Below are 144179 nucleotides of genomic sequence, written 5' to 3'. Positions count from 1 at the left end.
AGACCTCTTAGATTAGTGCAGTGGAACAGTTAGAAGGATGCCAGGTCCCTGATGACAGTGGAACCTCCTGGAAATTTCTATCTTGTTCATGCTACTGCTTGTGTACTCCTATTAAATAAAGCAGAATGTAAGCTTAGCAAATGTGGGAGCAAAGGTGAAAGCAGGTTAACACGTTTGGAGGTTTCTGCAATAGTCCAAGGAAAAAGTGACCAGGATTAAGCAGGGGTGGAATATTAATAAATGGTGAGATTTGGAATGTATTTTGAAGGACAGTCTAATAGAATTTGTTGGTAGGTTGAATGCAAATTACATTATAAAAAGAGAAATCAAGCACCACCCATATTTTTTGCTGAAATTAAAAGGAATGGAATTACTATTTACTGATTTGGGGGAGATTGCAAGTGGGGCAGAATTGTTTTGTTTTGTTTCATTTTTGAAGGGCAAGCCTAACCAAGACTTAACTTTGGATATGTTAGTTTTAGATGTTATTATACTTCCAAGTTAAAATATGGTGGGAGCAGCTGATGAATGATTCTGCAGATCAAGAGAGAGGACTGGGTTGGAGACTCATCAGGGATCACCTAATGAATACATATGGATAAAGAAGAGGTCAAAGGACAACCAAAGGGACACCAGTGTTTATAATCCAAGAGATGATGGTGAATAAGTAAAGAAAACTCAGAAGGAGCAGTCAGTGAAGTGTCTTGGAGGCCAAAGGGCATGGAGTAGGGAGTTGTGTTTCAAGAAGACCAGAGTGCTCAACTGTGACATACGCTGCCGATAGATCCTGTTAAGTTCAAATCAAGAACCGACCATTGGATTTGGCAATATGAATGAAACACATATTTTTGAAAAGAGCTGTTCATATCAAGTGAGTAGGGGATGGGTGGGAAGACCTCATTGGAATGGACTCAAAGAAGAATGAGAACACAAGTATTAGAGATTCCTGAGACAAACAATTCTTTTTTAGAAACTTTGTTGTAAAGAGGAGCAGAGAATTGAGGAACTAGATTTTATAAGTTTTTCATTTTCTTTTAGATGAGAAATACTATAACATGTTCGTATGTTCATGGAAAAGATTCAATAGAGACAATTAGTGTATGAAGCAGGAGAGAGGAAGCCACATCCTGTCTTCCAGTGGGTGACAGGGAACAGAATCTAGTGCACGTGTGGAGGGGATTGGCCTTTCCCAGGAGTTAGGATAGTTCACCCAAAGATGAAAGCAAAATTTCATTTTTAGGTTTTTATATTTGGTGGCTGGAATGTCAGGACATTTTTCTTCTGATTTCTTCAGTTTTCTCAGTAAAATAAGGGACAAAATCATCAGCTGTGAGTGGGAGGGTGGAGGAGACATTAGAGTTCTGGTGACAGAGGAGAAGCTGGGAAATAGTCATGATGAACAGTGGGAGAATGAAATGAGGAAGGGAGGTGCCGTGGGGTGAGCTGCTGGAAGTTAGTGATCATACATGTGAACAGGGACCAGGCAGCATGGTGGTGAGTTTTCCTCCAGCTCTAGTCTCTCCTTGGGTGTATGTGCAGAGGAGATAGAGAGTTATATTCACCCAGAAATGGGAACCTGGCTAGGAGAATACAATGGAGGGAAAGAGAGTTATGGGAATTGAGGGTATAGATAAGGGAATGATCCTAATGATGAACCTTGAATCTAAGTCAGGTAGAAGAGGAATGAGGAATGAGGGAGGCAAAGAGGAGTAAAGAGATGTCAGAGTTGAAGAATTGAAGGTCCATGGAGTTAAGGTTTTAGATATTAGAGGTCTAGTGGGAACAATGAGAAGAATGAAGGTGGTGATCAGAGAGGGATATTTGAAATGAACATCACAGAGAGGGTGTCATTATTGGTAATGGCCAAGTCCAGGGTATGACCGTGGGCATGGCTCCTGAGGTGGGTTGCAGGCTAAGATTATTGGAGGAGAGATTAACAACAGGAACAACAAAAAATCTAGTAACCAGGGTATGTTGGAAAGATGACCTATGTGGATTCTACACTGACCAGGAATCAGAGAGTTAACCAGATGTTAGAGTCTTCAAGGAATCTTGGGTGTCTAAGAAGTCTGTAGATGACACCAACAAGGAGACATACCAGATGGCCAGACTACTTGTGTACTCCTTCTGTTGAGTGCCCTGGAACCTTGGGATAATCATATGTTGGATATATTTTACCCATTTTCGCTGAGTGCTCACAATGTACTAGGCACTGAAGAAAGAAGGTGAATAAGGACGGCACAGTCTCTGATATTAAGAAAATCCATCTAACAGGGGAGCCAGGCATGAAAACAAATGGTAATGCAGTGAAAATGCATTCCAGTAGTCTGTGGAATATTAACAACAGGAAATTATGATAGTGGCAGGGTTTTGAAATGAGATCATTCTGGGTCATATACAAGTCATCCCTGGATACAGTTCAAAATTGGATCCACCTCACATTGATTTTATCAAAAATATGTAGTGAGTACTACATAAGAGTCTACACAGTATGGTAGAAGATACGATGATATATTAGATTGAAACTCTGTCTTTATATTAAATTATATTATGATAAGTCATGCCATAGGCAAGATTTCCCATGGTTAATTTTTTTTTCAGACATTTTATTTAGGCAGCCACGGAGGTTCTGTTTAGGTAGGGTCAAGTTGCTTTTTCATGTTACAAAAAAATTTCTGAGTCATGTAAGCATTTGTTTAAAATGTAAAACCAGAGCTTCAACTAAGAAAAATATCAGGGAAAGCAAAGCCAGATCCTGAAGACACAATGCACTATGTGTTATCTCTCTGAACATAATCACAAGGTTTTCTATGAGAACTTTAAAGAGGGTCAGTATCAGTGGGGTATCATTTTTGTTTGTTTGTTTTGGGGGACTTTTGGATTAAATTATAGTATCTGTCAAAATGACTCATAATGCCACCTGATGGTCAGTATTTACTTCTTTTTTTATTTTATTTTTTGCTTTATAACAAATTTAATCAGTTATACATATACATATGTTCCCATATCCCCTCCCTTTTGCGTCTCCCTCCCACCCTCCATATCCCACCCCTCCAGGCGGCCACAAAGCACCGAGCTGATCTCCCTGTGCTATGCGGCTGCTTCCCACTAGCTATCTCCCTTACGTTTGGTAGTGTATATATGTCCATGCCGCTCTTTCACTTTGTCACAGCTTACCCTTCCCCCTCCCCATATCCTCAAGTCCATTCTCTAGTAGGTCTGTGTCTTTATTCCTGTCTTACCCCTATGTTCTTCATGACATTTTTTTCCCTTAAATTCCTTATATATGTGTCAGCATACACTATTTGTCTTCCTCTTTCTGACTTACTTCACTCTGTATGACAGACTCTAGGTCCATCCACCTCATTACAAATAGCTCAATTTCATTTCTTTTTATGGCTGAGTAATATTCCATTGTATATATGTGCCACATCTTCTTTATCCATTCATCCGATGATGGACACTTAGGTTGTTTCCATCTCCGGGCTATTGTAAATAGGGCTGCTATGAACATTTTGGTACATGTCTCCTTTTGAATTATGGTTTTCTCAGGGTATATGCCCAGTAGTGGGATTGCTGGGTCATAGGGTAGTTCTATTTGTAGTTTTTTAAGGAACCTCCATACCGTTCTCCATAGTGGCTGTACCAATTCACATTCCCACAAGCAGTGCAAGAGTGTTCCCTTTTTTCCACACCCTCTCCAGCATTTATTGTTTCTAGATTTTTTGATGATGGCCATTCTGACTGGTGTGAGGTGATATCTCATTGTAGTTTTGATTTGCATTTCTCTAATGAGTAAAGATGTTGAGCATCCTTTCATGTGTTTGTTGGCAGTCTGTATATCTTCTGTGGAGAAATGTCTATTTAGGTCTTCTGCCCATTTTTGGATTGGGTTGTTTGTTTTTTGTTATTGAGCTGCATGAGCTGCTTATAAATTTTGGAGATTAATCCTTTGTCAGTTGCTTCATTTGCAAATATTTTCTCCCATTCTGAGGGTTGTCTTTTGGTCTTGTTTATGGTTTCCTTTGCTGTGCAAAAGTTTTTAAGTTTCATTAGGTCCCATGTGTTTATTTTTGTCTTTATTTCCATTTCTCTAGGAGGTGGGTCAAAAAGGATCTTGCTGTGATTTATGTCATAGAGTGTTCTGCCTATGTTTTCCTCTAAGAGTTTGAGAGTGTCTGGCCTTACATTTAGGTCTTTAATCCATTTTGAGCTTATTTTTGTGTATGGTGTTAGGGAGTGATCTAATCTCATACTTTTACATGTCCCTGTCCAGTTTTCCCAGCTCCACTTATTGAAGAGGCTGTCCTTTCTCCACTGTACATTCCTGCCTCCTTTATCAAAGATAAGGTGACCATATGTCCGTGGGTTTATCTCTGGACTTTCTATCCAGTTCCATTGATCTATCTTTCTGTTTTTGTGCCAGTACCATACTGTCTTGATTACTGTAGCTTTGTAGTATAGTCTGAAGTCAGGGAGCCTGATTCCTCCAGCTCCATTTTTTCGTTCTAAAGATTGCTTTGGCTATTCGGGGTCTTTTGTGTTTCCATACAAATTGTGAAATTTTTTGTTCTAGTTCTGTGAAAAATGCCAGTGGTAGTTTGATAGGGATTGCATCGAATCTGTAGATTGCTTTGGGTAGTAGAGTCATTTTCACAATGTTGATTCTTCCAATCCAAGAACATGGTACATCTCTCCATCTATTTGTATCATCTTTAATTTCTTTCATCAGTGTCTTATAATTTTCTGCATACAGGTCTTTTATCTCCTTAGGTAGGTTTATTCCTAGATATTTTATTCTTTTTGTTGCAATGGTAAATGGGAGTGTTTCCTTGATTTCACTTTCAGATTTTTCATCATTAGTATATAGGAATGCCAGAGATTTCTGTGCATTAATTTTGTATCCTGCTACTTTACCAAATTCATTGATTAGCTCTAGTAGTTTTCTGGTAGCATCTTTAGGATTCTCTATGTATAGTATCTTGTCATCTGCAAACAGTGACAGCTTTACTTCTTCTTTTCCACTTTGGATTCCTTTTATTTCCTTTTCTTCTCTGATTGCTGTGGCTAAAACTTCAAAAACTATGTTGAATAAGAGTGGTGAGAGTGGGCAACCTTGTCTTCTTCCTGATCTTAGTGGAAATGGTTTCAGTTTTTCACCATTGAGGACGATGCTGGCTGTGGGTTTGTCATATATGGCCTTTATTATGTTGAGGAAAGTTCCCTCTATGCCTACTTTCTGCAGGGTTTTTATCATAAATGGGTGTTGAATTTTGTCAAAAGCTTTCTCTGCATCTATTGAGATGATCATATGGTTTTGCTCCTTCAATTTGTTAATATGGTGTATCACGTTGATTGATTTGCGTATATTGAAGAATCCTTGCATTCCTGGAATAAACCCCACTTGATCATGGTGTATGATCCTTTTAATGTGCTGTTGCATTCTGTTTGCTAGTATTTTGTTGAGGATTTTTGCATCTATGTTCACCAGTGATATTGGTCTGTAGTTTTCTTTCTTTGTGACATCCTTGTCTGGTTTTGGTATCAAGATGATGGTGTCCTCGTAGAATGAGTTTGGGAGTGTTCCTCCCTCTGCTATATTTTGGAAGAGTTTGAGAAGGATAGCTGTTAGCCCTTCTCTAAATGCTTGATAGAATTCGTCTGTGAAGCCATCTGGCCCTGGGCTTTTGTTTGTTGGAAGATTTTTTATCACAGTTTCAATTTCAGTGCTTGTGATTGGTCTGTTCATATGTTCTATTTCTTCCTGATTCAGTCTTGGCAGGTTGTGCATTTCTAAGAATTTGTCCATTTCTTCCAGGTTGTCCATTTTATTGGCATAGAGTTGCTTATAGTAATCTCTCATGATCTTTTGTATTTCTGCAGTGTCAGTTGTTACTTCTCCTTTTTCATTTCTAATTCTATTGATTTGAGTCTTCTCCCTTTTTTTCTTGATGAGTCTGGCTAATGGTTTATCAATTTTGTTTATCTTCTCAAAGAACCAGCTTTTAGTTTTATTAATCTTTGTTATCATTTCCTTCATTTCTTTTTCATTTATTTCTGATCTGATTTTTATGATTTCTTTCCTTCTGCTAACTTTGGGATGTTTTTGCTCTTCTTTCTCTAATTGCTTTAGGTGCAAGGTTAGGTTGTTTATTCGAGATGTTTCCTGTTTCTTAAGGTGGGATTGTATTGCTATAAACTTCCCTCTTAGAACTGCTTTTGCTGCATCCCAGAGATTTTGGGTTGTCGTGTCTCCATTGTCATTTGTTTCTAGGTATTTTTTAATTTCCTCTTTGATTTCTTCAGTGATCACTTCGTTATTAAGTAGTGTGTTGTTTAGCCTCCACGTGTTTGTATTTTTAACAGCTCTTTTCCTGTAATTGATATCTAGTCTCATAGCATTGTGGTCGGAAAAGATACTTGATACAATTTCAATTTTCTTAAATTTACCAAGGCTTGATTTGTGACCCAAGATATGATCTATCCTGGGGAATGTTCCATGAGCACTTGAGAAAAATGTGTATTCCTTTCTTTTTGGATGGAATGTCCTATAAATATCAATTAAGTCCATCTTTTTTAATGTATCATTTAAAGCTTGTGTTTCCTTATTTATTTTCATTTTGGATGATCTGTCCATTGGTGAAAGTGGGTTGTTAAAGTCCCCTACTCTGATTGTGTTACTGTCAATTTCTCCTTTTATGGCTGTTAGTATTTGCCTTATGTATTGAGGTGCTCCTATGTTGGGTGCATAAATATTTACAATTGTTATATCTTCTTCTTGGATCAATCCCTTGATCATTATGTAGTGTCCTTCTTTGTCTCTTCTAGTAGTCTTTATTTTAAAGTCTATTTTGTCTGATATGAGAATTGCTACTCCAGCTTTCTTTTGGTTTCCATTTGCATGGAATATCTTTTTCCATCCCCTTACTTTCAGTCTGTATGTGTCTCTAGGTCTGAAGTGGGTCTCTTGTAGACAGCATATATATGGGTCTCGTTTTTGTATCCATTCAGCCACTCTGTGTCTTTTGGTGGGAGCATTTATTCCATTTACATTTAAGGTAATTATGGATATGTACATTCCTATTCCCATTTCCTTAATTGCTTTGGGTTTGTTATTGTAGGTATATTCCTTCTGTTGTGTTTCTTGCCTAGAGAAGTTCCTTTAGCATTTGTTGTAAAGCTGGTTTGGTGGTGTTGAACTCTCTCATCTTTTGCTTGTCTGTAAAGGTTTTAATTTCTCCATCAAATCTGAATGAGATCCTTGCTGGGTACAGTAATCTTGGTTGCAGGTTTTTCTCCTTCATCACTTTAATTATGTCCTGCCACTCCCTTCTGGCTTGTAGAGTTTCTGCTGAGAGATCAGCTGTTGTCCTGATGGGGATTCCCTTGTGTGTTATTTGTTGTTTTTGCCTTGTTGCTTTTAATATGATTTCTTTGTGTTTAATTTTTGACAGTTTGATTAATATGTGTCTTGGCGTATTTCTCCTTGGATTGATTCTGTATGGGACTCTCTGTGCCTCCTGGACTTGATTAACTATTTCCTTTCCCATATTAGGGAAGTTTTCAACTATAATCTCTTCAAATATTTTCTCAGTCCCTTTCTTTTTCTCTTCTTCTTCTGGAACCCCTATATTTCGAATGTTGGTGCGTTTAATGTTGTCCCAGAGGTCTCTGAGACTGTCCTGTGTTCTTTTCATTCTTTTTTCTTTATTTTGCTCTGCAGCAGTTATTTCCACTATTTTATTTTCCACCTCACTTATCCATTCTTTTGCCTCCGTTATGCTGCTATTGATCCCATCTAGAGTATTTTTTATTTCATTTATTTTTTTTTTATTCGATGCTTGATTCATCTTTAGTTCTTCTAGGTCCCTGTTAACTGTTTCTTGCATTTTGTCTATTCTATTTCCAAGATTTTGGATCTTGGAAATAGAATCTTGGATCATCTTTACTATCAGCATTCTGAATTCTTTTTCTGGTAGACTGCCTATTACCTCTTTATTTGTTAGGTCTGGTGGGTTTTTATCTTGCTCCTTCTCCTGCTGTGGGTTTTTCTGTCTTCTCATTTTGCTTATGTTACTGTGTTTGGGGTCTCCTTTTTGCAGGCTGCAGGTCGTAGTTCCCGTTGTTTTTGGTGTCTGTCCCCAGTGGCTAAGGTTGGTTTAGTGGGTTGTGTAGGCTTCCTGGTGGAAGGGGCTAGTGCCTGTGTTCTGGTGGATGAGGCTGGATCTTGTCTTTCTGGTGGGCAGGTCCACGTCTGGTGGTGTGTTTTGGGGTGTCTGCAGACTTTTTATGATTCTAGGCCACCTCTCTGCTAATGGGTGGCGTTGTGTTCCTGTCTTGCTAGTTGTTTGGCATAGGGTGTCCAGCACTGTAGCTTGCTGGTCGTTGAGTGAAGCTGGGTGCTGGTGTTGAGATGGAGATCTCTGGAAGATTTTCGCCGTTTGATATTATGTGGAGCTGGGAGGTCTCTTGTGGACCAGTGTCCTGAAGTTGGCTCTCCCACCTCAGAGGTACAGCACTGACTCCTGACTCCTCAATTTGGGATGATTTGTTGTCTATTCATGTATTCCACAGATGCAGGGTACATCAAGTTGTTTGTGGAGCTTTAATCCGCTGCTTCTGAGGCTGCTGGGAGAGGTTTCCCTTTCTCTTCTTTGTTCTCACAGCTCCTGGGTCTCAGCTTTGGATTTGGCCCCGCCTCTGCGTGTAGGTCGCCGGAGGGCGTCTGTTCTTCGCTCAGACAGGACAGGGTTAAAGGAGCATCCTCTTCGGGGACTCTGGCTCACTCAGGCCGGGCGGGAGGGAGGGGCCCTGAGTGCGGGGCGAGCCTGCAGCGGCAGAGGTCGGCGTGACGTTGCACCAGCCCGAGGCGCGCCGTGCGTTCTCCCAGGGAAGCCGCCCCTGGATCCTGGGACCCTGGCAGAGGCGGGCTGCACAGGCTCCCGGAAGGGCGGTGTGGACAGTGACCTGCGCTCGCACACAGGCTTCTTGGCGGCGGCAGCAGCAGACCCAGCGTCCCACGCCCGTCACTGGGCTCCGCGCTTTCAGTCGCGACTCGCGCCCTTCTGTGGAGCCCCTTCAAGCAGCACTCTTAATCCCCTCTCCTCGCGCACCAGGAAACCAAGAGGGAAGAAAAAGTCTCTTGCCTCTTCGGCAGCTCTAGAGTTTTCCCGGACTCCCTCCCGGCTAGCTGTGGCACATTAGCCCCCTTCAGGCTGAGTTCTCGCCGCCAGCCCCAGTCCTCTCCCTGCGCTCTGACCGAAGCCCGAGCCTCAGCTTCCAGCGCCGCCCGCCCCGGCTGGCGAGCAGACAAGCCTCTCGGGCTGGTGAGTGCCGCTCGGCACCGATCCTCTGTGCAGGAATCTCTCCGCTTTGCCCTACCCAGGTATGTGGGGAGTTTCTTGCCTTTTGGGAGGTCTGGGGTCTTCTGCCAGCGTTCCGTAGGTGTTCTGTAGGAGTTGCTCCACGTGTAGCTGTATTTCTGGTGTATCCATGGGGAGGAAGGTGATCTCCGCGTCTTACTCTTCCGCCATCTTACCCGGAACAGTATTTACTTCTTAATAACTATCATACCATGCTAGTGAATAACCAGTATCAAAAAAAGAACTGAAAGAAAAAGGACTACTCTCTTCCTGGGATAATTTCTCACCTTTTCTGTTGGAGGTTTAATATAATATCACAGTTTATTTAGAGGAACCCAATATTTATTAATTCTTTAATTTATACTAATAACTTGCCTGAATATTTTTCAATTAAAGATGTAACAATATATGCTAACATTCATTTTATCATTTTTAAATTGGGGAAAATAATAACATCTATCTCATAAGTTTATAGAGAAGATTAAATAATATGTCATACAAAGCTATGAAAAATGCTTGATTAATTTTAGTTAACATTACTATTACCATTGCCATCAAAGTTATTGTTATAATGGCACAGCTGTTTTGTTTTGAAACATACAGTTGCAAATGAACAGAACCCAGCTAATGGTTGGGCAAGCACATAATGAAGCTTAATTGAATTTGCAGAGATGGAGAAGCAACATAAGGGGGATGGAATGGCGTTGAGCCTCAGAAGACAATGGGATTAGGCCCAGGAGAGCCATGAAAAGTCTCCTTCCATTTCTCTTGTTTATCTCTGCACATCTGCATCGGTTTTTCCATTTCTGCATAATGGCTTTCTCTGTTTCTCATCTTTAAGATGAAATGGCATTGCCACGGCCATCGAGTTTACATGTTGTGTTTCCAGTCACATGCCACGAGTAACTAGCTCATTCTCAAGACCATTTCTAAATAGAGAGAAAGTGGCATTGGTCCAGGTTTGTTCAGTAAGCTCTTCCTGACCTTGTTAGGATCCAGGAGTTGATGCAATTTAAAGATGGCTGCCCTCTCACCCTCCTGATGCTTGGGAAGTTCCCAGAGGAAGGACGATTATTGTCAGCAGTGCAATTGTCTGCACTGCAGAAAAGACATGCCATGTCCTACTCTTGACTTCTCAGCTCATCTATGTCTTTCTTTCCATATATCCAAAGATATCCTATCCATGATTCAACCAACCAGTGCCTAACAACAAACACTTAACAACTCCATAATTGGAGTAATCCTGAAGTAATAGTCTTTACTTTACACAGAGCTATACCATAGGGAATAGATCAGGACTTTTAAGACAGGAACAACTCAAACTAACTTAAAACTAAAAGGGAAATTTATTAGATCATTAATTTGGAAGTTCTTGACTCTAGATTAGATTCAACTAGATTTCAGAGTTCGAAAATTTTTCCAATATATGTACCTCTACCTCCACTGCTTCCCTCTGTATGTAACCTTAACATTCTCAACTACCAAGGGATTTTCTCCATGTGCCTGGGGAAGATGGGTCACTATTAGGTTCATGGTGTGAATCCCAGTTTTTTCTCCAGTATTCAAATATATAATCCAGTGGAAGACTCATGATTGATCTTGTTTTGGTCATGGGTGCACCCATGGCCAATTGGTTTATTAAAGAAAAATGCAGTTCAATCTACTTGCATCATACATTTTGTTACCTGCAGTATTCCTTTTTAAAATACCAATTTATATATGAAGACTCCTTGGGTTGCAAGAGACAAAATCCAACTCAAATTCTGTTTAAAACAGGAGCTGGATTGATGGTTTTGTATTTAGCTATATCCAGGACTCGATCATTTTACTAAAATGTCCTCTCCCTCCACTTCCCAACTGTTTAAAGTTTTTTTTCCTTCATAAGTTGGCTTAATTTCCTTTTTCTTCACATTCATCCATACAGTTAGGAAAGGAAGAGGCCATCCTTCCCCACCTCAGCTTAACAATCTCAGCAGAAAGACAGCTTCTAACTTCTCTAATTGCATTATGATATATTTATATCATTTTAAACTTCACAAAATAAGCCTATATATCATTTAGGGGTACGTACATAAGTAAAGAATCAAGTATCAGGACAGACATGGGAATGAAAATGGGGGAGAATGATTAATTTTCCAAGATCATAGAATGACCTGTGGTGGGGTATGTAGGGGCTGTATTGGTTACATGGATCCTTGTTATATTATTCCTTATACATTTTAGTATGGTCAAGTTATTTTATGATTAAAAAATTTAAATGTTGGGATTTTGATTCTAGAGACAACCTCTGGTTGGCCCTATGTAGATGATTTGAGCAGCCTGGCCCTCTCTCTCTCTCTCTTTTTCTTTAATAGTAAACATGGAAGTCTAGGCCATTCACTTACCACTGTGGCTGTGGGGAGAGTGAAGAGGTACTGAGGTTCTCAGACCCATTAGATCCAAAAGGAGCAGGGAAAGTATGGTTTTCCCAAAAGGCGGATGTTGTTGGACAAAAACATCTGAGGGGCATTTTAATGGATTAGTTTTCTCTAAGTGAAACTCATTCTTTCTCGAGTTCATTTTCAGTTTGTTCTTATATACTGCTACCTGAAATTATAACCTTAACCATGGCCAACACACTTAAAATAGATAACTAAAAAGGGAACTCTACTCAATATTCTATAATAACCTGTATGGGAAAAGAGTCTGAAAAAGAATGGGTATATGTATATGTATAACTGATTCACTTTGCTGTACACCTGAAACTAACACAACATTGTAGATGAACTCTACTCCAATAAATTTTTTTAAAAAAACGGTGGGGGAAAAAACGGAATGAATCTTTGATTAAATCAATCTTGATCTTTTCCTTGTGCAGTGCTCCTCAAGGTCTCCCCTGGGAGGAGCATGAGGAAGGCTCCTCTTTGTGGGTGTGGGTAGGCACATACACATAGGTATTCGGGCACCCCTTACTGCCTAGTGCTGTTTGACCTTGGATCTGAGGGTGACCCAAGGGGATAATACTTCCTACACTACTTGTTATCATGGATGACTGTTCCTCAGAGTTTTACACTGCCTCTGCCCTGAAACTTCCTGGGCTGTCTTTTGACTTTATTTGGGGGAACTGAAATTGCTAAAAAACATTTCCACAAGACACTGCCTATCAGGACACTCTCCAAACCCTATTTTACCATGACAGTTCCCTTCCTGTGATTATGAGTTGTGACCAGTGCTCACCATCCTCTTCTGATTGACCTCGGCCACAGACCATGGATGGGTAACAGTAGAATGAAGAAGGAGCCTTTCTTAACCGTGACCGGGTCCTGTACCTTCCTCCTGACAATGTAGTGATGAAATGAGCCTTACAATGAAATGCAAAGATTATTACTTTTGGGAAAAAATGTTAGAAGACTGCTTTAAAGACATGGAAAGGGAGGCAGGTGGTCAGGTTTAACATACATATACTTCAAATTTCGATTCTGTACTTTGAAACCATTGCATCAATCTTATCCATAGTGCCTGGTGTATGCACCAACTGAAGTTCATGTGATTTATGGTAAATTGTTTTTTCTAGATCTCAAATATTTTTAATCATCGACCCAGATTTTCTTTATCTGCTTACAGACAAATGCAGGACTGAAGCATATCCTGGGCTAAAACTAAACATCTCAGAGTGCAAACAGAACACTTCCACATATATCGTTATTTGCTACTATTTCCACTAATGTTTCATTTTTGATAAGCACTCAGCCTAAATCTCAAGAGCCAACGCATATTACTTAATCAAATACTTCACTGTGGCATGATACAGATTATCAATTTCTCTCTCTGGGTTGAGAAATCAACCTGGCCCTCTCCTGAAAGCCAGTTCCACATTCTCTGAGGGTCTCAACCCTCCACCTGATACTAAAATAGGTGATTAGTTAGAATTCTTTAGACCGTGAACAACAGAAACCAGCTTGTATTTACAAATGTAGGAGTGAAAGATACATTAAGAGGATGAATGCATCTCTCCCAAGCCCAAGGACAGGATTGCACTCAAGCTCACAACAGAATCTGAGCCTAGAAAGTGTAAAGCATTTAAGACTCAGTTTCATCTTTCTTCTCTACTCTGCTGTGGGCTTCTGTGTCCTCATTCTCTTTGCAGACCAGTTCTCTTTGCTTTTCAGTCTCCATGACTAAATATGGCTACTCACGGACTGATTTTATAGCTCCAGACAGATGCTGAAGTTGTCTCTGAATTCCAAGAGAAACACTGGTTGGCTTCCCCTAGTCTGTAGGTTGTGCTAGCTGAAAACCTAATGAGGGGGTTGGTTATTTTGAAATATCAGTTGGTCTTTTTAGAACATGATTATACAAGGTGAATCATCAGAATGGAATTTTGCCATGCAGAGAATGAGGCTCTGTTTCTGTCCTAATTCATCTTAGAGCTTGTCTCGGCTTTGATGTTTGAAATAGGTGTGGAATACCTTCAGTAATGATAACCATAGTCATATTGGACTTTTGTATGGTAATTGTAGGTTTTCTAAGTTATCTACCTCTCTTTGAGGTTGGTCAGTATTATTATAATTATACCAGATTTAGGGGTATGGATTTGGAGACACAGACATTTAAGATGCCATGCTAAGGGTCATGACAAATCCAGGATTTGAATGAAAATCAGCTGGTTCTACAACTTGGGCTTATAAACTTTGGTAATATTATTCGATTTCAATTTCTGTTCCATCTGGATTTCTATTTTCTTCTCACCATTTCTCATTCCAGATGCCCTAATGTCCCAACTGAATTTCATAATAGATTTTTTAAATTAAAACAAGCTATGTTCTTTATATAATAACAAATAGCAATGTAATCTCTCTACAGCAGTAATACCCTATAGGTTTTTATAAATTATTTTCTTTGTTAAACATTCTCTGTTAACTCCTTTTGTCCAACTAATAATCATAATGATGGTGGAGTTTATTTTGCTTATGTTTGTAAGCAGAATTGGAACCTTAGGGAGCATCTGCTTAAATGAAGTCTAGTGTATTTAAAATAATCCCCACTGGGGTAATAATATACTTTTGGTTGGAATACTGTTGGTGGTGAAGGCAGAACATGGCATTGTTCAAAATTGTGTCTGTGTTTAAATATGAATAATTCCAGTCTCATAATTAGAGCAGAGATTAAGAGATACATTTTGATATTTGAAGTCTGATATTGAGCAATATAGAAGTCAGGTCTTTGAAGCTCACAATCCCTTACATTTGTTCTTTTCAACACCATATCAACTCAATTTTCAGAAGAAGAGGAAATGTCGGCTACAGAAGTTGCTAAGAGACAAAAACATGAGTATGCAGGCACCACTTGGAAGAGTTAAAGGGAAGGTGCTCTTGGGTATAATACTTCATTCACTCCCTCATTCATTCTTCATATATTTTTGAGACCCTCCTATGCACTAGGGGTTCAGAGGTGGACAGAAACAGATGGATGTTTGTTCCCTGTGAACTAGAGGAGTTGAGTATTTGCATAAACTTAAAATTATAATTACTATAGTTTTAAGGAAGAAAAACCACATGAAAATGTATAAACCTGGAAATGACCCAGTCTGAGAAGCCAGGAAGGCTTTCCAGTGGAAGGAAGGGTAACGTTTAACTCTGAAGGAGGAGTTCACATTAGACTCTTTTCTTAAATTCACCAGGATGTGTATTGCAATGCTGTGAATAGTAGAAAAATATAGTAATCCGGATATAAAATTGTAATCAATAGAGAAATGTCACATATATAACATAAAACATCCTTTCAAAAGGTAGCATGTCCCAGTTAAAAGAATCAATTAGAGCTTTGCCTTTTGACACAGAAGGATTTCCATGAAGTAATATTGAGCCAGAAAAACAAACTAACAAACATGCATTAAAAAAAAACATGGGAATAATTCTAGAGACTGGTTTCCTCAAGGGAAAAAGAGGGAAAGCCTGTGCAAGACAGTGAGCTTTCCAGGATTTGCAATTTGCAAATGCATTTGCAATTTGCAAATGCAGAAGGAACAACATTTGCTAATGCCCTGAGGAAGAACGTCCAGGAAAACAGATGAACTGGGAGGAAGTTGATGGGGCTGGAACTCAGAAGGTGAGAGCAGGGGGTACAGCATGAAGGGAGGTGGAGATGCCAGGTGAGTAGCAAAGTAGGCAGGCCAGTGCACGCAACAGGCCATGGTAAGGACTTTGTTGTTATAATTCAGTATATGTTTTATGCCTTTGAACTATTTGCTCTTTCATCACTTAGTGGTTGCCACCATCACTAGGTTGGTCCTGCAGTGTTGTGTGTATATTAGAATATAAGACACTATACCCGATACAAAGGAATTACTCAGTAAATCCTAGTTTTCTACTTTACTTACTCCTCCTTTCCATCCTGCTTTTCCCAGAAAACAGTATAATCTGGTTCTGTAGGTCTCAACTCTCAGACTCAATGTCCCTCTATGTTTCTGAACAAATAAGTTTAATGTCCCCTCATTATACTGAAACAAACTGAACATTATTGTTAAAATGACAACCTACACACATATTTTTAAAAAGGAATGTCATGCCCTCATTTGTAATATAAATACAAGCAATTTGTAAAAAAAAAAAAAATACTGTTTTTTTAATATATAAATATTCACACAGAATTCTACCAGAAAACACGAAGAGGCCATCAGATGCTTGACCTACAGTTGCCTAAGAAGACAGATATGTTTTATTGTTAACTGATGCAGTTCTGCTAGTGCTGTGATTTACAGAATAAAGAATAATTCTTAGCACATTTCTAAATTAAGCAAAATATGTTGTAACTAGATTCCTGGAATTCAATGTATGTTAAAACTGTTTTTACTTGTAAAAGTTTACAAGTAAAAAAGAATTACTTACTTGCAAAAATTAACTTAGTTGCAAACAATTCTTGTATGTAAAAGGAAGAAATTCTAGTCTTAGGTAATAATTAATGGATTTTTCACCCTCATTATGTGGCAGGACTGCAGTTACTTGCACAATATGGGGGGGGGGTTCCATTGTGCTGGACCCATTGCAGGACATATTCCTTTCCAGGTTCTTGCCCACCAAATACCAGGAGAGCCCTCAATCATTGTAACGTTTCCAAACGTTCTCTATGGATTGGTATTCCTTCTTCTGAGAACCATTGATCTTATTGGAAGACAGGATGCTGGGAAGGTTAAATTGTACCAGAAGACTTCAGTAACAGCCCTGGAAAACAATGATAGGTATGTTATAAGGTCGCATATTTTTGGCAGAGAAGTAGTAAAGGGATTAAGTCTTTTGCATTTTAAAGAGCCTACACTAGTCAAAGCTAGAATTAGACAAAGTAGGAATAGAGATGGGTCTTGAACAATGGTTATCCTACAGAGAGGCAGAAAGGAACAAGGAGGGCAACACAGGCTGGGGATCCATTGAGCAGACGTGGGCAAAGGCATGAAGTGCGAATAAACGTGATCTGGGAGACAGTGATATAGGATTGCAGACATCCCCAAATTAGATCTTCCAGAAAAGGCAGTTGGAGTTGGCAATTAGCTGCTGCTCCTCTCTCCTCTGTCTCTGTCTGTCTCTCTCCTCTCATTGTTTTAATCACAAAAGCACAAGTTATATCCCAGATCTCAGCTGACCTCTGTGAAATCCAGTCCAGGTAGTGAGTGACCCTGAGGACAACTAAAATGACTGCTACTGCAGTATCTCTAAATAATTCATACAACGTAGGATAACGATGGATGTCTGTGATTATGTTAATAACATTGTTGATCATGGCTGTTGAATACTGCCACTCTAAAATGCCTTTGAAGACAGCTATTCATATTCATCCATAACAATGATAAATAGCTAATGACTTTTCAGAAGTTAGGTGAAGCCTTTTAAAAGATATTTAAACTGGACAATTTTCATATACCTTAGCAAACACTGGTAACAAAACACTAATGGACATTTATTAAAATTAGTAACTCTAAAAATCAGTAGATTATATCAAATATCTTCTATCAGCATCACTACATGTCCTCTCCTTCTACTTCATTGATGAGTATGTGTTTTACTAGTAAATACTGGCAAGATTTTTAAAGTTATTTGTGTGTCATGAAAAACGTAAGCAACCTAATATTTGATCTGCCCAAGAGGAAGAGAAAATGCATTCATGAGGGTAGGATCTAATGAGTTTAGTGATTTAAAAATAAAAGACGAGGGCTTCCCTGGTGGCGCAGTGGTTGAGAGTCTGCCTGCCGATGCAGGGCACACGGGTTCGTGCCCCGGTCTGGGAGGATCCCGCATGCCGCGGAGCGGCTGGGCCCGTGAGCCATGGCCGCTGGGCCTGTGCGTCTGGAGCCTGTGCTCCGTGGCGGGAGAGGCCGCGACAGTGAGAGGCCCACATACTGCAAAAAAAAAAAAAAAAAAAGACGATGGTTTTCTGTGTTTTAATTACCATTTAATTTCTCTTTACCTCATTTCCTAAAATTATTTGTTACAATTATCTAACTTTGGACTTCCCTGGTGGTACAGTGGTTAAGAATCTGCCTGTCAATGCAGGGGACATGGGTTCAATCCCTGGTCCGGGAAGATTCCCACATGCCATGGAGCAACTAAGCCCATGAGCCACAAATACTGAGCTGGCACTCTAGGGCCCGTGTGCGGCAACTGCTGAAGCCCGAGCGCCTAGAACCCGTGCTCCGCAACAAGAGAATCCACCAAAATGAGAAGCCCGCGCACCACACCACAAAGAAGAGTAGCCCCCGCTCGCCTCAACTAGAAAAAGCCCGCATGCAGCAATGGAGACACAACGCAGCCAAAAAAAAAAAAAAAAAAAAAAACAACAAAAAACTAACCTTTTATAGATAATTCTAGATTAAAAAAATAATTACACAGTAATAAACATTAATTTTGAAGAATGGAGGAAGCACAAAGTATAATAATGTGTTTCCCATCCTTTTGAAAGAATTTAGCAGTGGAAAAAAAAAAAACAGAAAAAACTATTATTAATCTACATATGTACCTAATAATATTTAACTATATTTGTTTCCGTACCTCTTTTCACAAAGAATCATACCATCTTTTTGGACTTTAAATTGTATTTAAGTTTTTCCATCTTTACACACACATGAACACACACACCCAAACATATACACAAATGTCAAAGGTTCAGATAAACATAGATAATTCCTAGACATATCTACTATTATTTTTAGTTATTATTAAATTATGAATTATAATAATAAATTAATTATTAATTATTAATTAAATTATTATTATTATTAAAGTTATTATTAACTTTCCACCCTCTGCCCTAATTAGTGCCTGACATGATGTCTTTCCTACAGAAAACTCTTGATAAATGTGTTGAATTAATGACGATTACATAATACTTTATATAACAATTTAAATGTGGCACATAAATAAAATGAAGCTCATTTCAATGATTTCCACAGTAGTCATACATGAAATGTCATAAGACAGTTAAACTGATGTGATGATTCATCCAGCTGTAAGTTTTGTCAACACTGATAAGGAATTTTGCTTCTTAACTTTCCCTAAGGTACTTAGGGAAAGTGTTATTGATAAGCACAACTTGTTTTTTTACTGTTAAATGTGACATTCTTTCTGTATCAATGGCTTTATCTGTCTGGAAGCCAGTGCGTTGAAATGCACTAAAATGTTTATTTTAAAGCTCTTGAAAGGACCAGAAGCTTAGTGCTCCTTTGGTCTACAAATAATGACTGAAATCTGGTAACCCACTGAAATAGCTTCTTATCATTTTTCTAAGAAGTTTTGAAGTTACACGTGTTTGTTAAAAGCAAAATAAGCAGTCAGAAAAAAAAAAAAAGTCACCAAGAATATAATTCTCTTTTCCAATAAACTTTATTTGCTTTTTCTCTTCTATGATTTCTGTATCTTTTATTTTTATGAATGTTTTTGTGCATCTGTACATTACTCTGTGTTATTCTATTTCATATATGTATAGTTTGTCTTCTCAATTAAATTATAAATATGTTGAGGATCAGAAAAAAACAAAACGATACTGCTTTTGAATCTCCTTGTGCATGTGAACTCACTGTGGGAGATAGATCAAGATCTGTTGAGTGTAATTTAACATTGGCACTATTTTGTTCTTGGACTTCAGCTTAAATTTTGTCAAATGGGGTAAAGAAGCAATGAAGATGGACTTACTGTCTGATCAATAAATATTGTCTTGGGAGCCTCTTAGTCAAGCATGCCATCTTCTCACTCATCTTTTTAGTTACTTTTAAAGTATTATTTGTAAAATTCTACTTTTAGTTCCTGTTTTCAATCTAACCTGTTTAAAAAAAAATCATAGAGGTGAGAATGTATTAGGCACAGTTTTCATATGGAAAGACTGAGGGTTATGTGTGCTTTCCCACGCTATCTGACTCTTGTTCCTTACCACCATTCTTTCTATCCTTTGCTATTTCCTTTCCACAATCTTTCCCTGAGTGCCTATAGACTTAGAGAGGTCCCCAACATCTCAGAAATAAATTCCACGTGACCCTGTTCCTGCCTCTTCCTACTTTTCACATACATGGCTAGTTTATTTCTTTCCTTCCCTCCACTGATAACTTTTAGCAGCTCCAGTTATTTCTTATTTCAAACCCTTGAACTTCCACATCCACTCTGACCCACAATGATATTGATTTTCAGTCTCATTGGCTGTCTAATTGGTCTCTCTGTTGTCACTGCTGCTACCCTTGTCACCCTTTTTACACTACAGCTGGCCTAACTGATCTTCCTCACACCCTAGAATTTATCCTAAAGGGTATCAACTGTTAGATGAGTCATTATTTCACCATCAGTCAATACCAAGTCTGTGCTTTGCAGCTTTGCAATCAGGGCTCTTCACAATCTGAGCCCAAGTATAATAATAGTGGCCACTTAATATCACATATCAGTGCTATGGTAAGGGTTTTACATGTACTATTTCTAATTCATAATTCTCACACAAATCCTAGGCAGTAAATAACACTGACATCATTCTGCAGCTGAGGAAATATCTCTGAACTTTACTCCTAAACTTACCTTCCAGAGCAGCCCTGCCATACCCATGGCCACATGTGGCTATTGCTGTGTAGGGTCCCAGAACTCACTTTTACTTTCTCACCTCTAACCTTTCATTTGCGATTTCAACATCTAGTTATACGTCAACTTCCGTCTTCTGCCAAGTATTCTCATCAGTCAGGACCCAATTCAAACTCCAACATTTCTATTCTGTCAGCATTCCCCAGTAATCTAAGCAGTTAATCATTTCTTCCTCTTACCTGTAAAGCACACAGAGCCTTTCCAATTAAAGTTCTACTTCCTTGTCTAGTAGCTCCCTTTCCTGTACATGCGTTATCTCTCCTCACTTAGCTTGCAGGATACTTAAGGTGTCAGGTCAATTTTACACATTCTCTCATCCCACTAAGGATGGAAAGCCCCTAGCATAGCTCCCTTAATGGGTTATTCCTCTCTACTAATATTTTCCTCTCTTTTGCTTTGAATAATTAACATTTCAGTAGATATAGATTTCACTTGATTTATGTACGAATGCATATGTTAATAAAATCCAACTTCCTACGGGCCCCCTTTAATTTTAGTCTAAGTGTTCTTGCTGTTTTTTAAATAGGATAAGCATATATTTATGAACATAGTTTCAAAATGCTCATAAATATTGTTCTCTTAATGCAGCATTATTTTTGAACACCAGCAAATGAAGATCCACACAGAGAACATGGATTGAGTGAGTCAGAAGATTTCATGCCAAAAATGAAGACCAGAATTGCAAAAATATTAAAAGGTGAGACATGGAAATTAGCAGAAACAAAAGAAAGAAATTAAATGTGTAAAACAAGAATATTCTGCACATGCTGTTGAAGAAACTACAGATCGCAGATACCACAATCTGGAAATTTAGCTTTGTGATGTGCTGGAACTTACCTTTACTTTCCACCTTTGTCCTTTGCTCTGTTTCAACATCTAGAATATGTACATTTCATTCTCCTGTGTCTACTCACCAGTCAAGACTAATTCAAATCTCAACAGTTTAGCATTTTCCTCAAGTGTTTTATTCAGGGCAAAATAGCCATAAAAGTCATTTACAAAGTCAATTCCAGCTTATGATAATTGACATATCATGCTAGAAGTTTAAAATATGCTTATTTTTCCTAAGTTTCATTCTTTCCCTACTAGGTTGCATTTTTAACATTTGCTGCAAATGGCTAGATCTTGAAGACGACGTGATTATACAATTATTAAAAACACTCGAAACAGATTTACGGAGATGTAGAAGAAAACATATAAAATTAATTTCATTAATTGCTGCAATTATTTTATATTAAAACCAAATGATAGTGTCTCTATGTCCATAACATTGTTCCATAGCACCCCACCTAGTGACCTCCTTTTCGTGCAGGTATTCCTTACATCCAAATCAGTAATCAAGACAATGCAAAGTCAGTCCCACATCTTTGATGATACGTAAAATTCTTTCTTACAAAAAGATAAATTCACACGCAGTTTGTCTTCCACCTTTCCACTTCCTGCTCTCCTCCAAGTCCGGACACACTCGGGCGGTGGGGTAGGGTCTGCATTGCGGGCTGCAGATGGGAATTATCTCCCTGGAGCTGAGTCCATTCGCTCCCTGGGGGTGGTACCACCACGGCTCTCACCCAGCCGCCCTCCCCCGCCCCCGCGCATTCCTGAGCCCGGGACGCACCGGGGATGGGAGCTGAATGCCGCTCCGTGAGCCCAGCCCCTGCCCAGGTGAGCGCTGCCGCCCTCCGGGCTCTGCTCGCCCGGCCGGGATGTCGCGACTTGTAGTTGCTGGTAGCCCCGAGGGCAGACAGGAAAGAAAGGCTTTCTATTTTGCTGGCCGAGGGTTGGAGGTCTGAGTTAGACAGGTTCCGGGGCGCTGGCTGGCTGCGCGGGCTTCGGTACGACCCAGCTTGGGACCTGTTGCAGCCCGTCCCCACCCCGCCCTCGCTGGCTCGGCACCTGGGCCCGGAGGCGCGGCCCGGGCGGGACCGAGCTGCCCTCCGCGCCTGACGCGCAGGTGACTCCGCACCTCCGCTTCCTGGGACGCAAACCTTTGGCGCGGGCGCGGCTGCGCGCTGCTCGGGACGCTCCCGGCGGTAAGTGGGTCCTGGCTTCCCTCCCCTCCCCTCCCCGGCGGGCGGGGGGCGACAGGGGCGGGGACCACGGCCACCCCGGGGCCGGCCAGGAGGAGGGCGCGAACCTCCCCGGGGAGCGCGCGCGGGATCGGACAGTCGCCGGCGTGCAGAGTTCAGTCTCTTGCTTTTATCTGCTTTTCTTTCGTTAGCGTGTGGGTAAGAGAGAGTTGGGAAGTTTGAAAAGTTCAGTCTCAGGCGAGCTGGGTTCGGGTGTCCGAGGGACAGGCCCCTCTCGCTGTGTACTTTGGATCATTTTCCTCTTGGCTCTGGGGTCGGCGGTGGGGAGAGTCCTGGAGGCCTCCTTGGGAGGAGGGCGGCTGGATGGAGGAGGGGAGCTTGGGAAAAGGTGGGGACCGCGGCTTCACAGGGCGTGGGTGTCCTTTAGACCCCGTGTGGGGAACAGAACTCAAAAGGGAAAATAAAAGTTTACCTTGACACACTCTCCTATTTGTGTCCGATCCCGCTTCTGCTCTCAGATTAATCTAGACTTGTGCTTTTCAAACTTTAGTTCCCCTGAGCCTGGACCTGTGACCTTGATTAGCTCGCCTGGTCATTCTGGTTCCTATCAGATTTTGAGAACCACTGCTCCGGGGTGGTGGTGGCCTTAAAAGGAGAGGGGATTGCTCCTGGAAAGTCACATGGAGACTTGAGGTCTGTTCTTTGTGTCGTGTTGGGAGAATTATTACCTATATGGGGGTGGGGTGGGGGTGGGGGGTGAAGAGGAAGATAATGTATGTATGTTAGTAGTTGGAATCACGGGTATGTGAAGAGACAGTGGTGCTTTATAGAGAAGAGACTGGAGATTTGGGAACACAGGAACACAGGGAGACTGTGCCCCTAGGGATGTGCTTATAAATTATAGTGTCTCAGCCCCAGCAGTGGAGATAAGAGCTAAGGAGACCAGGACACTAGGAAAGAGTGGTGCTGGTAGCCAGCAGTCAAGGCCACACACTGATTTCCAGCAGCTCCTTTCCAGATTCCCACTTGATAGACATAATGCTAGGTTACCAGCAGGCACCTCCCTTTTCCCTTTCTCATCCCCAACACAGGCAGGAGCCCCAGGGAAATCCATGACTGAGGCTGAATCAGTCCTGACAAGAAATACGAAAGGGAGCAGGGATGAAAGGGGCTCAGAAGAGGAAGCTGGTCTTTTCAGTTTTCCAAAATAACAAAAGAACAAGAGTGGCGTGGATCCGGATGGGGTGGGGGTGAAGCGGGTCTTGGTTTTGTTTGATTTCTCCCTGTCTTCCTGCAGTTCCTAGCATGATAGAGGCCCCCACGCCATCCAGTCCAAATTTCACCCCTTGCTTTTGAGTTTACAGCACATGTGGTGTACATACCTGTGAAGGATGCTGGCGGCACCCTGCAGAGCCTGCCTGAGGGGCTGGGTGGATCCTGACTTTCAAGCTGGCACGTTTCAGACCCTAAATGCTCAGAATGTACTGTGGGAAACATCACCCATTGAACAACTGCTGAAAGGGGTTGCGTACATGGAGACAAACCACACCTCTTGCTCAGTGATGTTTTTTGTGGTTATTCTCTGGAGATTGTTACTTTAACTGTAACTGACTAAACTTTGGGGGGATGGTTATTCTTTCTAGTACATCCCCTCCTGCTAGCAGACCCCTTACAGTTTATGGTGGAGCTTTTCTTGGCCATGACTTACTGACCAGAAACAACTCACCTCCTTGCTTCCGGTTCCATTACATTATACACCTGTGAGTTTCCAAGATGTAACAGGGTCCTGTGAATCTTGCAGTGAAAATGTGATTCCAGTAAATCAGGCCTCTTCTGTAATGTAAGTCAGGTTGGAGGAGACCTTTTGAAAAGACCCCACTCTTAGCTTAATTTAACTAATTATTTGTAAAGTTAAAAGTTGCCCTTGTTTAGCTAGTTAGGTAAGTTCATGTGTCTCCCTCTGTAACTTGCCGAGTATGTGTGTCCCAGAGATGTTTCACAATTTCACAGCGTCTGTTAAACACAGTGTTAAAAATGTCCTTTTGATCACTTAATTATATTTAATCTGGAAGTGAAGTGTATTTTAGAACTTTGTTGGTGAATTTATCATTTGAAAATCAGAATACACTCCGCAACCCCCAGCATCCTGGAAACATAATTCTAAATGATGGATTTTAGGGGTTCCATGGGTTAAATTTTATACAAATAGCACCTAAGCTCCATCAAGAATTAAATCCACCAACCACCAATTTCTCTGAGAAAATTTTCTGGAGCCTTCAGATGACTCTTCCTTCCTCCTGAGGTGGGCCAGTTGGCTTTGGCACTGTTTGCGGTACCTATCCCAGCCCACAAGGTAGAGTCGGGAACCCACGGGGATTGGCATTGCCAATCATGGGAGATGAGTACTGTGGGCAGCTGACACAGGATGGCGGCGGGGGGGATGGTGGGCTCCAGTAGAAAAGGTATGTGTGGAAGTGAACTTGAATGGGAGCAAGTTGGCTTCCATTTGGGAAGGAGGGTTTTTAAGAAGTCAGGATGCTAGCATGCGTAGGAGGTAGGGGCAGGGGATCAGGGAGGTAAAAGATGTTTTGATCAGCTGTGATGCTGTGAGGAAGATAAGGCTGGGTTGGAGAGATGATACCAATATAAGGGATATTCAGCCGTTGGACACATCTACCTTGCAAAGTGCTTGAGTCACATATCATGGCTTCTATGTGGAACTTTTCCTCGGGGGACATCTAATTACTACCCAGTTTGTATATTGTTTTATTTTCACACTGTCCTTTGGAGTGAGCCCAGATGTCCCCTAGAGGCACGTGCCATTTATCCTTTGAGCTATGTGTCAAATAATTTGTAGACTCTGCCCATCCTTGGGGAAGGTAAGGTGGTGGTAGTGGTCAGCCTCTTGAGTACTGGTATAGGGTCTGGTGTAACCTCCATGTGCATGTATATAAATGGCAGCCAGTAGGCAGTGGCCTATTTTAAAGAGTTTGTACAAAAGCTCTGCAGTCATGATGTGTAAAGGTTATAACTTTGTGCTCTTGTGCCCTATGTATTCATTCAACATATATATATATTGACAATTATGCACCAAGCAATGTGTTGTACTCCAGGAATGTAAGGGTAAAAAGATCCTGTTCTTGTATCTCAGGAAGCTCACAGGAACCTAATAAGTACAGATATTAATGGATCAGGTCCCTTTTCTTAGTATTTCCTTCATACTGTGAAGATCTCAGCAGATTGTATATGTTCATTAATCATTTGTGAAATTGAACATTAGCAGACCTGAGTTAGTGGTGATTTTGGACGGAGTATTTAAATTCTCTCAACCTCTCAAGTTTTTCACTGGTGTGAAAGGGCTTGGATACATGATCACTGGTGTATCCCATTGTGCTCTGAAATTCTCTGTGATTGCTTTTAATTGAGGGTACCATAAAATAGTGTTAACTAAGGTCTCCCCAAGGTATCACTGGAATCTCATTATTTCCACTTCTATTGTCCAACTTTCATTTCAAAGGGTTTTAGTTCTCTATTTATTATCACGTTGCTTCTCAGATTGTATAAGCATTACTCACTTGGGGAAGAAAAGGCAGTTTTCAGAGCACTAAAAAGTGGCATCTTCCACCTCAATGGCTGTAATAGAGTCGCTCACCATGGGATGTCTGTCTGGGCTGTCTTTTATATACATGCAGAAGCAATGATGGCTTCACTTCTAAACAGCGCGTTGCTCCAAATACTCAGTATCATCTGACTCATTCAATAGCTGTTTCCTGATGTTTTTTAAAAAATGTATTTTTCTCAAATAAATGTAACTCCTGAATTATTGGTTTGAGAAAAGTGAAAAAAAAAGGTAAGGTGTTTTTAGAGTAAGGAGCTGTTGACGGTGTTTCCCAGTGATTTCAGGGTTTTTTTGCAGTCCCAACCGTTCCTTTGCTTTCCAGTCTTACTGTCCATTTAACCATTTTGGCCTCTCTTTGTCCCTTCTCTTCCTTTTCTTTCTTTTCCTCAGTCTTCTCTTTCTTTCTTTGCTCCACCATCTCATCCTTTCTCTCGTCTTCTTTTGCTACCTCACCTTTCATCTTTTCTCTGTGCAGCCCTCCCATTCCCTACTTCTGTTTGTCTGGTTCTCCATTTGTTCCCCTATTTATTTATTTATCTTTCTTCATTTCCATCTGTCATCTCCATCAGTACAGGTCTCTACTTTGGTACATTATATGTTTCTAAAAATCTGTAAAATCAAATTATATTAAAAAAACACATTACAAGGGAAATTTTATTCTCTGGTAGCCAAAATATAAATAAAATTGCCAGTTACACTTTAATGTTAAATACAATATTTAACAATACATTTCTAGCATTTTATGCATTTGAAAATTTGTTCTTTTCCTTCTTAATGGAACAGGTGTATAATGATCATCTGTTTAAAACTAAAGATTTGCCTCATTTGGCATATCCAATCATTTCTGTCTTTGCCTTGATTATATTCCATTTATTAGATAAGCATTTTATCACTACCATGGAGACTTTCATTTATCTATTTTTCAAAAACTTATAAGTTCAATTTAGAATAAAATATTCAAATAAGAGTGCAAATAAGACAGTAAAAAGAGGGTAACAATGTTTTGAAACTGCATATTGACATGCTGACAGCCTTACTGGGCAGTAAATTGAAATGTTTCTTAGTTGATGGATTAAAGACTGGATTTATCACAGAAGAGTTACTTTGAGTGTCGGTGTCTAATGCAGAAAAAGTCACAGGTCAAAAGGACTAAGTAAGGGACCACTTATACATATAATTGAATCTTTCTTTTTAAAAATCTCAATAGAAAAATGATACTAAAGAAAATTTAAATGATAGCCTATGTCTACAATTTCCATGTCTGTTAATGTGAGGCAAAAAACATCAGCCTCTAAACATTGAAAGTAACATGAAAATTGCTTTATTACAAAAGCATTTGTTTGTGCAATTAGCCAGTTCTTGTACACTCACATCTAAAGGTATTCCCTGAGAAATCAGTCACATCTGGTACATCCTCAAAGCCTTAATTCAGAGCCCTGTTATTAAGACAGTGTCTTCAAACTATATTAAATCCCGTGTTTTGTTTATAGAGTAGAGTTGCTCCCAGTTAGCAGGTTGCATCTTGTATGTAGAAGAGTTAGGACAAGAAACCTAAAGGGAAAAGAGCATAAAATCTATTCAAGGCCATTGGATCCCAAATATGATTCCCAGAAATTTGGGACAGGAGCCCTAGATCATCGTTAGTAGGTGTGTGAACAAATCACATGTGGAGTAAGTGACTTGATAAAATCATTAATGATTTGAGTTAAAGAAACAAATTGTTACTTTTGATTTTAATATCACAGCATAGTAATACCATTATCTGGGGGAGACCTTCAATAGTTGTTTATTTTGTATACTTTCCATGTGAATGACTTTCTTGATTTGTACAGAGGATGGTTACAACTGAAGCACAGAGAAGATAGCTTTTGATAATGTAACCAGTGATAACACACCTTCAGAACAGTGCCAGGGTCTTTCCACTTGAAAATGTACATTGTTGTAGGGATTACTTGTCATTACAGTTTCCCAGTTTAGAACCACGGTCAGAGAGATTAAAGCACAGTTATGAAGAGAGATCACAGGGAACTCAGGTTACTGTTTCCCTGAAATCCACAAGACCTAGAATCCATTAAACAAATCCAGCAGCATTTTACACATTTAAAAAATGTGTTTCTTTATTTAGACCTGATTACTAATTTCTATGTGTGCAATTGTTTTATAAACAAGTGAGAGGAGCCAATGAAGAAGCTTAGTGAGAAATCAATAAAAGGGCTGAACTAGCATGGGCTAGTTTTCCAATCACATATTTTTAGGAGGAATTTCTGGGAGAAAATAAAAGAGGATCACTTTATTTCAACTGTGATATAGCTAGCTAAGCACATCTGGTGGTGTGTTTTGGAGTGTCTGTGAGCTTATTATGATTTTAGGCAGCCTCTCTGCTGTTGGATGGGGCTGTGTTCCTCTCTTGCTAGTTGTTTGGTATAGGGTGTCCAGCACTGTAGCTTGCTGGTCTTTGAGTGGAGCTGGGTCTTAGTGTTGAGATGGAGATCTCTGAGAGAGCTTTTGCCATTTGATATTACATGGGGCCGGGAGGTCTCTGCTGGACCAGTGTCCTGAACTCGGCTCTCCCACCTCAGAGGCTCAGGCCTGACATCCAGCTGGAGCACCAAGACCCTGTCAGCCACATGGCTCTAGTTTCTTCCTAAAGTGGACACATTCTCGTAAATATTTCAAGGTATCTAGAAGAAAGTGCTAGTCTTGTACTGACTAAGCCCATGGATCTCAGCAACCTCAGCACACACCTTTTTTTCTTTCCTGATGAAAAGTACAGAGCTTTCGCCTTTTCACTCAAAGGAAGCATTTTACATCCTCTCTCTGGCGTTTCCGAATTGCCAACTTCACTCCTCTTGCTTTGCGGTCATTATTAAGTAAAATAAGGGTCACTTGAGTACAAGCCCTGTGACACCAAAGTCGGTCTGATAACCCAGACGGCCACCAATTGACTCACGCACAAGTTTTACGTACCTTTAGAATGGAGAGATTTACATACTTCTTGAAAGCATAATCTGGCTTTGTAACAGGATAATTTATTGGATAATCAGAAGGCTCACACTGCTGTGTTTTATTATGCTGATAAAAAAAAAAAATGTGGACTTTTAAACTTCTCCGGGCTGCTCTGGAATATATAGTCGATGCCACTTTCACCTTAATGATATACCAAATGTCTGTAATCATAATTCATTTAAACACAGAATGAATCCTTTCTTCTACTGAAAAAAATCCATTTAATAATAGAACTGACATTAATAACAGAGGTGAAATGAGTCATGCTTTACAGCTAATTTGTATCACTATTTCTGTTGAAAAACACAATAGTTTGAAGTTTAAAATTAAAGATGATATAAACAGATGGAGAGATATACCATGTTCTTGGATTGGAAGAATCAACATGTGAAAATGACTACACTGCATAAAGCAATCTACAGATTTAATGCAATCCCTATCAAACTACCAATGGCATTTTTTCACCGAACTAGAAAAAAAAATTCACAATTTCTATGGAAACACAAAAGATCCTGAATAGCCAAAGCAGTCTTGAGAAAGAAAAATGGAGCTGGAGGAATCAGGCTCCCTGACTTCAGACCATACTACAAAGCTACAGTAATCAAGACAGTATGGTACTGGCACAAAAACAGAAATATAGATCAATGGAACAGGATAGAAATCCCAGAGATAAACCCAAACACATATGGTCACCTTATCTTTGATAAAGGAGGCAAGAATATACAATGGAGAAAAGACAGCCTCTTCAATATATAGTGCTGGGAAATCAGGACAGCTACATGTAGAAGAATGAAATTAGAACACTCCCTAACACCATACACAAAAATAAACTCAAAATTGATTAAAGCTCTAAATGTAAGGCCAGACACTCTAAAACTCTTAAAGGAAAACATAGGTCTTTGACATAAATCACAGCAAGATCCTTTTTGACGTACCTCCTAGACAAATGGAAATGAAAATGAAAATAAACAAATGGGACCTAATGAAACTTCAAAGCTTTTGCACAGCAAAGGAAACCATAAACAAGATGAAAAGACAACCCTCAGAATGGGAGAATATATTTGCAAACAAAGCAACTGACAAAGGATTAATCTCCAAGATATACAAGCAGCTCATGAAGCTCAATATCAAAAAAAACCCCAAACAATCCAGTTAAAAAATGGGCAGAAGACCTAAATAGATATTTCTCCAAAGAAGTTATACAGATTGCCAATAAACACATGAAAGGATGCTCAACATCACTAATCATTAGAGAAATGCAAATCAAAACTACAATGATCTATCACCTCACACCGGTCAGAATGGCCATCATCAAAAAATCTACAAAGAATAAATGCTGGAGAGGGTGTGGAGAAAAGGAAACCCTCTTGCACTGTTGATGGGAATGTAAATTGATACAGCCACTATTGAGAACAGTATGGAGTTTCATTAAAAAACTAAAGCTAGAACTACCACATGACCCTATAATCCCACTACTGGGCATATACCCTGAGAAAACCACAGTTCCAAAAGAGACATGTACCACAATGTTCACTGCAGCACTATTTACAAAAGCCAGGACATGGAAGCAACCTAAGTGTCCATCAACTGATGAATGGATCAAGAAGATGTGGCACATATATACAATGGAATATTACTCAGCCATAAAAAGAAACAAAATTGAGTTATTTGTAGTGAGGTCGATGGGCCTAGAGTCTGTCATATAGAGGGAAGTAAGTCAGAAAGAGAAAAACAAATAATATATGCTAACACATATATATATAGAATCTTAAAAAAAAAAAAAAAAGAAATGGTTCTGATCAACCTAGGGGCAGGACAGGAATAAAGACACAGATGTAGAGAATGGACTTGAGGACACGGGTAGGGGAAAGGGTAAGCTGGGACGAAGTGAGAGAGTCACATTGACATATACACACTACCAAGTGTAAAATAGATAGATAGTGGGAAGCAGCTGCATAGCACAGGGAGATCAGCTCGGTGCTTTGTGACCACCTAGAGGGTGGCATAGGGAGGGTGGGAGTGAAACACAAGAGGGAGGGGATATGGGGATATATGTGTATATATATATATACATATATATATATATATATATATATATATATATATATATATATGATTCACTTTGTTATACAGCAGAAACTAACACACCACTGTAAAGCAATCATACTCTAGTAAAGATGTTTAAAAAAAGGTTAAATGCACAGAAGCCATTTTCAGAATTACTTCAACGTAATTAAACATTTCCAAATACAATTTTTTGTTAGAATCCCCAAGTGACACTTGATAACATCTCCATTCTTCTGACAAAGTGCTCATTTGAAATAAGTGTTTGTGTTCCTTGATAGAGATCTCTGGATTTATCTAATGACTTACAGCAGTCACTGGGTTTCTAATTATTTTCTTCAAAGTGCTTTACAAACGGGTAATATTTTGTATTATCAAAAAATTAACCTCTAGTTAATATAAACAAGTAGTTGCTTCAATCTTTAAAAGTTCTGCATGGGTATTATCGTTTTATAAAAAATATATATTTTGGCATTTTTTAGCCTATCATACTTTAATCAACTCTCATTCTCTTACTTTGAGGTATTAAGGCAGTATGTGATTAGCTTATTAGTTAACAATTATGTCCATCCTGAGCATTAATGAGTGTGCTAAAGAGAGAGTCTCCTCTATCCCAGAGCTCCTAGTCTAGTGAAGGAGGTATAGTGAATAAGGCCTTTAATTGATGCATCAGATGTGATCACAGGTGCCACGAGTGCTGTGGCACTCCTTGCCCTGGTTCTGGTCCTGACCCCTGAGAGTTGGGGATGACACTGTGCATCTCTGAGCTACTTACTAAGATCTCGTTAACCACATGTAGTTATTTTAATTTTATTTTTTTCTTTGTGGTGTCTGTGACCATAACTTTATTTTCTGGACATTTTGTACTTTTTCATGTGTTGCTTTGTAATAATTATTAGACTGCAGAGTCTAATAATTATTATATGCAGAGTTTTAAATTATCTATTACAGTCAACTTAGCACATGACTGAAAAAAGGAGGAGGACATTCTAAAGTCAAAAATAACTGTTGGGATACTTCTTTTATCAACTTTCTTTTTCCCCAGTGCCAACAATACATATTCATTGATACACATCTGGCAAATACAGAAACGTGTAAAGAAGTTTTAAAACATCACCCATAGAACCACCACTCTAAGACAAGCACTCTCATTTTTATGTGTGTGTTTCCTTTCGGTTTTGGATGAATTTTTTTTAGTTATAATTTTGCTCTAATGTAGTTTGGTAGCCTGCTTGTTGTCCATATAACATCATAACAGAAGCATTTTTGCCTGCTATTAAAACTACTAGAGACACCTTCTGACTTTCTTGGGTTTTTTGTTCATTTGTTTTGCATTTGTGTATAATGTTGTTTATTTAACTTCAAAAAAAATGAAGCTAAACTGTGAAGGCTTACTCTGGAGAATCCAGGACAGGGCATAGTAGGCAGGTCTTTGTTACACCTGACTAAGAAACGCTTTCCTAACCACTTCCTTGCTTCCAAACAAAGTTCGTGAGTTTGTGGGTATCCCAGGTCTCTTCAGAATGCAAAATAAATATCGTCTTAAAATTTTAAAGCAAAGGGTCCCCCTGGAAGCCAATTTGTGACACATTAAAGGACTCTATCCAAAAATATGTCCTCTGTGTGATTACATACAGAAAGAGGGTTCTAAGTAAGAAAGAGAAAAATAGAGCCTTATTACTAAATAAGACTCCTTCCTATATGACTACCTCACCATTTTTAGCAGTTTTTATGGCTGATATAGAGTAAAGCTTTTTATCTCATTTAGTCTTTATAGAAACCCTTTGCTATCAGTAGTGTTATTTTACCCGTTTTCCTGGTGAGGAACACGAAGTTTGGAGCCCTGAAATAATGAAGACCTAAGTCTTAACAACCAGTATGTGGCAGAGCAGAAGTCAAATCCTGGGCCATCTTTCCCACTCTGGGTCACTGAGCCAACTTGTGATTTGTCATTTGCCTTTATTTATTTATTTATGTTTTTGCAGTACGTGGGCCTCTCCTTGTTGTGGCCTCTCCCGTTGTGGAGCACAAGCTCCGGACGCGCAGGCTCAGCGGCCATGGCTCATGTGCCCAGCCGCTCCGCGGCATGCGGGATCCTCCCGGACCGGGGCACGAACCCCTGTCCCCTGCATTGGCAGGTGGACTCTCAACCACTGCGCCACCAGGGAAGCCCCGTCATTTGACTTTAAAATAATTCTGTTTCACCATTTCTTGTAATTAAAGACTACCCTAATATGCCCTATCTTTGTGTTCTCTTTGGACTAAACATTCCAATTATTCAACTATTCTTTATGACATAATCTGCTCCCAAACCCTCCTACAGCTATACTTGTATAGCTAGTTTTAAATGTAAATTCAAACTTTAAAATTTATTTCATTGAGTTTAGTCCTATCCAGTTGATTTATTAAATTTAAATAAATTTATATTTTAGTACTTAAGATCATTTTGAATTCATTTTGAATATTGATTCTGGCATCTAATATATATGCTATTGTTCAATTCCATAAACTGTATCAATGTTTTTCTATTTATTGGTCCAAATGGTAGTAACACACATTGATCAGGACCAGGAGGAGATGGAGCATTTTGGCACAAGTTACAACCCATCAGGATGACCTTGTTCCATCCACTGGAGCTTCTGGTGTACTAATATCATAATAAAACACAGTTCAGGAACAGGGTAGATATTGGTCAAAGAGTAATTTTGCTCTAATTTCTCTTGCATTTTAAGCCATGCATAGAGTAATCCTCTGCAGTTTGACTATTAAGTATATGTTCTCTCAGTAAAGTGTTTATTCTTTTTCCTACAAATTTCTTTACAGGAATTACTCAATAAATCCTTCCAAATGGTAGTGAATGATTATGTTTTAATGTCATTAACATAACTTAGTGGCCTTTATTTTCTTACATTTGAACTATAGTTTAGACTGGGGGTGCAAATATATTGAAGAGCAGCCAATATAAACAAACCCTGCAATTATTTTGATGTGAAAGTGATCATCATTCTATCCACAATTAAAAGAGATTAAGGAAACTAATAAATGATTAGATATAGAGCAAATGGAATTTTCATTTGGGATTTATAAAATGAGTTGGAGCTGCTTAGTTTTGTGCTTTTCATGAGTTTGATAAGATGGGTGATTCTGTTTGTGACCCACTTATGGGGACATATACACCCACACTCTGATTGCGTGTGCCACGCAGGCATGTATTCCTTGACCTGCTCTGTGGAAGCCTGTGACCTGTGCTCTTGGATACTGGACCATTTTGTTGTAAGTGTTATTATGAAGCCAGCTTAGAATCTCCTAATACATTTGGATGCCAAAATTAGATATCAGATTGTCCTTGGCAGCTTCAGTATTATAGTGAATTTTTAATTTAACAGTAACTTCTTTAATGTATTAATTGTCATCTTAAATTTCTGATAATCAAAGTCAAACTTATCTTGGCAGATACAAATTTGAACAAAGAAGAGATATATGATTTTGAACAGTGGTCCACCATAGATTATGATTTTATAAGACAGGGATGTTCTGAAACAATCCTTTATAAAACATTTTCTCATCTTCTGTAAGTAGACATTTTGATACACATCATAGAGTCAGTTCCCACCCCCCACCCCCCAAAAAAGAGTGATACGAGACATTTATTTCCTCAGTATTTGAAAGACTATAAAATGTCCCTTAGTGAAATTTGCCTAACGTTTAAGTTATGTCAGAGAACTGGTTTTATAATACTCAAAGGTAGGGGCTGCAGTTTCTCTTTATACCTTGAACAAAAGGAATATGTAGGTAGCAAGAGAGAGAGAGGGAGAGAGAAAGCACGTGAGTTGGGGGGGGAGAGAGAGAGAGAGAGATTGGGGGAGAGAGAGAGATGGTGGTGCTGGGGAGAAGCGTTTGCTCAGTTATATGGAACACTCTAATTTCCCATGGTTTTCCTGCTTAATCCCGGGAGAATTCATTCCTTGCTTCCTTGGGAGGGGGGACATCCCCACACACTGTGTCTAATTTGTAGACTCTGTGTAGGGAGGATTAAAGAATCCCTTCTGAGAAAAAAATAAAATAAAATAAAATAAAATAAACTAGAAAAACATAAACTAGAAAACACTTGAAATTACTTGTGGAGGGTAAATTATTTTTTTATTAAGCTCCTTTATTTTACATTCTTTAAGGTTTACAAATAAAGACAATCCTATGTGTGTTTATATTAGCTTCCTTGCGTTGCTATAACATACTACCACAAATGTTGTGGTAGTCCTGAAACAATAGAGTTTATTCTATGTCCTGAAACAATAGAGTTTATTCTCTCACAGTTCTGGAGGCTAATAGTCTGAAATCAAGATTTCCTCAGAACCTCATTTTCTTAGAAGGCTCTAGGGGTTAGTCTGTCCATGGCTTTCTCTTAGCTCTGGTGTTGCCAGAAATCCTTAGCATTCCAATCTCTAACCCTGTCCTCATTTGGAGTTCTCCCTGTGTATTTGTCTATGTCCTGTCTCTTACAAAGAAGACCCTATTTCCAAATGAGATCACATTCACTGGTACCGAGGGTTAGGACTTAAAACATATTTTGTTGGAGGACACAACTGAATTCATAACAGCATTCAATAGTTGAATAGAAACAGCCTAAGATGGAAGTTGGGAAAGGACCTCAAAGACACTGGCAACTCTGATCTGTTTGGTATTTTTTGGTCAAAGTTCTGATTTGGGGTCAGCTGCTTGCACACGAAATAATCATAACCTCAGACTATCTGTCATTTAAGAAGCTTGTAATTTCTCCTTGGAGCATTTTTCCACTGACCTCTTATTTCAGAAGTCTTTTCAATGAATTTTCTTAGATCAGAAACCATAAACAAATGGAGACTAGGTTTGGCTGTTTGCTTAATACTGCAGTTGACAAAACAGTGTATAACATCGTTAATGGGATGACAGAAAACATTACCTTTTTTTGAATCCTAAAAGACTCTTGTGAACAAACAATTTTTGTATCTTTATAGTGTTTATACTCTAACAGATTGTTAAAACGTAAAATAGGAATAGTAATATAATAATAATTATGGTAAAAGCTAAATATTTTAAGGATATTACCTCATTTATTCCTTAGAATGACCTAATGCCACTAACATGTAACTGAGCAGGACCCTATGGGACCTTCCTGGGACAGACCACTCCCCAGTTATCTTCTGCTTTAGTTCCTCTCTGAAGTAACCCCCAATAGTAGCATCTCATATTTCCTGAGTTTTTCAGATGTTAAAAACCACCACCAAACAGAAGAAATTAACTACTTGATGACCATGACCACATAGTCCCTAGACCTATTGGAGCCTAAGGATTGATATTGTTAACCCTTGTGACACCACCCTGGTACCTCACCATCAACCAATCAGAGAACTGTGCATCAGATGATCACATTCCCTGAGATGTTCCTCCCTCACCTGGCCTTTACAAATGCTTTGCTGGAACCCTGTGGGGAGCTCAGGGTTTTTGAGTGTGAGCCACCCAAGCCACCAGTTCTCCTTGCTGGGCCCTGCAATAAGCCTTTCTCTGCTCCAAACTCTGATGTTTCAGTTTGATTGGCCTCACTGAGGGTCAAGAACATGAACTTGCATTCTGTAACAAACACAGACTGAGGCTTGTGGACATAGGTCACTTGTCCAAGAGCTTCACAATACAGTAAGTCCTCTACATATGAACGAGTTCTGTTCCGAGAGTGTATTCCTCAGTCCAATTTGTTCGTAAGTCCAACAAAGTTAGCCTATGTACCCAGCTAACACAATCAGAGGGCAAGCTGCAATTTCACTCACGCCTGACATTGATGGAACCCACGTTTGCATCTTCGACACAACTTGAAGGTTCGTTATGTAGAGGACTTACTGTAATTTGGGAAGCAGGCTTTGAACCTGGTGGTGTGAGCCTGCACACAAGCTCTCACCCTCACAGCTTTGTGTTGTTTTTGTTTTCTATTCAAGGCAGATAAAATTGCTCATCAGTGTAATTTGTTTTCAGGTAATTGTAGATTCACATGAAGTTGAGAGAAATAATACAGAGGAATTCGTTGTTCTATTTTACCCAGTTTCCCTCAGTGGTTACAACTTGCAAAAACTGTCATTCTGTATCACACCCAGTATATTGACGTGGGTATTGTCAAGATCCAGAAAGTTTCCATCACCACAAAAATGCCCCTTGTTGCCCTTTTATAGCCACATCCACCCCTTCTTTATCCCCTGGCATTCGTTAATCTGATCATTTTTATAACTTTGGCATTTCAAGACTGTTTTATAAATGAAATCATGCAGTGTGGAATCTTTGGGAGTTGACTTTTTTCACCCAGCATAATTCTCGTGAGGTTCATCCAGGTTGCTGTAGGCATCAGAAGTTAGTTCTTTGTATAGCTGACTAATGTTCCGTGGTATGAGGGTACCACAGTTTGTATAATATTCACCTGCAAAGGACATTTGAGCTGTTTCCAGTTTAGAGCTATTATGAATAAAGCTGCTATGAACATTCATGTACAAGTTTTTGTATGAAGATAAGTTTTCATTTCTCTGGGATCAACCCCTGGAGTGCAATTTTTGCCTCATGTGTTAGTTGCGTATTTATATGCAGTTTTATAAATGAACATACAAAACTGTTTTTCAGAGTGGCCCATGCACTGAAATCTATTCTTTTATACCTTGTTTATAGCTTTTGTATTTACAGATTTAACATTTGGAATTTATACTTCCCACAAGTTACACTAAAGGTTTGATATCAAATGCAGTGTGTAGTGGTTTGGGGCCTGGATTTGAATCATGTATTTTCCAAGGCTCTTGTTCTGGAGTGAGTCACTTAAATAGCAGACGAGCCTAGCACTCTGCTCAGCTTTTATATCATGGCAAGATTTTATTTTTCTCTACTTATTAACTCTATCCTGTATGTTGAAAGAATATACTTTCTAGGAGTTTTTAATGGTTATGAATTAAATAATGTTTTTTTGTATGTTTAAAGGTACACCCAATTCATTTTATCCTCAATTATAGGCCTTCCAATATTTGATAATTGAACTCTTGAAAGTATTATATTAAGTCTATAACTAAATACTGGTGCTATTTTATTGCAGTAGCTGTTTATGTAGGTGCCATTACCTTGCTCTCCTCCATTAAAATTTGTTTGTAGATGGCTCCTTTACAAGTATCCCTTGTAAACACTTCTTGCAATAAACGGATATCTCTAGACATTGAAAGATAGCCTCTCTCCAGCAGGACAAATCAAGTGTATCTATTTCTTAACCCTTATAAATCATATCTCAACTTCAGTGCTTATGGCTGTTGCATTTTTCCTTTGGTGTGTTTTTCTGCATCATTTCCGGCTTTGCTATATATATATATATTTTTTCGGTACGCTGGCCTCTCACTGTTGTGGCCTCTCCCGTTGCGGAGCACAGGCTCCGGACGCGCAGGCTCAGCGGCCATGGCTCACGGGCCCAGCCGCTCCGCGGCATGTGGGAACTTCCCGGACTGGGGCACGAACCAGCGTCCCCTGTATCGGCAGGCGGACTCTCAAACACTGTGCCACCAGGGAAGCCCTGGCTTTGCTATTTGATTAGTCCTGTAGTGTTTTGCTTTTTTCTCATTTTCAATTGGTTTTTCCTTCATAATTAACTTTTCAGTTTATCCTCTTAGTTTTATTTTACTTTCCTAATCCCTCCGATCTTTATGATATCTCAGCTTACACATAGTTCAACAATAATTTTTTTATAGTTGCAAAGTATATATTTGCATAGGTAAAGTTCAGAAATGAATATAGTTTTTAAAGCACTTTATGCATTTTAATTTCCAGATAAGTCATAGGCAGTTAACATCACAAGTTATAGGAATTCAAAAGTTAAATTTTAAAAGTTTAAAAATGAGTGCTCAAAAAACTTGGGATTGTTATGAACAATCAGAAGTTACCTACTGTTTTTAACAATTACAAATAATCTGTGTGATTTTCATGTGATCACTGGATATTTGTCCCTTCATGGACTGGAATTATCAAATGAGAACCACACCTCACTAAACCTTAGGGAACTATACTTTCATCAAATGGATTGATCTTCTCAAGCAAATAAAAACCTTATTTCTTTGTTAAAATAGAGTGTTATGTGCCAAAAAGAACTGTAATGAACACCAAAATGTCATCAATTAGTAGTATGATATCATGCATAGGAAGTGAGCAACTTGATGAAGAGTTCTCAGCCTTGGCACTATTGACATTTTGGACCAGAGAATTCCTTCCTGTGGGTGGCTGTCCTTTGCACCCCTGGCCGCTACACACTGAATGCCAGTAGCACACTCCCCAGAAATCCTTATAATTAAAAACATCTCCAGACATTGTTCTTGTTTGGGATGGGGGTGGGGTCAAATCTCCCCTGTTGAGAACCACTGGACTCAAATAAAATATCATTCAAAAGAAGATGGCGCCTTATACAAGATTGAGACATTTATGAAAGTTTCCTCATTGGCTTCCTGGTGCATTTCAATAGATTAAGTTAAATGTAATTAGGTAATAAAAGAAACAAATTTTACTTCTTCATACCATATCTCTCACATGAGCAGACAGCTTGGTATTTATTCCTCCTTCTGCCCATGGAGGAGTGGGAGTGTGTTACCCAAAGCTCCACCATAATACCATGTGGGACAGGAAGATGGTATTGTCCAGAACTCAGATGCCACATTGCACAGCCTGATGGTCTTGGGACCCAGGGACAGGTCCAGTCTCCTTGGCCTGGATCAAGTTATGGCTCAAGCTGAGGACCCTCCAGGAGACCGAAAGGGACATGTTCTGTTTTTATTTTTGTATCAGATTTACTCTTTAGGCTTTCGTTACTGCTAGATTTTCTCTGTAAAAACTCTGAGCCTAGGGATGGACATAGGCTTATCTGCAGTAAAATAGTAACGTAAGGTACCCTGTATCTTCTTCACTCCTCATCTCTGCCTCCCTATATGCTGGATCTTTTTCTGATCTTTTCTCCCTCAGCAGAACTTATGGCCCTATTTATTGTCCATTTCATGACTTCTGTCTATGAGTAGTGACTCTTGTTACATATTTTCAGGTAAGGAGTTAATAAATGGTAATGGCTTCCTGGGTCACCCTCCCAAATCAGATTTGATTTTTGGTAAACCTGAGACCAAAAAGTCTGAGTGAAGTGGAAAATTGTAAACTAGGGCAGGGCCACTGACAAAGATGTTTTTGGTCAAATAAGCCCTGTTGTGCTTGTAGCACATCATAAGGTTGTACTTTGTTTGAACCCACACAATGAAGATCCTGACTTCAAAAGCCTGGAAAGTCCCTTATTTGATTGAGATAAGTCCAGTCCAGTATCTCATGCAGGGAATTATGGAACAGATAACATTTTATGGGCATGAGGGATGGGACATGAACTCAGATAGACAGATTTTAATTCCTAAGAGAAATCTGAATTGTCTTTGATGTCCTGAATTTTTTTATCACCTGTATGTTGTCAAGCCATCAAATTTCAGGAGTTCATGCTTTGAACCATCACCTGAATATTCTTGTCACATCCTCACTGAGAGTATGAACTCTGAAAGACTCGCCTAGCTACTTGTCTCTCCTCCACTCCCCTGATACTGCCAGATTAATTGTTTTAAACACAAGTTTTGCTGAATCACAAAAGTCTCCAGTGGCCCTCCACACCTGGCTCCATTTTGTCTATTCAACTTTATCTCCTACCCCTAATACAAGGATCCTCATTTCCAGCAGACCAAGGTTTTTTTTTGTTGTTGTTGTTGTTTGTTTTTTTTTAATTAACTCCTGAATGTACCAAGCGCATACCTGTTCTGTGCTTTTCTTATGTTTTACACTTTTATGTAGGATGAAAATATTCCTTCTTTCCACCTGATGATATTTTTACTCATTGCCCCAGGTTCACCTGAAGCCCACCTCCTGTGCAAGGCTATCCGTAACTCTTTTAGTCCATACTGGTCTCTACTTGCTTTTATTTTGAAAGCATTGACTACGGATAGCACTCATTTTGGCCCTTAGAAATATATGTCTTTGTTCAAAGTGGTAACAAACAGTTTTGTGTGTACATTTCGCCTCTTTATCTAATTAATAAGTTCCTGGAAGACAAGTGTTCTGTGCTTTTTATATTTCATCAGTATATATGTATAACAAGTACTCAGTAAGATTTATATAAATGGCTGGCCAGGCATTGGTTTTCTTCTAATTCTATTTTAAAATATTTTAAAACCAAAAAGAAACTGATCACACCATGTGTAATCCCAGATTAAAGTTAAGAAGGATGGACTTTCTGGATATCAGAGAAGGAAAGTGTATTTCCTTAGATGAGAAATTAAAGTTAGAGGTAACTTGAAAAAGGAATATCAGCTAGCGGTCTGTGAATGGGATTCTGTTTAGCTTAGTTGTGATAGATATGTGAATTATGGTATTATTATTGCCACTTTGGATATGAAATGTATGTCATGTTGAGCTACTGGTACTCATTTTTATGAGTAAATGTAAAAATAACAGTTGACATGGATTATGAAACATCTGATTACAGAATTCTAACTGATCATGATTTCCTTCTTTTTAAATACCCAGATACCTCTCATCCCTGCATGAATGGGCATTTGAAAGTGCCATTGTCAAAGGTCTGCAAGCATGGAGAACTCATCAATGCTTTCCTCCTTGACTGACGAGTGTAAATTAGACAATTACATTGAACCTCACTACAAGGAATGGTATCGAGTAGCTGTGGACACGCTGATTGAACAGGGGTTAGATGCATACCAAGAATTTCTTGCCAAGGAAAGAGTGTCAGACTTTCTAGCTGAGGAAGAAATTAATTATATTTTGAAAAATGTTCAAAAAGTGTCACAAAGCACAGCATATTGTACTGATAATTCCTGCGATGATACCTCATCTTCAGGGACTTACTGGCCCGTTGAGTCTGATGTGGAAGCTCCAAATCTTGACTTGGGCTGGCCGTATGTGATGCCTGGACTCTTAAGGGGGACCCACATTGACCTCCTCTTTCATCCACCAAGAGCACAACTACTTACAATTAAGGAAACCATTCGGAAGATGATAAAAGAAGCAAGAAAGGTAATATTCCTGTTTAAAAATGAAAAATTCGAAATGTGGAAAATCACCAGAGTAGTATAAAAGACATATATGTTAATAAAAGAGTCTATATATTTATAGACCATGCCTATTTCAGGAAATATATATATATGGATACGTAGAAAGGTTATACTTCCCATATCTTGTAAATATCTGAGAGAGTGGTGTTGGCTTCCTGCTACAGGTGGAGAATTCCTTCTCTTTGTCACATACATGAGAGATCTTCACCCATGAAGGCTGAGGTGTATGGATCAGAAAAGAGATGATTTGATGTATTCATAGCCTAAATCACTTACATTTTCCTTAATCTCTGAAAGGAAATATGTGGTTGGCAAATCTGGTGAATTTTTCTTTTTTAACAGGACTGAGCCCTAATTCTTGTCCTGGGTATAGTTTATCCTATTAAATAAAGCATAGATTTTCTTATTTATTTCCTAAGTTGTGTGAAAACAGTAAAAAATCAGGTTTGATAATGTAAAATACTGAAGTAAAGTCCTGAGGTGCTTAGCATTTTAGGGCCTCTGTACTCTCTCTTAAATATTTATATTGGTTTATAAATCTCAGAAATTCTATTTTAGAGCTCAGATAAAACTGTAGAAATGTTCTTTTAATCAATCTAATAAAGCTTCTTGGGAGTTTTCTATGTACTCACCACCATGATGGATGCTTTGGAAACTACAACAAAATTTCCCAGGCTGTTCATTGAGTTTTAAAATATATGAACAAAAAGTTATGATTCTTAACTATGAAGTGTCTATTTCTTAGTTACGGATACTATACAGTATAGAAATTTAGATCTAAAAGGGGCCTTGGGATGAACACGTACACGGCATTGCTTTCTTTCATGTCAACAAGACACAGAGATGCTTGGGAAAGCATGCTTTTATGAAGTACAGACATATTAGACCCTTGAAACCCACAGCGACATGGTAGTTTAGAAGACAGGCAACTAAGAGCCTCCCATTCACATTAGGAAGACACAGTGTTCCGAGGCTACTGTCAAACTCAGGCTTTACAAAAGTAAGGTGATTTTTTTTCCCCTGGACCTTTTAAACTCAAATAACCTGACCTTATAACCATATTAACTCCTTTAGCAGGGTTACATCAAGGAAGCACTATTCCAGTTATTAAACATTAGCTATAGAATCAGGTACATGGTAGGTGTCCAAACTTTCATTGAATGAATTGAACTGTCAGTTCAATTTTCTGAATTGAACCATGAGGATTTTTAAAACTGGACTATCCTGTGCTCTGAGAACAAAGTATACAATTGTATTTTGTGAAACAACAGAAGTCAAGAAAAAAAATGAGTCCTTGTAAAGGTAAAACAACAAATATCAAGTATGAACATTTGTGAATTTCTGTTTGGGGAGATAATATGTTTTTGAACTACAGTGTTAACTGAAAATTGAAAAATACATCAGTGAAGCTTAATATTTGTTATTATGGTAAACTTAGTAGTTATGAGTTCATTAGCCTGCACCACAGTTAATCTCCTATGGGGCATTGCATTTCTGTGACACAAAATGAAATTCAGGATCTAGCATGAGTTCTTGGGCTAGCGCTTACTGGAAACTGAACATTAGTCATGACTGTCTGATGTATTTTTCTTTCTAAAGCGGCAGCTATTTATTTAGTGAGCCTCTAAAAGTAATATCCTGCCTGGTCATTGTCTGCTTAGAATTCCTACTTGAATTAACAAGCTGAGGAACTCAAAGTCCAAACTGTAAAACAATAATGTAATGCTTTGCTTCTCTTTCACCAAATCTAAGTGGCATAAAATAAGAAAGAATTCTACCTTTATACATACCCAAGGTATGTATATTACCTTGTATATACATATCCAAGCTGAATTCAAAGTAAGAGAATTATTAGAACTTTATAAGTTGAGTATATTGAAATTGAATATAAATCATAATAGATTACTTAGTGGTTTTCTTTCCTTTTTTTTTCCCAAAAGCATTGGAGAATGTGTTTGTTTCTAACCAGATGCAATAAATATTGAGGTTAAATGGGCCATAAATGCATGGGATGTATATTTTGCGAATATTTTGGAAATTTCTTCATATGTCACTATGTTAATTTAAAGATTTTTGAAGGATCCAATACTCCAGAGAAGAGAAAGTTATTGACCACATTTTTACAGAATTTTAGACCATTTAGCCCATAACTGAACAAGGTCATGTGAAAAATATTAAAATAAGAAGAGCAAATATTATTATGAAATAACAGCTTGTTGGAACACGTTGCCTTTTAAATATTCTACCTGCTTTTCATGACTATCATTTATTCAGCAGGTAAGTTAGGCTCTTGTAAACCTTCAGAATCAAGCCTGTTAGTTATTATGATAAACTTCTTGTTTCTGAACACTTTTCAGAGGACAAATTCTCTTTATTGGTAACTCTCAATGAATTGTCATGACAGGATGAAATGTATGAAGAGGATGATCTATTTTTTTTCATAAAGTACTTAAATAATGTTTATTTTAGTGAATAGAATAAAGTTTTTTACCTCTGTGAAATTCTTTTGTTAATCAACATTATGAAACTCTATGGAGCTATGAGGCCATAACAAGTAGAGCTAGGAACCAGCAAAGCAGAATCCAGGAAACGATCTCAGAGAAGAATTTAAATTCGTTTTCACTGCTCTGTTTGCAATTAAGATAAGGTGCTTATGAAAATAAATGTGACACAGTGGGAAAAAAATCTTAAAATAATAAAAAGAAGCCAAAAGCAGTTTTCTTAGAGGTCCAAACATTTGAAGTCTGAACATAACCACTGAAAATATTTTGTTTTTGAATTTCATTAATTTATATGCATTTGTTTTATTATCTCTGAATCATTCTGTTTTTATAAGCAGAATATAATCTTTATAGTATTTCAAAAATCCATAGATTTGTTTGTATTTGCTCATTTCATTTATGCCAGTTGTCACTTACAGGTTATTCTGAGAGATTTTTTTTTCTTCTTTTGTTTCCTTTTTATTTCTCTCTTTTTTTTTTCTTTCGGATATTTGCTATTTTGGCTATTTGAGAATTTTCCTTTGGGAAAATCTAATTACAGGTAATACCTTGTGCCCTAAAATGGTCTTATTTTTATTTACTGGCTCTTTCCTAACTTCCTTCTATTTTTCACTGTGTGGTTGACATAATTAAATTTGGTTCAACTTTATAAAGTCTGATAGTATCTAGCAAGACTTTTCCCAGGTAATTATCTGTCTATCAAGAGGTGTTCCCAAGATGATATATGCATTTATTCCTAATTACTGCGACTACCTCTTATGAAAATGTCCCCTCTAATTACTTTAAAAAGTCATCTTTCATTAAAGTCATTTTTCTTCTGTCCACTCAGTGATAAATATCATTAAAGTAATCATTTCTGATACTCTTGAACATGTAAATGTTTAACCAGAATGCTGTTGGCCTCTCTGTTTCCTAATTCTAAGCTAGCATCTTCCATGAGATGTGACTCTTACTCTTGAGAAATATGGAGTCGAGAAGATACATAAGCAAAAGTCTAGTGAGAATTAGAGCAGAAGTGATTCCTGAGGTGCTCTGTCCTGCATCTCCTGAGTTCAGATCTTGGTTGCTCCCTCAGTCAATGCTCCTAGGCATGTCTGTTACAGCCTCAGAACTTTTTTTTTTTTTTTACATCCTTATTGGAGTATAATTGCTTTATAATGGTGTGTTAGTTTATGCTTTATAACAAAGTGAATCAGTTATACAAATACATATGTTCCCATATCGCTTCCCTCTTGCATCTCTCTCCCTCCCACCATCCCTATCCCACCCTTCCAGGCAGTCACAAAGCACCGAGCTGATCCCCCTGTGCTATGCAGCTGCTTCCAACTAGCTATCTACCTTATGTTTAGTAGTGTATATATGTCCATGCCTCTCTCTCACTTTGTCACAGCTTACCCTCCCCCCTCGCCATATCCTCAGCTCCATTCTCTAGTAAGTCTGTGTCTTTATTCCTGTCTTACCCCTAGGTTCTTCATGACATTTTTTTTTTCTTAAATTCCATATATATGTGTTAGCATACGGTATTTGTCTTTCTCTTTCTGACTTACTTCACTCTGTATGACAGACTCTAGGTCTATCCACCTCATTACAAATAGCTCAGTTTCGTTTCTTTTTATGGCTGAGTAATATTCCATTGTATATATGTGCCACATCTTCTTTACCCATTCATCTGATGATGGACACTTAGGTTGTTTCCATCTCTGGGCTATTGTAAATAGAGCTGCAATGAACATTTTGGTACATGACTCTTTTTGAATTATGGCTTTCTCAGGATATATGCCCAGTACTGTGATTGCTGGGTCATATGGTAGTTCTATTTGTAGTTTTTTAAGGAACCTCCATACTGTTCTCCATAGTGGCTGTACTAATTCAGATTCCCACCAGCAGTGCAAGAGTGTTCCCTTTTTTCCACACCCTCTCCAGCATTCATTGTTTCTAGATTTTTTGATGATGGCCACTCTGACTGGTGTGAGATGATATCTCATTGTAGTTTTGATTTCCATTTCTCTAATGATTAATGATGTTGAGCATTCTTTCATGTGTTTGTTGGCAGTCAGTATATCTTCTTTGGAGAAATGTCTATTTAGGTCTTCTGCCCATTTTTGGATCGGGTTGTTTGTTTTTTTGCTATTGAGCTACATGAGCTGCTTATAAATTTTGGAGATTCATCCTTTGTCAGTTGCTTCATTTGCAAATATATTCTCCCATTCTGAGGGTTGTCTTTTGGTCTTGTTTATGGTTTCCTTTGCTGTGCAAAAGCTTTGAAGTTTCATTAGGTCCCATTTGTCTATTTTTGTTTTTATTTCCATTTCTCTAGGAGGTGGGTCAAAAAGGATCTTGCTGTGATTTATGTCATAGAGTGCTCTGCCTATGTTTTCCTCTAAGAGTTTGATAGTTTCTGGCCTTACATTTAGGTCTTTAATCCATTTTGAGCTTATTTTTGTGTATGGTGTTAGGGAGTGATCTAATCTCAAAGTTTTACATGTCCCTGTCCAGTTTTCCCAGCTCCACTTATTGAAGAGGCTGTCCTTTCTCCACTGTATATTCCTGCCTCCTTTGTCAAAGATAAGGTGACCATATGTGAATGGGATTATCTCTGGGCTTTCTATCCTGTTCCGTTGATCTATATTTCTGTTTTGTGCCAGTACCATACTCTCTTGATTACAATAGCTTTGTAGTATAGTCTGAAGTCAGGGAGCCTGATTCCTCCAGCTCCGTTTTTCGTTCTCAAGATTGCTTTGGCTATTCGGGGTCTTTTGTGTTTCCATACAAATTGTGAAATTTTTTGTTCTAGTTCTGTGAAAAATGCCAGTGGTAGTTTGATAGGGATTGCATTGAATCTGTAGATTGCTTTGGGTAGTAGAGTCATTTTCACAATATTGATTCTTCCAATCCAAGAACATGGTATATCTCTCCATCTATTTGTATCATCTTTAATTTCTTTCATCAGTGTCTTATAATTTTCTGCATACAGGTCTTTTGTCTCCTTAGGTAGGTTTATTCCTAGATATTTTATTCTTGTTGTTGCAGTGGTAAATGGGAGTGTTTTCTAGATTTCACTTTCAGATTTTTCATCATTGGTATATAGGAATGCCAGAGATTTCTGTGCATTAATTTTGTATCCTGCTACTTTACCAAATTCATTGATTAGCTCTAGTAGTTTACTGGTAGCATCTTTAGGATCCTCTATGTATAGTATCATGTCATTTGTGAACAGTGACAGCTTTACTTCTTCTTTTCCAACTTGGATTCCTTTCATTTCCTTTTCTTCTCTGATTGCTGTGGCTAAAACTTCGAAAACTATGTTGAATAAGAGTGGTGAGAGTGGGCAACCTTGTCTTGTTCCTGTTCTTAGTGAAAATGCTTTCACTTTTTCACCATTGAGGATGAGGTTGGCTGTGGGTTTGTCATATATGGCCTTTATTATGTTGAGGAAAGTTCCCTCTATGCCTACTTTCTGCAGGGTTTTTTTAATCATAAATTGGTGTTGAATTTTGTCAAAAGCTTTCTCTGCGTCTATTGAGATGATCATATGGTTTTTCTCCTTCAATTTGTTAATATGGTGTATCACGTTGATTGATTTGCATATATTGAAGAAACCTTGCATTCCTGGAATAAACCCCACTTGATCCTGGTGTATGATCCTTTTAATGTGCTGTTGGATTCTGTTTGCTAGTGTTTTGTTGAAGATTTTTCTTTCTATGTTTGTCAAAGATATTGGCCTGTTGTTTTCTTTCTTTGTGACATCCTTGTCTGGTTTTGGTATCAAGGTAGTGGTGGCCTCGTAGAATTAATTTGGTAGTGTTCCTCCATCTGCTATATTTTGGAAGAGTTTGAGAAGAATAGGTGTTAGCTGTTCTCTAAATGTTTGATAGAATTTGCCTTTGAAGCCATCTGGTCCTGGGCTTTTGTTTGATGGAAGATTTTAAATCACAGTTTCAATTTCAGTGCTTGTGATTTGTCTGTTCGTATTTTCTATTTCTTCCTGATTCAGTCTTGGAATTTGTACATTTCTAAGAATTTGTCTATTTCCTCCAAGTTGTCCATTTTATTGGCATAGCGTTGCTTGTAGTAATCTCTCATGATCTTTTGTATTTCTGCAGTGTCAGTTGTTACTTCTCCTTTTTCATTTCTAATTCTATTGATTTGAGCCTTCTCCCTTTTTTTCTTGATGAGTCTGGCTAATGGTTTATCAATTTTGTTTATCTTCTCAAAGAACCAGCTGTTAGTGTTATTGATCTTTGCTATTGTTTCCTTCCTTTCTTTTCCTTTTATTTCTGATCTGATTCTTATGATTTCTTTCTTTCGGCTAAATTTGGGGTTTTTTTTGTTCTTCTTTCTCTAATTGCTTTAGGTGTAAAGTTAGAGTGTTTATTCGAGATGTTACCTGTTTCTTAAGGTGGGATTGTATTGCTATAAACTTCCCTCTTAGAAGCATTTTTGCTGCATCCCATAGGTTTTGGGTCATCGTGTCTCCATTCTCATTTGTTTCTAGGTATTTTTTTGATTTCCTCTTTAATTTCTTCAGTGATCATTTCATTATTATGTAGTGTATTGTTTAGCCTCCATGTGTTTGTATTTTTTACAGATCTTTTCCTGTAATTGATATGTAGTCTCATAGCATTGTGGTCAGGAAAGATACTTGATACAATTTCAATTTTCTTAAATTTACCAAGGCTTGATTTGTGACCTAATATATGATCTATCCTGGAGAATGTTCCATGAGCAATAGAGAAAAATGTGTATTCTGTTATTTTTGGATGGAATGTCCTATAAATATCAATTAAGTCCATCTTGTTTAATGTATCCTTTAAAGTTTGTGTTTCCTTATTTATTTTCATTTTGGATGATGTGTCCATTGTGAAAGTAGGGTGTTAAAGTCCCCTACTATGAATATGTTACTGTCGATTTCCCCTTTTATGACTGTTAGCATTTGCCTTATGTATTGAGGTGCTCCTATGTTGGGTTCACAAATATTTCCAATTGTTATATCTTCTTGGATTGATCCCTTGATTATTATGTAATGTCCTTCTTTGTCTCTTCTAATAGTCTTTATTTTAAAGTCTATTTTGTCTGATATGAGAATTGCTGCTCTAGCTTTCTTTTAGTTTCCATTTGCATGGACTATCTTTTTCCATCCCCTTACTTTCAGTCTATATGTGTCTCTAGGTCTGAAGTGGGACTCTTGTAGACAGCATATATATGGGTCTTGTTTTTGTATCCATTCAGCCAATCTGTGTCTTTTGATGGGAGTATTTAGTCCATTTACATTTAGGGTAATTATCGATATGTATGTTCCTATCCCATTTTCTTAATTGTTTTGGGTTCATTATTGTAGGTCTTTTCCTTCTCGTGTTTCTTGCCTAGAGAAGATCCTTTTGCATTTGTTGTAAAGCTGGTTTGGTGGTGCTGAACTCTCTTAGCTGTTGCTTATCTGTAAAGGTTTTAATTTCTCCACCAAATCTGAATGAGATCCTTGCTGGGTAGAGTAATCTTGGTTGTAGGTTTTTCTCCTTCATCACTTTAAGTATGTCCTGCCAGTCCCTTCTGGCTTGCAGAGTTTCTGCTGAAGGATCAGCTGTTAACCTTATGGGGATTCCCTTTTGTGTTATTTGTTGTTTTTGCCTTGCTGCTTTTAATATGTTTTCTTTGTATTTAATTTTTGACAGTTTGATTTATATGTGTCTTGCCATGTTTCTCCTTGGATTTATCCTGTATGGGACTCTCTGTTCTTCCTGGACTTGATTAACTATTTCCTTTCCCATATTAGGGAAGTTTTCAAATATATTCTCTTCAAATATTTTCTCAGTCCCTTTCTTTTTCTCTTCTTCCTCTGGAACCCCTGTATTTCGAATGTTGGTGAATTTAATGCCATCCCAGAGGTCTCTGAGACTGTCCTCAGTTCTTTTCATTCCATTTTCTTCATTCTGCTCTGCAGTAGTTATTTCCATTATTCTATCTTCCAGGTCACTTATCTGTTCTTCTGCCTCAGTTATTCTGCTATGGATCCCTTCTAGAGTATTTTTAATTTCATTTATTGTGTTGTTCATCGTTGCTTGTTTCATCTCTTGTTCTTCTAGGTCCTTGTTCAATGTTTCTTGCATGTTGTCTATTCTATTTCCAAGATTTTGTATCATCCTTACTTTCATTATTCTGAATTCTTTTTCAGGTAGACAGCCTATTTCCTCTTCATTTGTTAGGTCTATTGGGTTTTTATCTTGCTCCTTCATATGCTATGTGTTTTTGTGTCTTCTCATTTTGCTTATCTTACTGTGTTTGGGGTCTCCTTTTTGCAGACTGCAGGTTTGTAGTTCCCATTGTTTTTGGTGCCTGTCCCCAGTGGCTAAGGTTGGTTTAGTGAGTTGTGTAGGCTTCCTGGTGAAGAGGACTTGTACCTGTTTCTGGTGGATGAGGCTGGATCTTGTCTTTCTGGTGTGCAGGTCCACATCTGGTGGTGTGTTTTGGGGTGTCTGTGGACTTATTATGAATTTAGGCAGCCTCTCTGCTAATGGGTGTGGTTGTGTTCCTGTCCTGCTAGTTGTTTGGCATAGGGTGTCCAGCACTGTAGCCTGCTGGCTGTTGATTGAAGCTGGGTGTTGGTGTTAAGATGGAGATCTCTGGGAGATTTTCACTGTTTGATATTACATGGAGCTGGGTTGTCTCTTGTGGACGAGTGTCCTGAAGTTGGCTCTCCCACCTCAGAGGCACACCACTGACTCCTGGCTGCAGCACCAGCAGCCTTTCATCCACACAGCTCAGAATAAAGGGAGAAAAAGTAGAAAGAAAGAATTAGTAGTAGTAGAAGAAAGAAAGAAAGAAAGAAAGAAAGAAAGAAAGAAAGAAAGAAAAGAAGGAGGGAGGGAGGAAGGAAGGAGGGAAGGAAGGAAAAAAGTAAGAAAGAAGTGAAAGTAAAATAAAATAAAGTAAGATAAAATAAAATAGTTATTAAAATAAAAAATAATTATTAAGAAAAAAATTTTAAAAAACAGAAAGAAAGAAAAACAAACAAACAAAAAACCCCCCAAAAAATGGCCAGAAAGAACCCTAGGACAAATGGTGGAAGCAAAGCTATACAGACAAAATCTCACACAGAAGTGTACACATACACACTCAAAAAAGAGGAAAAGGGGAAAAAATCATAAATCTTGCTGTCAAAGTCCCCCTCCTCAATTTGGGATGATTCATTGTCTATTCATATATTCTACAGATGCAGGGTACATCAAGTTGATTGTGGAGCTTTAAACCGCTGCTTCTGAGGCTGCTGGGAGAAATTTACCTTTCTTTTCTTTGTTCTCACAGCTCCCGGGGCTCAGCTTTGGATTTGGCCCCGCCTCTGCATGTAGGTCGCCAGAGGGCGTCTGTTCTTCGCTCAGACAGGACGGGCTTAAAGGAGCAGCTGAGTCTGGGGCTCTTGCTCACTCAGGCCGTGGGTGGGGGCGGTACGGAGTGCGGGGTGAGCCTGTGGCAGCAGAGGCCGGTGTGATGTTGCACCAGCCGGAGGCGCACTGTGCGTTCTCCCGGGGAAGTTGTCCCTGGCTCCTGGGACTCTGGCAGTGGCGGGCTGCACAGGCTCCCCGGAAGGGGGGTGTGGATAGTGACCTGTGCTCTCACACAGGCTTTTTGGTGGTGGCAGCAGCAGCCTTAGCATCTTATGTCCGTCTCTGGGGTCCGCGCTTTTAGCCGTGGCTTGCGCCCATCTCTGGAGCTCCTTTAAGCAGCTCTCTTAATCCCCTCTCCTCATGCACCAGGAAACAAAAAGGGAGGGAAAAGTCTCTTGCCTCTTCGGCAGATCCAGACTTTTTCCCGGACTCCCTCCCGGCTAGCCGTGGTGCACTAACCCCTTCAGGCTGTGTTCATGCCGCCAACCCCAGTCCTCTCCCTGCGCTCCGACCAAAGCCCGAGCCTCAGCACCCAGCCCCGCCTGCCCCGGCGGCTGAGCAGACAAGCCTCTCGGGCTGGTGAGTGCTGGTTGACACCGATCCTCTGTGCGGGAATCTCTCCACTTTGCCCTCCGCACCCCTGTTGCTGTGCTCTCCTCCGTGGCTCCGAAGCTTCCCCCCTCCGCCACCCGCAGTCTCCGCCCGCGAAGGGGCTTCCTAGTGTGTGGAAACCTTTCCTCCTTCACAGCTCCCTCCCACTGGTGCAGGTCCCGTTCCTATCCTTTTGTCTCTGTTTATTCTTTTTTCTTTTGCCCTTCCCAGGCACGTGGGGAGTTTCTTGCCTTTTGGGAGGTCTGAGGTCTTCTGCCAGCGTTCAGTAGGTGTTCTGTAGGAGTTGTTCTACCTGTAGATGTATTTCTGGTGTATCTGTGGGGAGGAAGGTGATCTCTGTGTCTTACTCTTCCGTCATCTTCCCTTCCACCTCCAGAATTCTTAGTAATACAGAGAAACATTTACTACCAGGTGGCCCATTGCCACAAACGGGAAGGTGGACTAATGATGGGGGCTTCCGGGATTTGATGGGTGTTATACAAGTAACACTGGCCTAGAGGTTTGATAGCTAACTATTTATGGATTGAACAAGTCATAGTACACCACAGGTATCTTCCCTTGTTTAATGAAAGACATGAAGCAAACCATTTTAGGTTTTTTTAAATAGAATGCTCTATCCAATTCTCTAATAGCGCTTACCACCTCAAGATTATTTCAATATGTTATACTGAATTAGTTCATTATATGAATAATATATATTGTGTCATAGTGTGTCACTTTCATCACTATTACTTTGCAGCCATATCCTGCCCAGCTAAGTAATATTTATGTGTTTGTCAGTGCCCTCATTAGACTAGGGTTATCTCTCTCCCGATATTCCTAATTTTTATTAAGAATTTCCTCTCTGCACCCTCCCTCTTCCAACACAAAGAATATTTCTTTGTTTAAATTTGAGTCAAAATTAGTGTCTTCCAAAAAATAGCTTTTGCTTAGTAAGATTTAATGACATTAGTATCCTGTGACATTAATTTGAACAGCTTTTCTTTGAATAAAATGCATTATATGTGTGTGTATATACGTGTGTGTGTGAGTGTGTGTGTGAGAGAGAGAGAGAGAGAGAAAGAGAGCGAGAGATCTTGTTAAAAATCTTTTTAAAATTGTACTGACTTTACCATGTTAACTCTCACTGTGTCTGCATGGGAATACTCTCTGTATGCCAAACTCCTGGTTCTCTATTCCTATCCTGCACTACTAACAATAACCCTGATGATTTTAACACAGTTACTTAAGGGAGAGGAAAGAGGAAATAAGATTCTCTTTACCCTTATTGCAAAATAGAGTTTTGAGTTTCCTTGACTGACTTGATAACTTTCACAGGCAGAAAGCTGCAGCCTCTTTTAATTGCCAATTTCAAATAATGCTCTTTTTCAAAGAGACTTCATGGAATGACATGAAGGCTCTGAATCTCAGAGTCAGTTAGGGCTGGGTTGAATTCCAACTCAAACAGCTCTTTGCACTAGACATTATACTACAAACTCTCTCAGCTTTAGTTTTCTCATCTGTAAAACGGAGATGCTAATACTCCATAGGATGCTTGTGAGAGTGGAATGAATTGGCTGACATATCTACCATGACACCTCCACATGTTTAATACCCTGCGTGTGGTGTTGAGATGATGGCGACCCCTTTTTCTCCTCCTTCTACTTTTCCTCTTACTACGTTACTCCAGACCTTTATTTTGTCAAAGAATCCATCAGCCTTTGTTTCTAAAATTAAATTTTATTGGAGTGTAGTTGCTTTACAATGTTGTTAGTTTCTACTGTACAGCAAAATGTATCAGCTATACATATACATATATCTGCTCTTTTTTGGATTTCCATCCGATTTATGTCACTACAGTGTATTAAGTAGAGTTCCCTGTGCTATGCAGTATGTTATCATTAGTTGTCTATTTTATATATAGTATCAATAGCATATATGTGTCAATCCCAATCTCCCAACTCCTCCCACACACCCCCTTCCCCCTTGGTATCCATACATTTTTTCTCTATGTGTGTCTCTATTTCTGCTTTACAAATAAGATCATCTATACCATTTTTTTCCTAGATTCCACATACATGCATTAATATACGGTATTTGTTTTATCAGCCTGTATTTTTGCATCACTGTGATTTGTCATTTCTTCTTTAAAAGTGAGAGCAACGAATGACCAAGTCTAGTATTTAACAAGACAGCATCTTACCAGGAATGCCAGCCAGGGTTATTAGCTGTTGTTGAAATGACTCAAACCCATTTCTGAATTATCGTGGTGATTATGGACACTGCATTAGCGATCTACATAGCATTTTCCCAGTATTACTGCTTAGAAAGTTCAAAATGGGAAAATTTTGATTCAAAATATGTATGTATATTTGAAAAGAAGACCCACTGTGAGGACAGCTTAGATGTATGAATTTTATACTCAGGATGTGCAGAAAAGGCATCTCTTTTATGGACAGCTATTCAGAGTTGAAGAAAAAATTCTAAACCTGCTTTCTTACATAAAGATCCAAAGATCTGAAAAGATACAGAGTTCTGGTGAAAAGCTAAGGTGGAGGTAGGGGAACATTCTGTAGACCAAGAGGAAAAAAGGTAGTCATTCCATTTTCATCTTGAACTTTGAAAGTGATAATTTTATTAGGTTTTTAAATAAAGATATTATACAAGGGTTCCATATTTATAAAAAAGCAGAGCAAGTTTTTGTAAGTTTTTAAAGTTCATATTTATTATAAACTTGTCATTTAGGGTCACAAGTTGGTTTAAGTAACTTTGAGTTTATGAACTATTATTACTTACTAAATATTCTGATGTAATTCAAAAAGTAATGTGTGCTTTTTTTTTTGTTAAATGACTTTATATCACAAGGGGTAATTAAATAAATTATTTAATAGATATGAAACATTATACTAATTATATTCACTTAAATGTCTTTATGATGACTTTCATAAAAATATTTATGATATTAAAAAAAGTAATATTATGTATATTATTTAAAGTCTACCATAATTAGTCTTAGATTAAAAAAAGCTATGCTTTCCTGATAGAGGGGCTGTTTTTCTGCTCTGTGGAAGCAAAAAAATCTGGTGTATGAAAAAATAAAAAAATTTATTGTATAAGACCTCCAGCTTGGTTTTTATACTAAAGTTATGTGTGATTTATGAGTTTCAGATGTTCTACCAGGCTATGTCTTATCAGGTAAAGTCTTAAATCACCCATGATTTTCATTTTTAACCAATTTTCGCTTGAAAGTGGCAATTTGGGAAAGAGTTTACTTTTTAAAAGAAAACTTAGAATTATTTAGAGGGGCCAATAAACTTACCAGGAACTCTGCCTTGGTGATATTAACCTATACCTCTGTTAATAGTTGGAAAGAAAAAAATTAAAATTTGAATTATTTCAGAGTGCACATGATTTATCTGATTAAAGGAAATGTTTTTAAGACCATTTCTGTAATAAATGAGGAGTGCTATGGAGAAAAACAAAACACAAATATGGCTGGATAAGGAACGCTGATTGAGAGCGGTGGCAGTGAATAGTTTGTGATTTTAAATTGGGTGTTCAGAAGAGGCCTCATCAAGAAGGTGACATTGGAGTCAAGATTTGAGGAAAGAAGGAATGAGCCCTGCATCTCTTTGAGGGCAGAGCAGACTAGACATAGGGTAAACTTTAGGGCAGGGACATGCCTTCTTGTTTGTTAGAGGAAGAGTATGGATGCCAGTTCCTGGACCCAAGAAAGCAATGGAGAGATGAGTTAGTTGAGTTCAGAGAGGTATCATGGAGGTCCTCATGGACCATTACAAAGACATTGGCTTATGTTCCATGTAAAATGGGAAGCCACTGGAGAATTTTGGGCAAAATAGAGACATGATTAATTTGAAATATGCTTTATTTTAAAAGGGCACATCTGGCTGCAGTATTGAAAATTGACTATAGGGACTCAAGAATAAGCATAGCAGAGGCTTTTACAATAATTCAAATGTGATATGATATTGTCTTAGATCACCAGGATGGTAGCAGTGCTGCTCAGATTTCGGATATATTTTGAAGGCAGTAAAATGTGGGGTATGAAATAAGTTGAAGAATATAAGATGACCCCAAAATTTTTGGCCTGAGCAACTAGGATTATGGCATTGTCCTTTGAGGTTGGCCTCAGAGTCATGAGAGAGTTAGAATCAGGAAGCAGGCAGAGACCAAGGCACAGAGGCTTTTAAGTTATCATTTTCACCAAAGCCCTGAGATAGTTGACTGGTGACGGGAGCCACCAAGAGCAACATATGTGTCTAAATAGAGATTAGGGTTCAGATTAGAATCTACATCCAGAGTGGCTGGACTTGGAAATAGTTCTGGTCCTGAGCTCATCGGTGAGAGATGGCCTAGGAAGTACCTGGATAAGACTCAGATATAATGAAGTAGGTAAAAAAAAAAAAAAAAAAGTGTGAGATAAGAAGACTGGCTGGATGATGACCCGGGACCTGATAAGGCAGGAGGTTATATAAACTGCTGAGAAGCAGAGCCTCCCAAGGGCAAGTGTTAAGCGACCCCATGTGTTGGTCAGGTGAGGGGAAAAACAAGAACTGGGAGGTTGCCTTTGGGACCTCACTTTCTTCAGAGGTCACCTTGGGTCATACATGTTGAGGAGTAGGAGATGTACCGTGGAGAGCATGACATTTTAGACAACAGGGAATGTGGGGGGAGTAGAGTGGGGCTGGAAGAAGGAAGGCAGTGGGGGGGGTGTGTTGAGATCAAATTGTGAAGGTCCTTCAGTCCAGCTTCGTGGGTATGGACAGTGGGAGGTCATGAAATGTTTCATGATGTAATACCATTACATCCGATCTTGGACATATTAACATTTTGTTGGTTAGTTGAAATGTAGAGGGAAATATAAAACAGTTTGTAGCAGATATTGGGATAATGCTCACCAACAGGCTGATAATGGCCTGGAGCTGACGATGTCTTCTTGAAATGAGAATATACCTTCAATTTCCTGCAGGAATAGAAAAATATAACTACTTAATTATGTGTCCTAAAGAAGTTGATTTGGGGGGGGCGGTGCTTAAAGCTATTTTAAAATGTCTTAATATTTTAAGTCAATAAAATTTATTTCTGTATAAAAAGTTTCAACTACATACTATACTGTATATAGTTTATATGTCTTTACTGAATCCCTGCTATGTTCATGACACTCTGTTAGGTCATACAAGTAGAAAAAGAAACACTTCAAGTGGTTTAGAGTCTAATATTTGGGAGATGTGCTAAAAGATTTCTGGGAGATGTATAGATAAGAGGTTGAGGGTGTATGGACATTATGTGAGTGACCTATGTATTACAAAGGGTCTTGATTTTTTCCCCACCTTTTTACTCCATGTATCAGAGTGTTATAGAGATATTTCTTGAAGTTTCAAAGTAGAAAAGTTTTGATGTAGTTGAAATGCCTTCAAAATATTTGCTGGCAGAGACAGATTACTAGTTCAATGATTGTATAGAGTAAAGGTTTATTTTTTCTTATTATCAGAGTATACCTATTCCTTATAGAAAATATGGGGGAAAATACAGGAAGGGGTTAAGAAAATAAACTTTAGAAAATTTCTTCCCTCTAAGATATAAATAGATGGATAGAGAAGTACATGTGCACACAACTCTGTGTGTGTGTGTGTGTGTGTGTGTGTGATCTGTGAACACCAAATATTAGATCGCTGAAATAGAATGTTCACATATAATATAGTTGAGATCATATTTGAAATTATGTGTAACAATTTGCCTCCTGCTTTTTCCACTTAGGATTTTTCCCATAATAAAATACTTGATTTCCTGAGCTGAAAAGCAAAGGCATATAGAACAGGGGCAGTGGAGGCTGCTTGGGTGCAGGTAATAAGGAAGTTCATTGTCTCTTGGGAATTAGAAAACAACAATAAGTCTGACTAAAAGGCAGTGTGCTTTTTTATGACACCGTGAGCTGGCGGTTGTAAATAATATCAGGGATAATGTGCTCTCTCTCTCCAGGGCAGCCTCTGCTGCAGGCAGGATGGATCCCTGCTACCTGGACCTGTACCTACCCTCCTCCCACCCCTCAGCACACCAGTACTGATATGATGAGCATCTCCCAGTAATATTCCTTTAGAAAGCCTTTAGAATTTGGAAATGAAGAAAGCCTCATAACTATTTTTGCATAATTATTAACTACTTAATAATTAATCTCGAAGCTTTAAAAGCAGAAAAATCAGTAAGTGTACATTTTCTTTCCTTTGGGCTGTATTAATGTCTTATTAATCATCACCTATCAATTTTCCCCCTAAGAAGTCAAACAAATATTTTAATCAAGGAATTAAATGTGAAAATGCAAAAACATTGCCATTTGGCTAAATATCAATCCAATATGTGCTAATGGAAAATCCATAATCATGGGAAAAAATCAGTATCTGAGTCACAGTACATAGTCATACTCAAGCCTGATGAAATTTGGGAGCAGTTACTTAAAAAAAGAAAAGAATCTCGGGTTAGTGACCATGTGGTCTTTTTACTAATGAGCAGTTGGAAATTGAGAAAGTCCAAAAGTGCAAAGTCACCCAACTGATTAGTAACTCTCAGTACAGATCATATTCAGGGGTTTCCATTCCCAGACTCATATCACGTTGCTTCGCTACTGGGAAGGAGAACTAAATTTGTTCATGACATTAATACTATCTAGCATTTATTGGCTGGTATCTGCCAGGCAGTGTGCTAAGCTCTTTATATGTATTAATATTTATATTCACAACAGCTCTCTCAGGTAGGTACCTCTGTTGCCTCCTTTCATGGGTGAAGAACAAAGAGGTTAAATAATTTATACTAGGATGTGAAGTAGGCAATGCTGGTACTTGAGCCCAAACAGAGCACCTGATAGACCTTCCATGCTGGTACCAGCAAACCACTGAATTCTCAGGACACTTTTGTACAGGTCCTGTTACATTCGGGTCTTGATGATGTACCAGATAGAGTCCAGGTCAACAAGCTTGGCATATATGAGGCTCCTCCTGTTAAAGGTGGTTCCCGCTGCATCCTCACCTTTGTCCTTCCACCTCCCTCCTGTCACTTGACGCTGCAGTGTTACCTACTGCCATTCTGTGGGCCTTCCATGACAGCTTATTGCTTCCTAATTTTCTACATGATTATTCCCCTCCTTGGAATATCCTTTTCCATATTCTTTGCCTCCCATTCATCTTTTAAAATCCATGTTCAATTTTACTTGCTACATTGAGCCCTGATCAGTTTTCTTGCCAGATGTTGATTAGTTGCTCTTATGATATTGTCACCTTTATACTTGTCCTTTGGATTTTAGATGAGATATATTTTGCATTCTGTCATAGGGCTCAGGGTTCTCTACCCATTCTTTTCTTATTTTTTTTAATTAGTTTCTGCTTTATAACAAAGTGAATCAGTCATACATATACATCTGTTCCCACATCCCTTCCCTCATGCATCTCCCTCCCTCCCACCCTCCCCATCCCACCCCTCCAGGCGGTCACAAAGCACCGAGCTGATCTCCCTGTGCTCTGCGGCTGCTTCCCACTATCTATCTACCTTACGTTTGGTAGTGTATATATGTCCATGCCTCTCTTTCCCTTTGTCACAGCTTACCCTTCCCCCTCCCCATATCCTCAAGTCCATTCTCAAGTAGGTCTGTGTCTTTATTCCCATTTTACCCCTAGGTTCTTCATGACATTTTTTTTTTTTAATTCCATATATATGTGTTAGCATACGGTATTTGTCTTTCTCTTTCTGACTTACTTCACTCTGTATTACAGACTCTAGGTCTATCCACCTCATTACAAATAGCTCAGTTTCGTTTCTTTTTATGGCTGAGTAATATTCCATTGTATATATGTATATATGTATATACATCTTCTTTATCCATTCATCCGATGATGGACACTTAGGTTGTTTCCAGCTCCGGGCTATTGTGAATAGAGCTGCAATGAACATTTTGGTACATGTCTCTTTTTGAATTATGGTTTTCTCAGGGTATATGCCTAGTAGTGGGATTGCTGGGTCATATGGTAGTTCTATTTTTAGTTTTTTAAGGAACCTCCATACTGTTCTCCATAGTGGCTGTACCAATTCACATTCCCACCAGCAGTGCAAGAGTGTTCCCTTTTCTCCACACCCTCTCCAGCATTTATTGTTTCTAGATTTCTTGATGATGGCCATTCTGACTGGTGTGAGATGATATCTCATTGTAGTTTTGATTTGCATTTCTCTAATGATTAATGATGTTGAGCATTCTTTCATGTGTTTGTTGGCAGTCTGTATATCTTCTTTGGAGAAATGCCTATTTAAGTCTTCTGCCCATTTTTGGATTGGGTTGTTTGTTTTTTTGCTATTGAGCTGCATGAGCTGTTTATAAATTTTGGAGATTAATCCTTTGTCAGTTGCTTCATTTGCAAATATATTCTCCCATTCTGAGGGTTGTCTTTTGGTCTTGTTTATGGTTTCCTTTGCTGTGCAAAAGCTTTGAAGTTTCATTAGGTCCCATTTGTTTATCTTTGTTTTTATTTCCATTTCTCTAGGAGGTGGGTCCAAAAGGATCTTGCTGTGATTTATGTCATAGAGTGTTCTACCTATGTTTTCCTCTAAGAGTTTGATAGTTTCTGGCCTTACATTTAGGTCTTTAATCCATTTTGAGCTTATTTTTGTGTATGGTGTTAGGGAATGATCTAATCTCATACTTTTACATGTCCCTGTCCAGTTTTCCCAGCACCACTTATTGAAGAGGCTGTCCTTTCTCCACTGTACATTCCTGCCTCCTTTATCAAAGATAAGTTGGCTATATGTGCGTGGGTTTATCTCTGGGCTTTCTATCCTGATCCACTGATCTATCTTTCTGTTTTTGTGCCAGTACCATACTGTCTTAATTACTGTAGCTTTGTAGTATAGTCTGAAGTCAGGGAGCCTGATTCCTCCAGCTCCGTTTTTCGTTCTCAAGATTGCTTTGGCTATTCGGGGTCTTTTGTTTTTCCAAACAAATTTTGAAATCTTTTGTTCTAGTTCTGTGAAAAATGCCAGTGGTAGTTTGATAGGGATTGCATTGAATCTGTAGATTGCTTTGGGTAGTAGAGTCATTTTCACAATATTGATTCTTCCAATCCAGGAGCATGATATATCTCTCCATCTATTTGTATCATCTTTAATTTCTTTCATCAGTGTCTTATAATTTTCTGCATACAGGTCTTTGGTCTCCTTAGGTAGGTTTATTCCTAGATATTTTATTCTTTTTGTTGCAATGGTAAATGGGAGTGTTTTCTTGATTTCATTTTCAGATTTTTCATCATTAGTGTACAGGAATGCCAGAGATTTCTGTGCATTAATTTTGTATCCTGCTACTTTACCAAATTTATTGATTAGCTCTAGTAGTTTTTCGGTAGCATCTTTAGGATTCTCTATGTATAGTATCATGTCATCTGCAAACAGTGACAGCTTTACTTCTTCTTTTCCAATTTGGATTCCTTTTATTTCCTTTTCTTCTCTGATTGCTGTGGCTAAAACTTCCAAAACTATGTTGAATAAGAGTGGTGAGAGTGGGCAGCCTTGTCTTGTTCCTGATCTTAGTGGAAATGGTTTCAGTTTTTCACCATTGAGGACAATGTTGGCTGTGGGTTTGTCACATATGACCTTTATTATGTTGAGGAAAGTTCCCTCTATGCCTACTTTCTGCAGGGTTTTTATCATAAATGGGTGTTGAATTTTGTCGAAAGCTTTCTCTGCATCTATTGAGATGATCGTATGGTTTTTCTCCTTCAACTTGTTAATATGGTGTATCACGTTGATTGATTTGCGTATATTGAAGAATCCTTGCATTCCTGGAATAAACCCCACTTGATCATGGTGTATGATCCTTTTAATGTGCTGTTGGATTCTGTTTGCTAGTATTTTGTTGAGGATTTTTGCATCTATGTTCATCAGTGATATTGGCCTGTAGTTTTCTTTCTTTGTGACATCCTTGCCTGGTTTTGGTATCAAGGTGATTGTGGCCTCGTAGAATGAGTTTGGGAGTGTTCCTTCCTCTGATATTGTTTGGAAGAGTTTGAGAAGGATGGGTTTTAGCTCTTCTCTAAATGTTTGATAGAATTCGCCTGTGAAGCCATCTGGCCCTGGGCTTTTGTTTGATGGAAGATTTTTAATCACAGTTTCAATTTCAGTGCTTGTGATTGGTCTATTCATATTTTCTATTTCTTCCTGAGTCAGTCTTGGTAGGTTGTGCATTTCTAAGAATTTGTCCATTTCTTCCAGGTTGTCCATTTTATTGGCATAGAGTTGCTTATAGTAATCTCTCATGATCTTTTGTATTTCTGCAGTGTCAGTTGTTACTTCTCCTTTTTCATTTCTAATTCTATTGATTTGAGTCTTCTCCCTTCTTTTCTTGATGAGTCTGGCTAATGGTTTGTCAATTTTGTTTATCTTCTCAAAAAACCAGCTTTTAGTTTGGTTGATCTTTGCTATCGTTTCCTTCATTTCTTTTTCATTTATTTCTGATCTGATCTTTATGATTTCTTTCCTTCTGCTAACTTTGGGGTTTTTTTGTTCTTCTTTCTCTAATTGCTTTAGGTGCAGGGTCAGGTTGTTTACTCGAAATGTTTCCTGTTTCTTAAGGTAGGATTGTATTGCTATAAACTTCCCTCTTAGAACTGCTTTTGCTGTGTCTCATAGGTTTTCGGTCGTCGTGTCTCCATTGTCATTTGTTTCTAGGTATTTTTTAATTTCCTCTTTGATTTCTTCAGTGATCACTTCGTTATTGAGTAGTGTATTGTTAACCTCCATGTGTTTGTATTTTTTACAGATCTTTTCCTGTAATTGATGTCTAGTCTCATAGCATTGTGGTCGGAAAAGATACTTGATACAATTTCAATTTTCTTAAATTTACCAAGGCTTGATTTGTGACCCAAGATATGATCTATCCTGGAGAAAGTTCCATGAGCACTTGAGAAAAATGTGTATTCTGTTGTTTTTGGATGCAATGTCCTATAAATGTCAACTAAGTCCATCTTGTTTAATGTATCATTTAAAGCTTGTGTTTCCTTATTTATTTTCATTTTGGATGATCTGTCCATTGGTGAAAGTGGGGTGTTAAAGTCCCCTACTATGATTGTGTTACTGTCGATTTCCCCTTTTATGGCTGTTAGTATTTGCCTTATGTATTGAGGTGCTCCTATGTTGTGTGCATAAATATTTACAATTGTTATGTCTTCTTCTTGGATCGATCCCTTTATCGTTATGTAGTGTCCTTCTTTGTCTCTTCTAATAGTCTTTATTTTAAAGTCTATTTTGTCTGATATAAGAATTGCTACTCCAGCTTTCTTTTGATTTCCATTTGCATGGAATATCTTTTTCCATCCCCTTACTTTCAATCTGTATGTGTCTCTAGGTCTGAAGTGGGTCTCTTGTTGACAGCATATATATGGGTCTTGTTTTTGTATCCATTCAGCCACTCTGTGTCTTTTGGTGGGAGCATTTAGTCCATTTACATTTAAGGTAATTATTGATATGTATGTTTCTATTCCCATTTCCTTAATTGCTTTGGGTTCGTTATTATAGGTATATTCCTTCTGTTGTGTTTCTTGCCTAGAGAAGTTCCTTTAGCATTTGTTGTAAAGCTGGTTTGGTGGTGCTGAACTCTCTCAGCTTTTGCTTGTCTGTAAAGGTTTTAATTTCTCCATCAAATCTGAATGAGATCCTTGCTGGGTAGAGTAATCTTGGTTGCAGGTTTCTCTCCTTCATCACTTTAATTATGTCCTGCCACTCCCTTCTGGCTTGTAGAGTTTCTGCTGAGAGATCAGCTGTTAACCTGATGGGGATTCCCTTGTGTGTTATTTGTTGTTTTTCCCTTGCTGCTTTTAATATGATTTCTTTGTATTTAATTTTTGACAGTTTGATTAATATGTGTCTTGGCGTATTTCTCCTTGGATTGATTCTGTATGGGACTCTCTGTGCCTCCTGGACTTGATTAACTATTTCCTTTCCCATATTAGGGAAGTTTTCAACTATAATCTCTTCAAATATTTTCTCAGTCCCTTTCTTTTTCTCTTCTTCTTCTGGAACCCCTATAATTCGAATGTTGGTGCGTTTAATGTTGTCCCAGAGGTCTCTGAGACTGTCCTCTATTCTTTTCATTCTTTTTTCTTTATTTTGCTCTGCATCAGTTATTTCCACTATTTTATCTTCCACCTCACTTATCCGTTCTTCTGCCTCAGTTATTCTGCTATTGATCCCATCTAGAGTATTTTTCATTTCATTTATTGTGTTTTTCATCGATGCTTGATTCATCTTTAGTTCTTCTAGGTCCTTGTTAACTGTTTCTTGCATATTGTCTATTCTATTTCCAAGATTTTGGATCTTGGAAATAGAATCTTGGATCAGCTTTACTATCATTATTCTGAATTCTTTTTCAGGTAGACTGCCTATTACCTCTTCATTTGTTAGGTCTGGTAGGTTTTTATCTTGCTCCTTCACCTGCTGTGTGTTTTTCTGCTTTCTCATTTTGCTTATGTTACTGTGTTTGGGGTCTCCTTTTTGCAGGCTGCAGATTCGTAGTTCCCGTTGTTTTTGGTATCTGTCCCCCGTGGCTAAGGTTGTTTCAGTAGGTTGTGTAGGCTTCCTGGTGGAGGGGACTAATGCCTGTGTTCTGGTGGCCGAGGCTCGATCTTGTCTTTCTGGTGGACAGGTCCACGTCTGGTGGTGTGTTTTGGGGTTCCTGTGGCCTTATTATGTTTTTAGGTAGCCTCGCTGCTATTGGGTGGCGTTGTGTTCCTGCCTTGCTAGTTGCTTGGCATAGGGTGACCAGCACTGTAGCTTGCTGGTCGTTGACTGAAGCTGGGTGCTGGTGTTGAGATGGAGATCCCTGGGAGATTTTCGCTGCTTGATATTATGTGGAGCTGGGAGGTCTCTGGTGGACCCGTGTCCTGAAGTTGGCTCTCCCACTTCAGAGGCACAGCACTGACTCCTGGCTGCAGCACCAAGAGCCTTTCATCCACCCGGCTCAGAATAACAGTGAGAAAAAGTAGAAAGAAAGAATTAGTAGAAGAAAGAAAGAGAGAGGGAAAGAAAGGAAGAAGGGAAGAAAGGAAGGAAGGAAGGAAGAAAGAAAGAAAGCAGGGAGGGAGGGAGGAAGGATGGAAAGAAAGAAGGAAAGAAAGGAGGGAGGGAGGGAGGAATGAACGCAAAAGAAAGAGTGAATGGAAGAAGGGAGGGAGGGAGGGAGGGAGGGAGGAAGGAAAGAAAGAAAGAAAGACAGGAGGGAGGGTGGGAGGAAGGAAAGAAAAAGAAAGTGGAAAGAAGAAGGGTGGGAGGGAGGGAGGGAGGAAAGAAAAAGAAAGAAGGAAAGGAGGGGTGGAGGGAGGAAGGGAAGGTAGGAAAAAAAGAGAAGGTAAAGTAAAATAGAATAAAGTATGAAATATAGTAGCATTATTAAAATTAAAAAGTAATTATTGAAAAAAAACACGGACTGATAGAACCCTGGGACATATGGTGGAAGCAAAGCTATACAGAGAGAATCTTACACAGAAGATTACACATACACATTCACAAAAAGAGAGCAGGGGAAAAATCAAAAATCTTGCTCTCCAAGTCCACCTCCTCGATTTGGGATAATTCGTTGTAAAAAGAGGAAAAGGGCGAGAAGTCTGAAATCTTGCTAAGTCCACCTCCTTAATTTGGGATAATTCGTTGTAAAAAGAGGAAAAAGGGGGGAAAGTCTTAAATCTTGTCCTCAAAGTCCACTTCCTCAATTTGGGATGATTCGCTGTCCATTCATGCACTCCACAGACGCAGGGCACATCAAATGGACCGTGGAGCTTTAATCCGCTGCCTCCGAGGCTGCACAGAGAGATTTCCCTGTCTCTGCTCTCACAACTCCCGGGTCTCAGCCTTGGACCTGGCCCCGCCTCTGCGCGTAGGTCGCCGGAGGGCGTCCGTTCTTCGCTCAGACAGGACGGGTTTAAAGGAGCCGCTGATTCGGGGGCTCTGGCTCACTCAGGCAGAGGGGAGGGAGGGGAATGCCCTCTCCTCGCGCACCAGGCAACAAAAGGGAAAAAAGTCTCTTGCCTCTCCGGTAGCTCCAGACCCTTTCCCCGGACTCCCTCCGGGCTAGCACTAACCCCTTCATGGTCTCTTCCTGCCGCCAGCCCCAGTCCTCTCCCTGCGCTCCGACTGAAAGCTGATACCCGAGCCTCAGCTCCCAGCCCCGCCCGTCCCGGTGGCCGAGCAGACAAGCCTCTCGGGCTGGTGTGTGCCTGAGGGCACCGATCCTTTGCCCCAAAATCTCTCCGCTTTGCCCTCCGCACCCCTGTTGCTGTGCTCTCCTCCGCTACTCCGAAGCTTTCCCCCTCCGCCACCTGCAGTCTCCGCCCTCGAAGGGGCTTGTAGTGTGTAGAAACCTTCCCTCCTTCACGGCTCCCTCCCACTGGTGCAGGTCCCGTCCATATCCTATTGTCTCTGTTTATTCTTTTTTTCTTTTGACCTACCCAGGTATGTGGGGAGTTTCTTGCCTTTTGGGGGGTCTGAGGTCTTCTGTCAGCGTTCAGTAGGTGTTCTGTTGGAGTTGTTCCACGTGTAGATGAATTTCTGATGTATCTGTGGGGAGGAAGGTGATCTCCGCGTCTTACTCTTCCGCCATCTTCCTCCGGCCTCACATCTTTTCTTATTTTTTAAACTAGGTTATTTGTTTAAGATTGATTTCTAAGAAATTTTTATGCCATATATTAATTATTTGTCAGATACATGTCTTGCAAATCTCTTCTGTGGCTTACTTTTTCACCCTGATATCGTATGTTTGTTTGATAAACAGAGGTTCTTAATTTTAATGTAGCTCAATTTTTTATTTTAGGATTAGCTATTTTGGAGTTTCATGGAAGAAATATTTTTCTACCTACGATCAAGAAGATGTTCTCCTTTGTTAGCTTTTAGAAGTTTTATTTTGTCTTTCATATTTGGGTTTACAAATCCTTCTGGTATTGATTTGTGTGTGTCATATGAGGTCAGGGTCCATTTTAATTTTTGTAGAAATACTATCTAGTTAACCTAGCGCCATTTATTGAAAAGATCATCGCTTCTATGCTGTACTGCAGTGACACTATTGTCATAACTTAAGTGACCACTTTGATATTAGTATATTTCTCACTGTATTCTGTTCCTTTGATCTATTTCTTAAACTTGTTCCAAGACCACAGTGCTTTAGTATTTATAGCTTTATAGTAAGCCTCTCTATTTGGTAGCATAAGTATTCTAGTTTTGTTCTTCTTCAGTATTGCCTTGGCTATTCTAAATCCTTGGCTTTTCTGTAAGAATTTTAGAATCATCTTGTCAATTAAAAAATAACCTGAACTTTTGATTGGTATTATATTGCATCTGTAGACTACTTGAACAGAATTAAACATTACAATATTGAATCTTCCAATCCATGAATGACATATGTTCCTACATTTATAGTTATAAATACTTTATTTCAGTGAGATTTTGTAGTTTTCTGTATATAGGTCTTACACATCACTTGTTTGATTTATTAATGGTTATTTGTTTTTTTCTGACATTAGAAATAATATTTGAATATTTTTGTTCTAATTTTTTCTTCTTTGCTAGTGTGTAGAAATACAATATATTTTTCATATTTTGACCTTGGATTCAATGACTTGATAAATTCATTTATTAATTCCAATAGTTTATGTATAGATTATTTGGAATTTTCTATATATATCATCATATCTGTAACTAATGCTAGTTTTATTTTCACTTTTTCAATCCGTGTAACTTTTTATATTTTTGATTTACCTTACTACATTGCTAGGTCTTCCATTACAATGTTGAATATAGCATGAAATACAAACAGTACTTTCTGTGAAATTTTTTTAAACAAACTACCATTGCAGTTGTAAAGACTTTTATTTTTGCTTATTTAGAGATAATGTATCTTTTTTCTACATCTGTTTTTAAGACTTCCTTTTCATGTCTCATTTGCGGAGCTTTAATATGATGTAACTGGATGAGGACTTATTTTTTAATTTCTTTTTCCTTGACATAGTAGAACTTCTTGAATCTGTCTTGTCTTTCTGTTGCTTTAGAAATATCTCAGCTAGCATCTCTTCAAATGTTGATCCTCCTGTTCTATTTCTGCTCCTGTCCTAAGAATTCTAATTGCTGGTGTATACATCTTTGTTTATTTTTACTTAAGCACATCCCATATAATTCATATTCATTTTTGTATCTTCCATAATTTTCTCCCTGTATATTTCATTCTGGATATTTTCTACATAGGTATCTTTAAGTCTTAACCAATCATTTCCTTGAGTATTATTTATTATTAAACTCAACTGTTGAATTCTTAATTCTGATGTTGTTCTTTTTCAGCCATTTAATTTTTTTTTTTTTTTTAAGGTTTGGGATTTTTTAAATTTATTTATTTATTTTTAACACCTTTATTGGAGTATAATTGCTTTACAATGGTGTGTTAGTTTCTGCTGTATAACAAAGTGAATCAGATATATATATATATATATATATATATATATATATATATATATATATATATATATATATATCCCCATATTTCCTCCCTATCCCACCCCTCTAGGTGGACACAAAGAACCGATCTGATCTCCCTGTGCTATGAAGCTGCTTCCTACTAGCTATCTATTTTACATTGGATAGTGTATATATGTCCATGACACTCTCTCACTTTGTCCCAGCTTACCCTTCCCCCTGCCCGTGTCCTCAAGTCCATTCTCTATGTCTGCATCTTTATTCCTGTCCTGCCTCTAGGTTCTTCAGAACTATTATTATTATTTTTCTTTTTCATACTAAATATTCAGATTCCATATATATATATTAGCATACGGTATTTGTTTTTCTCTTTCTGGCTTACTTCACTCTGTATGACAGTCTCTATGTCCATCCACATCAGTACAAGTAACTCAATTTCATTTCCTTTAATGGCTGAGTAATATTCCATTGTATATATGTGCCACATCTTTTTTATCCATTCATCTGTTGATGGACACTTAGGTTGCTTCCATGTCCTGGCTACTGTAAATAAAGCTGCAATGAACATTGTGGTACATGACTCTTTTTGAATTATGATTTTCTCAGGGTATAACAGCCATATAATTCTTGAATGCCTTAATAATAGTTATTTTATTTAAAGTCTATTTCTGATGACACCAGTATCTGGATCATCTATAAATCTATTTCTATTATCTGTGTTTTGTTTTTTCCTCTTGGTGTTTGGTCATTTGGCCCTGTCCTCTTACATGCTTGGAATTTTTGATTGAATGCTGAATATTTAGTATGAAAAGTTGCAGAAGTAATCTCCACTAAAGAGGATTTAGTTTTCTTTAAGTTGACATTTAAAGTAAGGGTAAATCGACTTATTCCATACAGGGATTGAGGTATGAGGATGACATTTAGTCTTACAGAATAGTGGGCTATCTCCAGTTTTCATCTACTTCTAGGATAACTCTTCTGGGATTTCACTGGAGGTATTTAGAGGAGCCTCTTTTTCTTGGAAGAATCTCAACTCCAATTTTTATCTCCCTAATGTGATTTTCAAAGCTTTTCTTAAGCTTAAAAGAGCTTTCTTAAGCTCTTTACCCTCTTATCAACTTTTTTCTCTTTTGTTTCTCATCCTTTTACTCAGTGAGCAATTTAAGATTTGCCAAATGTCTTTAGGGCAATAACTGCATGGAATCCTGAGTTCAGTTTATCATGATTCCCCTTTCTCTGTGATCAAGTGTCTGTAAGTCCTTTTTACATTGATGGTACTGGAATCCAGTTTCTGTTTTCTTCATCCATCTGAAATGGCTAAAAACTCTTCACCACAGCTTACTGCTTTGGCCTCAGTGCCTTGCTGTGTGAATTGGCAAATGTGAAAAAATATTATGTGAAAAAGTGGCAGGAAACACTTGGCTTTCCTCATTGTTTCTCCTTTATCTATGATCTTGGCTCCACAAATTCTGGCTGCCTTTATTTTTGTTTTTTAGCCTTTATTGTTTTCAGAAAGAATGTTGATGTAGTATAAGCTATCAGAGTCTTGTATTAGAGGACTCCCTATCATTTAATTTAGAATGAATTAGTATGATTAAATATCACAAAATCTACGTGTGAGAAAAAATTACACATATCAGATATATATTAATGGAATTAAAAATAAAAATAAAGGATAAGCTATCACTATTTTAAAGATTAGAAAAAATTGTTTAAAATTTATGTCTAGTACTGAAATATAGATATTACTCATTCAATGAATCAGTTAAAGACTATTTCTATTTTACTCTTATTTTAAGAATTTCTAACATGTTTATGAATGGAGACCATCCTATATTTTATTTTCCTCCTCATGCCTTACTTTTCCAACATTTTTCCATGCAGTACACATCATCAAACTCATTATTACAACCATTATCTTCATGGAGTTTTGCCTATCTGAGCTGCAAGTGATAGTCTTGTGTTTAAAATACTACTTAAATAATAGTATACATGTGAGAATACATTTATGTATAGATATTCTATCTGTGTAAGGATAGATGTTCATATTTACATATATTTTATATGTACATGCTTTTCATCATGTTTAAAATCTTAGAGACTTCTTAAAGCACACTTATAAATGTTTAACTCCATGGGAAATTTAATTGGGTTTAAGTGCTCCTCGGTTTAAAGCCTTAAAAAAAATAACTGTGTATGTTTCTAAAATGGCTTTATAATTATTGTAAGTATCATGTATAGCAATATATTATTTAGATATATTAAGTAGCGAGTTTACATATAAATTTTATACATATACTTTTATATTTTAACAATTTATGTTAAACTTAATTTTTTAATAATATTCTCTCTTTCCCTCTTTTTTATGGCTGTGCCACGTGGCTTGTGGGATCTCAGTTCCCTGTCCAGGGATTGAACCTGGCGCCACAGCAGTGAAAGCACCGAGTCCTAACCACCACCAGGGAACTCCCTAAACCTAATTTTTTAAACAGAAGTATATAATGCCAGATTCTATTCAAAACATCAAGAGGGAAATGAATGGCCCTGAGTGAAACCAAATACAAGAATTTAATAGCATTATATTTGTCAAAGTTATATTCTAGAAAGCATAAGGTTTGGGAAAATGTAGTGTTAATTTTTTCAGATGTATGTTCATTTCACCTTTTTTCAAAAAACATCTGCCACATTCAAAATATAAATGTATTCATTGAGCCAAGTACACCAGTCTTTTTCTCTTTCTAAGTTACATTCCAAATAATTTATTTCCGTTAACAATCCAATTTGGAAAACCATGAAGCTCACTTCTAAAATAAAAGGTTTTCATGTCAGCTGCCTTTTTATGTGTTTGTAGAAGTAGACCCATTCTGATTCAGTCATCAGGGCTTTTAGGATTTATTTGCATAGTTTCACAGTAGTAAAATCCCTGGAGCTCAGAGTCACAGATTTCCCAGAGCTTATTTTCACGTTTAACATGTGTGTCCACACAGTTTTATTTTTAAGGGTAAGATCAAAGGAATTGAGAGCCCAATTATTTAAAAATACCACTTCAGGAAATGTGACCCAAAGAGTGCACTCATTGACTACACATGTGAAATTTTCCCTTCAGCCTGGAAGTAGAAAATGTCCTTTTTTTTCTTTTCTCTTTTTTTTTTGTTTCCTGGTTACTGCTGAAGAAACTGCTTCAGATTGCTGTAACCTATGTCACAGTATATTCAACTCATGTAATCTCATATTAAGAAGAAACAGTGGCAAGAGAATTTTTAAAATTACACATGTTTATTATGGGGCTTAGCATTTAAAACTGTATTGAACATCTTTACTACTCAGAGGCCAAGAGCTGCTTCCCTGGATAAATCCCTGATGTGAAGACTTTCTAAGTGAATCCCTTTCAACCTCCAGCTTTTCCCCCTTAAAAGCTTAGTATCGGCTGTCTTCTCTCCTAATCTCCTGTTTTCTTCAGACAAAAAAAAAAAAAAAAAAAAAAAAAAAAAAAAAAAAAAAAAAAAAAATATGTGATCTAAACTGCCCCCTGCAGTTCTATTACCTGATTTCTATATCTTTATTTTGTGTTTATAGTTATTTCCCTTTGCTTTCCAGTACAACACTCTCAGTGAGTTGCTTGCCTCCATCCTGTTACCATGTCATTTACCATTCTCTGTCTTACTTTTTAATCATTATACTTTCTTAGGGAGTATTTTCCATCAAGCGTCTCTGTTTCTTTATTGCTCTTTCCTCTAATCTCTGCAGTCTGGGTCTGTCTTCCATTCCTCTCTAACCCGGTGCCTCAGATGCCACTGTTGTCCACATGGTCAAGACACGCCATCCACTTTTTAACAGTCCTCAGCCTCCTCCACTTCTCTGTAGGCACTGGACACCTTTCATCTCTTATCATTGGTTTCTGTGATATTTCTCTCTCTTCATCCTTTTCCTGTACTTCTAGTGTTTCTTTATGTCCTTTGATAGCTCTCTTTACATCTCCTGAAAGTGAACGTTTTAAAGGTTTTAACCCTTGTGTTTATTCTCTGCATTTTATTCCTTGGTGTCCCTTTCCACTTCCATACCTCCTGCTCTTTACAACTCTGGTGTGAACTGTCTTCTGAACGGTGCCCTTTAATTCTAGCTGACTGTCCGACATCTTTACCTACACAGCTCACTGGACTTTCAAATGCAATTATGTCCAAAAGAGTAGCTGGGAGTTTATGAAGCTCCCTAAATGTTTTCTCCTGTCTTATCTCTCTGTGAAAGGCATCATCTCTTTCTTAGATACATACCAAGGCCACAGTACCTTGGAATCACATATGATTCATCCTCGTCTCATGTTACGCTTCCAGTTTTGTCGTCGGGCACTGAGGTTTGGACCTCGGCCATGTCTCCCTCCTCCTAATTCTTTCCATTGCTACCGCCCAAGTTCTGCTCCCAACTTTTCATGGTTAATTGCAACAGTCCCTTTAACTCATCTTGCTACCTAACAATTCGACTTTCTCCAGTACCGCTACAGTTTCTTGCCAGAAGGATCAATATCATCCTTTTCTGATTACAAACCTTTGTGTCTTCGCTTTCTTCAAGTGCCACAGAAGCACTGACCACATCCAGAACCTGCCTTCTAGATTTGACATCTGCCATTTTCTGCCTTTAAATATTTGCTTTTGTCCTTCTCTCTTCCAGAATACTCTTCTCCATCTCTACCTACTAATATTGTGTGCATTTTGGGCATCATATCTTACTGTTACATGTGCTAATTTTAAAATATGTCCACAACTCTTCAACAGTCCTCCCTCCAAAAGTGGAGCTGAATTCCCTTCTCCTTGAGTGTGGACTAGATTTAGTGACTCCCTCTAATGAATAGAACATGACAGAAGTAAGACCAGGTTTTAAAAGACATCTTGTTACCTCTCACTCTCCTTTGATTTCTTGCTCTGGGGTAAGCTCTGTCATGAGGTCTCCCAGCGGTTTATACAGAGGCCCATGGGGTCAGGAACCAAGAACCCCCTTGGGAGCAGATACTCCTTCTCAGCCAGGCTCAGATGACGACAACCTTAGCTCTGAGTCAGAACCACCCAGTTAAGCTGCTCTCAAAATCTTCACCCATGTAAACTGTGAGATAATAAACGTTTGTTGTATGAAGCCACTACGTTTTAGGGATAATTTGCTAAGCAGCGATAGATAACTATTATAGGAAGCCTGATTTGAACCAACAAGATGAGATTAATCCTGAGAATCCTTTTGATTTATACCACTGATTTTTTCCTTGGCACACACTCTTTGTATCATGGTTATTTTTAAATAATATTTTATAGTTGGTGTATTAGGGAAAATTTTACAAGTCTAAACTGTTTAATAAACTATGTAAAATACATCAGCACTTATAATATGAACCAATTTTCTGATATCAGTTCAGCCACTTAACACTTCATATCTTGGTTCTAGAGATGGTGTTTGCCATCAACTGGTGGTTCTTAAAAGACTTTCTCAGCATCACAAGTTTCACATTTCCAGCTTTGATATATGCCCAATATCTATGGACCAATTAAAATATTCTGCTTCTACTAAATCAAGTTACATAAAGAACCAATTTCTAAATTAAATCAAAGGTCAAATATCTGAACAAAGTGATGTAGATGGAATGTGACTTTTTATAAAAACCTTCTAAAGTTTAGCACCTAAGATTCTCCTTTGATAATATTTATATGAAGAGAACTATAAAAGGAACCTCCAAGGAGTCCTTTATTGTGCACATGTGAATATATGTGAGGCCTCAATGTTTATTCCTGTAGCCATTCTACTCCTCTCCATTTTGGAAGTGATTTGACATTCTAATTACTTTAAGTGTGTCAAGTGCTAAAAGATAATTGGTTTCTTGTCACCTTACTCAAATCTAAATCAGTGTGTTTTATGGTGGTCGGAGAACAGCAGTCTTTAATTATTCCATGAAGAAAACTGTTCTTTTCCATTTGGACATTTATATTTTTCTGTTAATTTAGGGGGTTAATTTAAGGGTGAGAGAGAAGAGTTCTTTCCAGGCGCATATTTAACTGCGTGTCTTTTGCACTTTAATCCTGTTAAGTGTTGTGACGTATGTAGCCAATGGCCTTCGGTGACTGTGGTGTCCAGTGATTTAAACGGCTCTCCCAGTGTTCCATATCTAAATTCAGGAAGCAATGGATCTGCCCAGAATTTACAAATCCCAAGTCCTAGAAGCACTTTTTTTTTTTTCTGATAGATGGTGTATGTAGTCTATTTGGATACTGATGAGTCTCTTGATTTTGTTTAGGATGATAGTTATAGGTAAATTAGGGAAATACAATCTACTTTCTGTAACTTAACATATGTGTGTGATGTCTGCCAATAAAAAAACACACATATGCCAAAAATGGTACAAATACAATATGGTTTATGCAAGTGTCATGTCTTATATTTGAGGGAACATACTTGAAGAGATTTTAATTAAGAATATGTGTCATCTTAGGGAAGCTGAGAAACAGAACTCTACAGCGATGTGCCTCAGCCATCTGGTGTTTCAATTAACATTTTATTTTTTTACTGGAATAGAATACAGAACCTGTTTCTTCAGTTTTCAGTAGACATATTAGAAATGGTAGTAGACCCTTGGAATTTAGGCTTCTCATGAAGAATGGCTTTGTTTGGCCAGAAAACTATTAGAAATAAGCAGGGACAAATCTGATGTGATACCTTTCAGAAAGAAACTTCAGAATATGCAAATGTATCTGGCAGCTTAGGGCAGGGATGATGAACATGGATGTAAACCCTGAATCCCGACTGCCTGGCTCTGAACCTCAGCTCGACCATGCAGCCTTTCCTATGTGTTAGGTATGATGCTACATGCCTAAAAGACTATTTTATTTCATCCTTGAAAAGACTGTGGGGTATGCTTTATTTTCACACTTTTCAGGTAAAGAAACTGAGATTTCAAGAAGTGAAGTAATTTGACCATGGCTAGCATCGTAGTTCCAAGCCTGGAACCTAATTATTGTCAAGGCATTTACAAATACTTTATTGCCATGGACTCTGTAACTCAGAAGGGGTGTGGGAAAACAGCAACAGTAACATCCAAAATGTGGGTGAGTGAGAATGCGCATTACAAAGGGATATTGAAGAGATGATTATGATGGAGCCTGGACAGGACAAGCTTTGGTTTGCCTGGGGCAGGTATGTTTTCTTGGGAACAGACCTGGGAACGGAGAGATGCAATACCACATCAAGGTCCCTTCAGTTTTTATCATTTTAGCCTTGCATAAAATACTATTATACTTTGTTGTACTTCCTTGAGATTTTACATATATTTTTATAATACACAGGTGTTTTTTTCCTATTCTCAGGTAGATGTACCAGTTTGTGGTTCTGGCTTTTACCTTCTCAGGCAGTTTGTGTTCAAACATGAGTGTTGCATCAGAGAATTTTAACACACACTCACATATCAAGGCATCATATATTCTGAAAATAAACATGTGAAGTTCACGTTCATAGTTTTTACTTGTGTGTGTTGTAAATGTAGTGTATAATGGTTGTTTCTGTTGAGAGAGGCTTCATCAAAATTAGGGAAAAATGGGTTCTGAAACCAATAACCAATTGCAAAGACTAAAAAAAAAAAATCACTGGTTAAAATATTTTATACTTTATCAATTGCTTAAACCTAAAGTATACACCAACATGTTACCTTTCCAGATGTGACCACCTGTTTATATCACCATCTAGAATGATGCAGAGAACCAAGAAATAAACAAATCAGCCCTAGAACAGCCAAAATAGACATGGCAAAAACGATAGCTTTTTGGTTGAACAGGCCTCCTAGTCCCTTATAGTATACAAAATTCAAATTAACTCTTAGATCTTCTTTCCAAACCCAGATCAAATTAAATTAAAAATATCAAGTTAGAATACAAGGAGCCACACTGACAAGAAAAGAAAGTGTTAGCTTGACATCCTGATAGCAAGAGAGAAACAGTAAGAAGCATACAAACCATAAGCATAGCCTCATAAGGCCTTAGAATATAGCAAGTGTCCTGCCAACAACCTTTAAAATTGTCATTGTCTTAGAGTACATTTAAATAATATCAGATTTAAATTATATTCAGTATACTATGCTTGAGAAGTCAGGGAGGATTTATTCTTTTAACCATTTTAAAAATTGAAGTAGAGTTAATTTACAATGTTGTGTTAGTTTCAGGTGTACAGCAAAGTGATTCAGATATATATATATATATATATATATATATATATATATATATATATATATTCTTCTCCATTATAGATTATTATAAGATATTGAATATAGTTATCTGTGCTATACAGTAGGTCCTTATTGTTTATCTATTTTATATATAGTAGTGTGTATATCAGGGAAGATTATTCTGTATTTAAGAACGCTGTCAATTTAAAATTGATAAGATAAAAACAACTAAATATTTTGGTATTTAGTCACATTTCAACAACTATCAGGAAAATTTACCTGGTTTGAATTTATACATGTTACCCCAAATCCTTGGAAAGTTCTCCTTTAATAAAAATCAACTGCATTTGTTAAGAATTAAACATAATTTAATATTATAGTCAAGTCTAGATTCTAAGAGGTCGTGTGGAGACAGTACAAATGCAAAATAGTATAAAATTACATTTGACATCATCCTGTTAGTATTTAGTTAGATGTTGTCTCTCTGTTTCCTTCACTTGAGTCTTTGCTGTTCTTGTTTTTATTGTTATTATTTTCCTAGTCACCACTGCTAAATTCCTTCCCAGGTCCTCTCTTTGAGACCCTTTAGGCTACTTAGTACCTTCAGCAGACCTGGGACAGCTTTACCAGCCAATACTGCTGCTGCACTGGTGTGGAGTAACCCATCACATGACCTGATAATAGAAAACAATAACAACACCTGGAAAGTAGGGAAACCACAGATGGGAAACAGCTCTGGATACCACGATTAATCTGAAATAATATTTGTAATCTTCTTGCTGATAATGAAAGCCTTGATTGCATAGTTGTGTATTCTGTGTAGTTTAAATGTTATAAATAGGAAAGCCCTTAGATGAGATTAAAATTTATGACATGTACTTATGTATTATTGTGTTCTCTACAAATAGAATATAGGGACAGAAGACTCAGAAATTTTCTTACAGCTTTTGACAGAAATTCTAATACGAATTTTCACGTTAAAAAATTCTGCAGATGTCTGGAAAAAGACAAAAGAACATGAAAACCTAACTGTTAAATTAGCTGTCAAATTCAGGTCGAAGTGTTTAAGCTTTCGATTGGTGAATATTCTGGAACTTTTAGTCACTCTCTTTTTGTCTGAACTAGTAGGATAATGTGACAGGGAAAAAAAGAAAAAAAAAAAGACATGCAAGTAACACTAAGGCATCTGCCAGAAGAAGAATTAAGCAGGTCACATGCCTACCAGTTCACAGCCAGCAATTATTTTGGCTAGCAGGTAGGGATTAGACCTGCATAAAATAGAAATAGTACCTGTACTATTTTCCTAATTAGCAACCTTTAAATTTAAGGAATTTTGGTGTTGTAATTACAGCATACTCAAGGAAAATAATCAATTATTTGGGCCCGAGAGAAGACCAGAATAAGGAAAACATCCTTCCTTCCTCTACTCAGGGTGGCCTTTCTTAGAAAGACTAATGTTATTTTCTTCCTCCCCCTTCAGATATTTAGCGAAATGTTTTTGTCTTAAAAAGGGTTTCCAAGGATCCAATATGACATTCTCTGTATATCCCCTGGTAATTAAACCTGAAATGAACCAGAAGCTTCTGACAAAGTTAAACCTGCCTATTGCTTCTGTCTGATGCTCTTTCCACCCAGGCTATCTCTAGCTCAGAGAAGAATTCTCTGCCAGCCCCGCAGCCGTGCAGGAAGAACAGGAGTCCTTGGGAGGCTCATCGCTACCTCTGTTCAGGTGTGAAGCAGGCTTGGAGGTGCTCTACATTTGGCAAAGACTCAGACACAGAGATGGCTGGTCTTTGTAGGTCATTTGTTACTTGTGGAGAATTGGGAAAAAGGCCAGAAAGAATGACATGCAGCCCATCACCAGTTCACACCAGCATCTCCGGACATTGCCACCTGAGTGTCGCATGCACCCCAAACTTAGTACTTCCCCAGCTGAACTCCTATCTCTACCCCACTTCCAAATCAGATGTTGCATTTATATTTTCTGACTGTATCACCATCTTAACATGCATTCAAAACAGTAACTCAACTATACTCCAATATAAAATAAAAATTTAAAAAGAACCAAAGTACTCAAAAGAGTAACCTTGAAATCATTTTAACTCCTTCTCTCATGTATCTTTCCCTACCCCATCCAAATTTTTTTCAAGACATGTTGGTTCTTCCACGAAGATGTGCAAGTGCCCAGTGTCATCTGCTCAACTTCAGGTTTGCACGGTCTCTTATCTGGACTGATTTGGGAACCTCTCTTCTGTTCTTTTAAAGTCATCTCTCCTGTCGATTTCTTCTTTACCTTCATGTTTTAGTTGACACATCTCTGCTAAGCATTTCCTGAACTTCCCAGGTTCTCTTAGTATTACTTTCCATGCTCCCATGCACATCTTTTTAGCCCTTAATCCTGCTGTGATTCAAATCTTTGTTTATGCCTCTGTTTCTCCAACTAAACTTTAAAGTCCTTGAGAAAGGAACTTTACCTTGTATACTTCAAAATACCTAGCACATAGTGAATGTGCAGCATATTTCTCAAACAAAAATGAGAAATAGAAAAGTGAGTTCAGATTTGCCATGAAATCCGAAATCAGCGGTATAAATTGATAAAGTAGAAATTAGGAAAGCCTTATTGTTATATTTTAAATAGATATTACATACAGCATTTGTGTGAATGGGAGAATAGGTTCAAGGTTTTGCCAAACATTTCCTTTTTTCAGCATTTTAGAAATTGCATGCAAGGATAACTTGCACTGAGATTTTAGGATGTAGTAGTAAATGCAGCAACTGGAAGCCTGAGTCAAAATACACATTTTGTCCTTTGTCATACCCAATACTTCCAGTGCCCTCTTTTCTTGGGTCTGCCAGTGTTCTGTTCAAAAGCTCAGGGAAATTGCCAAACTGAATGCTGTTCAAATTTTCATGCTCAGATTTTGGTGACTGAAGACAAATTGTGCTCCAGGGCACAAATGACCCAGAGCACACTTTTTAATCATAATGAAATGAAACGATTTGGATTAAAACAAACAAAACTCAAACCTGATATATAAAATAGGTTAAAAGAGTTTATCCCATGATAGTTTATAAATGTTTACAAAATGCAGTATCACATTTAAAATCAACTAAGATTTTGTGAAAATGCACATTTGATGTGTACAATGCAATTATGTACACAAAGTTATTCATGTAATTAATATTGTAACATACTTCACCTTAATGGTGGGGCTTACAGCTTTTAGCATCTTCATGTAAATACAGGGCACAACTTGAAAGCAGGAGCAAAGAACTTACCTCTCTTTAGATCGTTACCTTTCGGTGGATGGAGAGATGGGAAGAGAGTGAGGCATACCCAGCCTCATCCCACCCCTGTGGAAGCAGAGCAGAATCTGTGGGGGGCCTTTTCAAAGTGATCATTCACAGCCTGGGGAGGGAGGAATCTCCATGTGTAAAGAAAATTTTCACTTGTTGGGAGTGTGGTATTCTTGAAGAATATTGAGGCAGAAAAAGTGAGAGTGCTATTGAAGAATGAAGTCAGCAGTTGGTATGATTTCTGTTTCATACTTCAAAAGCACCAAAAATAAAAGTTTTTGTATTTTTACATACTCAAGTGAAGCATTCATAAAAATAATAGTTTTGGTGCCACAGATTCTGCCTTTGCTATTAATCAAGTAAATGTTGATGACTGAGGGGAGAAAAAGCACATGTCACTGACAACATGTGTATATATATGTATATATTTATACATGTGTATAACAAATATACATAGCAAATAAAATGCTTGATTATGGAGGCTGAATTGACTCTGTGCTTGCAGCTAAATGTCAGCATGCCTCAAATAAGTTCTTTTAAAAAGCAGGAAACTGAGAGATGCCAAAACTGATGAGCATGATGGGCCATCCCATTGACCTGGTAAGAATGGTTGGGAAATGTGTGTGCAAGACCACACGTGTAACTGCACTGGCATACTCAACACTCAAAGCATCTCTAATTGTGTATTAGGATATTAAAGGACAATCATAGGTCAAAATTTAAATTTTTCAATAGATCATGACACTTCTTTGCCACCTGTCAACTTTACTGATTTACTGAGTTGTTGGCAACAAAAGCTATCGTTGACACGTGTGAAAAGAATTGAGAATCTGCCTATATATCTCACCAAATCGGTATTCTTGAATAGTCTACAAAGAAAAAGGCTGAAGCTTAAAGATGACACGTCTCAGAACTCAAGTTATATTGATCCTGCTTTTTAGGCTATCCTCCTCGGGTTCTGTTGCTCTCCTCTTAATATATTTACCACGTTTTCCTAGACTGGAAATACCACCAGGACTGGGGAATTGGGAAACTATGTAGCTCAATATAGAATCTCAGTCAGTAATACTGTATCAGGTTTACAAGGTTGTTCACCATTATAAAAAAAATGTGTATTGTTATCCTCTTGAAACAAATATGGTGAAAGCCTGTTACAATAAAGCAAGTAGATGATCAATCGTCTTATCCCCTGTAACCATTATGTTAAATAATTTCCTGTCATAGGAAAGACTATATAACACATCATATACTCAGCTGAAGACGTTTTTAAAAATGTGGTGACACAGCATTACCATGATATAAAAAGTTAATAAAATGACTTATGTAGGTTCTCATAAATATAGCATTGCTTTCTTTATTCTGTCCTTTAATATTGAACATAAAGGAAAGAAATAACAGTTGCTGCTGAAGTTAGGCTGTTGAGGCACTAAGTTCTACCTTGGAATGACTTTGAAGAGAAGTCAGCATTTTACATTCAGCTCATTTTTATTAGCCAGATTTATAAAGAAATTATTTAAGGTAATTAAGCACTTTAACTCTGACAGGCTGATGCTGTTTAGTGACAGGTGTGTCATTGGTGAGGCAAGCCACCTGATTTGACAGACTATACAGTCCAGGAATCATCCCTCCTCGGCCTCCTTTTCAAGACTTAGAAACCAGATGTCTTCCCAGCCCTGGGTCTTTCTTATTTAAGGAGATTAAGACTGACTTCATTTTCATTCATGATTTGTGAATTTGCCACCATTTGCTTGAATCACTTTCAGCACAGTTTTTTGTTTTAGTTTTTGTTTTTTGTTTTTTTTTGGGTGTAAAATGTTTCTTTTTATTTGGTGCAAAAAATTATTTTCGTAGTTTATTACCATTATTTTTTCTTATATCTTTTTTCTTTTTTTAAATATTGAAGTATGGTTGATTTACAATGTTGTGTTAGTTTCAGATGTACAGCAAAGTGATTCAGTTATACATATACCTATATCCCTTCTTTTTCAAATTCTTTTCCCATGTAGGTTATTACAGAGTATTAAATAGATTTCCCTGTGCTATACAGTAGGTCCTTGTTGATTATCTATTTTATATATAGTAGTATGTACCTGTTAATGCCAGTCTCCCAATTTATCCCTCTCCCTACGTTTCCTCTTTGGTAACCATACGTTTGTTTTTGTGTTTCTTCTTTCATCCACCTCCTAGCAAAGGGGTTGCCTTATTGGGTCAAACATTGTGTCCTGTGTCTGTGTCTTGTCCCTGACATTGACATCCAACTGCATGATGTGAGATAAAATAATCCTGTTCCCCAAAATGGAAGACAATGTCCCCAAGTCCCCCCCACCTTCTATTTCAGAGCTCTGAATCTACAACTCATGAATTCACTTTTAGGAATCCTGGATCATATTTCCATTGTTTTGACTCTGCCAACTTCCAGAGGTAGACATTTCCTAAGTCCAATATCTATCATATGGAATTTCTTCTTATCTGGGGATTCATTAGTAGGAATTGACTGCCATGATTTAGTCTTCAGCTCTACTATGATCTTAGTCTCTCTGAGAATTCTGTCAGTTTGTCATTATTATTGGGGAGGCTACATGCCCTTCTTAATCATTACAGTTATCTTGTTTTTGACAATTTCCAAAACTTTTGTATGGGTTCTAAGATAAAAGAACTGTAGAATTCTGAGCAAACCTCCTTTACTTTGTCCAAGAGTTAAGTTGTCCTTTCATTTTAAGTTAAGTTGTCTACTAGTGATGTCCAAAATCTTATCTATGTATAACCTGTAGCTCATGCACTCAGGCAGAAATAAGTCTCATTAGGACAGAATTTTTCAAGGAGTGCTGGTTATTATATTTGTTGTCTCTTTACACAAGTGTCTTGAGGGGCTCTTTAACTTCAGCCTTTAGGATATAACAAGACGATTTGATCAGAGTGACTGAACTCTCACTATGTAAGGTGAAAATTATATAGTTTGATTTCATAAATATTTAAAACAAATACATTTTGATAATCAAAAAAAATAGAACTAGTCTCACTTATAATAATACAGTACAAGAATAAGAGGAAAGGGCTTCCCTGGTGGCGCAGTGGTTGAGAGTCCGCCTGCCGATGCAGGGGACACGGGTTCGTGCCCCGGTCCGGGAAGATCCCACATGCCGCAGAGCTGCTGGGCCTATGAACCATGGTCGCTGAGTCTGCGGGTCCGGAGCCTGTGCTCCACAACGGGAGAGGCCACAACAGTGAGAGGCCCGTGTAACGCAAAAACAAACAAACAAACAAACAAAAAGAAGAGGAAGATAGAAAACAATAAAAATAACCTGAAATAAATTTGGTGATTACAATTGAAGATTTTTTTCTATGTATATATTTCTCTATATTTCAGTCAATGAGTTTATATCCTACAAACTGCTTTGAACCTGGCTTATTGTCACCACTGTTTTCCATTATATGGATGCACTATAATGTCATATTATCTATTGGGCATGTAGGCTGCTTACAGGTATATGTAGTCATAATGAGTGCAGGGTTGAACATGAAGGTGTACATCTCTACCTTTGAGTACCATCTCTCTTAGGATGAGTCCAGGGAATTGCCCTGGTGGGAAAAATGATGTGGTTTTGTACCTATTCACTGTTAAGAACGTTACCAGATTGTCCCCTAGGAAAATTGTCTCAATTTACACAACTGCTGAGATTTTCTCTCACCACCTGCCGACATGGAGTGCTGTCAATCACTTCAGTTTTTCGACAGGCTGATAGGTAAAACATGACAGTTTAATTTGTAATACTGTCTGTTACTGAGATTTTGTGCTACAATTCTTATGTTTATTGGCCCCGTGTCTTGGCTTCAGTCATTTTTCTATTGGGGTACTAGTCTTTATTTTCTTATTTTCTAACCCTATTAATGTAATAACATTGTTCTTTCTTAACTGTTTGAAAATCATCTTTAACAGAATCTTGATTACAGTATTTTTTTTTACTCATTCTTCTTTACTTTTCCTCCATTTCTTTCTACTGGTCTAGTTTTTATATGCCAGTAGCATACTATTTATTCTAGCATAAGAGTACACTTTCAATTACCCTTTTCTTTGAATTTTTCTATGTACTCACATTTTATTTTCCAGGTGAATATTAGAATCATTCCTCTATATGCTTATGGATCATGCATGTATAGCATAGGTTCTAATGTCACTTCCCAGCTCCTCCTCACTGAGGAATTAGTGTCAACCCTTATCCTGTGTGACAGGGGAAGAGTTTTTTGTTAGGCTGAAACTGTCCTGGGCACCCTAGATGGTTATTGTCTCACTCCATTTGGCAAAGATATTTGCTTCTTATTTTAAGGCTCCTATGACTAATCACAAAGTTTAAAGTCTTTGTTTACATATTGTTCAATGTCCAATTGTTAAGTAATAAGTCAGTGCTCTTAAAAAATCATAAGTAAAAGACTATTTCTCTCTCTTCTAAAATGTCTATATTTAGCTGGTCTTCTCAGATATTTAATAGTGTTAGGGAGTGATGGTCAGTACATATGCTGATACGCAGACAGTTATCAACAAGTCCAACTGAGCAAACAAAACTTTTCCAAAAGCAGTGAGTAGCATTATCTTCCAAAAGTCCTAAGGGACCCTGTTGAGTGAGTTCACAGATATTACCATTTCTACCTAGAAGTACTGTTGTCCAAAGATTACATCTTGTTCTAACCTTGATTATTGCCTCCCCACTTCTTTCTAAGGTAAGATAAACACTTCTCCACTGGACCCTGACCCCGTCCTCCAGCCTGGATTTAATGTCTCTTGGGATCTGGCAAAGAATGAGAGCTCAATGCACTTTTTTTAAAATTAAAAATAAGCAGATGGATGAGATCCCACCTCTACTCATTTCAGACTTCAGTGTTTGTTCCATGGGTGGGCCAAAGAGATTCTGGCTGTTAAGACATTAGACTGAGGTTCAGAGATGGAGTCAGTAGACACCTTTAGCACTAGAGCCGTGGTGCCAGGAAACAGTGAGAACCAGAGTATAGCTCTGGCTCCAGGAACCTCATGCAAGCCAACGTTGGCAGAGTGGCCGTGGGAGGCAAAAACTGACTTTTGGGGAAGCCAGGCAGTAAAAAGAAGCAAAGAAAATGTATATCCAGGGAAATAGAGAAAGAGGGAAAAAGAGACCAAGAGAAAATGAGAGGTTCCACATATAAGCAATGTCATATGATATATGTCTTTCTCTTTCTGACTTTATTCACCTAGTATGGTAATCTCTAGGTCCATCCATGTTGCTGCAAATGGCATTATTTTATTCCTTTTTATGGCTGAGCAATATTCCATTGTATACATGTACCACATCTTATTTATCCATTCATCTGTTGATGGACAATTAGGTTGCTTGGCTTTTGTAAACAGTGCTGCAATGAACATTGGGGTGCATGTCTCTTTTCGAATTATGGTTTTCTCCGAATACATGACCAGGAGAGGGATTGCAGGATACAAATGAATTTATATACAAAACAGAAATAGACCCACAGACATAGAAAACAAACTTATGGCTACCAAAAGGGAAAGGGAAGTAGTAATAAATTAGGAGTTTGGGATTAACATATGCACACTGCTATAATATAAAATAGATAAACAACAAGAACCTACTGTATAGCACAGGGAACTATATTCAATATCTTATAATAACCTAAAATGGAAAAGAATCTGAAAAAAAAATATATATATATATATATATATATATATATATATATCTGAATCACTTTGCTGACACCTGAAACTAACACAGCACTGTAAATCAACTATACTTCAATTGAAAAAAAGAAAATGAGAGGGAGGAAGAGAAAAGAGGAAGGGGAGTGTGGAGGAGGGGACATTAGTGACCTGTAAGGAGAATGAAGGACATCCTGGGGAAGCCTGGAAAAGACCCCCAGAGGCAGCAGACAAATGGGAAGCAGGAGTGGCAGAGCTGGGGAGTGGCTGCCAGCCATGCTCCAAAGGTCACCTGCTTCGGAATAAAGTTCTGCGCTTCCACCAAAGTGAGAAAGGTCGAGAAAAGGACAGGTTATTGGCCACAGACAAAATGGAAGGCTGTGAAGCAGATTGAAATCACTGTGGGCTCCAGCTGTGCCTCTCCCAGCTTGTGCCACGATGACCAGGTGCCTGGGATTCTCGCCTCAGAAAACAGCTTCCCTCCCTTGTTCTAAGATAAAGCTCTCCGTGGGTGTGTCTTTGTGCTGAAAGGACTAAACTGAAAATCTGAGACTTGTTTCAACTGACGTTCCTGTTTTATCTCTATGGAGTACTGAAATTCCATTTAAATAGAATTTTCAAAAGATCACAAAGTACAGAATGTCTGGTTCAATTTAGAAATAAGCTAGGTCATTTATTCTATTAAGAGCATAAAAAAGTCCCAGAACCTGTGACAATGATCCCATTTAGGTAATGTACATGGGCTGAATTAAGCTGGTGATTTTGTTACCGAATAAGGTTCAGCTTCTCACTGCTCAAAAATCAGTGGGGGTGTGGGGGAGAGAGAGAGAGAGACAGAGAAATGTTAGTAGAAAGGAAAGTTTCTTTTAATCAGAATGCCGTCAGTCTGGGGAGAAGGTGGACTTGTGTTCCCCAAAAAACAACTCCAAAGATTCTGCTCAACCTTGAAAGTTTTAAAGGGAAACAGGAAGTAATCTCAGTTAATCACTGGGATAGGGCGTCAGATTGGTCCGCATACCCCACTGTGCACAGGCATGTATGCAGGCTTATTGCCTTCTTGTGATTTTTCTTTAGTTGTTATCTTGTTCACACTGTTCGTTCTCGAGATTACTAAAGGGGAAGTTAGGGAAGAGATCTGGTCATCTGTTAATTACTTATTCTTCATTTCTACTTCTTTAATCTATGGAAGGAACCAACAGATTGAGTAAGGTATTGTGTGATTAAGGTTTGAAAGGTGTGCTCGGGCCAGAGATGAATAGGGCATGGGGGTGCCTGGTGTAAGGTTAGTGACAAGACAAAAGGGGCCCCTGTAGAGAGCTCTTTCCTGCCAGAAGCTGCTTATACTTCCTTATCTATTTTATCTGATTTTATCATCTAAATTTAAATTAAGAAAAATATCAACTTTTTTCTAGACTTAGAATTCAATCTAGTATAGAGTCAAAGCAAAACAAGTTATTGATTATTCCCACAGTTAATAGGTGATTTTATATATATGGTGATTTGATATAATGTTGCTAAGAACTATCTCTAAGACCTGGTAAAATATTATAACTAAATAACCACATACTGTAATATCCATTCACAGGTATGGCAAGTATTATGCAATCTCTTTCATCCAATGTATATGTATGAACCTTTTTGATTAGACATTCTTTCTGGTTATATTAAAATTCACCTTGTTTTATAAAGTGCCCATTTCCATTATATTCTATTATTGTAATGTGTTTAGGGTAAACAGGAGCATCAAATATAAAGCTCATTACAGATATGTGGAGAAAGCTTACTTTTTAATATATGCTATGCATCTCTTTTCAGGCAGTGCCTTTTCTTGAATGCTGATTAATGGTAGAAAAACACAAATGTTAGAAACATATTCCAGACTTTTTTTGTTGTTTCTTCTGAGTAGTAAAGCCATTATCTAGATTAGTCTTATTATATTTTTAATTAAGCTGAAGAAGATTATTCCCATCGTTTTATTCAGTCAAATGTGATTTAAGGATTTTTTTTTTCTTAGATAGTGTAATATTATTTACTGATCTCAATCGTTTGGAAACATTACCATGGAAGACAACCAAATGACTCCAAAGCATTGTTCAATGTTACTGAAATATATAAGTAGAAGACACCAGTGTGCCTGACATTTCTGAGTGATGTCATAGCCCAGTGAAGTTCTCTTAAGTTCCTTATTCTCTTACTCCCATTTGATCTTGATTTTCAACTTCTGTGTCTAACATCTCATAAGCTTGCAGCATGAGGAGCCGATGGCCTGAGATGGAAGAAGTAGAGGAGAATTCTCAGTGATATTTTCATAGGGAATCTTTTATGAAGTTTTTTTTTTTTTTTTTTAAGAAGCCTAGTATCTCAGAGTTTGAAAGCACTTCAGAGGTCACAGTTGATTTAATTCATGCCTTTGCTCAACAAATGAATTTTTTTTTGGTTAAACACAGGACCAAACTTCAGAGAATGTATTAAGATTTGAAGGAATCTCAGAAAAGAGGACTAATGACATAAATGTTATGATGACATATTTAGCTTGAGTCACCATATGATTTTTATCAAAGGAATGGCATTGAACAGATGTGACATAGAACCTGCCATGAAAGAAAATCCATTACTTATTTAAGGCTCTCCTTTACCAAAATTTGGAGGAAGAAAAAATTAATGGACTTTGACACTTGTGAAATATGAGGCAGCTCTTGCTACTTCATTTATTGACCAAATGGAAATCTCTGCCTTCTTGGCATTTCATGAGAAAAAAAAAAAAAAAAAAAAGCCTGGCAAATGCTGCCAAAGATTCTGGTAAAAGTTAGTCTACTAATAGAATTGTATTCAGTGATTTCATTGACCTTCAAACCCCTTATAGTCTCAACCCACTTTATTTTTTCTTCCATTTCTTTAGTAGAAACTAAGCAATTTCTTTCATGAGCCATTCTTTTACTTTTGCAGTATGGTTCCTTACCTGGCGAGATTCTTACATTTTGAGAAGTATCCCTAGAGCACAGTTCTGCCGCCAAGAACTCCTTTAAATGCTCTGAAACCTGTCTTATTTAAAATATTCTATATATTTTATTATGGACGAACATATGTTTTATTTTGATTACTTGATTTTTAATTTTTAAATTAATTAATGAGATGGATTTTTCAAATAACCACTTTTCAGCTATACTTTTTAAGAAAAAAAATCTAGCCATAATTTTCATATCTCATATAATTTGTGCATGTATTGAAATCATCCATAGTGGCTTATATACATTTTCCTCTGTTTTACTGAGATAGAATTGATGTACAACACTGTATAAGTTTAAGGTGTACAGCATAATGATTTGAGTTAACATACATCATGCAATGATGACCACAATAGGTTTAGTGAACACCCATCATCTCATATAGATACAAAATTAAACAGAAAAAAAGTTTTTCCTTGTAATGAGAACTCTGAGGATTTACTCTCAATAACTTTCATATACAACGTACAGGAGTCTTAATTATATTTATCAGGTTGTACATTGAATCCCTTATATTTTTTATCTTACAACTAGAAGTTTGTATCTTTTGACTACCTTCATCCAATTCCTCCTCCCCTCTTCACACCCCATCTCCTGCCTCTGGTAACCACAAATCTCATCTCTTTTTCTATGAGTTTGTTTTTGAAGTATAATTGACCTACACTACTATGTTAGTTCCTGGTACACAGCGTAGTGATTTGATATTGCTATACATTTCAAAATGATCACCATGATAAGTCTAGTTACCATCTGTCACCATACAAAGATGTTACATAGTTATTGGCTATATTCTCCACGCTGTACATTTCATATCTGTGACTCATTTATTTTTTTAACTTAAAGTTTGTACCTCACGTAAGGTAGATAGATAGTGGGAAGCAGCCGCAGAGCACAGGGAGATCAGCTCGGTGCTTTGTGACCGCCTGGAGGGGTGGGATGGGGAGGGTGGGAGGGAGGGAGATGCATGAGGGAAGGGATGTGGGAACAGATGTATATGTATGACTGATTCACTTTGTTATAAAGCAGAAACTAATTTTAAAAATAAATAAATAATAAAAAAAAAATTTTAAAAAAAAGTTTGTACCTCTTAATCCTGTTCATCTATGTCCCTCCCCTCAACCCACTGCTCTCTGACAATGACGTGTTTGTTCTCTGTATCTATGACTCTCTTTCTGTGTGGTTATGTTTGTTCATTTATTTTGTTTTTTGGAGTCTACATGTAAATAATATCATATGGTATTTGTCTTTATCTGTCTGACTTATTTCACTTAGACTAATACCCTCTAGGTCCAACTATGTTATCATAAATGGCAAGATTTAATTCGTTTTTTTATGGCTGAGTAATATTCCATTGTACATGTATATCACACTTTCTGTTGATGGACATTTAGGTTGTTTCCATGTCTTGGCTATTGTAAATAGTGCTGCAAGGAACATAGGGATGCATATATCCTTCTGAGTTATTCTTTCTGTATTCTTTGGATAAATAACCAGGCATGGAAATGTTAGATCATATGGTAGCTCTATTTTTAAATTTTTGAGGACTCTCCATACTGTTTTCCATAGTGGTTGCACTAATTTACATTCCCACCAATGGTGCACGAGGGTTCCCTTCTCTCCACATCTTCACTAACACTTATTAACTTGTTTTTTTGATGATAGCCATTCTGACAGGTGTGAGGTGGGTTTTATATACATTTGGAATAGAACCTCTCAGATTAAGATTCTATCCCATAGTGGCTCAGATATAGCTCGAGGTAGACTGTAGAGACAAAGTAGAATTTAATACTAGCTTAACCCAATGATAATATTATGGAGATTGTCAGAACTCTTAGACAAGATTCAGAACATGGGGTAAAGTTGTATTTCAAGAATGGAACCCTGCATCAAACTATTCTTTGCCTCTCACTATTGATGAAGCATTAACCACACCTCTGGGACCAAACTGGATTCTACCAAAAGAAATGGTCTGGAACCAAGTTCTTGAACCTCCTCAGGTATACACATTTTCCCCTGATTCAGGCGGGGTCTGGGGGCATATGGCCTGATGGCAGAGTACTGAAGTAGAAGAAAATCAGTTCTAGCCATTGTTTCATCATTTACTGTGTGATCTTAAATAAATACTTTAGTTTCCATGATCTTTAGCTTTTTGTTGCTGATGTCACTCATGTGAAATACTACTTATCCAGCCCAAGTCAAATGAGCCATTTTGAGAAAGATGATTCTTACTAACACCTTCCACAGTGCAAATGTTATTATTCCCCACTTACTAGGACCCATGATTTCTACCTTTATTATCTGTGCCATTTAGGATAGATTTCAGGACATAGTTCATTTGAATAGAAGGCAGATGGTCTTCAGGAGTCGTCTTGCTGTTTCATACAGGTGTATATACATAAAATATTGCCCAGTAACAGAAGACCAGTAAACACAGTAATAACATCAGTCCATGTGTTCCAACCCACCTCCTTCCCAGACTTGGTAAATTGTAAATGAAAAGTACCATGAAAGATTTCTGAGACAGTGCTTTATTTAGAAAATGATAGGAATCTTTAGGAATTCAAATTAGAACTGTAAATATTCATTTAAAAATTTGCTTGTTTACTATTTGAAAATAGCTGTATTTGATGCTTTAGAGAAAACATGAATAATTTAATAAATTTTATTGAGTTGTATTGTTAAGTTGATGGGGATACAAAATGACTAAGGTATATTTTCCCCACCCTCCACTAGTTTATTACTCCCTTGAAAGTAATAAGTGAGCCACAAGGCTGATGAAATAAATGCTATGCTAAATGTATTAAACACCATAGATGGAGCATAAGTTGGGATGCCGTTTATTTAGGCTCAGGGAATTAGCAGAGACTTTGTGAAAGAGGTCTGCAGGTAAGCTAGGCCTTGAGAGATGAATTGGATTTTCATAAAGAAGGAGAACATGGGAGTTTAGACAAAAGGAACTGCACAAGCATGATGTGAAAGCACGTGGCCATCAGAGTGGGATGCATGGAAGATGCAGTGAAGCATGAAACGAAGAAGAAAAGGCATTCAGATTGTGATAGACCTTGCATGCCATTGTAAGGAATTTACATTTGATTCTATAAATTATATATTTTTAAATAGTCTGAATGATGGCTGGAAATTTGTAACATTGGAGGCCAGAAGCTTTCTCCTGAATCCCAGACCCTGACAACCCACAGCCTGTAAGGGTTTCCATGTGTCAGAGATGACTGACACTCAATAGACCCAAAGCCAGCCTCCTCCTTTCCAACCTCCCAACTGCCTGTGTCTGTCATTGATGACACCAACCAGTCAGTCATTCAATCCAGAAATCTGGAAGTTATCCGGAAGTATATTCTACTCATGACCCCACCATCCAGCTACCGGTCACATTGTATTTTTGCCGCCTACTTCTTAAATATCTCTGAAACCTGGCCTCCATTCTACATCCCTGAGTACATTATCCTCTATCCCCACCCACCCCAGATCTGTTTTCCACCTTTCTCTGCCCCTCTTTGCTTTTCAAATGCTGATGCCATAGACTGCATCACCTGGGTGTCCTTCCGACCTCCTCCCTGATCAGGAAAGGATGCTCAGTGGGAGGTGCCAGCAGGAGAGTGAACACCAGCAGGAGAGAAGTTTATTTGCTGTTTGTTTTTCTCTTGCTCTCTCCCTGCTTGTCTCTATAGTCAGTTCCGTTAACCGTACCCACACTTCTGTAAATATTTTCATTAATTTCTCAACACTGAAAACTCTTAGGGAAATATATTTTCTTGGCAGACCTCTGGATGATATAACCTACTTTGCCAATCAGGTTCTGGACCTTTGCAGCAGATTCCTAGTCGGTCCTTCTGTGTTCAGATTACATTCTTCACACTGCTTTGGAGAACTGTCTTTTCTGAACATGTGATGTTATGACAGTTTGTTAATAGGAGAATATTCTAGAATGACAAATATATGGCATACATATTACATAAATAATGTCAGTTTTGTAAAAATTATGTATATACCAAGAAGAAAAGAAAATGCCTTTGTCCCTGGCATAATTGTGAAATTGTTGCAATTTTCCCTTTCTTAGTCTGTTTTTTTGTAATTTTTCCCCTGGAGGTAGAGAGAACGAGACAGATAATCAATCACTCTCTCTCTCTGTCTCCCTCTCCCCTCCCCATGTGTGTGTGTCTAATTATGAAAAATATTTTACACATTTTTTTCATGTCATAAGAATGTTGCTAACCACTTGTTAGTTTACTTTCTGATCCAGATACTAGAATTGAAAGAAATGCTCCTAAATTTTACTTAAGAAGTTTGATTTCAAAGTAAAAAAGAGTAATCTAGCATTATGTCTAAAAAAACTGTGAGATGATCTTTTAACTGAATAATTAGCCTATCTGAGAAAGTGTGGTTGGAAATCTTTTCTAGATGTTCATGAAACTTTAATTTCTTTAATTTAATTTAATTTGAAACTAAATAGGTCATTGACAGTGCTCCCTCCTATCAGATCATTAAATTCACGAGAGCGTTCTGCATACCCCTTTTCTACACTCCTCTCAGAGGACAGATTCCTTTGGTCTCCTTATCAATCGGCAGGCTTTCTGTTGCCTTTGATCAGCTCAATAATAAAAGCTTAAGTTTAGATTTTTTACTGAACTGCTTCATATTTTAAAGATTTGGATATATTTTTTCTTTATCTGAATGTTTTAATGCTTATCCAGTGTACTTTTCTTTTGCCATTTGATCTATTTTCAAAAATTAAGTCTCAAGAAACCCAAATTACAGGCATATTTAAGTTGTTTCAAAAATATTTCACTGGCCCAGATTGAAACTCCAACTTGAATTTTGTTAGAATGGAAGTACATTTTTAATATTATTTGTGTCCTTATATGTAAAAGATGAAATTATTTGGCCTTTGGAAATACTTAGAGTTTAAATGACTTTTCAAATGTCATTTTACAAATTTGGTATAAGAACCAAATTTAATGTATTACTCCAAGAGAATTTTTGTATAGTTTTTCTCCTCTTTTGTCCTCATCTCATTCTATTCCTCTTCTTTAATCATTAATTTCCATTTTTCCAAAATCTATAGCTTTACCAGCTGCTTGAGGATATAGTTATATGAAACATATTTTATTTTTCAATAACATATTTATGTAGAATATTAATCAAGGGTGATATGTAAGGACATGTACCTTCCTTAATTTTACAGATAAAACAATTTGGTTTAAGTTAATAAAAATGTTTGGAATAAATGTGACTATTTCAGCTTTTGATAAAGACAGTTTCCTTTTGATAAAACCTCAAATTTCAGATATAAAATATGTAATAAAGTGAAACAGACTTTCAACCTAGAATTCTGACAAGTTCCTTCTTCTGAACTTATATAAGGAAAATAAATAAATTATACTTTAGAATTTTCTCAGCAGAGAAAGGGAAGATTCTCACAGAGAGATTTTAAACATATTAATGAATACTTGAAAATAACATAGTTGCTAGTAAAATAGGAAACCTGCGTCTTGTTTCTGTAGCCCAATTGAAAAACATTTGCTGTTTTGTGCCTGTATATTGTTTATCTGAGGAGAATGAGTATCATTAGGTGTTCAAAATACTTAAGAAACCTGGAGTATCATTAGGTGTTCAAAATACTTAAGAAACCTGGGAGAGTGATTATTCAGGAAATATTCTAGGTAATGCGGTTAACGTTTTTCAATTTAGCTTAATGAGCCCCTGAATATTAAATTATTTCCCCTGTCTCTTAGCTTTTAGAATGACTCTTCCCTACCACCAAAGGTATGTGTCCTTTCAACTTTCAGGCATCAAAAGTGAAAAATAATACACAATTCTCAGAAGCTAGTGGTGAAAAAAAATATCCAAGAGAGAAAACAGAGTAGTAGAGTTAAATAAACAGAGGATTAGGTGCATATAATTTGACTATAAAGACATAGGAAAGACACACTAAATGCAAAAATGCTACTGCAATATTTCATAACTTTTGTGTAACTCCTTGATACCTTGATATTCAAGTTTCTTATCCAGATGGAAATTACTATTGAATAAGTAGGACCTGTGCTATTTTTGCCATGTGGTACGTTTGATTTTTTTGTCAGGTTAATTAATTGTTGACATTAAAGTAACACAGTTATTGCTCAAGTAAATAATGCAGCCTCTTAAAACATGAATAGAAAGTTTTGTTCTGTTTTGTTGTAATTGTTGTTTTAATTATTGGGGAATACTTGGTTAAGGCCAATGCTATAAATTAAGAAAATAATGGCTTGAAACATGTGAAATACTTTACTAATCTCTTTAAATTAGGGACTATAAAATTTTCTTCAAATATAACAAAATGTCTATTATTCAAACTCTGTTATCACCCACATTTTTATTAATAGTAACAACTATTCAGTGATCCTTTGCCATGTGCTTATACTATGTAACATCCTATACCATGGGCCACTTATTACAGACTTGATATACAACATCTCAATTTTCCAAACAATCCTACAGAATAGGAGTTATTCACTTGATTTTATAGATGAGAAATTTGAGGCTCAAAAAGTTTATGTTCTTCTCTTAGTTCACCTCGCTAGAAAAATGACAGAATCAGAGAGATATGTAGGGACCGATATTTGTGAAAGTAAAGGAAACACTGAAGAGTGACTTAGGAAGAAGGAGCACAAAAATAAAGGGGAAATTTAGCAAGGATGATATCTTAGCTAAAAAGATAAAAATAGAAAAGAGTGAGAAAAAGGCATACGATGGATGGAGTGAACGTTTAGATAGTTTCTTGATTACTTATCATCTAGCTTTGGAAACTTTCAAACGTATATAAAAGAAGAGAGAATATAATGATTCCTCATGTACCCGCCACCCTGTTTCATTAATTATCAACCTGTGTTCAATTTTGTTTCCTCCGTGTCCCGCACTGCTGCTGAATTAAGTTGAAGAAAATCACATATAACAGATTATTTCATTTCATCTGTAATTGCTTCAATATAATTCTCTAAAAAATAAGGGCTTTTTAAAAAGAATAAATTATCAAACCTTAAAAACACATTATTATTAAATACTTAGTCAGTATTGAAATTTCTCTGTTACCTAAATGTCTTTTGACATTTGTTGAATGTTGATGGAAAATTTCTCAAAAACTTGCTAAAAAGTCAATTTCAAGTTTACATTTAAAACAAAGTTCATTTGGCCTCTCACTGTTATACTGCATAACTTTGAATTTCCTGTTAACTCTGTACTGTATTCCTCAGAGCAACTTTTCTGGACCTTATTCATTCCCATGCAACCCCACAGTCTGAGCCTTCACTGACCACAGCCCCAGAGGAAGGCTTTACCCCCAACCATGAAGTGTATGCTGAGGGCATCCAGTGACAGTCACCTAATCTGTTTCCCTTTCCTCCTCTCACAATACCCTATACACCATCAAAACGTTTCTTGCAGTTAGTACTCATTATCTTCTTCCCTGTAGTCTTAGCACATCCGTAGAACCTAATTCTAAGGCAAACTCTTCCTCCTCTGCTCATGCCATCCCATTCTGACTCCACCGAGATTGTATGCCATCAACTGTATTACCTCTTTCCTATTTTATTCCTTTGATGTCCACCCAACTTTTCCTGTATGCCTAAAAACACTTAAGTTTCAATGGCTAATTTTAAAAAAAAGCATAGATGAAAGGATGGATGAATAGATAAATAGGTAGATAGGAAAAAACAAAGAGTACAACATTTTAGCATGGTGTTTATCACGTTGTTTTGAATTTCCTTATATACAAATACTCCTTTCAAATTTTAAATTTTCTTATAATGGTACAATAATTCTCCATGTAATTTAGGTCTCTAATACCTGATGAGCCCTGACTAGCCTCCCTCTGTTGTCTTTCTCAAGCACTCAGCCACTGAGTCTTGTCAAGTCATCCTTTGCAGCTTTACCTCCATCCCTTCCTTCTATTCCTGCTGCCTTCATTCACATTGGGATCTTACACATTTATGCTGCATAAGGATTGAAACCTCCTAACTCCTCTACTTACTGGTAGATGTTCCAGTTTCTCACTCATCCCATATATACTAACATGTTAATCTTCTTAAGTATTTTTCCAATCACATAATTCTTTGGCAAAAAGCTTTACATGCTTCCCCATTGTGCCTTACAGAATCTGTAGTTAGCCTGGCGTGCAAGGGCTGCCCTCTACAATCTTGGCCAAATTGACCTTTCTAATCTTTCTAGCCTTATGGCTAACTCCTCCTCAGCAGATTTCTATGTCCCAGCAAAATGGGTTCTAATGCTATTCCTGGTGAGTATTCCTAATACTTCAGCTCCTGTTACCCAAACATTTCCCCCCCTTTAAGTGCTACTCTACAATTTTCCCAACACAACTAGTAATAGATTCTTATTCCTTTCTTCCCTCTTTGTCTTTCCACCTGCAGTGCCCTTCACTCCTTTCTTCCTGACAGACATCCCTTTATATTGGAAAAATTTAGATAAGATAATAGTTATTCCAAGCCAATGGATAGTTATGCTACAGGTTATAGGAGATCTCCTAAGAGTCTCAGGAAACCAAGTTACTTTGGTCAGTTTGCCAAGATCTAGATTCTGACACCTTGGCTTGGGGGCCCATGCTCAGAACCCTTGTCAGGCCAAGTTTCAGGAGAAGTCACTTTTTGGAAGTGCTGGGGAAATGAGAACTTGTAAGAGGGCTGAACTGTGAAATCACTAAAAAGACTATGGCTCTTCTTGCTGTTTTTTTTTTTTTTAAGCTTGTTCAGGATTTCAAAATATGCATTTTTGGAAGATGCAAACATTCAGTCCATAATACTTGTGTATAAGTACTTTCAATCATGTAGCACAATGCAGAAAGGGAGGGAAATATCAATAATTATGCAACGCTTCTGAGTTGTCAAATGTATGTACTACTTCTACAGATTTATGTTGTAGCCATAACACAGCCCAAACATTCCCCCTTACATCTTCTATTGAATTTTAGTACAATACCCAGGATTTTTGCTTGTTTGTTTTTCACTTTCACCAGGTAGTGGTTGGTGAGATTTTTACAAGCTAAGTACAATGCATGTTTTAATCCAATTGTTGGGTAATTGGGAGTGAATGAATAGTTACTGAAACAAAGAATTTTAGAATTTGGTACACACGATCGTCTGTGATTTATTTAATATATAATAGAGGTCAGTGAGACGCAGAATCATTTCACTGACTTTCCAAAAGTTACACAATTTATGGCAGACCAAACCAGTTGATATCAATTTAGCTACTAGTATAGATGCTTATATATGTACAAAAGTGATGGCATTCATTATGTAAGGCTTAAACTTACTAAACAATATTATAGTGCATACAGTATATTATATATGAAAATGGATACTTTTATTTAAGCTGCAGAAGGATAAGGAACAAAAGCACTTATTCTTAATATCGGGCTCTCTTTTTTCTGAAATCCATTTAGCACATTGCTTTTAACAGGCATTACAGACTCAGAGATATATATTTCCTAAGTGATCATTTCCCTTGATTTCTATTACTCAGTTCTTAAGGTTTTCTAGTTGTGTTGAATTTTATTATAGATACGGTTATTAAAAAGCTTTGTTGATTTTTTTAATTTGAACTCCTTATTAGCGTTCCTTCTGTTGGAAAAAGGTAAATCTTCCTGTATATATGTAGGCAATTACCAAGGAAGTCCAAATCCTTTCAAATGGTGCTTAGTATTTTGAAGCATAAAAGGTATAATATTCACTTTTTCAATTTTGAGGGTAATACTGACAGTTCTGTGACTATAGATCATTAACACAAGGTGTACTTACATTTCTTTCAGTATCTAGGTCATATAAAAGCATATTGCTAATAGTGTTCTATCTTAATGGATTATAGTGGAAAAAACAGTATGGGTTTCAAAATTAAAATTCTGAAGATGGTGAGCCATATTTCTAAGGACATGCAAGTAATTCAGTGTCAATATTGTGATGAACATTTTCTATCAAATCTATCATACTTTTCATTTTTCTTGTCATTGGTTTCTACCTCACATTTTAAAAAATATTTCACTGCACTTATAACATTACCATAAAAAGAGGGCTTCATGATCCTCTTTAGTCAATATGATTCATTAGAATTTAGATATTTTCAATATGAATTTTGCTATCAGATACATTTTCCCAAGATACTATTTTGTGCACATATTTTCCTCTTCAGGATTTATATTGCTTGCAAGATCAAATCTAAACATGTACCAGATTTTCAAGATCCTTCATAGCAGTTATGCAGATAAATCCTAAGTAAATTTGTTCTGTATTCATAAGTGTGATAATCTTTGTGTTTAACTTTAGGTTAATTCAATAAACGTTTATTAAAATATTACTGTTACCATCATTCTAATTTTTGCCTCTATTTCTATAATGCTAGTCTTCCAGCTTGGATGGCTAAAAATAATCTTTATTCATTATTTAAGGCTTATTCATGAAGCCCTGGTAGTATATTTCATTCTACTGGGAAGCCACCCTAACAACCACGTACATTTAGAGCTTTTTCTCCCCTTTCTCTGAATTACATAACAACTCATTATTTACTTTCCTAAATGATCTTAAATTTTATCATGAATATGAAGTTATCATAAATTTATTGTCACTGTTTATATTATTTTAATATTCAATTTTAATATTATTTTAGTTCAGTGTGGCCAGGTCACTTCAGGAAAATTTACTACTGTGAGAAAAATAAGTGGAAACTCATATCCTTGAATCAGTTTCTCTGAAACTACTAAAAGATGCAAAGTTTCACTCAAATCTTAAAAGTCACTCAGAATATCTTCCTGAAAGTTTTCTAAGTCTCATGTTGCTGATGAATGCATTTGTTTGTTTACTTTTTCAATTTATCAAACAAGAATAAAACAGTAATTAATGAAGAAGCAAGAGAAGAAGTTTAAAATTATATAGCATGGTAGTTTAATGAATACCATTTAATGTAACTGATTTCTCTATTGACTTACGAAATCAATTAATGTACATTTTGAAAAGCCTTGTACTAATCAGGTATATCATTTTTATTTCATTATATATAGTCATTGTGATTATTTCTACAGCACAGTGTGACTTAGTTAACTAGCTGGGAGTGTAATGCCTTCAGATCAGGTTTGACCTACCTCATTTCTAATTATCATTCCTTTCCATGAATGTAACCCACCATTAAATTAAAAAAAAAAAAAGGCTACATTTTATTTTACCTTTCTTGGCACAGCTGAAATTTTCTGTAGACTTTATATAAGTTTTCAAGATATCTACTGGGTGCTGGGAACCAGAAATCCTGGTAAGGTACCTGACTCCATTGATATCACATAAACTTGTCAAAGATGTGTAATCTGGTCTCCCAGATCCTGATGCATTGTGTTATCTGTCATGCAAGAGGGACTGTCATTTGTTCTACCTTTTATGTGCTAGAATCTTCCATTGGCTGAGTGACTTCAATTACTTTTTAGGAACAAAACCCTTTATTTATCTGGTCATGAGTTTTTGTTCATTTCCAAAGTCTCAAGTAATTTGTTACAGGAGACTGTCAGACAAATTAAAAATAAATTCTTTAGATACACTGATTAATTTTTTACAAAGAATACCATGTAGTATAATAATGTTTCTTTATTTAAAAAATTCCTTTCTAGTTAAAAAAAAAAATAGTGCTAGACTGCTCTAGACATATGGGGTTTTTTTTAGTTATTTTGTAAAATAAGTTTATAAAATGGACATTTTCATTTCTTTATCTCAATGTCCATACACCATGACATCACTCATTATTGTATATAAATGCATTCATTAATAATTGTGGATGTGATTGAAGGTTTTTCACATGTTCTATTTTATAGAGAATATGCACAAGACACAGGTGAGGCTGTTCTAACTAGCTTCTCCCTTCTCCTGCCACCTCATACCATTTATAAATAAGGAAAGGATCACATGAGGCCATTAGAGTGATTGAAATTGTTCTTCCTGAAGAAAATCTGACTGAAGTATATTTCACTGGTAGTTTAAACAATGTCATCATCTTGTATAATTTGAACATGGCCCAGTATTTTGTTCTAACATCTTATTGGATTAAATCATATATTATCCATGACCTTCTTCATGTTCTAACATACTTGCAATGTATCCAGTATATTATCCTAGCTGGCGTTGCCATGTGTCTATTCCCAGGGCATTTCCTTCCTTCTCATTTCTTGACAATTTTTGTTCCTTGGTGAGACAGAATAGCTCTCAACCACATTGACTGGTCTGATTTTAAATTTATGACTTGGTGGGTCCTTAATGCCACCCTGCAGTCACACTCTATTCTGTAGTCCGTTCCCTCTTCTACCCTCCTAGCTGACTACTTAACCCCCTTTCCTCATACCACTAATGTATCTTCCATAATCCAAGGTCTTCTCAGTTGAAGACCTTGCCTCCCATTTCACTGAGAAAGTGGCGTTATTCAGAGGAGAACATCCATAGCCCCTCCACCACATCTGTACTTCCACCAGCACCTGCACCTTGTACCTGGCCTTCTGGCTTGGTAGTACAATGATCTTTTGCAGATCTTTATTCCCTGTGCTCTAATTATTTTTTTGCACTAGATCCTGTCTTTTATTGCCTGCTCAAAGGCCTTCCTCCAGAAATCCCTTGTTTCCCCATCCCACCTCCCACCATCTCTTGCATCACTGATTTTCACTCTTTACTAGAGCATTTCATTAGCACACAGACCTGCTATTATTTCTCTCACCTTAAAACAAAACAAAAAATACAACTTCTCTTGACCCAGCTTTACCCACAGCTACTGCTCTATTTTTCTGCTTCTCACCATAGCCAGATTACTCAAAAGGAGTTACCTATACCTGCAGATAACTTTCAGTATCTGAGGTTAATAAGTACTTGGTGTGGGAGGATCCCTGAGAGAGTTTAGGGCTGTGAAACTAATCCAGTGTTTAGAAGAAAATGATAGATAATTCTACTTAATGAGTACACAGACTAATTATTGTAATGAAATATGTTTAATTAAAAAGAAGTCTGCTTTCTAATAATTATACTGACTGTACACCAGTTTGGAAAACCACAAAGATTGATAAAGACAATACACATAAATGTTGCAGGGAATGTTTACACAAGGAGGGTAAATAAGTGTGTTTATAACTGTCGTTTAAAGTTAGCATTCTATATAGCGCTCCTAGGCTCTTTTAATATACTTTGTCCTCTCAAACCCTATTAAACCCCTCCCAAGAAAGCTTTTGCTCTCAGCACTCCACTAAAACTACACTGTGATGCCATCAATTACCTGTATTTTACTAAATCTGATGAATGCTTAATCCTCATGTCACTTGTCCTTGCAGTAGGGTATGACACTCTTGAGGACACCCTTCTTCTTGATACCCTGTCTTAACTTGCCTCTCAGGATACCCCTTCTTTTAGTCTTCCTTTGCTAGCCCCTCTTGTACTAGATCTCCTAACTATTCATCCAATCTCCCTGGATGACTTGGATTTAATTGTCATCTCTACACTACAACACCCAGTTGACAGCTCTGGCCTAGACCTCCCTATTCCACTTGAATATCAAAGTCCCTCAAACTTAACTTGCCTTTTCAGTCTTTTACCTAAAATTTAGTGTAGCTGTACCCTCCCCTATCTCAGCTGATGACAACTCTGTCCTTCAGGTTGGTGAGCTGAAAAATCTTAGAGTCATCCTCTTTTTCCCCCTCTTTCTCCCACATCCCATATTCCGTCCATCTAGAAGTCCTTTTGGCTCAAAATAGCCAGTGCTGACGATTTCTCCTCATCACTGATAGTGGCTGATACCAGGACTGTCTGGTCCTGGCCACCATCACCTCCCACTGGAATTGCTTCAATAGTTCTAACTGGCCTCCCTGTTTCCACCCTGCCTTCCAGCTTTAAAGTCTGTTCTTAACACAGTAGCCTGAACAATCCTTTTCTAACATAAATGAGACCATATTATTGCTTCAATAATAACCCTCAACAGCTTACACTCTTATTCAGGAAAAACCACTGAAGGATTTATAATGCCTTCAAGGCGTTGTGATTAGTTTCTTCCTTTCTTGTTTTATTTCTGCCCTTTCAGTTACTTGAACCTGATATAGGACTTTGCATTGCTGGGTCCCCCTGCCTGGGACATGCTTCATCAGGATATCCATCTTGAGGACTTCCTCAAAGGACATTTTCTCAGAGAGGCTTACCCTGAAAGACCCAAACCCCTACTTCTTAATTTCCAGAGAACTGTGAATCCCCCTTATCCTGCTCTAATTTTTTCCCACTAAACATCATCTTACAGCTTATCACATAATTTACCTCTTCTCTGTATTGCTTGTGGTTTCTTCCCCCACTTTGTAAGCTTCACAAAGGGCAGGGCTTCTGTCCTTCTCATCTGGCATATAGTCAGTCGAATGATTTCCCTTTCTTTCAGCATCATTTCACTCCCGCTGCTTCTCAAAGACAATAATGGTTCTGTTTCCAACAGTTAACTTGGACTGTCTCCATTTTAGGGGCCTGTTCCTTAGGATATTTCTCTCTGCATTTACCTTTTTAATCATATCTTTTTATCCATTTTGTTTTCTTTTACTTGTTCTGTCTGCTAAGCTAATTTTAAACATATTTATTTAATTTTCTGGTCTTCAAGTCTTCTTATCCCGTTTCTTATCTTTGGTCCTTTCTTAGCTATATTTCTATTTCTAGATTTTTTTTCTCTGTCCTAGTTCTCCAAGACTTTTATTCTTAACTAGTTACAGAAATCTTGCTTTTCCCTGGAAATATTTCCCATGAAAACTGTAGCACCAATTTCTACCCTCTATCTACCTGTCCCCTCCATTCACCCGACAGACAACCTTGATTGCCTTGATTTGGATCTGCCCTTCACTCAACATTCTACTGAAATGAAGATTCCCTTTGACTTAAAGCTAGTATGAAATTACTTAGTGTTACAAATATGTATATAGTTTGTTTATTTTCAATATACTTTTCTATCTTCTATTTTACAAAACTGCACAAATATTTGTGTATACGTTTATATATAAATATATATATATTATGCATTGAACTATTTTCTATTTTGTCCAATTTTTCCTGAAAGCAAGCAATTTCTAGTTCTTTCTCTATTGGGTATCTAAAATTGTTTCATATTCTTATCTTTAACAGGTCATTGCTTTAGTGATGGATATATTTACAGACGTGGACATTTTCAAAGAAATAGTAGAAGCATCAACTCGAGGGATATCTGTGTACATTCTGCTTGATGAGTCAAACTTTAATCATTTCCTAAGTATGACCGAGAAACAGGGCTGTCAAGTTCAACGTCTCAGAGTAAATATTTCATGCTTTGTTTTGTTTTCTTCAACTATTTTATCTTTATCTCAGTCATTGAATGTAAGGCATGTTAAATTATATTACTCTAAATGTACACCATATATTTAAGGTGGTGACCACAAAAAGAGTCCCTTGTACTCTTCAGACTGTGACTTCACCATCTTCGTGATGGTTTTATAGGATGCTTTTCTTGATGGTGGGGCACTTAAGTTTCTGTGTTAACTTTGCTGCCAGTCATAATTAATTTACAACCTTGAAACTACTGACTTGAGTGATAATCTTTCATTCAGTGGATATTGCTTGTCACAATCGTTTAGCATAGTGTTTTCAGTGATGTTTGACTTATTAAAAGACAGGAGGATTTTAATCTTAGTTATTTTGTTATCATGCTACTATAACCTGAAAGGGGCTCTTGCAGTAAGACCCTAAGTGATTTATAGAACCATCCTGTGTAAATGATGTAAGTTATGATAAAATACATTATTTTAAGTGACCATTTTCCTTGAGTACTTCTTTTTTGGATGATGTTTTAAAATGTGCTTTTCACTATTTTTGTTGTTGTTGTTATATGATTTAAAAAATTATTTCATATGTACTTTTTTGGTTACTAAGGTTTTACGATGACATATTTTACTTTTCAAAATATCCCCTTTCTAGCCATAATTTTTACTTTATATTTACATGCAATTCTAGAATATCCGAGTGCGGACAGTAAAAGGCCAAGATTATCTTTCCAAAACAGGAGCAAAATTTCATGGAAAAATGGAACAGAAATTTTTGTTAATTGACTGCCAGAAAGTTTTGTATGGTTCCTACAGGTAAGATCATTGTGTTTACCTCCAGTATTATCAATCATTTATAGAATTTATGAGTTTCAAGTTTTAATGTAATCTGTTTGGTTATTTATTAAAAATAAAAGAAGAACCCTTTCATGAAAAGCTTGGAAACTTGAATTTCAGTACTGGCTGTGAAGTCATTGTGCAAGTCACGAAACTTCCTTGGGCTTCAAGTTCTTCCTCCCCAAAATGAGAGAGTTGACTTATATCTCAGGTTTCATAAAGCTCTATAATGCTAAAAGTGTTTTTGTTCCTTATGAAAACAGTATGAAGCATACTAATTGTTCATAAAAATAGAAGCTGTGTATCACCTTGAAGAACCTGCCTAATGGATTGCTCTTATTTTAGTATTATTGAGACTCTGATGATTATCATGTTGTCATCATAGGACTACTGAAACATCATTGAACAGTCTGGCATTAAAATGAAAGGTAGACACTAGGCAAGGTTTTTCAGCCCCAGATCTACTCTCTGGAATTTTTCTAGGGTACCACTGATGGAATATATCTACTTCTGTTCTAGCTTGGCTCTTATGTTTCATTCCCAGTACTTACAACTTTTCTGCAAAGCAGTTATTTTTATCTATAATTTATAAATAATGAAAAGGAAGTTCTAGAAACATCAAAACACCAAAACATCACAGTTAAGGGCCAAAAGACAGTTCAGGTCTGGCAACCCAGTCTAGGTCCAGCTGGTCCAGAGTAAAAGTGCTGCCTTCAAACTCCCTTATAAATTCCAGGCATTGGTCCTCAATGGGATACACAGTAAGGCTATATCAATAGGCAGATAAAAACACCAAAAACACGTGAACTGGAGAGGGGGAAGATGGTGGAAGAATAAGAAGCGGAGATCACCTTCCTCCCCACAGATACATCAGAAATACATCTACACGTGGAACAACTCCTACAGAACACCTACTGAATGCTGGCAGAAGACCTCAGACCTCCCAAAAGACAAGAAACTCCCCACGTACCTGGGTGGGGCAAAAGAAAAAAGAATAAACAGAGACAAAAGAATAGGGATGGGACCTGCACCAGTGGGAGGGAGCTGTGAAGGAGGAAAGGTTTCCACACACTAGGAAGCCCCTTCATGGGCGGAGACTGTGGGTGGCAGAAGGGGGAAGCTTCGGAGCCATGGAGGAGAGCACAGCAACAGGGGTGCGGAGGGCAAAGTGGAGACATTCCCACACAGAGGATCAGTGCCAACCGGCACTCACCAGCCCAAGAGGCTTGTCTGTTCACCCGCCGTGTTGGGTGTGGCTGGGAGCTGAGGCTCAGGCTTCAGTCGGATCACAGGGAGAAGACTGGGGTTGGCGGCATGAACACAGCCTGCAGGGGTTAGTGCACCAAGGCTAGCCGGTAGGGAGTCTGGGGAAGTGTCTGGACCTGCCGAAGAGGCCAGAGACTTTTTCTTCCCTCTTTGTGTCCTGGTGTGTGAGGAGAGGGGATTAAGAGTGCTGCTTAAAGGAGATCCAGAGACAGAGATGGGCGCGAGACACTAAGGCTGCTGCTGCCACCACCAAGAAGCCTCTGTGCAAGCACAGGTCACTATCCACACCTCCCTCCCAGGGAGCCTGTGCAACCCGCTACTGCCAGGGTCTCGGGATCCAGGGAAAACTTCCCCGGGAGAACGCACAGTGCCCCTCAGGCTGATGCAACGTCAAGCCGGCCTCTGCCATCACAGACTTGCCCCACATACCATACCCCTCCCTCCGCCCAGCCTCAGTAAGCTTTAGCCCCCGAATCAGTGGCTCCTTTAACCTCGTCGTCCTGTCTGAGAGAAGAACAGACACCCTCCAGCGACCTACATGCAGAGGCAGGTCCAAATCCAAAGCTGAACCCCAGGAGCTGTGCGAACAAAGGAGAGAAAAGGAAATCTCTCACAGCAGCCTCAGGAGCAGTGGATTAAATCTCCACAATCAACTTGATATACCCTGCATCAGTGGAATACCTGAATAGACAAGGAATCATCCCAAATTGAGGAGGTGGACTTTGAGAGCAAGATTTATGATTTTTTCCCCTTTTCCTCTTTTTGTGAGTGTGTATGTGTATGCTTCTGTGGGAGATTTTGTCTGTATAGCTTTGCTTTCACCATTTGTCCTAGGGTTCTATCCATCCTTTTTTTTTTTTTAACTTAAAAAATTTTTCTTAATAATTACTTTTTATTTTAATTATTTTATTTCATCTTTATTTTATTTTATTTTATCCTATTTCTTTCTTTCTTTCTACTTTTTCTCCCTTTCTTTCTGAGCCGTGTGGATGAACGGCTCTTGGTGCTGCAGCCAGGAGTCAGTGCTGTGCCTCTGAGCTGGTAGAACCAACTTCAGGACACTGGTCCACAAGAGACCTCCCAGCTCCATGTAATACCAAATGGCAAAAATCTCCCAGAGATCTCCATCTCAACACCAACACCCAGCATCACACAACAACCAGCAAGCTACAGTGCTGGACACCCTATGCCAAACAACTAGCAAGACAGGAACACAACCCCACCCATTAGCAGAGAGGCTGCCTAAAATCATAATAAGTCCACAGACACCCCAAAACACACCACAATACGTAGACTTCCCCACCAGAAAGACAAGATCTAGCCTCACCCACCAGAACACAGGCAATAGTCCCCTCCACCAGGAAGCCTACACAACCCACTGGGCCAACTTTAGCCACTGGGGACAGACAACAAAAACAACAGGATCTACGAACCTGCAGCCTGCAAGGAGACCCCAAACACAGTAAGATAAGCAAAATGAGAAGACAGAAAAACACACAGCAGATGAAGGAGCAAGATAAAAACCCACCAGACCTAACAAATGAAGAGGAAATAGACAGTCTACCTGAAAAAGAATTCAGAATAATGATAGTAAAGATGATCAAAAATCTTGGAAATAGAATAGACAAAATGCAAGAAGCATTTAAGAAGGATCTAGAAGAACTAAAGATGAAACAAGCAATGATGAACAACACAATAAATGAAATTAAAAATACTCTAGGGCTTCCCTGGAGGCGCAGTGGTTGAGAGTCCGCCTGCCGATGCAGGGGACACGGGTTCGTGCCCAGGTCCGGGAAGATCCCATATGCCACAGAGCGGCTGGGTCTGTGAGCCATGGTCGCCGAGCCTGCACGTCTGGAGCCTGTGCTCTGCAATTGGAGAGGCCACGGCAGTGAGAGGCCCATGTACCACAAAAAAAAAAAAAAAAAATACTCTAGGGCTTCCCTGGTGGTGCAGTGGTTGAGAATCTGCCTGCCAATGCAGCGGACACGGGTTTGAGCCCTGGTCTGGGAAGATCCCACATGCCACGGAGCAAGTAGGCCCATGAGTCACAACTACTGAGCCTGTGCTCCGCAACAAGAGAGGCCACGACAGTGAGAGGCCCATGCACCGCGATGAAGAGTAGCCCCCGCTCGCCGCAACTAGGGAAAGCCCTCGCACAGAAATGAAGACCCAACACACCCAAAAATAAATTAATTAATTAAAAAAATACTTTAGAAGGGATCAATAGCAAAATAACTGAGGTAGAAGAATGGATAAGTGATCTGGAAGATAAAAGAGTGGAAATAACTACTGCAGAGCAGAATAAAGAAAAAACAATGAAAAGAACTGAGGACAGTCTCAGAGACTTCTGGGACAACATTAAACACATCAACATTCGAATTATAGGGGTTCCAGAAAAAGAAGACAAAAAGAAAGGGACTGAGGGCTTCCCTGGTGGTGCAGTGGTTGAGAATTCACCTGCCGATTCAGGGGACATGGTTTTGTGCCCTGTTCTGGGAAGATCCCACATGCCGCAGAGCAGCTGGGCCCGTGAGCCATGGCAGCTCAGCCTGCGTTTCCAGAGCCTGTGCTCTGCAACGGGAGAGGCCACATTAGTCAGAGGCCCGTGTACTGCAAAAAAGTAAATAAATAAATCTCTTTGGGCTTCCCTGGTGGCGCAGTGAGAGTCTGCCTTCCGATGCATGGGATGTGGGTTCGTGGCCCAGTCTGGGAGGATCACACATGCCGCTGAGCGGATGGGCCTGTGAGCCATGGCCATTGGGTCTGTGATTCCGGAGCCCATGCTTCACAATTAGAGGGGCCACTACAGTGAGAGGCCTGTGTACTGCCAAAAAAAAAAAAAGAAAAGAAAAGAAATGGACTGATAAAATATTTGAAGAGATTATAGTTGAAAACATCCTTAATATGGGAAAGGAAATAGTTAATCAAGTCCAGGAAGCACAGAGAGTCCCATACATGATAAATCCAAGGAGAAACACACCAAGACACATATTAATCAAACTATCAAAAAATAAATACAAAGGAAACATATGAAAAGCGCAAGGAAAAAACAACAAATAACACACAAAGGAATCCCCATAAGGTTAACAGCTGACCATTCAGCAGAAACTCTGCAAGCCAGAAGGGACTGGCAGGACATATATAAAGTGATGAAGGAGAAAAATAATCTACAACCAAGATTACGCTACCCAGCAAGGATCTCATTCAGATTTCGTGGAGAAATTAAAATCATTACAGACAAGCAACAGCTGAGAGAGTTCAGCACCACAAAACCAGCTTTACACCAAATGCTAAAGGAACTTCTCTAGGCATGAAACACAAGTGAAGGAAAAGACCTACAATAACAAACCCAAAACAATTAAGAAAATGGGATAGGAACATACATATCAATAATTACCTTAAATGTAAATGGATTAAATGCTCCCACCAAAAGACACAGACTGGCTGAATTCGATACAAAAACAAGACCCATGTATATGCTGTCTACAAGAGACACACTTCAGACCTAAAGACACATAAAAACTGAAAGTAAGGGGATGGAAAAAGATATTCCATGCAAATGGAAATCAAAAGAAATCTGGAGTAGCAATTCTCATATCAGACAAAATAGACTTTAAAATAAAGACTATTAGAAGAGACAAAGAAGGCACTATATAATGATCAAGGGATTGATCCAAGAGGAAGATATAACAATGTACATATTTGTGCACCCAACATAGGAGCACCTCAATACATAAGGCAAATACTAACAGCCATAAAAGGGGAAATCAACAGTAACACATTCATAATAGGGGATTTTAACACCCAACTTTCACCAATGGACAGATCATCCAAAATGAAAATAAATAAGAAAACACAAGCTTTAAATGATACATTAAACAAGATGGACTTAAGTGGTACTTATAGGACATTCCATCCAAAAACAACAGAATACACATTCTTCTCAAGTGCTCATGGAACATTCTCCAGGATAGATCATATCTTGGGTCACAAATCAAGCCTTGGTAAATTTAAGAAAACTGAAATTGTATCAACTATCTTTTCTGACCACAATGCTATGAGACTACATATCAATTACAGGAAAAGATCTGTAAAAAATACAAACACATGGAGGCTAAACAATATAGTACTTAATAACGAAGTGACCACTGAGAAATCAAACAGGAAATGAAAAAATACCTAGAAACAAATGACAATGGAAACACAATGACCCAAACATATGGGATGCAGCAAAAGTGCTTCTAAGAGGGAAGTTTATAGCAATACAATCCTACCTTAAGAAACAGGAAACATCTCGAATAAACAACCTAACCTTGCACCTAAAGCAATTAGAGAAAGAAGAAGAAAAAAATCCCCAAAGTTAGGGCTTCCCTGGTGGCGCAGTGGTTGAGAGTCCGCCTGCCGATGCAGGGGACACGGGTTCGTGCCCCGGTCTGGGAAGATCCCACATGCCGCGGAGCGGCTGGGCCCGTGAGCCATGGCCACTGAGCCTGTGCTCCGGAGCCTGTGCTCCGCAAGGGGAGAGGCCACAACAGTGAGAGGCCCGCCTACCGCAAAAAAAAAAAAAAAAAAAAAAAAAATCCCCAAAGTTAGCAGAAGGAAAGAAATCATAAAGATCAGATCAGGAATAAATCAAAAAGAAATGAAGGAAAAAATAGCAAAGATCAATAAAAATAAAAACTAGTTCTTTGAGAAGATAAAAAATAATGGATAACCCATTAGCTAGACTCATCAAGAAAAAAAGGGAGAAAACTCAAATCAACAGAATTAGAAATGAAAATGGAGAAGTAACAACTGACACTGCAAAAATACAAAAGATCATGAGAGATTACTACAAGCAACTCTATGTCAATAAAATGGACAACCTGGAAGAAATGGACAAAATCTTAGAAATGCACAACCTGCCAAGACTGATTCAGGAAGGAATAGAAAATATGAACACACCAATCACAAGCACTGAAACTGAAACTGTGATTAAAAGTCTTCCAACAAACAAAAGCCCAGGACCAGATGGCTTCACAGGCGAATTCTATCAAACATTTAGGGAAGAGCTAACACCTACCCTTCTCAAACTCTTCCAAAATATAGCAGAGGGAGGAACACTCCCAAACTCATTCTAGGAGGCCACCATCACCCCGATACTAAAACCAGACAAGTTTGTCACAATGAAAGAAAACTACAGGCCAATATCACAGATGAATATAGATGCAAAAATCCTCAACAAAACACTAGCAAACAGAATCCAACAGCACATTAAGAGGATCATACACCATGATCAAGTGGGGTTTATTCCAGGAATGCAAGGATTCTTCAATATATGAAAATCAATCATTGTGATACACCATATTAAAAAATTGAAGGAGAAAAACCACATGGTCATCTCAGTAGATGCAGAGAAAGCTTTTGACAAAATTCAACACCAATTTATGATAAAAACCCTGCAGAAGGGAACTTTCCTCAACATAATAAAGGCCATATATGACAAACACACAGCCAACATCGTACTCAGTGGTGAAAAATTGAAAGCATTTCCACTAAGATCAGGAACAGCAAAAGGTTGCCCACTCTTACCACTCTTATTCAACATAGTTTTGGAAGTTTTAGCCACAGCAATCAGAGAAGAAAAGGAAATAAATGGAATCCAATTCAGAAAAGAAGAAGTAAAGCTGTCACTGTTTGCAGATGACATGATACTATACATAGAGAATCCTACAAGTGCTACCAGAAAAGTACTAGAGGTAATCAATGAATTTGGTAAAGTAGCAGGATACAAAATCAATACACAGAAATCTCTGACATTCCTATACACTAATGTTGAAAAATCTGAAAGTGAAACCAAGAAAACACTCCCATTTACCATTGCAACAAAAAGAATAAAACATCTAGGAGTAAACCTACCTAAGGAGACAAAAGAACTGTATGCAGAAAATTATAAGCCACTGGTGAAAGAAATTAAAGATGATACAAATAGATGGAGAAATATACTATGTTCTAGAATTGGAAGAATCAATATTGTGAAAATGACTCTACTACCCAAAGCAATCTACAGATTCAATGCAATCCCTAACAAACTACCACTGACATTTTTCACAGAACTAGAACAAAAAATTTCACAATTTGTATGGAAACACAAAAGACCCCGAATAGCCAAAGCAATCTTGAAAATGAAAAACAGAGCTGGAGGAATCAGGCTACTGGACTTCAGACTACACTACAAAGCTATTGTAATCAAGACAGTATGGTAATGGCACAAAAACTGAAAGATAGATCAATGGAACAGTTTAGAAAGCCCAGAGATAAACCCCCACACATATGGTCACCTTATCTTTGATAAAGGAGGGAGGAATGTGCAGTGGAGAAAATACAGCCTCTTTAATAAGTGGTGCTGGGAAAACTGGACAGGTACACATAAAAATATGAGATTAGAACACTCCCTAACACCATACACAAAAATAAGCTCAAAATGGATTAAATACCTAAAAGTAAGGCCAGAAAGTATCAAACTCTTAGAGGAAAACATAGGCAAAACACTCTATGACATAAATCACAGCAATATCCTTTTTGACCCACCTCCTCCTAGAGAAATGGAAATTAAAAACAAAAGTAAACAAATGGGACCCAATGAAACTTCAAAACTTTTGCACAGCAAAGGAAACCATAAACAAGACCAAAAGACAACCCTCAGAATGGGAGAAAATATTTGCAAATGAAGCAACTGACAAAGGATGAATCTCCAAAATTTATAAGCAGCTCATACAGCTCAATAACAAAAAAACAAACAACCCAATCCAAAAATGGGCAGAAGACCTAAATAGACATTTCTTCAAAGAAGATATAGACTGCCAACAAACACATGAAAGAATGCTCAACATCAGTAATCATTCGAGAAATGTAAATCAAAACTACAATGAGATATCATCTCACACCAGTCAGAATGGCCATCATCAAAAAATCTAGAAACAATAAATGCTGGAGAGGATGTGGAGAAAAGGGAACACTCTTACACTGCTGGTGGGAATGTGAATTGGTACAGCCACTACAGAGAACAGTATGGAGGTTCCTTTAAAAACTACAAATAGAACTACCATATGACCCAGCAATCTCACTACTGGGCATATACCCTGAGAAAACCATAATTCAAAAAGAGACATGTACCAAAATGTTCATTGCAGCTCTATTTACAATAGCCAGGAGGTGGAAACAACCTAAGTGTCCATCATTGGATGAATGGATAAAGAAGATGTGGTACATATATAAAATGGAATTATTACTCAGCCATAAAATGAAATGAAATTGAGTTATTTGTAGTGAGGTCCATGGATCTAGAGTGTGTCATACAGAGTGAAGTAAGTCAGAAAGAGAAAGACAAATACCGTATGCTAACACATATATATGGAATCTAAGAAAAAAAACATGTGATGAAGAACCTAGGGTTAAGACAGGAATAAAATCACAGACCTACTTGAGAATGGACTTGAGAATATGGGGAGGGGAAAGGGTAGGCTGTGACAAAGTGAGAGAATGTCATGGACATATATACACTACCAAACGTAAAATAGATAGCTAGTGGGAAGCAGCCACATAGCACAGGGAGATCAACTCGGTGCTTTGTGACCACCTAGAGGGGTGGGATAGGGAGCGTGGGAGGGAGGGAAACGCAAGAGGGAAGAGATATGGGAATATATGTATATATATAACTGATTAACTTTGTTATAAAGCAGAAACTAACACACCATTGTAAAGCTATTATACTCCAGTAAAGATGTAAAAAAGAAATCAATCAATATAATTTATCTTGATAACAGAACAGAAAAAAAAAAATCAAACACGTGGTCTCCTAGGTCACTGAATACTAAAGACTGCAGGATGAAGCCAGGAGAGCTGTGGATGTCAACAGGACAATGTGAGGGCAAATTTTGCCTCTTCTCTTAAGAACTTAAATAGTCCACAAGAAGGAGGCAACACATTGTATGGGGTGGCCCTGGACAAGTTACTTAACTTCATTGCCCTTTAGTTTCCTCCTCCCTAAAAGGAGGGTAATAATAGAACCTACTGTGTGTTGTGAGAATTAAATGAGTTAATTCATCCAAAGCCCCTAATGTCAACTGCTATTTTAGGCCTGTTTTAACTTTTAATATTTGTTAAATTTCTCTTTGAGCTCAGGGACCCTATATTGAAAATCCTCTTTAGAATTTTAAAATGTGTTAAGAGCAGAAATTACAACTAATGCTTGAAATTAATGAATTCTTTTAAAGACTCATTATTTGTGTTTCTATTTAGTCAGACCCACTTGTTTTTAGAGGGATTTTAATTGAAATTTTAATTAAAATGGAGTTCACTTGACTTATAGAATGGTGTTTATTAATCTCATCATAATGAGCACTTTCTATTTTTATTATTTAACTTGACTTTGAAGATTATCTTCAACAATAAATTCACATCAATTTTGTCTTACTAGGTATTAACAGGTGATATCTGTTGAGATGACTGTAACTGAGCTACTTTAAAATTGGTGTTGGAAAAAACAAACAAGCAAACAGCAACAGAAACTCTTTATCTTCTTATCTATATCATAAGCCAGAGGCAAAATTTAAGTTGTTGTTTGTGTAAGTGAATATGGAATACATAGGACCACAGATTATTAAAATTCATCAAAACAATTATCTAACAGCCCTACTCTCTTTTTTATTTCATGTTAATTTTAAATATTCTTCTTTTTAAAAAATTAATGATTTTCACCCCTTGTCATTTTTGTTTTATTCTGACTAATAATTATGGATTTTTCCTATTGTTACCAAATATAAGAGGATCTGGTGGAACTGTTATGAACCAGACTTTGCAGAAACTGGTTAAAAATGTACTCTCCCTTTTGGGTAAAAGCAGCCTTCATCTCTGCTGTTCTTGTATTGTTGTTGTTTTCCTTGTAGGCAAATTCAGAATGCCTTCTTCTTTAATTCAAATTTCTTAGCCATAAAACTTCTTGAAATGCTAAATGCCCAGCATTTCTAGACAGGTCTGGCATCTGTACTCACCATGTCACACACTGTGTGACAGCTCACAGTCACAAGGACAGTTTTATCAGGAAAACACAGCAGGTGTTTTGCTACATCATGATACTAACAATGAGGAGATAAAACACATATACTTTTTTATCAATGTGTGTAAATCAGATTTTGAATTGGATACCCTCATTTGAAATTGTCATAGGAAAACCTGGAAGATACTTAATATTGTCCACAGATTTGACTTAGAGAGAATTTTGTACTTTCTTTTTAAATCTTGTGATCTCCCTGCTTTGCTTTCAAGATTTCCCCCACTAGTTCATCGGTCTCTTATATAGCTTCTTATTTCAGCTAAGTATAATTTGTTTTCTGTGTTCAACCAAAGCATAGCCACTATTGCTTCCTTCCTTTTTCCATGCATTTCTTCTTCGACACAAATTTTTTTCCCACACTTTTCAAGTTTGAACTTCTAGGCTTCTAGTCTCTGTCAAAATACTGTTAAACTCTTACTGTCTCTGGGGATTTTCTTCTATTTGATAGCTGAATATTTATTCCTTTACTTGCTGTTTTTAACAAATTTTATATTCATACCTTCAGTTGGATTGAAAATTCCTCGAATGATTCACTTTTCTACTATTTCTTGTAAGTCATCCTGGTGGTCCATACATCTGTACATAAAAATATTCTTCTCATACTATGCATTCAGTAAGCATACTGATAAAATTAAGCATATCAGAATAAGAAGATTTTTAAGTTATACACCACTGTTTATGATATTTTATGTATTTTAGATTATTGTTCTGCACATTCTTTTAATATTTCCATCTGCCTCTGTTATTATCTTCCTGTATAAACAGTAAGCTCCTTTATTGTGGACAATGGCTCCGTCTCCTTTTTCTTTTGTATAAACCCCCATTTTATCATGTACATTTTTGGAGACATAGCATATTAGCAATGGCCTTTTCAGCTCAGTTACTCTGTATGTTACATTATCAAGATTTTCTAAAATAAGATTTAAAATTATATATGAAACTTCAAGATAACTGTTGCCTCTAAACTCCAGGAGAGAGATTTGAAGTTGCACAAAGTACTATAAAGTAATTACAAACTTCAATCCCCTAGCAATTGTATTCTACATGGAAAGGTCTTAATTGGCATTCTGATTGGCATGGTTTGTAAGGACTGAATTTACTGTATATACTGAGTGAAGTGAAGGATACCCTTAATGGCTGAAGCTGCTGCTACAAATCCTGTCTGTTTCCAAACACTGGCACCTAAATTACACTTACACTTAAGCCACAGAGATGAAATACATGCATTGGCACAGATGATCTTGCATCATTACATGCTAGGACCATAAGGAATTGTAGTGATTATGCTGTCCTTATCCTCATTCTGGCCGGGAGGACACTGAGGTTCAAGTTCCTGTGGAATAGACAGCTTGGCAGAGGCCAGGTCTCTCAACTTTTCCTCCAATACCAGCTTGCCTGCACCCTGCCAGGCTGCTGTATATGGAATATATGTCATATTTTACTCTATAAAATCTTAATAGACATAGAGGAAAAATGCACACCAGGCTTTTCTTTGTACTTCTTGAAATTATGGATGGATTGAAAGCCAGAACTTGTATTGCTTTGTTATTTAACATATGAATATAGGAGTGGGGAGACATGTACTGCAAGCATGTAATGACTGAAGATGTTCTAGATTATGGTAGTTACGGAAAATAAACAAAAATACTCTTTTGTCAACATTAAATGACACTTTTCTTAATAGAGCTAAATATTGTAAGCACAATTAAAATTTGTCTATTTTGATTTTTTTTTTCCCAGCTACATGTGGTCATTTGAAAAAGCACACCTCAGCATGGTTCAGATAATCACAGGGCAACTTGTTGAGTCCTTTGATGAAGAATTCAGGACTCTCTATGCCAGGTCCTGTGTCCCCAGCTCATTTGCATGGGAAGAGTCAGCAAGCGTGAAGCACAGCAAAGCACTCTGGGAGAATGGCACTTACCAGCGTTCAGTGTCTTCCTTAGCTTCCATTTCCAGCCAAAGAAACCTTTTTGGTAGACAAGACAAAATTCATAAACTAGATTCTAGCTACTTCAAAAACAGAGGGATATATGCTCTCAATGAACGTGACAGATATAACATAAGAAATCATGCATACAAACCTCATTTTGTTCCCAACTTTAATTGTCCAATCCGTCAGCATCAACACAGTCAGATAAGTGAAAATTGGAAGAGGCATAGTTATGCTGGGGAACAGCCAGAAACAACACCATACCTGATGCTTAACAGGGCTCTGAATCGAAACGTCAATGCTCCCTGTAATTGGAAAAAGCCTTCAGATAGTCTCAGTGTGGCATCCTCGTCACAGGGAGGCTATGCAGGCCACCAGAACACACCTGCCCAGAGTTTTGCTGACCGACTTGCCCAGAGGAAGACATCAAACCTTCCAGAAAGGAATTCCAATGTACGGAGGTCTTTTAACGGGACAGATAATCATATTCGCTTTTTGCAACAACACATGCCAACCCTTGAACATACCACCAAGTCATTCTTGCGTAACTGGAGAATTGAATCCTACTTAAATGATCATTCAGAAGCTTCCCGTGATTCCAATGGATCAGTTCTAGGTGACCGGTTTGAGGGCTACGACGGTCCTGAGAATTTGAAAGCCAATACCGTTTATACTCACTCTCGGCTTCGTTCTTCTTTTGTGTTTAAACCCACTTTACCTGAGCAACAGGAAGTTAACAGTTGTACAACTGATTCCTCAAGTTCAACAGTCATTGGGTCCCAGGGAAGTGGCACGCCTAAGAAGATCCCAGACACCCCAACAGGCGCACAGCATCTGACAAACAAACCCTCACAGGAATCAACCCCCAAGCTCCCGTTGCAGTCGGAGGCACCAAAAACGCACACCCTACAGGTTCCCGAAAGCCACCTGGCAGTTTTAATCCCAACTACAAATGGCCCTACGGACTCAAACAGCTATTTATATACAACCTTGCCTGTAAATAAACAGACAGAAAACCTAAAGAATCAACAGAATGAGAATCTGCTTAAAAGGCGAAGTTTCCCATTCACTGACCACTCAAAAGCCAATTTAAGTCATGGAAATAGTAAGCATTATGTGTATAGTACACTTACCAGGAATCCAATTAGACAACCAGAAAAACCTAAAGAAGATTTGTTAAAAAGTTCTAGAAGCATTCATAATGTGACCCATGCCATGGAAGAGGGTGAGGAAGAGGTTATCAAGAGAGACATTCCGAGTGGCACTGCTATCAAGTCAATTTCCATTGCTGCTTTGCTTGATGTGAATAAAGAAGAATCCAACAAAGAACTCACTTCCAAGAAAGAAGTGAAGGGTTCCCCAAGTTTTTTGAAAAAGGGATCTCTGAAGTTAAGGTCATTACTTAGCCTTACCCCAGAAAAGAAAGAAAATCTATCCAAAAATAAAGCACCTGCCTTTTATAGAATGTGTAGTAGTTCTGACACTTTAGTTTCTGAGGCTGAAGAGAATCAAAAACAAAAAAAATCAGAACCCAAAATTGATTCATCTCCTAGAAGAAAACATTCCTCTTCATCCAGCTCTCCAGGCAGCAACCACAATGGTAAGGAAGATGTAGCAGTTTGTTCATCTCAGGTGATACATTCTTCATCTGATGAAAGTAAAAAAACTATACCTTCTTCAGGTCCAGTTGAGAGCAAGTCCTTGGAAAGGGCAGGAGATGCCTCTGCCCCGAGATTCAACACTGAGCAGATCCAGTACCAAGATTCGAAGGAGGTTAAAGCAGTGGTTGTTCCTGAAAGAAAACCAGCTTCTCCTCCCAGACCAAAGCCCAATGATGAGCTTATAAGAACTCATTCAATTGACCGGCGTGTTTACAGTCGTTTTGAGCCATTTTGTAGTATTGAAAGCTCTATTCAGCCAACAAGCAACATGCCAAATACCAGTACACACAACCTGGAAAAGAAATCATCAGCTATGGGCAATAGTTATGGCAGGTCCAGCCCAATGCTTAATTACAACACTGGTGTTTACCACTCATATCAGCCAAATGAAAACAAGTTTCGAGGATTTATACAGAAGTTTGGAAACTTCATACACAGAAATAAATGAAATACTGTAACTACAAATAGACTTTAAAATACAAAATGACAGTGGCTATAAATATTTGTCCAAAGAACATTGTAGATTTTGTTTGTAATATCCTAATAGATTTCTATGGGGGTGGAATTTTGGGTGTGAAGTATATGTTTACCAACTTACTAATGTATAGTAAAGTTATTGTTCTTTTTGATAAATTTAGTTGTGCTTAATTACACTGTAGATGGAATGTCTATAAATACATGATTTTTAAATGGTAATGGTAAGACAAATGTAATGAAATTGTTTTCTTCAGACTGAAGATCTTCTTAAGTCTTAAATGGAAACTTTGGTGGAGAGATGGTATATGGATTTTAACCATTCATTGCAAATACTTTCCTTATTAAAATGGATCATAATGCTGTCAACGGTCCTTTATAGTACAGCTTTGTGGGGTTTTCATATCTTCAAATTATGAGAAAATAGGACAAAGCCTTTGTGGTTTTTAATTACCTTTAAATTCTACGAGATAACTTTTATTTTATAAATGTTTTATTAATTTTTCTGTGGAACTGGTTGGGCAGCAATAGTACAATTTAAACCATATAGCACAGCACATATTTTATTTTATCTGAGGTATTTGCAAAGTATCATCCTCAGGTAGTTCAAGTACACCATAGAAATTTATTTTCAGGTTGTGCTTATTTCCACTCTGGACCAAGGGAGCCTGTACTGCACTCCACCCATCAGCTGCTGAACTTTTATTGTCATTCTTTCCTTCAAACTTATAGCAAGCCAGCAGGAATTTGGAACACCTGAATTATTCCTCTCTTTTTTTCTAATACAAAGAAGCTTTTAGAAATGTAAACTTCTACATAAATTTTTATCTTGGATTAGTATGACAGTGCTTATGTGTTTTGCTTGCAAAGTCTTTGCTCTTTTTTATACTGTGCCAAATGCACTCTGACTGCATAGTGTTTTCTTGAGAGAACCCTGATGAAAATGAGGAGAAATGCTACCTGGCTTGCTTCTTCCATGACCTTGGGGCCTCATTGAAAGTTTTAAATCTTTCTATATCTTAATTTGATGATGATATGCAGTTCATAAGATACACTTTGCCTTTCTTAGGGTAATGACATAAAAGCTCCATATCCATGACAGAGACTTTAACTTGGCTTTACTTTATCCACAAAGAACAGAATTCAAGAAACAATGCATCATTTGAGAAGTGGAAAGTGTTTCTATGAAACTTTTTTTTTAGTTCCCCGACCAGGGATTGAACCCATGCCATCTGCAGTGGAGTCTTAACCACTGGACCACCAAGGAAATCCCCTATGACACTTTAAATATATCATATAACACCTTCTAACTTGCTATATGAGGCAACATGTTGTTTTCAAAATTCAAGATTCAGTCAAATATTAATATCTACGTCATTACTAAGTAATTAAAATAATGATACTGAAATATCTATGACATTAAAATAATTTTCCACAGTATTTTAAAACCATGATAAGAAACATGTCAGGAAAATACACGACAGCAGAAGAAGAAAACATAACATCCATAGACCAGGTCCTGAGCTAGAATCTAAAGTCCCCACGGCACTATTTTGCAACTACCATTGTCCTCATTATTTACAAGTGATAATTACGACACTGAGACTCAGAGGTAATGCCCCAAACCACATCACCAGTGAGTCATGGTACTAAAGTGTCTATAACACTCTGTCACATCCTATTACCTCCCCAATGTGTTCAACACCTGCCTCACCCAAACTGTTGAGAATTAAATGAGAGAACGTTTATATTTCCTGACTCAACAATGATCAACTAGGAAAGGTTTCGTTGTCTTTCTTTTTTGCTCTCTCTTTAAGAGTTGCAGAAATATACAACTAACTGTACAGCAATAGCATTTTATATACACAAATCCAGAATATAGTACTCAATTTCACATCATTCATAAAAGTCGATTTTAAAGTTCCTGTTATAACATAGGGAATTTCCAAGTACTACGATGTGGGGTTTGCTAGTTTTGGAAAGCTGAGTGTAAAAGATTGGAAAATTTGCACACTTCCTAATAATTTAACAGCATAAAAATGAACATTAAGAGTAAACAGTCATTTTTCACAGGAAAAGTAGCCAAGTATATTTACAAAAAAATTTTGATTTTTTTTAAGAAAATGGCCTTTGGAATGTGTAGTTCCTTATAGTCAAATACGGAGTTCAGTCACAATAAGAAAAGTGTTTCTAACTGTTAGCGTTTTAAATTTTAGAGTCATCTGGCAATTGTATGATCTTCACAGATTAGTATCAGATTATTAAAAAGCATTAGAATTGAGGTTTAATGAGTGAGAGAGATTCTTCATTTTACTCTTAGAAAAATTCACTTCTGTGAATCTGGACCATAGTCGTTTACTGATTTATCAAAGGAGAATCTGGAGTTAACCAAACCAGATTGATTTTAATATTACCCATTCTTTGTTATAGTGAGATAGGGTATCTTTCAGAGTGAAGGGGCTAATGGGCTGTTGTTAGGCAGCTCTGAAATTGGAAGTCCTGAAATTTACAGCAATACAACTGAAACTGCATAAAGCTGAAATTACATAAAGACTATAGAGTTTTAATCAGTTTAATTATATTCAAAAGCCTGTTGCCTTTTTGTACAGCAGCTGCCATCATTTCTGGAAACACAGATAGCTTTTAAGTAGTTCCTGAGTTCCTCCTCTCCCTGGGAGAGTTGGAAGCCCGGGGTTTCATTCCATCCACCTGTGACGGTTAGCTTGGGCTTTTTCATGACAGATTTATTCCCCTCTGCCTCTTTTCTTATTTTCCTTCTATTTTTTTTCCTCCAGAAATATCTATATGTCAGCATCTATACACAGTAACTTTCCAAAGTTTCTGAGGCTGAGAAACTCCACAGGGTTAAGACTGAGCAAGCACACAATGCTTCAGATAATTTACTCAGGGTTTTGAATTTTCAACAGACACACCCAAGCTTCGTGGATGTAATCATTTCAAGCAATATATTTTCTTTTTCTCCCCATGTTAATTTTGGTGGAAAGATAATGTCACTTAGATGCAATTTTATATTAAAGTTTGGTGAGGCGTTTTTTACTCTCTACATAGGACATTAGTTTGTAAGCAGAATCTCAGAAAATTAGGTACGATTTCAAAGTAGCTCTTGACAGTTTCAGAATAGTTTAAGTGCCTGTATCCTGAACACACTGCTATCCCTCTGTTTCAGGGATTGGGGTTGGCCACAATTCTGATGCAATGTGTTGAGGTCTGGGTATATGGTGGCCATCTACATTTGTGGAAACAAATATCTTATTTAATCTAGGTGGCATCTAGTGTGACCCAGATAAGGTTGAACTATGGCTGCACTCAACTTTACTCAAGATTTTCCAATTATTCAACTACTATCCCACTGATATTTGTCTTTTGTGGATATCTGTTGATTCTTAATGTGCCTATGGCTAACAGGTATAAATTAGAATCATTGTTTTACATAATGTGTGACCTATGTGTGATGCTGTTTTTTTGAAAAAAAGTTTATCATAAGATTCATTTGGTTTTAGAGTATTTAAAAAGAAAAAGATGAAATTATAAACCAGAGAATCAACTTTTTATATACGTGCAATGTTAGCAAATATTCTTCCAAATTTTTTGTTATTAGATTTAATAAGTGAATATTAAATAATTTTGTACAAAATCTATGCATCAAATTGTTTATTTTTTATCTTCATACCCTGGATTTCGCCACTGACACTGATGTTTCTCACTTAGTTGTTATATAATGAATTTAGATTTTTACACATTTAAAAATATTTCTCCATAAATTTTGAAATAATCTCTTAAATGCTTAACTTTTTTGGATTAACAATTACATTTCATTTAATAATTTATACACATTTGGTATCCAGTGACAGTATTCTTCCCTTAACAGTATCACATACACTCATTCTCTTTCTATTTCTACTGGAATATAGTAGTTATTTTAAATAACTTGTGACTTTGAAAAATAGAGACTATTTTGTTAAAATATCGATAGCTGATTTTTGTAGAATTTTGTAGCATTTAGTTTGAGTAAAATATTCTGAAGGTGCATTTGTATTACATCAGTTAGTGACATTATACAACCTGAAATCTGAAAGTTACTTATAACTCAAAATGCATTTTCCTTAGGGAAAAAAATGTCCCTTATATCACAGATTAAGATGCCATTGAATTAAATAGTGGCCTTTTAAAGGAAAATGTGATTTTTAAGTAGGTAACAAAAATTTTAAATATTAAGTAAGAACAAACTTTGATTTTTTTTACATTCACCATAAATGTCGATGTTTAAGAAAATTCGGGTTCAACGGGTTAGTATGGGACATAGATGAGGTTTTATTTTTGTGGCCATCCTAAAGGAAACTTATGAATAGGCTCAGTTGATTTGAGGAGCCATAGACCATCCTGAGGTAATTGAACTAGAAAAAATAGAACGGCCTTAAAAGAAGTAAGTTTGTATCCTGCCTGAGGAAAAGAATTACCAGAGGTAGGATTACCTGAGCTGAAAGCATTAAAAACAGAAAAGAGAAATATACAGAGGAATACTCTTGAGTTAACAAAGAAAAGTATCATACGTCTGATTGGATATTTCTCCCATAACTTTCAATAATCTAGCTCATTTATTTATTCATCACTCATACTGGGAACCTACTTTGTTCAAGGTGTGCAGGTTACAGTAGACTTTTTTTTTTTTTTCAGTACGCGGGCCTCTCACTGTTGTGGCCTTTCCCATTGTGGAGCACAGGCTCTGGACGCGCAGGTTCAGCAATCATGGCTCACGGGCCCAGCCACTCCGCGTCATGTGGGATCCTCCCAGACCAGGGCACGAACCCATGTCCCCTGCATCTGCAGGCATACTCTTAACCACTGCACCACCAGGGAAACCCTGCAGTAGACTTTTGATGTAAGAAGAAAGAATGTCTGGATCATCAGGAGGTGCAGCAAGTTTTCTTGAGTGTTTTAAGAAACACTGTTTGTGCTTGATTTCTTTCATATTAAATGAAAATGGTAATGTTTTGTACTTTATAGGAGTATGTAAATATCAAACACACCTACTTTGTAATTTGGTCCCCTCGAAAGAAGAACACAGGTAAATATTAACATAATATGATTATCATTCCACTAGCATTGCTTTGAATACTTTTTACTTGGATAAAGTCAGTAATAACTTGTAATTTCTTAGTAGTTCTCTCCAGTGAACCCCAAACTTGACAAAGTCCAATAAAATGAGTTATGCCTGTCTACAATCACAAGCACTGAAATTGAAACTGATTAAAAATCTTCCAACAAACAAAAGCCCAGGACCAGATGGCTTCACAGGAGAATTCTATCAAACAGAGAAGAGCTAACACCTAGCCTTCTCAAACTCTTCCAATATACAGCAGAGGAAGGAACACTCCCAAACTCATTCTATGAGGCCACCATCACCCTGATACCAAAACCAGACAAAAAGATGTCAGAAAAAATGAAAACTACAGGCCAGGCTTCCCTGGTGGTGCAGTGGTTGGGAATCTCCCTGCCAGTGCAGGGGACACGGGTTCGAGCCCTGGTCTTGGAAGATCCCACATGCCTCAGAGCAGCTGGGCCTGTGAGCCATGATTACTGAGCATGCGTGTCTGGAGCCTGTGCTCCACAACAAGAGGCTGTGGTAGTGAGAGGCCCATGCACTGTGATGAAGAGTGGCCCCCACTTGCCACAACTAGAGAAAGCCCTCACAAGAAATGAAGACCCAACACAGCCATAAATAAATAAATAAATAAATACTTAAAAAACCCCACAAAACTACAGGCCAATATCACTGATGAACATAGATGCAAAAATCCTCAACAAAATACTAGCAAACAGAGTCCAACAGCACATTAAAAGGATCATACACAATGATCAAGTGGGATTTATCCTGGGGATGCAAGGATTCTTCAATATACACAAATCAATCAATGTGATACACAACATTAACAAATTAAAGAATAAAAGTCATATGATCATCTCAATAGATGCAGAAAAAGTTTTGACAAAATTCAACACCCATTTATGATAAAAAAAAAAAAAAACTCGCCAGAAAGTAGGCATAGAAGGAACTTACCTCAACATAATAAAGGCCATATATCACCAAAAAAAAAGAGTTATGCCTGTTCTGAGTCAGGAAAACGATTTTATGATGTCATGAATTGTCTTTCCTAGGTTGCCTTAGCTTTATCCATGGCCTGCCTTAATCTTCATCTGTTTAGACCAATTCTAGAAAAATTTTCTACAGCAGACTTCGTGACAAGAACCATGTGTCAGGATTAGAGCAACGTCAAGAAGATACGATGTTTAAGAGGCTGGGCGATTTATGAGGTGGTTACTAATTAATGTGGAATATAGAAAACTCTTAGAGGGAGCATTGGACAGTGGGAGACTAACATATGAAAAATTATTCCACTGTGTAACAGAGTGTTTGCCATTACCCACTATCAAAACAAATAAATTTAGTGGTCCATAATTATATTTTTAAAAATAGAATAGGAGAGACTAGAATAGAAAATATCAGAGTGCCTCACAAATAGCAAGAACAAATATTTGATGTCACTTTAATTGTTCACAATTGTGGAGGCATTGGTCATGATGGAAAATGTATTTTTTTTAACTTATTGAGAAAATTTCAAACATATACACACCTGGACAAATATTTTAATAAATACCCATCACCCATCAACTCATGGATAAATGTATCATCCACACTCTTAACTGTTTCACCATTTCATATTATTTTGAAGCAATATCAGATGTCACTTCTGTGTTTTCATTATGTATCACTAAAAGTTAAGGATATTTTCTAAATATCGTTAATATTTAAGGATATTTTCTATAATACCTTTATCAATTATTCCTTAATATCATAAAAGACCCGAAATGTGTTTCTTTGTGTCATTCATGATCACCATCTGCGTTTCCCTTAGAAGAAGTAATGTCCCTAACACTACACATGGGGAATTGACTCAGTATTAGGTGTGAGAAATTTATGACATCATTTCTGAATTAGTTTTTGATAGGGATGTAAAGTAGAATTCACTGGGCTGCTTTTAAATGTGGAGTCAAATTTTCCTTCATTCTGCAAGTAAAAAGAGTAGAGAAAATGGTATATTTCCAGATTTTTCATCCTCCCTAAAATGTATATCTCCTGAACAATTTACTACTCACTGATTTGTTGACCTTATCCTAACATCACTAAGATCATTATTTATGGATGTAATTACTATGGTTGCTGCCTTGGATTTATTTAAGTATTCATTCACTGAAATTAAATGTCTATTATTTGCTGGATACCTATGGTGTATGCACAATCTCCTCCTTCCAGAAGCATAATTTAGTGATCGAGTCACAAATAAACAATTAATATCCCATGTGAAAAGCCACAGTGGAGTCTCTGTATGCTAGTAAGATAAAGTGGAGGATCTACTCTAGGCAGAGGAAAAGCATATACAAAGATAGAAATGTGTAAAAGGTGTGGTGTTTTTCTAAAACAATGGAGAAGTTTGTGTGGTTTGATTTTAGTGTTTATGGGGGTGCAAAGAAGGAACAGTAAATGTCAGAAAAGAAGCTTTAGAGCCAAATTATAAGGCATCCTATGTGCCAAGCTAAAGTCTAGACTGTATCTTGGAAGCAGTGAGAAATTTTTGAAGGCTCTTGAGCTTGGAATGACCTTTAAAATTTTTTTTGTAAAAATTAATATTAGGAAGTGCTACTAAAAATGGATGAGGAGGAAACGTGGAGATCCAGAGTCCAAATAAAGCTACTGCAGAAATCTAAGAAAGTTTTAATGGGTAATGAACAAATGCAGTGGCCTTGGGGGATGAAGAAGAGGGAACAAAATTGAAAAGGTTTTGGAATTAGAATAGAATAGTTGATAACCAAAAATATGATTTTTCTTAAAGGAAAGGGATTAGTTTTGATCATATGAGTTTTTTAGCTTGGAAGGCTGCAGAGTTTCCTTACATGAGGTAAGGTATATAGAAGAAGGAGCAGACGTGGTGTGTGATGGTGTGTGGAGGAAAGGATGCTGAGTCATTTGTAGTTGTTATATTTCAGACACTAGGTTGTAGGCAGTCATTAAGGGTGTATATATGGGGCTCAGGGGAGAAGAGTGAGATAGTTGTGGAAGTAATCTGCATTGAAGTGGATAATTGAAGTGGATAATTACACTGAGTAAGATTGTCTAGGGACAACTAGAAAAGAGAGGGGAAAAGAAATCAAGAGAAGAGAGAGAGGAAAGAAGAGCAAATGGCAGTGATTTTAGCCTTATTTTTTTTCACCAGTGACCACAAAACCAATGAATCTCCCCTGCTGAAAATATGTTTATTTTGCTGTTTAATGAATGTTTTAAATAGTCGATGAGAGTTTTCCTGAGCACTTTCCTGGAAACCCCTTATTTAAATGCAATATTCTGGCTGTGTATCTTAAATACTTCCTCCACATTTATGATGAGGATATAAATGTGTATAATACACACCAACATTTCTCAAGATGATAGCAACCAGAAAACTGCCTTAGGCTAAATGTAACAACAAAGGAAGACTTTGATGACTTCCTAAGTATGTCATCTCTTGAATTTCTCTTTATCCAGATGGTTTTTCATGATAGAAACACAAACTCAGTGGTGAAGCATTTTCACAAAGGATCTCTTCTGTCCTGATATTATTTGCCAAGTAAAGTTATTATATTTCAAAATATAATCAGACATGGACTGAGTAACTATAGCAGAATTATCAAAGACAGATCTGCCTAGAGCTATAAACTAGAATCACTTCTAATGAGGCATTGGGAGAGTGTAGCTACTCCAGCTGGAAAGAGGAGAGGAAGGTAGAACTTAGAATATTGGAGGTGTAACAAGGGACCACAACAGATAGTCCAACACAGAACTCAATATTTTGTGGTATTAACAAGGAATATGATGAGGCCCCCAAAGATTGATATGTGAACCATATAAAGCATATAAACTGCTGATTTAACTGGGAGTAGTTGGCATAGACAGTTATGGCTAGCTAAGGGGGCTCCTCCATAGATATTTCCAGCAACTCTGGGACTTATTAAAACAACTAAGTTCCTCTAAAACTGGAGATCTTTGGTGGGTATCCAAGCAAAACTCTGGATTCAGAGAACAAAATAGGAAAACAGTGGCTGGGTCTGAGAAATTAGGATTTAGGGGAGTGAAATTTTAGTGTTTGAATTCTGTATTTTATTCCTCGTGCCTTCTAGGGTTCTTTGATAAGGAAGTACCTGACATGCTGGCCTTGGTTTTGTACCACACTCGGGGCTTGGCTGAGAAGCAGGGCTAAGGCTTACATCCAGGGGGATGTTGTTTGCTTCCCACAGTCCTCCTGCCTCTCTTTGCCCCCCCCCCTTTCCTGCCCCACCATGCTTTATCCTCATACAAGCACACAGTTTTTTGCATGCTGTGAAAAGTGACCTGTTTATTGGCTTCATCTCTGATTAATCTTCTTACTAATCAATGCAGCCTTGAAGAGCAGCTAATAAGAATGGGGGTCAGAAGAACATGCTAGGGTGGGCATTCTGTCCTCTGGGATAAGAGGTGGAAATATGAGAAGAGGTGCATAAATGTTAAACTGTTTTCCAGAAATAAAGAAATGATTTGATAACAAGATAAAGTAGAACTAGTCAATAGGGTGAGTCAGATTGACAATGAGTGTCATGACACTGACCCTCAAAGGGAGGGTCTGGAGTTAGCTGAATATCACTGACCAGAATCAAGATCCATCTTAAAGACCAAAATGAAGTTGAGCTTGAGCTTGTTAAAGAGAGAATGGGGAGGAGGTATGGTGGTGTACAAAATGTTCTCTAATTGAGTCAAAGGAGTAACATAACTAGACAGGACTTGAAAGGATCTAGAAAAGGCATCAATAGCAAACATTCTACTTAAACTAATGATTTTTGTTTGCTCCAGACTTCTTGGCACATATGTCAAATTGCTCCCATTTATGAGGAATTGATTTACACAAGAGATGTTCAAATGTTCGTGTGCATCTAAATCTCTTAGAGAGCTCATGAAAACATAGATGTCTGGATTTTACCCCTAGAGTTTCTACATTAGTAGGTCTGGAGGGGGGCCTAAAATATGCATTTCTGAGTCCCCAGATGATGTTCGTGCTGCTAGCCTGGGGATAGAAATATGAGAGCCACTGAAGCTAAATTTCTGTGCTTCTAAGAAGATTCTTAAACATCAATAATTTCAGGGCCGTTTACACTGTCAGAATTTAATGTTGAAATCACAACATTTAACTATAGTATATTCTACCAAAATAAAATATTAAAACTTGTTTCTTTAGGATTGATTTGCCTCCTTCACCTCGGTGCACACACATGCTCACACGCTTCCTAGGACCTATGTTTGATGATTGACATTATGTTAGAGAGAAATCATGCTTGCTCAATCTTTAAACTTAAATAGTTTTCCACTAAAATGGTTCTTTCTTCAACCTGTTGAAAGTTAGTTAGTATCCACCTAAGCCAAATTTGTAGGTTTGCTTACTCAGCTGTTAAGAGATATTTTTATCTGTATATATTAGCAGGGGAGAGGAATTGGATCTACTTTGCTTTGCCTTATTGGGACAAATGTTATTTGTATATTATTTTTAATAAAAAATTTGGAATTATGTAATCCATATCATTTATAGATCATCAAAATATAATTTATTTTGCCATTTCAGAAAGGAATCTGTTTCACTATATTCAATAACAAGGGAGCTCATTTGCTATTGTTCTGGAGTTCTGTGACTGTGATCATTCTGATCTGACTACCTTATAGAAAGAAAGACATCATTAAATAGCCTGGTTGTCTATATAAATAAATAAATAAATATTATATATAATGGAGTGTTGACACCATTATAAGACATTATAAGACTTAGCACTAGATAAGAACTAGATTTTTAAAATATACTGTTGGTTTATATATTCTATTCAGGTTAAATTTAAATAAGGAATGAATTATTGACATAAAATACACTTGAATACACCTAGCTATTTAGAGCTAGATAAAAAATTAAAATAAAAGTAGAAAAAACATAAAATTGGTTATTCTGTGCTTTGTTAAGTATGGAGAGAGAGTACTGGAGACTCATGAGCTTGGCAGAGTTCTCTTTATTTAATGCATCCTGAATGGACAAATACTAGCTTACTGAAGTCCAGTTAATTCAAATCTTATCAACATTAATTATCCTTTCAAAAATGTTTGCCCCAGAGATCAAGATCCATAATAGGGACAGCTGCACAATAGATCAACACTAATTCTAATAGTATTAATAGCTAGTATTTATTGAGTGCTTATAATGTGTGGGGATTTTAAATGCATTATTTCAACTGATCCTCACAGAAATTTTTGTGCTAAATTCTACTATCATCCTTCTTTACCCAATGTGGAAACTGAAGCTTACAGTACTTTCTTAATGATCTCAAAGGACAAGGAGCTAGTAAACGGTAGAATCAGAATTTGAACTGAAACAATTAGCTTTCAAAGCCTATGAAAGAAAAAAAATACTATGTTTTAGAACTGACTCATCTGTCACTAGATGAATTGATTATGGTTCAAAACTCATTGCATGTCCATTAGTGTCTGAACCACAAAGTCTGTTCAGTCCAGATTTAGTATCATACATTAGATTAAAGAATCATGCTTATCTATTAGCTTCAGCAAAATTAATTCAGGGCACTTAGAATACAAAATATTATGGTTTCTAGAATAGTGCTCTACCTATACTAAATGTTTAGTAAGTATTAGAGACAAGGAAGAAAGAGATGAACAGGCTTGGGTGCTGTGACTGGACCTAGAAGGAAGATAATACTACAAACTTTACTCAGATTGGGCACTCTATCCAACGCTCCTAATATCCTATCTTGTATCTTCCTTGCATGGGAATTGCAAGTCCTTTTCAGGTCTAATCTTCCTTCTCTCTGGAGTTCACCCTTCTTATTTACCCTCTCATAAAAATAAATTCTCCTCTCCACTTCATATTTATCAAATACTTGTCTTTGCAAATGATGAAAGCAAATCAGACATTAAAAGTGGACGTGTTTTCATTAGCTTAATGCAAGAAACTGTGTAGCACATAAAAATCTCTCTGTGGCTGTCAAACAAAATACACATCATTCCTCACAATGTACTTTTCCACAAGTACATATTTTATTCAATTTAAGTCAATGATTTTTCATTAATCCCCTATAGCAGTAAATGCAAATACCTTTTTAAGATTCAGTACCTGACTTCAAAAACTTTACAATATATGGAACCAGCAGAATGACTCAAGTAAACAGAATGATAATAAAAGCCCCAAAGCACAAAACAGGCATGCAGAAAAGTATTAAGACTCAGAAGAGAGGGGAAGTATAATGAGGCAAAGACTCACATGCTTTACTTATTATATAAAGATAGATAGCTTAATTTTGAAAAGTTTTGTCCAGAAAATGAGATAAAGATACTAAAAGTAAGCACAGTTTAGGAATATGTATTTATTTTATTTGTTCTTATTTCAGAACTTTAGCTTTTTAGAGTAGTTTTAGGTTTATAACATTAAAACTTACAGAGACTTCTTTTTAAATTTTTATTTTATATTGCAGTATAGTTGATTAACAATGTGTTGTTAGATTCAGGTGTACAGCAAAGTGATTCAGTTATACATATATATGTATCTGTTCTTTTTCAAATTCTTTTCCCATTTAGGTTATTACAGAGTATTGAGCAGAGTTCCTGTGCTATACAGTGGGTATATCTAGTTGGTTATCTATTTTAAATATAGTAGTATATACAAAAGTTACAGAGGTTTCTCACATACTCCCTGCCCTCACACATGCATATCCTCCCCCATTATCAATGACACTCATCAGGTTTTTTTTTTTTTTTTTTTTACCAAGGATGAACCTACATTGACATCCACCCAAATTCCATCCCATTAGGGTTCACTCTTGGTGTTGCATACTCTATGGGATTGGATAAAATAATAATGATATATATCAAACATTATAATATCATCAGAGTATGTTACTGTCCTAAGTATCCTTTGTCCTTTACCTATTCATCTCTACTGTCTCACCACCATCACTGCAAACACTAATCTTTTATACTGTCTCCATACTTTTGACTTTCCCAGAATGCCATTTAGTTGGAATTATACAGTATGTAGCATCTTTAACTTGCCTTCTTTCACTTGATAATAAGCATTTAAGCTTCCTCTGTGTCTTTTTATGGCATTGACAGTTCATTGCATTTTAGTGCTAAATAAAATTCAATTTCTTGGATGTACTGTAGTTTATTTAACTTAACCATTCACAAACTGAAGGATATCTTGGTAGCCTCCAAGTTTTGGCAATGATGAATAAAGCTTCTACAAACATTCATGTGCAAGTTTGTGTACGGACATAAGTTTTCAACTCCTGTGGGTAAACACCAAGGGGAGCAAAGCCTGGATTATATGGAAAAAGTAAGTTTAATTTTGTAAGAAAATTCCGAACTGTCTTCCAAAGTGACTATACCATTTTGCATACTCATCAGCATTTGGTTTTTCCAGTGTTCTGGATTTTGCCCTTTCTAATAGGAGTGTAGTGGTACAACATTTTGTTTTAATTTGCTTATCAGTTTCATTGATCTTTTCAAAGAACCAGCTTTGGTTTTGTTGATTTTTCTCTATTGATTTCCTGTTTTCAATTTCATTGATTTCTGCTCTCATTCTTATGATTTCTTGTCTTCAGTTTACTTTGCATATAATTTGTTCTTCTTTCTCTAGTTTCCAATGATGGAAACTAGATGATTGATTTTTGATCTTTTTTCTTCTCTAATAATATATGCATTTAATGTTATAAATTTCCCTCTAAGTACTGTTTTTGCTGTATCCCACAAATTTTGATAAGTTCTGTTTTCATTTTAGTTTAGTTTAAATATTTTAAAAATTCTCTTAGGATTTCTTCTCTGGTGCATGTGTTATTTAGATCTGTACTGTTTAATCTTGAAATGTTTGGGGAGTTTCCAATTATCTTTCTGTTATTGATTTCTAGTTTAGTTCATTGTGGTCTGAGAGCAGACATTGTACAATTTCTCTTTTAAGTATGTTAAGGTGTGGTTTACAGCCCAGAATGTGGTCTATCTTGGTGAATGTTTCATGTGAGCTTGATAAAAATGTGTATTCTGCTGTTGTTGGATAAAGTAATCTATAAATGTCAATTATATTCAGTTAATCTATGATGTCGTTGTTTACCTATGTCCTTACTGATTTTCTGCCTGCTGGATCTGCCTGTTTCTGATCAGTGTTGATGTCTCAAGTTATGATAGTGGATTCATCTATTTATCCTTGCAATTCTACCAGTTTTTTAAAATATTCACTTATTTATTTATTTTATTTTTGGTGTGTAGGGTCCCAGCTCTGGCACGTGGGATCTTCATTGGGATCTTTGTTGCCATATGTGGGATCCTCCACTGAAGTGTGCAGGCTTCTGTCTAGTTGTGGCATGTGGGCTCTCTAGCTGTGGCCCACATTCTCAGTAGTTACAGGATGTGGACTTAGTAGCCCTGTGGCGTGTGGGATCTTAATTCTCCTACCAGGGATCAAACCCATGTCCCCTGCATTGGAAGGCGGATTCTCAATCCCGGTACCACCAGGGAAGTCCCCTATCAGCTTTTGCCTGGTGTAGTTTGATTCTCTGTTGTTAGGTGCATACACATTAAGAATTTGTTTTCTTGGATAACTGACTTCTTTATCATCATGTAATGCCTTTCTTTATCCTTGATAACATTTCTTACTTTGAAGTCTGTTCTGTCTTAAAATTAATATAGCTACTTCTACTTTCTTTTGATTAGTGTTAACATGGTGTATTTATCTCCATGCATTTATTTCTAATCTATATGTTTCTTTGTATTTAAAGGGAGTTTCTAGTAGAAAACATACAGTTGGGTCATTTGTTTTTTATTCACTCTGACAATTTCTGTCTTTTAATTGATTCACTTAGAGCATTTATATTCAAAGTGGTTATTGATACAGGTGGACTAATATCTCCCATATTTACCACTATTTTCTCTTTGCTGCTCTTATTCTTTGTTCCTATTTCTGTCTTTCACTCTTTTTACTTTTTTTTTTTTTTGGCTGTGCCGCACGGCTTGTAGGATCTTAGTTCCCTGACCAGGGATTGAACCTGGGCCTGGCAGTAAAAGCATCGAGTCCTAACCACTGTACTTCCAGGGAATTCCCCTCCCTTTTGTGGTTTTAATGTAGCATTTAATATTATTGCATTTTCTCTCTTTTCTTAGCATATCAATTATACTTCTTTTTTTCCTTTTTTTTCCCATGGTTGCCCTAGAGTTTACAAAATGCCTTTATAACTAACTAGTTCAAATCCACTTTCAAACAACACTATATCACATCACATGTAGTGTGAATATCTTATAATAACAAAATAATTCTAATTCCTTCCTCTTGTCCTTTGTACCATTGCTGTCATTCATTTCACATATATATATAGACATATATGTGCATCTGTAATTTAATACATTATTGCTCTTATTTTGAACAAACTGCTATCTGTTAGATGAATTAAGAATAAGAAAAATATTTTTATTGTACTTTTACTTATTCCTTCTTTGATACTCTTCCTTTTTTATGTAGACCGAAGTTTCTGACATTCTTTTTTCTTCTCTCTGAAGAATTTCTTTTAAGGTTTGCAAGGCAAGGCAGGCCTACTGGCAACAGATTCCCTCAAGGATTTTTTGTTTGTTTGTTTGAGGAAATCTTTATTCTCTTCACTTTTAAAGGATAATTTCACAGGGAACAGAATTCTAGTCTCCTGAAGTTTTCCCTCTCAACACTTTAATCATTTCAGTCCACTCTCTTCTTGTTTGCATAGTTTCTGAGGTAAAATTGGATGTAATTCTTATCTTTATTCCTCTGTAGATAAGGTTTTTTTTTTCTGGCTTTTTATCAGAATTTTTTCTTTAACTTTGATTTTCTCTAGTTTGAAAATGATATGCTGAGGTGTAGTTTTATTGGCATTTCTCTTGCTTGGTGTTTTTTCTGAGATTCCTGGATCTATGGTTGTGTTTCTGACATTAATTTTGGCAAATTCCCAGTAATTATTGCTTCAAATATTTCTTCATTTTCTTCCTCTCATTATTCTCCTTCTGGTAATCTCACTATGCATATGTTATACTTTTTGTAGTTGTTCCACAGTCCTTGGATATTTTGCTTTCTTTTTTATAATCTTTATTTTCTTTGCTTTTCAGCTTTCTAGGATTCTATTGATAGATCTTCTAGCTCAGAGATACCTTACTCATCTGTGTCCTCTCTGCTAATAAGCCCATCAGAGGCATTCTTCTCTTCTGTTAGTGTTTTTTTTTTTTTTTTATTTCTAGCATTTCTTTTTGATTCTTTTTTAGGATTCCCGTCTCCCTGTTTACATTGACCATCTGTTCTTGTATCTTGTGCACTTTATCCATTAGAGCCCTGAGCATATTAATCATGGTTATTTTAAATGCTCAGTCTAATAATTCCAGCATCCTTGTCATGTCTGTTTATGATGCTTGCTCAGTTTCTTCAAACTGTGTTTTTTGCCTTTTGTATGCCTTGCAGTTTTGTTTTTTTTTTCTTGATAAGGGACATAATGTACTGGGTAAAAGGAAGTGCTGTAAATAGACCTTTAGTAACATGGTGTTAAGTTGTAGGGTAGGGAAATATTCTATAGTCCTGTGATCAGGTCTGAGTGTTTTAGTTAGACTGTACCTTGGGACTGTAAACTTCATAAGTGTTTCTCAGTTTTTTTCTCCCCGGAAGGTGAGACAGGATGGCTAGAATGGGCTGGATTTGGGTAAATCCCTTACACAAGTTTTTGAAGCTCTGATAATACCCCAGGAGGTTGGGCTCCTGACCTCATTTGCCCTGAGGGCAACCTTCTTAAGAAGAACAGAGTGCTCTGGAGTATTTCTAAATGGTTCATTTTCCACTCTCCCTGTGGGGACCTGGCTGAGTTCCTCTAGGAAAATCTTCCAATATTGTCAGGTCTCCCCTGTGACTTTGTGCCCCTGGAATTTTTAACTCTCACAGGTGTCCACACTGAGGCTTCAGCAAGTCTTCATTTCCAGTTCAGGTTTTCCTACTCAGGCCCTAGTTCCCTTGGTGATCTCTGCTCCCCTGAGGGATGGCTTCTTCACATGGTGTGCACCTGTGTGTGTCTCTAACCTTAGGGGCAGTGTTTTTTCCAGCATCTTCCCCTTATTGTTCAAGAGAGTTTGTGACTTTATCCTTTTCTAAAAAGTTATTTATTTTTTAAAATTTTTTATTAGAGTAGAGTTGATTTACAATGTTGTGTTAGTTTCTGCTATACAACAAAATGAATCAGTTATACATATACATATATCCACTCTTTTTTAGATTATTTTCCCATATAAGTCATTACAGAGTATTGAGTAGAGTTCCCTGTGCTATACAGTAGGTCCATGTTGGTTATCTATTTTATATATAGTAGTGTGTATATGTCAGTCTTAATCTCCCAATTTAATCCCTCCCCATCTCACCCCCATCAGTCGATGAAGATTTTTATCTGTTTTTAGGATAGAGTGGCAATTTCTAAGCTCCTTGCAAATGAAATTGAAGTAGGATGCACAGCTTTAATTTTTAGAATATTACTTTACCCATTACAATTTTTTAATACATGCCTTTTCTTCTTACCTAGAAAAAAAGAGGCCTTGTCTTTTTTACTTCCCCACTTAAGGTAGACACTAGCCTATTAAAAGCAGTGATCTTCCAAGATGTGACATTTATCTTTACAGCCAAGTCACAAAAATAGATATCTTAAGATCCAACATAATAATTGGAAGAGGAAACCTTCCAGAATGGACAGCTGTGGCACAAATGCAGATTAAGTGTTTCAGTCCAAAGATCCTAATACCATTGACAATGATAATAGCATGTAATACTGATTATGAATGCGTTAATTCATAAGTCAATGTATCATCACAATACTAATTATCAGTGTGCCACTGTGCCCCAGTATATAGAGAGATGCAGTCTATGCATCTCTGCAAAGACCTAAAATCAGTATCCCTTAATCCTTTGTGCCCTTCCTTTTGCACTCTAACATGTACAAAATAGCAGCCTTGAAAATTAGCATTATATATCTAAAATTTAGTAGTTGTCAAGGTACAAATAAAATAAAATTATAAATATATTTCAAAGTTGACCTTAAAATGAATATTGGATATTAAAATGTTGCTCTGAGATAATGATTATGATGATGTAATTTTTTTTCATTTATTTAATGGATTGAATCTTTTGCCACTATTTCTGGCTTCTGAAACCAAGAAGGGAGTATTTTTTCTCTTTACTGGCAATTAACTGAATGTATAATTTTGAATAATCATTTGTAATTATTTCTTAGACATGGTCCCATAACTTTCATCCAATTCCAAAAGCCTAGCTTATGTGCTGTGCTTTTCAAGTTAGGTTAGAAGTAGAAGTGTTTATAATATGGGGATTGGCAATTATTCCACTTGTAATAGGACCAGAACTTCACTGTGCCATGCAGATGTCAGCAAAGTGAAATGCTCTTCTTATAAATTTGGCCGCATACCATTTTACAGAAGTGGTAGCAGTCATCTTCTGCCAAACCTATCTGCAGTGGTCAAGATAGAAAGTATGACTATAGAGTCATTAAAATGTAATTTCCTTTCTGTGTGTAAGATTCACTAAATTCCATAACAATGAAAGCTATAACAACATTGTAGAGTTGTTAAGATATGATCTCTTGGATCAATCAGACCCAGATTTTATCTTATCATCACTACTTTCTTTTAGAGTAAGTTTGGGTAAGTTACTGAATGCTCTGGTCTTTAGCTTCATTACCTGTAAATGGGTCAGTAAAGTTTCATTATAAGGGGTCAGATAGTAAATATTTCAGGCTTTGCTGGCCATAGGGTCTCTGTTGCAACTACTCAACTTTGCCTTGTAGAGCAAAATTACTCATAGACAGAATGCAAACAAATGGATGTTGCTCTGTTCCAATGAAATTTCACTTATGGGTATGCAATTTGAATTTCATGTAACTTTCACATGTCACAAAATATTATTCTTACTTTTATTATGTTTCAACCACTTAAAAATGTAAAAGCCATCCTCAGTTCATGGGCCACACAAAAACAGATGGCAGGCCAGACCCATGGGCCATAGTTTGCCAAATCCTGATCTATAAAATGGGAATAATTTTACTAGCTCCCTTATGGAGTTCTGATGAAGAATAAGAGAGATGATGAAGGTAAAGTTCTTTGCACTATTTTGACCTTTACAATTTTTATTCAAGTAAGTATGGTTTGTAGAAACTAGTCTTCCTGAGAGTTAATGTATATTTTTCAACCCTGTTGTTACTCAGAATGGTTTTGTGTACCTCTTTGAGAAGTGGCTTAAGAGCCTGCATTAGACTCTCCTACTTGCTGAGAACTTGGCAGCAGTAGCCAGCAGGAAGGAGAGCACAAATGCATCAGATGAAATCAAGTGGCTTAGCTTGATAGCCAGCCCCTTGGTGCTATAGTGCTTGGCTAATTCCAGGTTTCAGACAGGCCAGCAACAATGCTGAGGAAATCCAGTTTAGTGGATTGAACAAGGTAGCAGGGGTCACACACATCAAGAAGTGTCCAAGTCAGTAAGTCATCAATACAAAGTTTCCTCATGAATACATTCAGAATTAGTCTAGTGAGCAGAGATTTACAGCAAGGATGCAAATGCAGTGGGAATCTACATGCTTAAGCTCAAAAATGAAGTATTAGACAAAGAGGACAGAGATTGATGTTGGCTATGGAGATACATATTTGAGTTTGAGTTTCCAGTGCTCAACAAGGTGCCCTGCCTGCCAAGTTTACAGCAGTACAACTTATTACACTGGTGGAGAATATTGGTCCTGATGGGTCAAGGTGGAGCATTACTGATATTGATTTGTTCAGGAGAGATTGTAGGGATTTAACATTAAAAATGTATAGGCCAGGCTTCCCTGGTGGCGCAGTGGTTGAGAGTCCACCTGCCAATGCAGGGGACACGGGTTCATGCCCCGGTCCGGGAAGATCCCACATGCTGCGGAGCGGCTGGACCCGTGAGCCATGGCCGTTGAGCCTGCGCATCCGGAACATGTGCACCGCAACGGGAGAGGCCACAGCAGTGAGGGGCCTGCGTACCGCAAAAAAAAAAAAAAAGTATTTTGTAGACTTTTTTTGGTTAGTACTGAAATACATAAAGAAAAGGGCCTTAAATGCTTTATACATGTTAAAGCTGAGAGGTTCTTTGTTTAAAGCATGAGTGTGTATAGACTCATTGAAAGATCTCGCTGTACTAAAGATAGTTACTGCCGAGGAAAAGTTGGCTTTTGTTTTATTTTCAAGATGTGCTCCCTTAAATATTCACTATAACATCTATCAAAACCTCAGTCTTAACATTAGGATCACTACTTAAATAAATAAATATTTGTACTTAAATATGTAAAATTAAACATTTAATTTGTGTAAATTAAACAGGGCTTTATTTAAATAGACATATATTTAACAAATGTCTAATTTAATAGATATCTAATAAATTAAATGTAAGGTGTTTATTTAAATAGATAGCTATTATTATACTTAATTTATTTAAATAGATTAAGTAATAGATTTAAATAGATTTATTTAAATAAATATTTTATATTAAATTTAAATAAATAGAGTAACATTCAATTATACAGCAAATTAAGTATCCCTTGGTGATATTTGTCTGAGGGTGTGAGATGATCGTGTGTTGACAGATAGGCACCCACTACCTTTATACTCTAAAAATTGCAGATGTTAACACATTGAAAAATGTGTTGCATTTTAACCAGCAACAGATTTGTGGACACAGTTTATTGCCTGAAAAAACAATCCCAAAGTGTTAAGTTTTCTTACATTTCTTCTATACATTTTGAAAAATCACTTTTTATGTGGTTTGTACTCTCCCTTTTTCAATGATATTTATATTAAAACCTCCACCTTTTTTCTTGAAGCCAGATCATGACTAAATCTCATATAACTAAATCTCAAAATTGCAAGGAAGAATATTTGTTATCTACACAATAAAATATTTGGCTATAAGTTAAATCTTGGCTCACCTATAAATTTTATATACACATATATATATATTTACAAAATGTCATTGGGTAATTGTTAGGAGTTTGCCCTTTTGTTTAATAATGGGAGAAATCAAATGTTGATGTTATTTCTATGAAATACGTTATATCTTTAAAAACTTTCCTCTGCAGTGATAAAAATCTGAAGGATAAAACCAGAATTCTCAGAAATTATGGCAATGTCATTTATGTCCCCTGCATATAAAACTAGAGTGCTGGTGATAAATTCTTCTTCCTTGATCCAGAGCTAAACAAACTTGGAGAAAATCTTTCTAGCTCTCTGGTACATACCACACTCAGAACTAGTAAATATTTACATGTACAAAGGTCAGTGTACATTGAAGATAGGAACACTCTCTGGTGACTAAAAGGGAAAAATAAAAATCAATACAGAAGTATCGTCATTGAAACAACTTTGTTTGAGGAATAGTTGTGAACTATACCATTAATTCAGTCTGATGTACATTTTCTATACACAATATAGACCAATAATTACAAAATAAGTGAGACATAGATTTTGCATTCAAGAAGTTAAAGTCTGTTGGTAGACACAGTGTCTCTCTCACCTCTTTGCACCATGCCTTTATGTTAAGCACTCTCAAATTAATGTCCGCAGTCTGGATATCTTCCCTAAACTCTAGACTCAGTATCCAGCTATCTACTTGACACTCCAGTGTGTAATAGCCCTAAGTAATGTCTTCATATCCTCTCCCAAATCTTCTTCACCCCTGGACTTCCCCATGCTGGTTGATTGCAACTCCATACTTCCAGCTGGCTCAAGCCAAGAACTTTGGTGTCATCCATCACCTCTCACTTTCTCTCATATGGCCCACCTAATCCATCAGGCATCCTCTTGGCATCATTGTCTCTCAGTGGGATTATTGTGATAGCTTCCTAACTGTTCTTATTCTTTCCATCATTGCTACCCACCTCAACAGTCTTTTCTCAACACAGCTGGCAGAGTAATTCTTTAAAAATATCTATCTGATTATGCCGTACTTCAACTCAAAACCCTCCAATAGCTTCCTTATCACTTGGAGTAAATGCCAAGTTTCTTGAAAATCAGCATAGGTATTACAAATTACCTGTTATAAATTACCTATTACCTGCAAATTACCTATTACAATACATAGGTATTGCCTCTCCTACAGTGGGAATTTAGCACAAAGAGATCCCATTTACCCCTCCCACTCATACACTTGTTTCCCCTATTGTTAACATATTGCATTGTTATGATACATTTGTTACAATTAATGTGTGTTGATACAGTATTACTATTATAATTTTAATTTGTATACTTCACAGTCTACTCTTTGTGCTGTAAATTTCCACTGGTTTGGACAAATACACACTGTCATATGTCTCACGTTACATCCTCCCCAAATCTCTGGCAACCACTGATCAAGTTACCATTACTATTACCATAGTTTTACCCTCTCCAGATTGTCACATATATGGAATCATGTATATTTAGCCAAATCCACACTTTATTTATTGAGCAATATACATTTGATATTTATCCATATCTTCTCATAGTGTAATAGCCCATTAATTTTTATCTCTGAACAGTATTCCATTTTATGGGTGTACCACACTTTGTCTACTCATATCTAAAAAAAAAATTGTTACCTCCAGTTTTGGGTGATTATGAAGAAAGCTGCTACGAGCATTGCTATGCATATTTTGTGTGGATATGTTTTCATATAAGTTGGATAAATATCTAGGAGCATGATTACTTGATCATATTGTGACACTATTTTTAATTTGGAAAGAAACCACCAAACGGTCTTCCATGTTGGCTGTGGCATTTTGCATTCCCATCGGCAATGAATGAGAGTTCCTCTTGCTCTACTCCCATGCCAGTCAGGTTTTTAGATCTTAGCCATTCTATATAATAGGTGTGTGGTGGTATCTTGTTTTAATTTGCATTTCCCTAATCACATATGACTTTGTTCATCTTTTCATGTGCTTATTTGCCATCTGTTTATCTTCTTCTGCGAGATGCCTGTTCCAATTTTTTGCCCACCTTCTAAATTGATTTGTTTTCTCAGGTAAGTGCTCTTTGTATATTTTGGATACAAGTTCTTTATCATATATGTGATTCTCAAATATTTTCTCCCAGTCTGACTTGTCTTTTTGTTGTCCTGAAAGTGTCTTTTGCAGTTCAATTGTTTTAATTTTAATTAAGTCCAGTTTATCCATTTTTCTTTCTTGTACCATGCTTTCAATGTCATATATAGAAACTAATCACCAATACCGTGACTTTCTAAATTTTCATACTGTTTTTATTAAGGATTTTAAGAACTTATTTCATAGTTGGTATGAATATGTTTCTTATTTTGACACTTGCCTTTTAAATTTATGACTGTTTAACAATACATTTAATTATGTCAGTCATGCCCCCTGTAATGTCTTCTACACCTTTCACTACTTTTAAGCTTAAGATGATTTCACCAGTTAAACATCACTTGTATTTTCATCTCTTTAAAAAAAAAGTAGCCTGATTTTTATATTTTAAACCAAAATTTATTTTAAGGTGAAGATTAAACTCTTTTTTAAAGATTTTATTGAAGTATAGTTGATTTACAATGTTATATTAACTTCTGCTGTACAGTAAAGTGATTCAGTTATACATATATATATATTCTTTTTCATATTCTTTTCCATTATGGTTTATTACAGGATATTGAATATAGTTTCCTATGCTATACAGTAAGGCCTTGTTGTTAAAATATTTTTAAGTAATACGTAGCCTAGTATCTGAGCAATATCTATGGAATAACTCACTCAAGTTAAACATATGTGTGCATTTGTATGCATGTGTACCAAAGTGTGTATTCCCATTTGTTCTATTTCATTAATTTGCCTGTTAATTCTCATATTACTACCATGATATATTGTAATTTCATAAGATGATATATATATATATATATATATTAATACATGATAGGTCAAGATTCCCATTACTATTCTTCCTTTGATATATTTTAGCATTCTTATCTATTTGTTCATG

The 144179-nt window shown here is 37.3% G+C and overlaps 1 protein-coding gene across 1 annotated transcript; it reads left to right on the top strand.

The window, feature by feature from the left end:
* Positions 1–41797: 41797 nt before the first annotated feature.
* On the top strand, positions 41798–120383 carry FAM83B (family with sequence similarity 83 member B). The gene is made up of 4 exons (XM_079712335.1): positions 41798–42244; positions 104585–104749; positions 105446–105570; positions 117695–120383. Exons 1-4 carry the CDS (start codon positions 41801–41803, stop codon positions 119994–119996), a joined length of 3036 nt encoding a protein of 1011 aa, XP_079568461.1. The 5' UTR covers positions 41798–41800; the 3' UTR covers positions 119997–120383.
* The last annotated feature ends 23796 nt before the right edge of the window (positions 120384–144179 follow it).

This window comes from Hyperoodon ampullatus (genome assembly GCF_949752795.1).
Source record: "Hyperoodon ampullatus genome assembly, chromosome: 10".
Taxonomy (NCBI): Eukaryota; Metazoa; Chordata; class Mammalia; order Artiodactyla; family Ziphiidae; genus Hyperoodon; species Hyperoodon ampullatus.
This window is presented reverse-complemented; position numbering and strand designations above follow the sequence as displayed.

What these genes read in the sequence shown, in the direction of transcription:
- FAM83B (XM_079712335.1), top strand. Translation starts at nt 41,801, where the DNA reads ATGGAGAACTCATCAATGCTTTCCTCCTTGACTGACGAGTGTAAATTA. An exon ending in GTCAAGTTCAACGTCTCAGA is followed by an intron (nt 104,750 to 105,445) that starts GTAAATATTTCA and finishes ATGCAATTCTAG; the next exon opens with AATATCCGAGTGCGGACAGT. An exon ending in GTTTTGTATGGTTCCTACAG is followed by an intron (nt 105,571 to 117,694) that starts GTAAGATCATTG and finishes TTTTTTTCCCAG; the next exon opens with CTACATGTGGTCATTTGAAA.